We start from the raw sequence: 138,233 nt of genomic DNA, 5'->3' as shown, positions 1-138,233 counted from the left end.
CCCAAACTCTTAAAAACACAGAAAATAAGCTCAAAAAGACAGAACAAAACCTTCAAGAGATGAGTGACTACCTCAAGAGGCCTAACCTAAGAATAATCGGACTCCCTGAGGCAGAAAGAGAAACAGAGACCACATTGGAACAAACTTTCCATGAGATCATTCAAGAAAACTTCCCTTATCTAATCAGTGATGCAAAAATTCAAACACAAGAGATTCAGAGAACCCCTGCAAGACAACAAATGAGAAGACCAACTCCTAGACACATAATAATTTGCCTAAATAAAGTAGGCACAAAAGAAAAAATCCTAAAGGCAGCAAGAGAAAAAGGCCAGATCACCTACCATGGAAGACCAATGAGAATAGCAGCAGATTTATCTGCAGAAACCCTGCATGCTAGGAGAGCTTGGAGCCCTATCTTCAAAGTCCTAAAAGATAAACAATTTCAACCAAGAATAACCTACCCGGCCAAGCTAAGCTTCATCAGTGAGGGAGAATTAAAATCTTTCCCAGATATCCAATCCCTAAGAACTTATGCAGCCACAAAACCATCTCTACATGAAACACTTAAGAAAGTACTAAACACAGAAGAAAAGGAAAAAAGAACAACGTTCTTCACAAGAGTACAGGGAAAAGAATAAAATATACACAAACCCACCCCCAAAACCAAAAGAAAGACAAAAAAGAAAAAGAAAAAACCAAGTGGAAGAACAACAACTCAATAAGAACTCCATGATAGGGATGAACTCTCACATTTCAATAATTAGTCTGAATGTGAATGGACTAAATGCACCACTGAAAAGACATAGAATGACAAAATGGATAAAATATCACCAGGCAACAATATACTGCCTTCAAGAGACCCATCTCACTAGAAAGGACATACACAGACTCAAAGTAAGAGGATGGGAAACAAATTTTCAGGTGATTGGAACACAAAAAAAGGAGGAGTTGTGATCCTAATTTTAGAGAAAATACCATTTAAGCTATCAAAAATTTAAAAAGATACAGAGGGCCACTACATAATGATAAAAGGTTCACTCCATCAACAAGAAATATCTATCCTAAACGTATATGCACCCAACATAGGTGTGCCAACATTCATAAAGCAACTTCTAGGAAAACTAAAGAAAGACATTGACTCTAACACCATAATAACTGGGGACTTTAATACACCACTCACAATCTTAGACAGATCATCAGGACAAAAAATCAGCAAGGAGATCCGGAACCTCAATGAGACTCTGGACCAAATGAACTTAATTGATACCTATAGAACACTCCATCCAAAGACCACAGAATACACAGTCTACTCATCACCACATGGAACATATTCTAAGATCGACCACATAATTGACAGAAATCAAGTATAAGCTAATTTAAAATGAAATTCTACCATGCACCTTCTCGGACCACAGGTGGAATAAAAATAAACATTGACACCAACAAAGTCCCCCCAAAACCCACAAAGACATGGACACTAAACAGCATGATGCTAAATAATTCCTGGGTCAATGATGACATCAAAACAGAGATGAAAAGATACCTGGAAACAAATGAAAATGAAGAAACATCTTACCAAAATCTCTGGGATGCCTTAAAAGCTGTAATAAGAGGGGAATTTATATCCCTACAAACACACATGAAGAAAATGGAAGGAACAGAAATTCACAACCTAACAAGCCACCTGAAGAAGCTGGAAAAGCAAGACCACAAAAACCCTAATTTCAGCAGAAGAATTCATATCACCAAACTAAAAGCCCAAATCCAGGACATAGAAGACAAAAAGATAATACAAAAAATCAATGAAACAAAAAGCTGTTTCTTTGAAAGAATAAACATGATTGATGTCCCCTAGCTAGACTGACCAAGAAAAAACGAGAAAAAACCAAATAAGCACAATCAGAAACACGAAAGATGAAGTCACATCTGACCCTGAAGAAATACAAAAGATCATTAGAGACTACTACGTACACTTGTATGGAAACAAACTTGAAAACCTTAAGGAAATGGAGGACTTTCTGACATCACACAACCTACCTAAGTTGGAACAAGAAGAAATTGAGACCCTAAATAAACCAATAACAATCAAGGAAATCGACTACGTAATAAGAAAACTTCCTACAAATAAAAAGCCCTGGACCAGATGGCTTTCCAGCAGAATTCTACAAGACATTTAAGGAGGAGCTGATACCAATCCTACTGAAGGTATTCCAGGCAATTGAAAAAGATGGAATGCTCCCCAAATCATTTTACGAAGCCAACATTACATTGATACCGAAGCCAGGTAAAGATCCAGCAAAGAAAGAGAACTACAGGCCAATATCTTTGATGAACATAGATGCTAAAATTCTCAACAAGATCCTAGCAAACCGGATTCAGCAATACATCTCAAAAATCATCCATCATGACCAAGTAGGCTTCATTCCTGGGATGCAAGGCTGGTTCAACATTCGTAAAACCATAAATGTTATTAAATACATCAACAGATGTCAAAACAAAAACCACATGATTATATCATTAGATGCAGAAAAAGCTTTTGATAAAATCCAGCACCCCTTCTTGATAAAAACCCTTGAACATCTAGGCATACGGGGAACACACCTCAAAATAGTAAAAGCCACCTACGAGAAACCCACAGTGAGCATACTCCTAAATGGACAAAAATTAGAACCATTTCCCCTGAAAACTGGAACAAGACAAGGATGCCCACTCTCACCCCTCCTGTTCAACATAGTATTGGAAGTCCTGGCTCGAGCAGTCAGAGAAGAGAAAGCAATCAGGGGTATCCAAATAGGAAAAGAGGAAGTCAAGTTATCTCTCTTTGCAGATGACATGATTGTATACCTTGAAAACCCAAGAGAATCTGTCAAAAACCTCCTTACACTGATAAAGACCTTTGGCAAAGTCTCAGGATACAAAATAAATGTACAAAGGCAATCGCATTTCCCTACACCAATAATAAAGAAACAGAAACCCAAATAAAAAACACAATTCCATTCACAATAGCCACAAAAAAATTGAAATACCTTGGCATCTTCCTAACCAGAGACGTGAAAGACCTTTACAAGGAAAACTACAAAACACTGCTCAAAGAACTGAAAGTTGACACAAACAAATGGAAAAATATCCCATGCTCATGGATCGGAAGAATCAACATTGTGAAGATGTCCATCTTACCTAAGGCAATCTACAAATTCAATGCAATACCCATCAAATTACCAGCAACATTCTTCTCAAACCTAGAAAAAACAATCCAGGAATTCATATGGAAACACAAACGTCCAAGAATAGCCAGAACAATCCTCAGCAAAAAAAAAAAACAAAGCAGGTGGTATCACACTACCAGACTTCAAACTTTAAGGCTACAATCATCAAAACAGCTTGGTATTGGTATAGGAACAGGCATATAGATCAATGGAATAGAATTGAGATTCCAGAAGCAAAACCTCAATTTCTCAACCAACTCATCTTTGACAAAGCCTCCACCACCTACCACTGGGGAGAGGAGACCCTATTCAGTAAATGGTGCTGGGAAAACTGGCTGACCACATGCAGAATATTGAAACAGGACCCCTATCTATCCCCAGGCAAAAAGGTTAATTCCAAATAGATCAGAGACCTAAATGTAAAACCGCAAACCATAAGAACCTTAGAAAATGAAGGAAGTACCCTCATGGAAATCGGAACTGGCATCCAATTCCTGAACAAATCCCAAAACCCACAGCTCATAAGAGAGAAAATAGATAAGTGGGACCTTATTAAACTGACAAGCTTCTGCAAAGCCAAAGAAACCATCAAGAGAGCAGAGAGACAGCCTACAGACTGGGAAAAAGTATTTGCCAACTCCAGGTCCGACAAAGGCTTAACATCCTGGATCTACAAGGAACTCAAATGTGCTGAAAAGAAAAAAACAAACAACCCCATTATAAAATGGGCAAAAGATATGAACAGACACTTCACAAAGGAAGACATCCGAGCAGCCAACAAACACATGAAGAAATGTTCAACCTCACTAATCATCAGGGAGATGCAAATCAAAACCACACTGAGATACCACCTAACCCCAATCAGAATGGCAATCATCAACAACTCAAAAAATAACAGCTGCTGGAGAGGGTGTGGTGAAAAGGGAACACTTCTACACTGTTGGTGGGAGTGTAAACTAGTGCAGCCTCTGTGGAAAGCAGTGTGGCGATTCTTAAAAGCTCTAAATACCAACCTCCCATATGACCCTGCAATCCCCCTACTGGGAATATATCCTGAAGAACACAAATCACTCTATAAAAAAGATACCTGCACACGCATGTTTATCGCAGCATTGTTCACAATAGCAAGAACCTGGAAACAGCGATGCTGCCCGTCAAAAGAGGACTGGATTTAAGAAATGTGGTACATATACACGATGGAATACTACGCAGCCATAAAAAAGAACAAAATCATGAATTTCGCAGCAACCTGGATGGAACTAGAGTCTATAATACTGAGTGACCTCTCACAGAAACAAAGATCCGAGTATCACATGTTCTCACTCATATAATGGATTAAATATCCAATGCAATACTATACGAAAATGACTGACCGTACTGGGAAACTATGGTGGGGGGAGGGAGATGGGATTAACAGTAGCAATATCTGTCTGGGAACGGGGAAACACCCCATATCAACAGGGTGCCTGAATGAAACGCAATTGTATACCTAACCCTTAACTGTACCCCACAACTTCACAATTAAAAAAAAAAAAAAAAAAGAAATAGTCCCTGAAAAAAAAATGTAAACATCTCTCTGAGTAGCCTATCAAAATGCCAGGATTTTCACCACTTAGTGGTCATTTCCTAGAGGTTAATTCGATATCATTTTCAAGCTTCTTGGAGACAGAAATTATAAGTCATTTCTCAGCATAACCCAATGCCTTGCATGTGCCCAGAATATAGGAGGTGCTCCATAAATGTTTGTTGGATGGATGAATGAGTGACTGGGTAAATGTATTTTTTCAACCGCCACACATATGCTATATTCTCAAAGTATCTTTTATGACAATTCCTCCAAACATGTAAAACTAGCAGCTGGTGGTCAGTGCAAATTAAGTAAGCTTTTAGAAATGGGAATCCAAAACATTCCAGTGACAAATATAATTATAAGCCCAAATAAAGGGCACAAATTTTATAGCTCATGAGAGGATTTTAATTTTAAAATACAGCGAAGAAACGACAGCATAGTGCAAGATGGATTCTCAGACAATATTAAGACATAAAGGGACTCATTTTGGAAAGGTACAGAGCTATGCCAGTTAGCTCAGGCCCAGTGTGAAATGCAAGAAGGTTAACAGTTCAGTGGTGCGATCATAAGAAAATATAGCTGAATCTATCCCAGCTCAATAACCCTTTACTGGGTTACCAGATGAAAGCCTTTTGGTAGAAATGTTGGCAAGGTGCTGATAGTTTCTTAACCCTGTGGTTTGCACATTCTTAACATTATAGGAGATTCTGCGATTGAGGTAGAACACAAATGCCAGAGTGAAGGATAGAAAAGTGGGGAAGGTGGAGAGTGCCATGCCCATAACCTGGGAGGGATACAGAGGAGATTGGGAGAAATTCTTGCAATTCAAGGAGTAGTTTGAAAACCACAGTCTAAAACCTTCACATATATTTTATTTATTTATTTATTTATTTTTTTTTTTATTTATTTTTTTTGGAGTTGGAGTCTCACTCTGTTGCCCAGACTGGATTGCAGTGGCCGCTCCTGGCCACCACAGCCTCGACCTGCTGGGCTCCGGCGATCCTTCTGCCTCAGTCTTCCAAGTAGCTGGAACTACAGGTGCGTGCTACCACACCTGGCTAGTTTTTTGTTTTTTGGGGTTTTTTTGTAGAGATGAGGTCTCACCAAGTTGCCCAGGCGGGTCTCAAACCCACGGGCTCAGGCAATTCATTCACCTCAGCCTCCCAAGGCGCGGGATTACAGGCTGAGCCACCGAGCCCAGCTATTTTTTTTTTTTAAGAGACAGTGTCTCACTATGTTGCCCTGGTTGGTCTTAAACTCCTGGGCTCAAGCGACTGTCTTGCCTCAGCCTTCTAAGTAGCTGGGATTATAGGCTTGAACCACCTCACCTGCCCTTGAAGCCTCCTAGTATTCTGAGGGGAATTAATCAGATAGCTGAGTATTAAATGAGATAACTCAGGCACTCAGGAAATGGTTAATGTCTTAATTAAAGGCAAGCTCACTTTTAAAGATAAAGGAAATATATTAGTAAAGAAAGAATGGGGTAGCCAGGTGTGGTGGCTCACACCTGTAATCCTGCACCTTAGGATGCCAAGGCAGGAAGATTGCTTGAGCCCAGGAGTTTGAGACCAACCTAGGCAATATAGCGAGACCTCGTCTTTACAAAAAAAATCAAAAAATTAGCCAGACGTGGTGGTGCTAGCCTGTATTCCCAGCTACTCAGGAGGCTGAGGGAGGAGGATCGCCTGAGCCTAGAAAGTCAAGGCTGTGGTGAGCCGTGATCATGCCACACACTCCAGCCTAGGAGACAGAATGAGTCCTCAACTCAAAAGAAAGAAACAAGGGGGAGGGGGAGAATATTAAAACGGAAAAAGCCTTAAAAATTTAGAGTGCATTGAAATACTGTATTATCATAAAAGCACAACTAATTATTCATTAGTTTAAGAATAAATTATCTCAGGTGTGGAATAACCAAGCTATCATTTGTAAGTACTGCCTATTACGAACATTTCCTGCCTCCTATCTGTATCAGCCACAGGTCAACAGTTACTGTGCTCTGTGTGCCTTCATTCAGATTCAGGTTGAAGAATACCGCCCCCAACCCCCATCTGGGACACAATGATCTTGTGGCAGAGGAAGAAGGGCTAAAGAAACCACTTGATGACTCATCAAGCTCTTCTCACATTGCATTGACCAAAGTAAGTCAAATGCCCTGGCATATGTAGACCAGAAAAGTCTAATCCTCACACACACACTGCAAGCCACAGGGCTACTGACAGGTGTGTACAATCCTCTTACCAGGGGAACAGAAAACAAGTGGAAACTATAATACAATCTACGGTTACACTATGTGCCCAATATCTCACACAACATCTTGTACAAAGTAGATGCTCAATAAATGCTTTGAATGAGTATACAAACAACTTAATGTTGACTATGGCCTTACAAATGTAGATTGATTTATCTTTTCTGGTGCAAAGTTTTATTCCTTGGTGTGTTACATAGTACTTCCCCCTTTCTTCCATAAATGTCCTACTAAGAATGAATCTCACGTCCAGGCGTGGGTGGCTCACGCCTGCAATCCCAGCATGTTAGGAGGTGGAGGTGAGAGGATTGCCTGAGCCCAGGGGTTCAAGACTAGCCTGGGCAACTTGATGAGACCTCCTCTCTATAACAAATCAAAAATTTAGACAGGTGTAGTAGCACACACCTGTAGTTCTGGTTACTTGGAAGGCTGAGGCAGAAGAATTGCCTGAATACAGCAAGGTGTGGCTGCGGTACCTATGAGCATGCCACTGCACTCCAGCCTGGGCAGTAGAGTGAGACTCCAACACAAAAAGAAAAAAAAGAAAAGGAAAGAAAAAGAAAAAAAAGAATAAATCTCACAAGCATAATGTTAAGAAAAAGAAACCATATGGCAAATAATACTCATTAACAGCTAAATGGGTAAAGAAATTGTGAACAATGGAATATTAATAAGCAATAAAAAATATTGATACACGAAACAGCATGAGTACATCTCAAAATAATTATAGGGAGTGAAAGACCAAAAAAAGGAGTTCTTCCATACGATTCTACGTACATCAAATTTTAAAAAATGCAAACTAATTTATGGTGACAGAAAGCAGATCAGTGGTGACCCTAGGAGAGGAGAGACGGAGAAGTGAAGAGAGGATAGTTAAGGAAATTTGGGGGGGATGAATTTGTTCATTATCTTGATTTTGGTGATGGTTTCGTGAGTGTATTCGTATATTAGAACTTATTAGATTGTACCCTCTAAATATATGCAATTTATAGTGTCGTCATGCCTGAAAAACTTTAAAAAATAAATGCTTTAAAGGGGTATTTGCCATATGAATATGTTCATATAAAGTTTTAGCAACAGGCAAAACTAATCTATGGTGTTTGAAGTCAAAGCAATGATTACTTTTAGGATCAGTAACTAAAAGGGTTACAGACAGAAACAGGAGAAGGTACTTCTTGATCTGGACTCTGGTTAAACAGGTGTGTTCTATTTGTGGAACTTTCTTGAGCTATGTGTTTACAATTGGCACACTTTTCTGTTTGCAAGTTCTGCAGCATTTATAGTTTTTAAATGTGCTATTTTTCTTAAAAAGATCAACTTCTTGAAAGTATCAAAACGTCCTCAGAAATTATTTATGACAAAAAATAAGTTATGTGGTTGTGTTCATTTATCATCCATTTTTGAAAAACAAGGGCTGTGTGTGGATTTTTTTTTTTTTTCCTGCAAGTGTCCATGACAAAGGAAATACTACAGGGCTTGTCCATCGTCAGCACTGGACATGGCAGCCACAGGGACTGGTGGAGGACTGCATAAATATGCCGACCTCAGTGCCAATGTCCGTCTCCAGGTATGTGCAAATTCTGATACTTCTGTTCACTCTTGTGCCCTCAATCTAAATTACTGTTTCCTGCACTCTTTTTTTGCACAGGGGTGTAAGGGAAGTCATATATATGCACAAATGGCACATGTGCACATAAAACAGCTGGATAAGTTGACAAACTCTGTCAAACTCTCACAGATGAGATTATACTGTTACAGGCAGCTAACTTAAGAAATGAAAATTCCCAGGCACTTTTATGAACCCATCATTTTTACCATTTTATTATATTTAAAGAAGAAAATCTTATCCTTACTGATTGATTACTTTAATGAATAAATGTACATTTTATGATTTGGTGAAATGAATGGATTAAATTTCACTTGCTGGCAAAAATGTTGCTAAAAAAAAAGAAAATGTTCATCTTCTCCAACAACTTCCCCTACCACCCCCCAAAAAATAAAGAATTAGTCTGACTTTCAAATGACTTTGGTCTTTGTGTTTACATTATAAACTATTGCCTGGTCCCCATGAATGCCACTGTGAAGTAAAAACAAATTACAATGTCTCAAAAATTGTGTGCTCAAGAAATTTAAAAGAAAATTTTTCGAAATGTCATTGACCTAATTGTAAAAACTACTATCGTCTTCTGATGCATAAAGTTTTAAGATTCCCCACTGGACTCCACCTAATAAGAAAAAAATGAAAATAACCATAACTACCTACACTCATCATTTAAAATGTGAAAAAAAAAAAAAAGAGAAACAACAGAAAATCCAGTTCCACATCAAATAACCACTACCTACCAGATGCTGTGTTACAACTATGTAAATGAATAACAGTCAGATTTTGGTACCTGGAATGGGCATGCTGGTCTAGTAAATCCTAGAACACATACCAGTGGTTCCAGGATCAAGCAGTTGTTAGAAGTCCCAAGAACCTTGAAGTGACTATTAGCAGAGGCTTGATGCTGCTCCTAGAAAGCTGTTGATGAGGGTTCAAAGGAAAGTGAAGAAAATGTTACCAGAAGCCAGAGGCATGGGGATCCTTGTTATGTAGTAGGGGGAAAAAATTAATAACACTGTTGCCTGTGTGTCTTAGTCTGTTTCCTGCTTCTATAAAGAAATACCTGAGACCAGAAAATTTAAAAAGAAAAGGCTCTATTTGTCTCTTGGTTCTTCAGGCTGTAGAAGTATGGCAGCAGTTTTTGCATCTGGAGAGGGCCTCAGGCTGCTTCCACTCATGTTGGAAGGTGAGGAGGAGCCCGTGTGTAGAGATCACATGACAAGAGAGAAAGCAAGGTGGGAGGGAGATGTCAGCCTCCTTTTAACAACAAGCTCTTGCAGGAGCTGAGACTCACTCACCCCTGAGGCTGGGCATTCATCTATTCATGAGGGACCCACTCCTACAACCAAAACAATCACTAGGCCCCACCTCCGCCATTGGGGCGCAAACTTTGACGTGACATTTGGAGGAGACAAATATCCAAACTATAGCACTGTGAGAAAATGGACATAGAAAACGTCATTCTGTAAGGAATAGCATAGCTAAGGAAATTTCTAAGCAAAGAGTTAAAGATGTTGTCTGCCTTTGCTTACTGCTTATAGTAAAGTGTGAGTAGAGAAAGAAACTAAAGAAAACTGTTAAGATAAAGGAGCTAGGTCTTGTTAGGCTTAAAAATAAAATTTAACTGGGCTCAGTGGCTCACACCTGTAATCCCAGCACTTTGGGAGGCCAAGGCAGCAGGATTGCTTGAGCCTAGGAGTTCAAGACCAGTCTAGGCAACATAGCGAAACCCTGTTTTTATTAAAAAAAAAAAATTTAATTTTAAAAATAAAACATTTTCTAGGCTTTCCAGATAGCAAACAACGTAAAAGTTAAGAAATGTCTTCCAGTCCCTCCCATTCCTCCACAAAAACAAATCCAGGTCACTGTCAGGAAAGCATGATGACTTATAGATGAAGCCAAGGTGTGACTGTAAAACCATGAGTTGAGGTCTCAGAAGGCAGTGCCCCTTTCAAACAGAAAAAAAAAAAAAAAGTCCCTGTAAGGTTAATCTTTATGTCATTGTCCTTCAGCTGCCTTACAGGGAGTCTAAACTGGAAATGGGTTTGTTGGAGAGATTTGGGGTGTGACTTTTTATAATGGCATGGATTACAAATTGAATCACATATGCAATAGAAATATAATACTTTTCAAGGAATTATATTTAGCTTGAAATGAAAGAGATAAATGGTATAAAATGAAATGAAGTCTTTGAGCCCTCAGATTTCTGTGGGTAGGAAACAGGCTGAGAAAAAACTATAATTTGATATGAGCAACTATGAAATTATCACAATCAAGATAATGAACATATCTATCACGTAGTACACTCTTGATAAATCTAATTATAAATATGCCTTTTCCCATGAAAGACATTATTTTTGTGTTCCTTTTTAACCCAAGGAAGTCTCACAACTCTTTCCATAGTGATCCAGGTAATCACCATCTATTGAACTAGATGAAATTTCCTCATCATACCAGCTGCAAAACTCACACCTGCCCACTCTCCTGCCAAAGAAGTGCTTCCAGGAGAATGAGTCTGACACCAAAGTGAAGAGTCAAGATGAGATAAGATAACAGGCTGGGAGCAGTGGCTCACACCTGTAATCAGCATTTTGGGAGGCTGAGGCAGGAGGATCATTTCAGCCTGGGATTTTGAGACCAGCCTGGGGGTCTCTACAAAATATCAAAAAATTAGCTGGGCATGGTGGCGCATACCTGTAGTCCCAGCCACTCAGGAGACTGAGGTGGAAAGATTGCCTGAGCCCAGAAGGTCGAAACCGTGGTGAGCATGTAATCATGCCACTGCACTCCAGCCTGGACAACAAAGTCAGACCCTGACTCAAAAAAAAAAAAAAATGAGGTAATACCTCTCCCTCCCCCAACCTCTGCATCCAGGTGGAAGGTGAGCTTCAGCCAAGGGTTCCAGTATCTGCAAATCAGACAGCTGCTTTCAAAGGAATATGGTTAAGACCTTAGCCCCCTAGTAAGGAAGCTTAAAAGTCATATAAAGACTGAAGTTCATTTTAGTTCTATTCTTCACCTATGCATCACGAGCAACATTTCTATCCCTCAAAGAGTCTAATCCACAAATTATGTGCCTTCTTCTCCCTTGGTTTCCACCCAAGCTGACCCAATCTTTAGTCTTTGGGGAGGTGGGAGGGGAGCAAGGAAAGGAGCTGGGTTTTTGTTCATTTCTGTCGTTCCTCTAGATAGGAGTTTCCTTGACAATAGTGATTTTAGGATTCCAACTGAAGGCTGGGGGAAGAAAGCCATTTAGAAACTTTTCCTGAAGAAAGCAAGACAAAGTAAACATAAAACCTCTAAACTTACATTTTTCTTATAAAGGGGGTTCCTTCTCCCTTTTGAAACAAGAGTATCGATAGTGGCCATCCCATGACTATCCCACCATTGCATGTTGGGAAAGTGGGGCCCAGATTAACATTTCACTCTAGTTGCAAGTCTTCCAAGCAAAGAGTCCTCAAGGAGTTGTAGAAAAGCAACATTTGAAGAGCCTCATCCTTACATGGACCAGATTTAAAAGATGGAAAACCAGACATTGAGTTGGAACCTGAAATCCAAAAGGAATGAGACTTTAAGACAAATGTATTTTGCATATGGGGAAAAAAATGCATTGTTGTGGCCAGAAGATAGACTATAGAAGATTTCATTTTCCACACATGGCTAAAACAATCATTTTAATCTCACATGCCCTTCCAGAACCCTGCCACTATCTCCTCAAGAGGTAGACTCTATTTCACTTCCTCTTGAATCTGGGCAACTTCCATGAATGCATGTGATAGGAATGATACAGTGAGACTTCCAAGTCGGGGTAACTTTAAAAATAAAATTTTCAAAATGTCTTTGGTCTGTATGAAAGCTGCAACTCTCTTCTTATGCATAAAGCTTTAAGATTCCCCCCCAGTAATCCCCCAAGAAGAGAGAAAAAAATATTAAAATCATGCAACCATGATCATCACTTGAAATATGAAAAAGATAAAAACTAAAAATTCAGGCTAGCATTGAATTATTTATCTGGTACTGTGATAAGACTAGATATATATACACAGATAAATAACAAGCAACCTCTATCCTCAGGTAGTTCACTGGCAGACAAAGGAGACATGAGAGAAGTCATTTATACAATAAGTTCTATAAAATATGGCTCCAGACAAGAAATAGGAAAGTAAATAATTATATTGTGGAAAAAATAAGAAAAAATAGTTACAGAAAGGTTATATTTGAGTTCAGTGTTAGAGGATGAGTAAGAATTTTCCAGGTAGGCAAAAGATATTCAAATAAAAGTCCTGAAATAATTAAGACTAGGTTTGGCTACATTTATGACAGAAAGACACACAATCAAATGAACAAAAATAAATGACTTAAAACAAATTTTATTTATTGATCACATAGGCTTATCTGGAGTCGATATGGCAGCTGTATAGTCACCAGTGAGTCAGATTTCTTCTCTCTTGTTTTTCTGCCATGCTCATGTATGGCTTTCTCCTCAAGATCCAAGATAGTTGTTCCAGCTCAAGCCATCACATCTGCATTCCAGTCAGCAGAAGAAAGAAGGTCAGAGAAGGGAGTACTCCTTCACATGATACTTTAATCTACATCCTGGTAACCAGAACTTAGCCACGTGACCTCACCTAGATGCATAGGAGACTGGGAAATGTAGTTTGCATTCTGGACAATCATGAGTCCATGTAAGAATTATGGGTTCTATTACTAAAGAAGAAGCATATAGGGAGGAGGCAGCTGTTCTGGGAACTCCGTCTGATCTGGATCTTCCAGGAGCAGAGGTGATGGAGCGTTTGCATCTGCTTCTGAGCATCACAAGGGCCAAGTGGCAAAGCAGTGATATTGCCAGAGTTAATTCTGTTTTCTACAAATAATCCTAACCAGCACAACACTCTCTTGAAGAAAGGGACAGGCTCAGATGGCAAATGTCTTTTTCTTTTTGTCCTTCTTCCAACCCAGAAGGCAGATGCAGTGGAGATACAGCAGCCATCTTTCAGTCACAAAGCCAAGTGCAACAGGTTTGAACGACAGCAGGAAGACAGAAAGAGCATGGGCTCTGAAGGCACAACCGAACGTCCATGGACTGCCCATCCACAGACTTCTTTTATGTGAGAAACGCCTCTTGTGAAGCCAGAGTAGTCGGGTTTCTGCTGCAATCGGCCAGACACAATTCTAAATGATAGTCCAAGCTGCCATAATCTCACACCTGAAGCACAGGGTTGGCCTGCAAACTTATTTCCCTGCAGTCGTTCACTCTGCCCTACCACCTCTTCTTCACATGGCTGCCAGAGTGATCTTTAAAAATATAAAGCAAATTATATCGGGCCCCTGCTTAAAGCTTCTGACAGTTCCCCAGTGTGTTTGAAATAAAACCTAGAGGCCTGATCATGGCCTCTAATGCCCTGGTCCTTAGACACTATTACTCTGACCTCGTCTCCTATATCCCTCCTCTCTATTCACTAAGTACTCTTCCATCTCTATTCAGTCAAACAGAGGCCTTTCCTAAACCCACTTCCCAAAATCAATCTCTGTTTTATTTTCTTAACAACACTTATCAGCCTGACTGGGTGGCTCAGCCTGGAATCCTGCGCCTTTGGGAGGCTGAGGTGAGTGGATTGCCTGAGCCTGCGGGTTAGAGACCCGTCTGGGCAACTTGGCGAGACCTCATCTCTACAATAAATCAAAAAATTAGGCGGGCGTGGTAGCACATGCCTGTAGTTCCAGCTACTTGGAAGGATCGCTGGAGCCCAGCAGGTAGAGGCTGCAGTGGCCAGGAGCAGCCACTGCACTCCAGTCTGGATGACAGAGTGAGACTCCAACTCAAAAACAAAACAAAACACATCACTATTGAAATCATTTAAATTATTCACTGTTTGCTTGTTTATTGCCTCTATCTAGAAGACAAAGCCATGCTCCACGTAAATGAACTCACCCTTTCAAGAATAAAATTAAATGAAAATATCAGTGTGCTCTATTTCAGAGAGCCCAGAAGCAACCCATTCATGGACAGAGGTGATATAATGGATAGTCAAGGTTTTGAGTTATAAGTTACCGACAAATGAAATCACTCCTTTCCTCCTACTTTCTTCTCCTCAGATTGGGGGGCTGAGAATGTTCCCTTGCTAAGAAACTCATAAAGTCATTTCAAAGCTTGGCACTCATTTAGGGATTTACAGAGGTGGGTCATCAAAAGATGTTTGCTCAGCAATGAGCCTTTTACAAGCATTCCTGCAGAACTGGAGGACACAACTTTGAATACACGGGGAGAGGTATAAAAAGGTGAACCAATAACTCTCTGAATAATAAACAGACAACTACATTTGGGTGTTACCAGGGCAGTCAGGAAAATATTGCTCTTCTCCATGGGTTTAAATCAGAGGTCACAAATTCAAGTGCTACAGGGGCCAGGTAAGAAAGAGAAATAAGCTGGAGCAAGATGAAGAATGGCAGCAAATTCACTGCCTTACTTCTAGTGGATGTTAGGGAGAGAATGAGGTGTAAGTCAAATCAAAGAGAGACTGCCCACTCTTCAAAGGAAGCAGGAGCTACTCAGCTCCAAACTCTTGGTCCTAAGCAATAATGAATACTCAGTGTTGTCAGATTTTCTGATTCCTCAAGGAAAATTAGAAATCTGGATTTGTATGTAGATTCCTTGATTGTAAGGCTTGTCAACTAATTCCAATTTTTAAAAACTGTATAGGACTGCAACATACTGGATAAACAAAATACAGACTAAGTCATACTTACTGACTACAAAGTTTGTGGCTTCAGTTTCAACTCTACAGCTTAAACTAAGAACTGAGGTTTATTCTCAGGAAATAGATAAGTATATTTGCTTTAACAGGAACTCTCCAAACCAAATGGAGAATAAAGGGGGAATAGTGGCTGCACTGATGAGGAATGAACTTGGAACAGTTGTATCTTCCTTGAACTAACCCATGGCATTAGCAACAGAAGACCAAGGTTGACTGTCTTCTTGAAACTCTTCTCCCGGAGTGGTGTTCTCAACTGAGTAACTCAGACATGGGAGGGATCCATCCTAGTGAGTATAGGATAGGGTTTTCTGAATGATCAATAGACAGCCACAGGATGGGAGTTAGCAGAAAGAAGCACCTTTGCAAAACTGTACATCTATAGACAGAAGAAACGAGATTAGACCCCAAGCAACCGTTGTAACTTCTGGATGGAGGCCTCAGGGACAGTCCAATTTGGAACAAAGTTTTAGTTCTCTTCCTTTTGTTGTCCTTCCCCATAGTTGCCTCAGTAAAGTAAAGCCTTCAGTAAAGCCTAATGGTGTGGAATGGCTTTCAAAACAGGAAAGTTGACCCTTATATTACCTATAAAACAGAATTGTGAGGACTTCCAATCTCTCTGTTTCTAACTTCATTGTCAGCAGTAGTACCACTTTCAAACGAAATATTCTAATTGTTGAAATAGGGTGATCAGTGGTAGGGGTTTATTATATTATTTTCTCTCCTTTTGTGTATTGTTTGAAAAGTTTCATAAGTATTTTTAAATAAAGGTTATGTTGAAATTTAATACATAAAACAGATTGAATACATGTAGTTTCAAAACTGCCAAGTATTCTTCCAATATTCTGCATATGTGCTAAGAATTATTTCCAACAAATCTTGGCAGGTGATCTGCAATTGCTTAAATACTTACAATGACAAGAGGCACACTAATTTTGAGGCAGTCATAGTTGGATGGCTCCGCTTGTGAGAAAATCATATTTGTATTGATCCAAAATATAACTTCAAGTAAGAGTCAGACAATTCTCCCACCATTAAAGTTTTTTTTTTTTGTATATTATCCAGTGCCTTTGCAAATAATGCCAAGTAACTGGCAAAGTTTGGTATTCTGAATCACACTAACATATGCTACAAAGTCTGCTAGAGAGATGCTAAGGGCTATGTTTCCATCCTCTGGGTTAAAAAGATGTGAGCAAAATATTTAAGTAAAATTAAGATACCCACAGGCAAAACCTGACAAAGTGTTGTACAGTGTGCTACATAATAGATTGGGATTTTTTAAAAATATCATGGCACTCTCCATTTTCACCTACCTGTCAGCTCCACATCATTTGTTATTAATTTAACACAGAGAGCCTGGAAAAAGCTGCGAGCTAGTGAGTGCACACAAATCAGGCACAGAGATGGCAGATGCTCATTTGAGATTTTTGTTCACAAACTTGAAGGGAATTTGAAAAATACTCCTCAATTTGGAGGATGCTTGGTATAAAATCAAAGGAAGTATAAAAACACAAGTTTCCAATGCATAATTTAAATGCAGGCACTGACCATAAGCTGTGGGTAGCCAGGCCATCTGTAGAATTCCAAAGAGTGCTATGGGACCACACACCTCTCCTCCTGGCTTTCTTTTCTTAACATCTCCCTCCTTAATTACAAGGGATCTACACAACAGCAGCTGATTCTAAGTCACACACATCTGTATGCATCTCAGCAGGATAAATTGGAGGAGAAAATATGTCTAGTTTGCAGACTGATTTTTTTACAGCAGTTCTTTTTCACTAAGAATCACTCTGAGCCCTAGAGTGAATAATTATATAAAGCATGTTTGGGCCATTGCTCTGGTATGGCTGTGTGCTCTTTGAGTTATGGATGCCATCATGTTTTCTAAACTTTGGTCACCTCTCCTACTTTGGAGAGGTGAATCTCCTCTGTCTTCTCTCTATCTCTAATGTACTTTTAAAATAGACTATATTTTCCAATCTAAAATAAATAAATAAATGAAGCATGTTTGTTCCCTTATTAGCCAGAGCCCAGTCTCAGATGTGTAGTCTTCATCCCAATGCATATTCAAATGCCATCCTAATCTCAAAAATATTTTAAAGCAAAAATGTTCAACAATGTGAAAAAGAGCCTCTTCTCTACTAAATTTCCTCATAAAATTTCATCTACTTTAGTCTTTATGTATATTATACACATATACTTATGTATATATAAAACAAATTATATATATGGACATTTATATCTATATCTACGGAAAACCAAGGATAAAATTTAAAGTTGGGACTGACCATAATGTGACAGCAGTTGACTAAATGCTCATCAAAACAATTTTCTCTCCTTCCCTTATCAATCAGAATTCTTGCAGGAAAAAGAATACGACTCTGAAAATTCAAGAGATTTTAATATAAGGACTAGAATAAAGGACACATGCCCCTCCCACAACACCAGCAACGGGATTCCCCCAGCTCACCTGCCAGCCATGGCCAAGAAGGAAGCAGCCTTTGATGATGCAGTGGAAGAATGTGTGATCAACAAGAAGTACAAGATATGGAAAAAGAACACCCCTTTTATTTATGATTTGGTGATGACCCATGCCCTGGAGTGGCCCAACCTAACTGTACAGTGGCTTCCAGATGTAATCAGACAAGAAGAAAAAAATTTCAGCATTCATGGACTTGTCCTAGGAACACAAACATCAAATGAACAAAACCATCTCGTGATAGCCAGTGTGCAGTTCCCTAATGATGATGCTCATGTTTGATGCGTCACATTACGACAGTGAAAAAGAAGAATTTGGAGGTTTTGGTTCGGTTAGTGGAAAAATTAAAATAGAAATCAAGGTCAACATGATGGTGAAGTAAACAGGGCCCATTATATACCCCAGAACTCTTGTATCAACAAAAGACTCCATCCAATGATGTTCTTGTTTTTGATTATACAAAACATCCTTCAAAGCCAGACCCTTCTGGAGAATGCAACCCAGACATACATGTTCGTGGACATCAGAAGGAAGGCTATGGGCTTTCTTGGAACGCAAATTTCAGTGGGCACTTGTTGAGTTCTTCGGATGACCATACCACCTGCCTACGGGACATCAGAGCCATTCCAAAGGAAGGAAAAGTGGTGGATGCGAAGACCATCTTTACAGGGCATACAGCAGTTGTAGAAGATGTTTCCTGGCATCTGCTCCATGAGTCTCTGTTTGGGTCAGTTACTGATGATCAGAAGCTTATAAATTGGGATACTTTCAATCCAAGTCACTCAGTTGATGCTCACACTGCTGAAGTGAACTGCCTCTTCCTTCAATCCTTTTAGTGAGTTCAGTCTTGCCACAGGATCAGCTGACAAGACTATTGCCTTGTGGGATCTGAAAAATCTGAAACTTAAGTTGCATTCCTTTGAATCACAAGGATGAAATATTCCAGGTTCAGGGGCTGCCTCACAATTTTGAGACCATTTTGACTTCCAGTGGTACTGATTGCAGACTGAATGTCTGGGATTTAAGTAAAATTAGAGAAGAACAATCCCCAGAAGATGCAGAAGATGGGCCACCTGAGTTGTTGTTTATTCATGGTGGTCACACTACCAAGATAATATGATTTCTCCTGGAATCCCAACAAACCTTGGGTGATTTGTTCTGTATCAGAAGACAATATCATGCAAGTATGGCAGATGGCAGAGAACATTATAATGATGAAGACCCTGAAGGACGTGTGGATCCAGAAGGACAAGGGTCCTAGATATACCTGTAATTCTTGTGACTTTAGATATCCCCTTTTCCCCCTCTCAACCATGAGATTGGGTTAGCACTGATTTTGAGACACATGGACTTTGTCCAGCTATTCTTCCATATAGGCATCACCAACGATGCTATTAGCCTAAACACTGAGTATTTCCTAAATATTAACTGGAAGACTTGATTCCACAAAGCCACAGACTCACATTTAAACTTTCTTCAGGAATTTTGTAGTAACAAACCCAGTGCTATAGAAAAGGGAATATTATGTGGATTATTTTTCTTCTGCTGCTGTATCTCCATGTTTTTCAGGCTCATTTAAGCAAAGGCTAGTGTGTAAGGAATAGAGCCAAATGAGGTCGGCCTCTGAGCCATGAAGTATAAATAAAAACTGCAAGATGTCTATTTTTATTCAGGAAACAGGGGAGATTCAAGTCATATAGGTTCCTACTCTAAAACCTTCACACCTGACTTTCCAGGGCTCACATTTTTGTATGTAGATCAGTTTCCTGTTGGTTTCTTCAGTTAAGTCAAAACTACACATTCCCCTTTCCCCATATATTTTTGCTCGTTAATGTATTTCTTGAGTTGTTTTCACATTGTTTCTTTCCTTTCTGTGAAATGGTTGTTGTTGCTGTTGTTGTTGTTTTTAACTTGGGACCACCACGCTGTAAAAATGTATGTTTTGGGTTTGTTTTGTTTTGTTTTGAGTTGGAGTCTCACTCTGTCGCCCAGACTGGAGTGCAGCGGCCGCTCCCAGCCACCGCAGCCTCGACCTGCTGGGCTCTGGCGATCCTTCCGCCTCAGCCTTCTAAGTAGCTGGAACTACAGGCGCGCACTACCACGCCCGGCTAATTTTTTTGATTTTTATTGTAGAGATGAGGTCTCGCCAAGTTGCCCAGGCAGGTCTCAAACCCACGGGCTCAGGCAATCCACTCACCTCAGCCTCCCAAAGGCACGGGATTACAGGCTGAGCCACCAAGCCCGGCTAGGATGTATGTTTTTACCTGACAGATAGACCACAGGTAGACTGTCAAGTTGAGAAGAGTGAATCAATAACTTGTATTTGTTTTTAAAATTAAATTATTCCTTGGTAAGAATTGCTTTTTTTAGATTTAGGAGTTAATCTGTGACCACCAGTTTGATGCCATCTCCATTTTGGGTGACCTGTTTCACTAGCAGGCCTGTTACTCTCCATGACTAATTGTTTAAGTGCTTGAAATGGATTACATTGCTTTTCTACATTTAAAAAAAAAAAAGGACAATATACAAAAGTGTGGAAAGGATTAAGAAAATCAATAAAGGAAATTGAGGCTGCTGGGGACTAGCAAGAACAGAAAGCCGTGGTCACCCCTAGGTTACCAACTGCTTTCAGATAAAACTGACTGGTTTGTGATCACTCCACAAGTAGGAGATGAACTTTCTCAATCAATAGATTGAATGTTGAAATTGATGATGCTCCTTCATGCACCAAGAGAGTATGAAAGAAAATCTATTACACAAAAGGAACTTCTAGGGAGAGAAAGACAGATAAAAGCCAGCTTGAAGCCATAGAGCAGGGGTCCTCAAACTATGGCCCGCGGGCCACATGCCGCCACCGAGGACATTTATCCCGCCCACCGGGTGTTTTTGCCGCAGCTGCCTGTCCTGCCTAGCAGCCACTGGTCCGGCCCACAGTGCGCGTGTGTGGAATGTGCGTCGCACTCTCCGACTCCCCTCCTTCTCTCTGTCTCTCGACTCTTCCTCTCAGTCTCAGGCAGGGGTCAGTTTGATGATTTAACTTTACTTGTTCTTCATTTTAAATATTGTATTTGTTCCTGTTTTGTTTTTTCACTTCAAAATAAGATATGTACAGTGTGCGTAGGAATTTGTTCATAGTTTTTTTTTTTTTAAACAATAGTCCGCCCCTCCAACGGTCTGAGGAACAATGAACTGGCCCCCTGTTTTAAAAGTTTGAGGGCCTCCTGCCATACAGGTTCAAATTACCCACTGTATCAAGAATTCAGGAGCTGGAGAGGGATGTTCCTCAAGTGAAGTACCAGATGTGTGCTGGTGGGCGGGCAAGGATGGAAGGAGGCCTAAATGCTGTGAACTTCCAAACATAACAAAGTCAGACTCCACCGCAGAGCCAAATGCAGGAAGGGAGCAAATCATAAATACTTCAGACTCTAGCTCTCCAATCTCCTGCCTGCACCTCTCACATTGAACCCATCTGGAAGCCAGAAGGCAGGAGATTCTGGGTGATGTCGTCCATGAGTTCAGTCTTCTGTGGCACTGACCAGGGCCAAAGCGAACAAAGAATGAAACTGGGGGGGAGGCAGAACGGCAGTTGCAGAATAATCAGCAGACAGATCACATCACTCAACCTCCCTTTAGTAAGATGTGGTTTCTTGACTGAGTTCTAGTCAGTGGAATGCGGACAGAAATGATGTACAGCATATTCAGACCTAGCCCGTAACACTTAGCATAGCCTTCAGTGTCCTCCCTCTTGTCTCATCTATAGTTCAAAGAACAAGGGCCCAAAGGACCACTTTAAGACCTTGGAGGATCATGGAGTCACTAGATTACACAAGCCTGGGTTCCTAAGTGACTGTCAGTCAGATACCAACACCGAATGGCAGCATGAGTGAGAAACAAACTTCTAGGGGCTAAGCTTCCAAGATTGTGGAACTACTTGTTATGGAGAAAACTGTAACTAATACACACATGAATATTATTGAGAAATAAACAGTTTAAAATAAGCTGAAGTTTGTAAAATATTCTATGCATAATTGTTTAAAACCACTCAAGGGCCATTGCCTTGTTAGACCCTGGTGTGGCCATGAGCTCTTTGAGCTATGACTGTCACCATGCTTCTTGGCTTTGGCCCCCTCTCCCACCTTTGAGAGATCAATCTTCTCTCTTCCTTCTCTTTCTCTCTCTAATTTACTCTTAAATAAATTATACATTTTTAATCTAAAAATAAATAAATAATAAGGCCACTTAAATAAATTATTAGCAGAGAAGGGCCATGAAGTAATAGGTTGCTTACTTGGGACCAAAGTTATCAAACCTTTGTTTTACCACATTTGCCCTTGTACTTCCTGGCAATGCTATGAAAGATGTGCTCTAGTGTATGGTATAAAGGAAAAGAAAACGGTTTGGGGTTAGAAAGTCAATAATACCTGCAACATATGAGGACAGATGAGGCCCTTCAACAGCAGCACGTGGATAACTAGTCCTTGTACTTGCGTATAGCTGTGGACTGCTATAAAGCCTATCCTCTTTCAACACTCCCTGTCTCCCTAATATTTCGCCCCTAAGATTACTATTCACTTACCTTCATTCACTTACTCTAGAAACATTATTAGCCGGGCTCGGTGGCTCAGCCTGAAATCCCCTGCCTTGGGAGGCTGAAGTGAGTGGATTGCCTGAGCCCACGGGTTCGAGACCCGCCTGGGCAACTTGGTGAGACCTCATCTCTACAATAAATCAAAAAAATTAGCCGGGTGTGGTAGTGCGCGCCTGTAGCTCCAGCTGTTTGGAAGGCTGAGCGGAAGGATCGCCGGAGCCCACCCAGGCGACAGAGTGAGACTCCAACTCAAAAACAAAAACAAAAAAACAAAAGAAACATTATTGAATGCCTACTCTATCCCAGATGCCTTTCAAGTGACTTAGAATCAACTTGAAAGAGTCCCAAATGTGAATAAGTGCAATGAAGTAAGGCAAGTGCTTTGAAGGAAGCACATTATAAGGTTCAGCAAAACCCAAAAGATGGAGTGACTGGCTATGTCTGGGTTGAGGACAAGGATAGAAATGGATTAGGAACAATCTTCAAAGAGAAAATGACCCTGAACAGAATCCAAAAGGAAGTAGCTCTGTAGATAGTGTCCTTCCAATAGCCTGTACTGCCCTCAAATGAAAAGAATAAGTTTGCCACTAGCGTGCTGGTCGCAGACTAACTCCTCACCTGAAGTGTAGCACCAAGGACATGCTTTGCCCTTGAGTCTTCCCCCAGAAAGTGTAGGAAAGATGCTCTTCTAAAAATCTTGTGACTCTCTGCCATCACCATCCCCGGGCTATGGCTGAAGCTGTGCCAACAGCTCCTCTCTAACATGCCCTCTGCTCAGCAGCTATCTTGGGGCCAGGAGCAGCTGCTGACAGGCGAGCCACCACTGTACAGCAGGGACTCCTGCATGGCCCTCAAGCCAAGCTCTACTCAAGCCCTGATGACCTAGAATCCCCCAAGAAGAGCCTGTAGTTCCCAATTGAGTAGTTGCTGAGTTGGAAAATTAGGAGACTGCGAAGATTATGTCAGGGCAGGCCTCAAAAGCCAGGGGATACTTCATTCTTCTAAGGCACTTTTCTATCTGCAATGCCCTGTAAATTCATTTTCTTACCCTCCTTGGAGCCTCAATCTCCTTCATCTATAAAATGGGGATACTAATAATATTTATTTTAAAGGTTGGTGTAAGGATTCATGACTTACCACAAGAGCTTAGAAGAGTGTGGTGCACTGCAGTGATCAATAAGTGTTTGATGGTTCAATAATAATGATGAGGAGGAGGAGGAGGAAAAGGATGACGATGATGATGGTGATAAGATGATAAGTGGCCACTTCCTGAGCCCAAAGAAGGTGGTTCAGACGATCAATGAATGAATGATTGGGAGACTGGTGAAAGGAGATGATTTTTCTTTCAGCAAATGGGTTGCCAACTCCAGATATGTACTTTTTGTGTCATTTTCACTTTCACTGGTCAACCCATCAGGTAAGGCTTTTTATTTTTGGCTTTTAATGTTTACTTTAAGGCAGGGCTTTACAATGTGCTCACAGTTTGCACGCTGGTTGTTTTAGCCTATTGACTTTGCTTTTAATATCATTCCATATCTTTGAATGATCGTGTATCCATTCAAATGATTGCTTGCAAAAGATTGCTTGAGCCCGGGAGTTTGAGACTGCAGCAAGCTATGATCATGTCACTGTACTCCAGCCTCAGTGACAGAGCAAGACCCTATCTCTAAAAAAATCAAATGAAATTAAAAACAGAATGCAGTCTGCGTCCTCAGTGAGCTTGCTAGTCTGGGCAGAGAGACACAAAGAAGGCAGTTTCAGTACAGTGGGGTACATCTTGTGTGGGGAACATTCCCAAAGCTGCTATGAGAGCTCAGAGACTCAGCCCCAAGATAGAAAGGGGGTATTCCCACTGGAGAGAACCAGAGATGCCAAGCCCCAAAGGCAATAGCACACATGAGCCATCCAGGAGCTATGAGAAGACAGGTAGGGTTGTGGCATAGAATGTCAGACAGGAATTGTCAAGAAGTGTGAGAAAGTCAATGGAGGTCAGGTTATCAAGGACCTTAGTTGCCAGGCTAAGGAGTCTGGACTAAATTCTAAGTGCTATGAGGAACCATGGCATGTTTTTGGCAGGGGAGTGACAAAAGAGATTGGCAGCTAAGAAAGATCTCCAGAGCTGCAGGGTGGGAGGATACAAAATGGACATTGGGGCCCCAGGTAGGAGATCATCGAATTTCAGACGGCTTCTGATGGCATGTGTGCTAAGGTATGAGCAGTGGGAAAGGGCAGCTGTTGAGGGGGCCACATGGCAGTCTGGGCTCAAACACAGATGCAATATAAAGACTAGCAGCCCATCTTCCCATGGAGGGGCAACAGAAGAGGGAAAACTTCTTTGTCATGGGGCTTGAATCCACTCACTATTGCCTGCACGTGGAAGGGGAAAAAGGCAAGGATGTTGCTTAGACTTCTGACATGGGCAACTGATTGAATGTCATTCAGTGTGATGGGGATGGGTGCAGAATGAGCAGAATGGAGAAAGGGAATAAAAGAGAATAAAACAGTTCAGGGCAGATATGAGTTGGAGATGCCTAAGAGACTTTAGAGTAATGCATTAGTCAGGACCCCCCAAAGAAACAGAACCAATCAGAGATATAGATTACCTATCTATCTATCTAACTATCTATCTATCATCTATCTGCCATCTATTATCATCTATCCATTATTTATCTCTATCTAATCTATATCTGATATAGATATAGATGTATATGTACACACACATATATTTATTTAAAATGATATTTTTTAATAAGAAATTGACTCACATGATTATGGAGCCTGCGAAGTCCCATGATTTGTCATCTGCAAGCTGGAGACCCAGGAAAACTGGTGGTGTAGTTCAAAAGTCAGAGAACCAGAGAGCAGATGGTGTAGATTTCAATCTGATTTTGAAGACAAGGAGCAAAAAGGGGAAGAGAAGATTCATTTTCCAGCTCAGCAGTCAGGTAAGAGTTAAGAGTGAATTCAACCTCCCTTCATATTTTGTCTTATTTGGGCCCTCATAGGTTGGCTGATGCCCACCCACACTGGTGAGGGGGCTCTACCTTACTCAGTTCATCAATTCAAATGCTAATCTCTTCTGGAAACACCCTCATGGATACATCAAGAAATGTTTAACCAGATGTCAGGGCATCCTGTGGCCCAGTCAAGTTGACACACACAAGTAAAGATTTTTAAGTGTGGCTTTCAAGGCCTGTTCTGATACAGCATCTGCTTGCCTGCCCACGGTGAACTGTCACTTCCAAGCATCATGGTCTCTTCTACTTTAGAGACTTTGCATATGCAATTCCCAGTGCTCGGAGCTCTCCCCCAACTCTTCATCCAAACTCTCACCTGATCAACCCTTTTCCATCCTCCAGATCTCAACTCGGACAACATGACCTCCTGGGAACCTTCTCTGACCTCTCCAAGTTTCACATTAGGTGCACTCTCTGTGTCCCCTAATTTCCTGATCATAGATTATCGCACAATTCTAATTGTGTTTTCTAGCGTCTTTCCTGAAGATTCTTTAAGCTTGATGGGGAATTGTTCATCAATGTGTTCCCAGTGCTTAGGACAGTTCCTGGTGCCCACTAATAGCTCAGTAAACAAATAGGATAAATGTAAGATGTGCATAGATATGAGAGGTGTCCATGACAGAGAATATGAGCATGCATAGTACCTACATCACCTTAGTGACCACACATTTAACATCATTCACACCTGAGTTTAAAACCCTACCGTACTCTGAAATAGAAAGTTCTCCTGAAAATTTCCTGAAACTCTCCTGAAAATTTCCAGACCATAGCATTGCTAAGAGCAATCTGATATGGTAACGGTTTCTGGCATATGCAGCTCATTTTAACAGATGCCAGCATGACATACAGAAAGCTGTCAGGCGTGCTCCAAAAAGAAAAGCCATTCAGTTCATGTTCCACTTGCCAGATTAATTTCATTTGACATTTAATTTATATCCTAAGGTACTGTGGACTTAAAATTTGAGTATGATAACAGCAGATTAGAGAAGTGTTCCATTTGACAAAATCAATTCGTCAAGTTATTCTTATTATGAGTAAGGCTGTCTTGATACAGATGTCTCCAAATCACATATGTGGATCATCCAAAACATATTTATTGATTCTTTAAATTAATTATAACCTTTCTTCTCTTTCTTATGTCTAATGTTGAGGGAATTAAGGCTTGTATCAACTCTCCATGATAACAGGGAAAGAAGAAAGTAGAAAGTCAGAATTTCCTGGTTTGAGAACCAGGAAGCTGAGTTGAAATTCTAGATGTATCATCTATCATAAAGGGTCTCAGCCCTGGCTACACAATAGAATCAGTTGAGAATTTTTTTAAAAAACTACTAATGCCTGGTCCTATCCCAAATGAATCAAGACCTCTAGTATGGCATGGTATCTGCATTTTTTACTCCCACCTCATCCCACATCAGGCGATTCATGCACAGACCAATTAGCTATGTGAATTTGGCATGTAATTTACTATCCCTAGTATATAAAATAAGTGTAGTAGACATCTGCCACAATCATGACTGACCTTTATAAAAAAAAAAAAATTAAGAGATTGTTGTAAAAAGGCTTGGAAAAAAGATCCATACATTGCAATTGGTTGACATTTCTCTTGTAAGTTTTTCAACTTATAGGTTCCACCTCCCTCTGCCTTTTCTTTTTTCTTTGCAATTTACTTCTTGAAACAACCAGATCATTTGTTCTATAGTTTTTTTGTGGTCTAGAATTTGCTTACTGCATCTCTATGGTGTCATTTAACATGTTCCTCTTTCCAGCCGTTATTTCTTACAAGTTGGTTGTTAGATCAAAAGGTGTGATCAAATTCAGATTCAATTGGCAAGACTACTTCATGGGTAATGATGTGTACCTCTCTGGAAGAATTTTATGTCTGTTTGACTCTGTTTTTAGGATGTGAATAGCTGTTGATAACCATTACCTAGATTCATTATTTCATTGAAAGATGTAAAACGATGATATCCTGTTGCTCTTTATTTATTAGCTGGGAAATTTCTATAAAACAAAATGTTTCTTCATCAGTATTTGGTTTTCCTAAGATACAGTTTGTACAGGATAATCAGGAAAAAATATGTTGCTTTATTTGTTCCATTTATTATTTTTCAAAATAATGTAATGTATCTCTAGTATCCTCCAAAGTTGACCAACGAGGGTTATTTCATTTTGCTCTTTTTTTAGTATCATTATGAATCCATGGATTTAAACATATCTAAAATGTTTTAATTCATTGTAATTATGCTTACAGGCACTCAATTTGCAATTATTATTATTGACCCTCAAATGATCTTATCTCATCTTCAACACCCCTCATTACTCTTAGATAAATTCTTTGCTTTCTGCTATCATAAGTTGGTCCAGGCTCACCTTCTGCCCAGAACATTGCTAATATTTTATTTATAACTTTTACATTTATATTTAAAACTGAGATTGTTCTATAGGTTTCTGTATAGATATATCTTTAACAGGTTTGGAGATCAATGCTTTATTTACTCACTTTGTAAAACCAATTTCCAAAGTTATTTCTTCTTCTATGCTCTGGGATAGTTTTATATGCATTCAGATGATTTAATCTTTAAAGATTTGATAGATTCTCCTGTGACAACATCTGATACTTCTTTCGTGGGGAAGTTCTTTTGCCACTTCCTTTATTTCTTCCATAATTATTAGTCTATTTAGAATTCCTCTCCCACTAGTGTTCATTTTGTTATGTTACATTTTTCTAGAAAATTATTTTGAAAATTTTTTCTAGAAAACTTCATCTGAGTTCACGCACTTCCCTAAATTTGTGCAATGTCAGTCTTTTATAAATTAGCTTATCAGTTTGTTTATGTATTTATGTATGTATATATGTATTTATAGCGATGTGGTCACTCTCGCCCACCCAGGCTGGAGTGCAGCAGTGCAATTAGGACTCACTGCAGCCTTGGACTCCTGCTTCAGACTCCTGAGTATCTGGGATTACAGGCTTAAGTCATCAAACCTGGTTCTTTTATGATTTTTAAAATTTCCTCAGTTATGATGGCATTTTCATAATGTAACTTCTAATTTTATGTATTTATGCTTTCTCCCTTTTTAGCTTTACCACCTTAGCAAGTGGTTAAATTTTGCTGATTTTTCAACTTCTAAACTTTGAATTTATTTATAAATTCTACTCTTATGTTGTTAGTGTTGTTTTCATACACATTTCTTTGATCTTTATTGCTTCTTTCCTTTGCTTTTTGGGGGCATATTTCTAAATCCTTTATCTAGATTTTAATTTTTATTAAAATAAATGCTTTATAGTATAAATTTTCCTGTCATAACTGTATCTCATAGATAAAAATATTCTGCAATTTCATCTAGGACTTCCTCTTTGACCCAAGAGTGCTTTTTCATTTTTAATCTGTGCTATTGCTAATTTTTTTCATTTTTTTTCCCCGAGTTCATTAATAGAATGTTTTTACATTTCCAGATTTTTTTTAAAGATTTTTTAAACCTTTATTATTAGTTTCTGATTTTATTGCATTTTGACCAAATAATCATATTTTTGTTATTTTTATTCTTAAAAATTTTAAATGTATTTATGCCTTCATTTCCAGTGCCTGTGTAACATTGATGCAAATTGACTGTATCTGAGGCTATAATTATACCAGGCCCTAATCTGTACAGCCTGTCCATGTTGCCTTGTAAGCCTGTTTGTGAATGTGATTGAGAATTTGTAGATGGGAAGAGTAGCCTGGATTATCCAGGTGGGCCCTAAATGCAATTACAAGCGTCTGAATAAGAAGAGGCAAGATGAAACCGAAAGGTCTGAAGTTGCTGACCTGAATATTGGAGCGATGCTGCCCTGTCAACATCTCGATTTTAATACACTGAGTCTGATTTTGAACTTCCAGCCTCCAGAAAGTGAGAGAATGAATTTATGCTGTTTTAAGCTACTGAGATTGTGGGGGTTTGTCACCCCAGCCCTAGGGAATTGATATAAAAGGATGTTTTCTCTGTCAGGTTTCAGAGATTTATATATGTGCATATGATTTTACTTACTAATTATTTTGTCTAGAATTGTCTATATTCTTCCTGATTTTTTTGTCCACTTGCTTTGTCTCAGATTGAGAGAGGTGTGTTAAAGACTTTATTGTTACTGTGTTTCTATTTCTCTTAGCATCTCCTGTTGTTTAACCGAAACTTTGTTATTGGGTGCATAATATTAATGACTTTATCTTTATTCTGTATTGCAGCATTTAACATTATTAAGTGCCCTTGATATTGTTTTGGGTTTGGTCCACATACTACTAATTTTGCTTTGTTAGCCAATTCAAAAATCCTTTTCTTTTTACAAATTAGTTAAATCCGTGTATATGTGTGTGTGTGTATAATCTATAATATATTTACTATAATCTATATGCTTGGCCTCAGTTTTGTCATATCGGTTTATGCTGTATAAATTATATACAGAGAGACATACAGTCTTCAACTTACATGCTGCTTTATTTCCTGTGTTTTCTCTTTCTTTTGACATTTAGGAAATTTTCTATTTTTGTTCTAAGGTTACCTTTAGAATAATACCATTATACAATAAGCTTAATCCTCTCTTTTTGAATACTGCCTAATAGTTCCCTATTATGAACAATACTGGAATTAGCTAGTCATCTTTTATTTCTCCTTCTTTCCTGCTCCTTCAGCATCTGATGTCAAATAATAGCTTTTTTCTTCTCATTAACACCAGTAAGGCAATCAGCAAGCTTGTTCAAGTTTCCATATGCTCTTTCTCTTATCTCCCTATTGTTGACAGTCACACAGTTTCTACAATGCAGAGCACCCAACCATTGCATAATGTCCCGCTCTCATATGTCAACCATTTAGTGAGGGTACTGAAGATAAATATATAATCAAGGCCTCACCAGTGTAGATGTCAAAATTCTCAATTTCCCAGCTTACCTTGCAACCAAAACACAGGTAAGTGATTTGTTTTTGCCAATCAGACACCTACCATAAGGGATTTCGATTCAGAAGTGCACAATGGTAGGATGCAGGCTGCGTATGAAGATACCATTTTTCGCAGGAATAGTGGACAGCCAGGGCATCCAGCTTCCAGATGCAGCAGTGGGGGAGGAGCAGTGTCCCAGTGACAGGAAAGTCATACTCCTGATGAAATGGCATTGGTACTTGTAGCAGCAGTAGCTGCAGAAAATTCCAAGAACTGTTGGTGTTGATGCTTTGTAGCAGTGACATTTCCTAATCAGGCCAATCTGCAACTTTGTTTTGGATATTTTTATGGAATTAACCTTGAGACTGATTCTCTAGACTTCCTAATGTTATCATGAACTTCCTAATATTCTTTACTATATCCTTCCTCTGCTTAAATTAATCAGAGTAGATATTGTCATATATCCAAAAGCTCTGATTTGGAGCCATATATTTCCCATTATTGTTGTGAAGACTGAATGACATAACTTATGCATAAGTACCTAAAACATAATAGTGTTCAACGAGTATTAATTTCAGAGTTCCTTGAGGAGGTGGATAATTGGTACGAAGACAGACAAGCAAGAGCATATTGAAGCCTCTGAAATAGATCTGCATTCATTAAGGATATATTCAGTTCCCTTTGTTGGGGCACTGTCAAAGCCTCAAATGCTTCTTGGGATCTTTTTAGTCCATAAAACTCAGCAAAGGTTATAAACTTTACATACTACATATAAACTTTACTGGCCCTATGTAATTTGTGAGACACAGGTCAAAATGAAAATGCAGGATCTTTTTTTTTTTTAACTATTAAGAATTTCAAGATGATGACAACAGAGCCTTAAACCAAGCACAGAGCTCTCGGTGGCTTTGGAGGTTACACCTCCATGAAGCCAGCCCTGTCTACATGAAACACTTCTGATCCTCTCATCTGTTGGAATTAAGTCTAGAGACTTGGGTCCCTCTCTCTGTGGTCACTCCTAAATTCTGTTCAAGGCAAGCAAGCCACTACATTCATACACCGATTGGCCATATCAAAAGCCCTTCTAGCCAATGATACAAAATTGCATTAGCAGTACAAAAATCCCCATTCAAAAGGCAAAAGTATCAAAATATAAAAAGACAGAATGTCCAATTTAACAGAGACCAGAGAGAATGTCTAATCCAAGTCCATTGTGTTATACATGAGAAAACTGAGACCCAAAGGGGTTAACTGTCTGGCTACAGCGATACACTAATCAGGGCTAAATGGAGACTAGAACTGCTGGCTTCTGAAATCTGGTTTAAATTTGCCTCTATTTATGTGGCATCACCTCTCTTCCATTTACTCTCAGAAGCAGTGCAGTGGCCCACCGATTTTCTTCTCCAGGCGTATACATCTACTACAAAAGGGAGAATACCAAGGAAGAAAAGGAAATTCAGGACCTGTAGGACTCAAAGGGAAGAAAGAAGCTAGTAGTTGCATTAAAAACAAACTTTATTTTTTCTTGCAAAATCCATTGGTAACAATTCAAATCAAAATGCACGAATTAGCCAGGCTCAGTAGTTCACTCCTGTAGTCTCAGCACTTTGGAGGCTGAGGTGGAAGGATCTCTAGGGCTCAGGACTTCAAAGGTGTGATGAGTAATGGCTACACCACTGCACTCCAGCCTAGAGCAGAGCAAGACGCTGTAAAAAATTAACAATAAAAATAAAGTGATATTCCACTCCGCTCATTTATCCAGTCTTACTCCCCGAAAGTGATCGCTTTTATTTGGGTAAATGTAGCTTTTGGTATGTAAATAAACATTTGGGTGACTATCTTATCAGATATTTTGTGCTGGAATATAAATCTCAGTTCTATCATTTAGGTCAAGACTGGTTTCAAATATATCACCCACTGGAATTAGATAAATGTGAATTTTTTTAAAAGTGCTTTATTACAAGCAAACACTATACCCCAAAACTGAAAATTTATATGTGAATTCTCTCAGAGGCCTGTTTTGTTTTGTTTTTTTTTCTTTTAGAAGTAGTAAAATAGTCATACAAGTATCTGTATATGGAAAGTAAAACAGTATTAATGCACAGCAATTGACTTACCCTGGAATTTCCTTTGTACTTTATGTTGATTTGTTAAAGTTTTCTTTTCCTTATGGTTACCTCTGCTGCCAGAGTTAACTCATTAAGTGTTCTGGGACAGGGAAGGTGTAACACAGTAGCAACATTCCTCATTAAATTTCTATGTTTCTCAGACTAATACACAGTTTGTTTATTCGTTCTTCAATATGAAAAATATTTTTTGTTTTCAGAAATCTTTGGAAATGCAAAGCCTCAACGTATGCTACCCATTTTTCATTGTGAAGATAAAGAATATGGCAACTTGAGAGGTGGCGGGGAGTTATGTGCATTATTTACATACCAAAAGTTACATAAAATTATATCACTACTGATTGACTTTTTTGGGTTATGATACTTATTTGACCACTATTCAGTGCTCTATGAATAAGTTTAAATAATTGAGCATTGAACTGTAGAATGGCAGTAGAAAAAATTAGTTTTTCCAATAAGTTATTACCATACAATTAAAATCCTCATGTATTATACTCTATGTTAGAAACCTCTAATGAATTGTGAACCCTTTGCGATTCAATTTGTGAATTCTTTGCTATTCAAATTCACAGATTCATGAGCCAAACTAAGATACGTTTCAGTTCCCACAATATATAAAGTGTCCTCACCTGTTGGCACTGTAGCCAGGCCAACAGCTTGCGATTAGGGATCCACCTTAGCGACCAAAGCCCCGCTCTGCCGCTCACTGTCAGAACGCGCTTCCAGAGCTCAAAAGTTAAAATAAAATTTAAATTTAAATTTAAATTTAAATTTAAAAAAAAGCTCAAGAGTAGCCGGGAGGCGGTGACTCACGCCTATCATCTCAGCACTTTGGGAGGCGAAGGAGAGAGGATCGCCTGAGCTCAGGGGTTCGAGACCAGCCTGGGCAACACGACGAAACCTCGTATCTACAAGAAAATCAGCCGGGCGCGGTGGTGTCTGCCTGTGGTTCCAGCTATCTGGAAGGCTAGGGAGGAAGGCTCACCTGAGCCCAGCAGGTCGAGGCTGCGGTGACCGTGAGCGTGCCACTGCACTCTAGCCTGAGCGACAGAGTGAGACACTCCGACTCCAAAAGACTCCACTCAAAAAAAAAAAAAAAGCACTCAAGAGTGCAACTCTGCCATGATCGCTCCACCTGCAGCATGCACCGGCCTCGGTCCCGCCCCTTGATTTAGCCCCGCCTCCTACACCTTAGTGCGCCAATCCCAACGCCCCCCTCCGCCTCCGTTCAGCCAATCGTCGGTGACGTTTCCGGGGGTGGCCCTTCCCGCCAATGCGGGAGGATCTTGCTCTCCCGGCCCCGCCCCTGGCAGGAGCTACGGTCGGAAGATGGCGGCGGCCGCCGAGCTAACGCTGCTGGAGAAGTCTTTGGGGCTGAGTAAAGGGAATAAATACAGTGCCCAGGGCGAGCGGCAGGTGAGAAACGCGAGCCGCACCGAGGAGAAGCGGTGGGCGGGAGCGGGGCCTGCAGAGCCCGGGCGGGGCCCGGCCGGCCGGGGCGGGCGGAGCGAGGATGCGGCTTCCCGGCGCCCCACGTGTCTGCTTCGCGGAGCCAGCTGGCGCCTTTGGGCCTCAGCGCCTGCCGCCCTAGCTCCTGGAGGGCGGGGGGGGAACCTGCTCTGGCCGGGCCCGGCCTGAACTTCGCCTCCCGCGAAGTGCATCACCCATTAGGGGGAAACAAAACCCATTGCTAGAGGACCCTCAGAGAGCTCTTAGACCAACCTGGAAGCCCAGCGTTTGCAGTCAGTGATTGTGTTTGCCGTAATTGCACCTTTCATCGAGTTACCACGCAGCGACTCGGTGACAGCTCTCCGAGTGCCAGCTAGCGCTGTGCTGGGCCCGGGGAATACGGCGGTGACTAAGGCCAACACGCTCCCTCCCCTAAGAAAACTTGTTTTGGCCGAGTGGACCAACGTTGCAGCTATTTAAATTACAGTAGTGAAAAATGCCATGTTGCAGCCTAAATGGCTGAAAGAACATTTGGCCCAACTTAGGAGATTCAAGGAAGGCTTTTCTGAGGCCTCGAGTCAAGTGTGTGATGCGCAGAGAATGAAGGAAATGTGTACCGTATGAGATTGATGTGGTATAAGGACTTAAGATTTTCTAGGGTGTTGAAGAATATTTGTATTTTATAAAGATCGTTGTATGCTGTGGAGCGAATGTATTAGAGGAAGAAAATGGTTGTAGGAAAACTACTTTGGATGTATCTGGTTTTTTGACCCTTTGAGATATTTTTTCAGATTACCTTTGTGTTTTGTCTTTTTTTTTTTTCTGTTCTTCATTTGTTACATGTTCAAATTCTGCCTTGAAAGTGGTGGTATTGTAGTTTTTGTACATAAATTAACCTGAAGCTTAGGAAGGTTAAATGACCTGTCTAAGATCAGGTGGTGGTGGAGTAGACATTGGAGCCAAAGTGGCCTGTTTCTGTTTTTTCTGCTGCCCCCAAGCTAATTACATCCCTTCTGCCGCTACTCCCTAATTTTGTTGATATTTTCCAGGGAATATTGCCACGACATGAATATTATTTAGTATGAGAAACAGTCATCAACAACTAATTTAAAGCTTAGCAGTATGTACTAATGGAGGCAAACGTTGTTGAGTGTGGAAGAGGAAGTTAATTCTGACCTAACATCAATAAGGTTACCCACGCTTTACCTGTATGATGACCACTTATATACCCAACCCTGAATTGTACCCCACATCTTTAAAATAAGAATAGTAATTAGACCAGGGGCTGTGGCTCACACCTATAGTCCCAGCACTTTGGGAGGCCAAGGTGAGAGGATTGCCTGAGCCCATGGGTTTGAGACCAGTCTGGGCAACTTGGCTAGACTTCACCTCTACAATAAATCAAAAAATTAGCCAGGCATGGTGATGCGTGCCTGTAGTTCCAGCAACTTGGAAGACTGAGGTGGAAGGATCACCTGAGCCTACCGGATCAAGTCTGCGGTGGCCGTGAGCATGCCACTGCACTCTGACTCAAAAAAAGAAAGAAAAAAAAATTTGACAAGCTTCAAGGAAAAGCTGGTGTTTAAGGGATTAGATTTTAAAAGATATGAATATGAAACCAGTAAGTTATGAAAGATTGGTGTGTTTGGGGCAATAAGTTGTCAACTAAAGAATGACAAGATTCATAAATTTGTGAGGGAGAGCTTTATTTCTCATAAATGGCTGCAGCCTGCAGCGTGGCCATTCTGACTAACTGGCAAGCATAGTCTCCAGCCGGAAGCTGAAAACCTACTTCTAGGGAGGGAAGAATAAGACAGAAATTTATGCTGAACGATGGTTGAGTATACATACTCAATAAGCTGTAGAAGAGGTTGTAAATATTAATAAAAGAAGAAACTTGTGCATATGCAGTTGAACTTCATGCCTCTTCTTGAGACCTTTGTTAAAAAATGGCCACATTAGCATGATCCCAGAGTGGAGTTTTAAGCCCTCTGACTTCAAAGGGTGAAGCAGAGGACATGAAAAGCATTCTTCAGCATTTTCTGTAGACTGGCCAGAACCTCTGTGGTTGGTGGTCGCTTGCTAGGCAAATAAAGTAGGGGCAGCATCAGGTGGTTGGCTGATATCAGTGATGAAGTGTTTTGTTTTGTTTTTAAATCCAAAATGATTTTTTTTTTAATTATAAAGATGTGGGGTACAATTCAGGGTTAGGTATACAAACGTTGATTATGCAGGTACCATTGTTGATGAGGTATGCCCCTCCCTCCTCTAGCAGTGTTTTGAAAAGTCTAGTTTCTGTTTAGCTCTTTGGAAGAGAGCACAAGGGCAGTTAGCAAGGGAGGGCTTGTAGAGAGGCTTGTCTAGATCCTGTCATAGCTGAGAACTCAGTTTTTTTGTTTGTTTGTTTTGAGTTGGAATCTTACTCCATCGCCCAGGCTGGAGTGCAGGTGCACGCTTATGGCCACCCCAGCGTCCACCTGCTGGGCTCAGGCGATCCTTCCGCCTCAGCCTTCCAAGTAGCCGGAACTACAGGCATATGCTACCATACCCAGCTAATTTTTTGATTTATTGTAGAGATGAGGTCTCACCAAGTTGCCCAGGCTGTCCTCGAACCCATGGGCTCAGGCAATCCTCTCACCTCAGCCTCCCAAAGTGCTGGGATCACAGGCTTGTGCCACCGCCCCCGGTGAGAACTGTTTTCAAGTTTACTCTGTGGTTCCCTTGGCCAAGAGATAGTCCTTTCTGTCAGTTGCTGGGGAGGTGGTAGAATTTTATTTTTCGTCTGCAAAGTAAACGATTATGTGGAGTGATGCAGTGCAAGGTAAACTCAAAATTACAGCTTGAGACCCAACTGTGAGGGCTTTGGCGTTCAACACGTGACTTTTAATTTTATTTTAATTGAAACATTTTAGCAGTGGGCAGCTATTGAAAGTTTCTCGGTATGTGTATAGGGAAAGAGATGGGTATATGTGATAAGATTCAGCCATTTCCTGGGAAGACATCTGACATCAGTTAGCCAACAATAAGTCATGCTCTGCAGCATTACCAATAATGCTTGAAAACTGAAAGCAGTCCAGAGAGCCATCTGTAGGAGAATGTTTCATTAAATTACAGTGCACCAACACATTGAAATACAGTCACATGTCATTTAAAGACAGGGATACCTTCTGGGAAATGGGTCACTGGGAGAGTTCATTGTTGTGTTATATTTTAACAAACCTAGAGAATGTTGATTACTGCACACCTAGGCTATACAGTATGACCTATTGTTACTCAGCTACAAACAAGATTACTGTACTGAATACTGTAGTCAATTGTAGTATGCACTTATGTATCTAAATATAGAAAAAGATTTAAAAATACGATTTTATCATTTTACGGGGCCACCATCAAATGTAGTCCATGGTTGACGATGCATGACTTTAAAGACTGGAACCCTAAGATGAATGTGAAAATAGTGTGTGTCCCATGATTGTAACTGCATAAGATTTGTATACTTTAGGCTATGTAAAGGAATACTTTATTCAAACCCTGTCTCTGCCATTGCCAACCAGATGACCTTGTTTTTTTATCTGTAAAATGAGGATGAAATTACCTACTAGTCTCAGAAGACTATGTAGACTTAGAAGACTTAGTAGACTTAGTTAGATGAGAAGGTAACTTTTTTTTTTTAGTTGGCATGATGGAGTTGTGGATAATTTATTTATTTTTTACAAATAATTCTCTTTAGACTTCATCATCCCCCCAACTCGCTCCCCCCAACACTCAGCAAATGTGTCGTTTTATTTTATTTTTACAAAGTATAGCATACAGTCAAGGAACAGAACATTACCAGCACCACCAATGGGTTTCATGTTGTTTTCTTTCAATAGGTGTTTTAAGTGGAAGTCATTAGCAATCTTAAAGGCTGTGGTTTCATTTGAGTGTGAGAAATTCTGGGAGTTAAGTAGTGAATGGAAAGTGGAAAATACCTTTAGTTTCCTCCTTTACCTCTTAGGAGGTAACCTTTGAATCGGTATCTAAAGATTGTTAATCTTCCTGTATACTTCACCATGTCCTGTTGATACAGATGTGAATATGGAAGTGCCCTGCAAAGTATAAATCATATAGAGTGCAAAATACTATTTTATGACTGTAAAGAGCAGCAATCTTCCCTAGAAAATTCTGTTTTTGTTTGCTTAGGTCGTTTAGATTGTATACTTGTTATTTTTGTTTGGTCAGTCTTCCCATTGAATGATATTTTACATTTTCCTTGAAATTTCTCATAATGCTTTGTGCTTAGTTGTATATTAATAAAATTTAAATTAATTGGCAATTTCTTATATGCAAGTAAATCTGATCCTTTGTATTGCTGTTGTAATAGAGGAAACATAAAAAGTCGGGTTTATTCAAGTATGTTCACTTTGCTATAATAGCGTGTAGATAATCTTGATCGAAATTAATATAGTATTATTAGAATTTTCATTTTCTCATATCGTACATACACAATTATAAATTATTGTAGTAACATTATATTGATTATTGCAGTGTTATTACCAGTTTTACCATCAAACATCTGTTACCAAATGATAAATTACATAACTGCTATTTTCCTGACTTTCGTTTATATGTAATTTAGTATCTTAGAGTAAATCCTAGAGTATTTGAAAAAAGTTGAGAGATTTAATGATTACTTAGAAATTATGGTCATGATGATCTTTGTTTTTAAATTTATCTGAATGACTTTTCTTCCTTTCAAGATTCCAGTTCTTCAAACAAACAATGGTCCAAGTCTAACAGGATTGACTACTATAGCAGCTCATCTAGTCAAACAAGCCAACAAAGAGTATTTACTGGGGAATACTGCAGAAGAAAAAGCAATAGTTCAGCAATGGTTAGAATACAGAGTCACTCAAGTTGATGGACACACCAATAAAGAGGATATCCACATTCTGTTGAAGGTATGGTGACTTCTCTTTATAGGCTGAAATGCATGAACTATTAAGCAGAAACCTCTTTTCCCTGAGATTCAAAAGCTTGGCCTTTACTGTTTTTCTTCTGCCTCAGGATAGTTTGCACCTGTCAATACCTCTGCCTGGAAGCTCTACTATCTCCCACCCCTTCCCATTCAGATCTCTGCTCAGACACCCTGCCTAGGAAACTTCCTTGACTACTCTCTCAGCTAGATGAGGTTCCTTGTTCTGTGTGCCATCAGAGCACCCTGTGCTTTTCTTTCAAAACACTTGTCATAGTCGGTAATTATAATTTTGTATGACTTTTTTTTAAAAATGTGATTTCTCACTTAACAGTCCTGATTCTCTAAAAGATAAAGTATGTTCTCAGAGGCAAGAGGGAATTTGAATCTTTGAGAGTTGGTTGTAGTTTGAAAAATCTATCTGATTAATCTGAGAAAGTCTGCCTTTACCTCCCTTGAGGATCATTGCTTTATGATTTGTATTTTCTTTCTAAGGTATCAAATTTTAACAAAAGAATCTATTAATTATTTATATAATATAAAATAAATATGGCTCTAGAGTCGCCCACCAAGAATGAGAAGCATCCCACATGAAATTAGTTTTGTTAATTTATTTATCTAAAAATAAAGCAGAGTTTTAAACATTGTACAAAAGCTTTACATTTGAATGAAGCTTAAAGATCACCAAGGTAACCACATATCATTGCAGAAATCCCTTATGTTTGTTAATTTACTTCCATTATTATATAATGGCAATGTAAGTTGTATGAGAAAGTTTTTATCTCCTTATGGAAAATAGCATAAACTATATTATTGATAGATGCTATCAATAGGACTGGTAGAAAGTCAGTTTCAGGTCTTGATCCTTTATAGATCAACCATTCATTCTTAATATCTGTCATTAATGCTGATCATTCACAGGGAACCCTCTCCTCTGCCCTTTCCGTTCTCCACAGCATTTCCAGAGGGATGCAGGCCTATCTTTCCGTCTGGTGAATGTGAGATTTCTAGCAAATACAAAGTGAATATGACCATCTTGTATAGTTTTCCAAAGGAAAGAATAGTAACGAAGTACTTGATTCCAAAAGATATGAGCAGGATGTCAATGAAATGGCTTAATAGGTTAAAAAGTTGTGGTAATAGATTTGGTATTAGAAGCATCGAAGTAACTCCCCAAACATTAGCTCTGAGATACAAAAGTATTTAATTGGGAGACCTACTTAAGATGGTCCTGGTTTTGAAATGGAGCTGGGTAATTTGGTTGTCTTCCTTTCTCTGCCTTGCTCTCTTCCACAGCTTGCTCATTTGCACCTGCAGCATAAGCACCTGCAGAGCACCAGGATACAGTTCCAAGGACTGGTGGTGCATTAGACACAGTTTCTGCCCTTACAGAACTCAGATGTCTATAGAATGGATTCTAATGTGATTTTTGACCATATGAGCACAGATGACAAAAGAGTCATTTTCTGTTTTGTTTTGCAATCTTGCAATGCTGCAAGACAGCGTTGGTTTTATTTTAAAGGCAGTAAATACAAAAATTTCAGAAATACAAATAAGCTAATGAAAGACATTTGAAACATCCATAGTCCTACCAACAAAAGAGAATTGTTAATGATGCTTATGTTCAGTCATCCAACAACTCCTTTTGTGCTCTTTCCATGCTTATTTTCTTTTTGTGTATACGTGTGTGTATTTTATTTTAAAAATGAGCACCTACTAGGTATGGTAACCTGTTTTTTTGTTAACTGTTGGGAGCCAGCCACAGAGGCCCACTGAGCGTTAGGGATCAGGAAGGGCCGTTGACCCCGAGACCACTAGGATGCGTTCGGGAGCTATTGACCCCATTTCCTCCCCTTTTCTACTCAGCACTAACCAGATTAAGCTCCTGTGAGCTCAAAACATAAAAACTCTGAGACTGGGACGAACACAAGCTAACTTTAGAAGCTCATTGCTCCCATTCTTCCGCAAACTGCAGTTTTGGCTTTCACACAACTTATAATTCAAACTCGTGTCACATTTAAGAGCCTTAGTATTGGTCACAGGCTTCTGGGTCATGATCTTAGGATTTATTGAAGGTGTAAATTGTAGAATATAGTTTTAGAAGACAGCCATTTTGTTGAAAGAATGCGGCTGGGTTACTTGCAGGTAGCCCACTGTGAACTTTGGACTGGACCACATTCCAAATATTCTGGGATGGGCCACTTTCGTTTGTAAAGTAAATATTTAAGCTTCTATAGAATTGTTTAACTTAGCATAAATCAATCAGCTTGATGAAAAAGGTTTATAGAATATGTCAGTCACAGATTAGGTTATCCTTTGTTATGGGATTTTAAGATTATCATATGAAAAGGGTTTAAGGCAATCATTGATTAAGTTTTCATGGATTAAGGTTTCTGGTGGGTGGGGGACGCCCCTCCCACATCTGACTTTGTGTATAAAAGACCCGTTGTAATTCCCAATAACACACATCGCTTCTGCACTAGACCGGAGTCCAGTCTCTTTCTTTCTCTCTCTCTCTTTCTCTCTTCTTTCCCCCAATCGCCAACGCCGTCTCCACCTTTGGGGTACCCTGAACCCAGCTGGAGCTGGTCCCCAGCAGTTAACTGCTAATGTGTTATGAACATCTTTTTATGTCAATAAATGTTTTCTTTTTTTTTTTTTTGGAGTTGGAGTCTCACTCTGTCACCCAGACTGGAGTGCAGTGGCACGCTCACAGCCACTGAAGCCTCAACCTGCTGGGCTCAGGCAATCCTTCTGCTTCAGCCTTCCAAGTAGCTGGAACTATAGGCGTGTGCCACTATGCCCAGCTAATTTTTTGATTTATTATAGAGACAGGGTCTCACCATGTTGCCTGGACTGGTCTCAAACCCATGGGCTCAGGCAATCCTCTCGCCTCAGCCTCCCAAAATGCTGGGATTACAGGCATGAGCCACCACACCCAGCAATAAACATTTTCTGACACTCTCCTTTTCATTACCTGTTAGTCTTCCACCATATACAGTTGACTCTTGAACAGTACAGTAAGAGCACCAATCCCCTTAGCAGTTGAAAATTTATATTTTTGACTCCCCAAGAACTTACTAATAGCCTACTATTGACTACAAGCCTTACCCATAACATAAACAGTTGATAAACACATATGTTACATGTTATATGTATTATATACTATATTGTAGTAAAGTAAGCTAGAGAAAAGTTAAAATCTTAAGGAAGAGAAAATATGTTTACTCTTCATTAAATGAAAGTGGATTATCATAAAGATCTTTATCCTCATCCTCTTCTCATTGAGTAGCCAGAGGAGGAGGAAGAGGAGGGTTTCGTCTTACTGTTTCGGGGTGGCAGAGGTGGAAGAAAATTCCTGTATAAGTGAATCCACAGAGTTGAAACCTGAGTTGTTCAGGGTCCAACTGTAATTGTACCACAGTTTAAATTGTCTATCCCTGGATAGTTTACTAGATTCTTACTAAATATAAGAACATGTTATTATTTGTTTTCTTAAGCTAAATTCTTACACAGGAAACTGCTAGACTAAAAAGCTATACATTTTTAAGGCTATGTTGCTTATTTGTCCTCTGGAAAAGCAAACTGTTGTAGTAGAGTGAACACTTCCACAAAACTAACATGAGTATTACCCTTTTCTCCTTTACTACTGCAATTTCATTACCAAAACAAACAAACAAACAAAAAATTTCCTTTTTTTTTTTCCATAAAATTGTTAATGGTAGGGCAAGCACAGTGGCTCACGCCTATAATCCCAGCACTTTGGGAGGCCAAGGTGAGAGGATTGCCTGAGCCCACAGGTTCAAGACCAGCCTAAGCAACTTGGTGAGATCTCATCTCTACAATCAATAAATTAGCCAGATGTGGAAGTGCGCATCTGTAGTTCCAGCTACTTGGAAGGCTGAGGCAGAAGGATCACCTGATCCTAGCAGGTCAAGGCTGAGGTGGCCGGGAGTGTGCCACTGCCCTCCAGCCTGTGTGACAGAGTGAGACTCTTATTCAAAACAAAAAAACAAAAAAAACCACATTTTTAAATTGTTAATGGTTTAAATGGTGGCCCCTAATGCACTAACATGTTTGTTCTACCTTCCCCACTCAAATTTTATTTTGATTCTTCCACACCTGTCTCATCATTTGTGTCCACATTTCTTTATGTTCTTATCTGTGCCACCTCTGGGAATCCATATAGACCATTTTGAAAATGACTGTCTTTAAATGAAAACCATAAGGAAAAGAAAATATATTTATTTTCATTAAGAGGAAGTGGATCATCATAAAGATCTTCATAGTTGTCACGCTGAGTGTATATCACATGGAGTGTATGGGCAGACTCAAAGAGATTAAATGCAATTCAGCAAACATTTATTCATTACTGAACCACTGCAGGCCAGACACTTTGGAATGTTGCTATGATCTAGATGTTTATGTGCCCTAAAATTCGTATATTAATAAATCCTAACTCCCAAGGTGATGGTATTAGGAGTTGGGTCTTTAGGAAGTGATTAAATCCCGGAGGCAGAACCTTCATGAATGAAATTAATCCCCTTATAAAAGAGGCCTGAAAGAGACATCACCCCTTCTACCAGTGAAAATGCAACTGCCAGTGAACCAGGAAGTGAGACATTGACATTTGCCAGAGCCTTGATCTTGGACTTCCTGCTTCCAGAACTGTGAGAAATAAATTTCTGTTGTTTATAAGCCACCCAGTTTATGTAGTCTGTTATAGTCACCCAAACAAACAAGACAGTTGTGATTTGAGAATCAGAACAAAATGTTCTGTCTGTAGTTTAAGGAATTTTTCCAGAATAAATGCTGTTGACCACTGGGCAATGTTTTATAACTAGTCTCTAGAGGAATCTCTAATAATCTGATCTAATAATAATTCATATAACGTATTTATAAAACCTTCTAAAGACCTTCAGTGTGAATCTGTTGTCTCATTTAATTTCATATAATTTAATGTAAATTCCTGTTCTGCTAAGTTATGTGTTAACTTTAAGAGAGGCCAAAAGTTTTTCCTATCAGGAAGCTGATATATTCATGCTGGTCTGTGAGATAATACTTCTTAAAAAAGTAAAAATAAGCCGGGCTCGGTGGCTCAGCCTATAATCCCGCGCCTTTGGGAGGCCGAGGTGAGTGGATTGCCTGAGCCCACGGGTTCGAGACCTGCTTGGGCAACTTGGCGAGACCTCATCTCTACAATAAATCAAAAATTAGCCGGGCGTGGTAGCACACGCCTGTATTTCCAGCTACTTGGAAGGCTGAGGTGGAAAGATCACCAGAGCCCAGCAGGTCAAGGCTGTGGTGGCCGGGAGCTGTCATTGCACTCCAGTCTGGACGACAGAGACTCGAACTCAAAAAAAAAGGGTAAAAATAGATACATTGAACATCAAAATTAAAGATTTCTGCGCAAAGGACACAATCAATGGAGTGAAAAGGCATCCTACAAAGTGGAAGAAAATATTTGCAAATCATATATCTGATAAGGGCTTGATATTCAGAATATATAAAGAAACTCCTACAACTCAACAAAAAAACTCAATAATCTGATTTTTTAAATGGGCAAAGGACCTGAGTAGACATTTCTCCAAAGAAGATACCAGTAGCAATAAGCACATAAAAAGGTGCTAGAATCACTAATCATTAGGGAAATGCAAATCAAACTCATAATGAAATATCACCTCATATCCATTAGGATGACTACTACCCCCTCACCTCCCCCCCCAAAAAAACCAAAAACAACAAAGTAACAAGCATTGGTGAGGAGATTGTCACTCTTGTGCATTGTTGGTGGGAATATAGAATGTGTGACCACTGCAAACAGCTGAGTAGCAGTTCCTCAAGAAATTGATAGAAATTATCATTTGATTCAGCAACTTCACTTCCAAGTTTATACCTAAAAGATCCAAAGCATGGTTTTGAAGAGAGATTTGTACAGTCATGTTTATAGCAGCATTCTTCACAATAGCCAAAAGGTGGAAACAACCTGTGTCTGTTGACAAGTGAATGGATAAAATGTAATCTATACATACAGTGGAATATTGTGCAGCCTTAAAAAGGAAGGAAATTTCTGACACATGCTACAACATGGAGGAAGCTTATGTTCAGTGAAACAGACAAGTCACAAAGTTCAAATTTTCTGTGATTCCACTTCCATGCGGTATCTAGAATAGTAGCATTTATAGAAACAGAAAGTAGAATTTCCAGGACTTGGAAGGAAGTAGGTTTCCAGGGCCTAGAAGGAAGGGGAAATTGGGAATTGTTTCATGGGTAGAGTTTCTAAGATCTCTGAACAGATAGACTTTGTTGAGGAGCTTTTTATATTTTAATGGAAAAAATCTAATATGAATATGATTTACAAAATGTTTCCAAAAACAAAAAACTGAACTCTGAAATGATCATTGGTGGCACTTTGAATATCATTTTCTAATTTTTTGTGTTTAAAATAAGATTAATAATGTTTATACCATTTTTAATTAGGCTGATTGGCATATGAATTGTGGTTTTGAATGAATATTGATATTGAAGATTCAACTTACTAAATGTCAGTATTTTGTTTTCTAATAGTCTTCTAAATATTTTAAGTCATATGATATATACTTTAATTACTGTTTTTAAATTAATGTTTTTCACTTGTATGGGAGCAGGGGATAAAAATAAATTAATACATATTTTATTTGTTTTTTTCTAGGATCTTAATTCATATCTTGAAGATAAAGTCTACCTTACAGGGTATAACTTTACTTTAGCAGATATCCTGTTGTACTATGGACTTCATCGCTTTATAGTGAGTATTTGAATAGCTACTGGCTTTTTTTCTGTAGTTTTGAGAATGATGTTTTTATTGTTTTGAATTTAAAACAGATTTGCATTTTCAATTTATCAAATAAAAATGAAAGAAATTATTTTCATAAGGTATTTTTTTACCTATCTGTTTAACCTAGTTGCTTCCTGTTCCTTGATGTGCTTGATTCTCGACCTTTGCTTCTGTTCTTCAACAACTTCTCTAGCTATCCTTTGGACTTTATCATCATCCCCTGGACCCCATATTCATGCCGTTCCGCCTCTAGATCTTAATTCCAGTTCCCCATCTTTTGTGCAGCCTCTTATTTTGACTCTTCTAATCTCTAACCCCTAATCCCTATCTGATGTAATTTGACTCCTGTTTTTCCAAATCTGGATGGTTTCTTCCCACCCAACCTAGACCCACTTTTGTGTAACTTCAGCCATATCCTCTTGTTAGCATCTGTAGTTCCTTTTCTCTGCAGTCACCACCCCTTCCTTGTCCCCAGCTCTTGGCTGCTCCAAGTAAATGTCTTCATTTATCCATTCATGCTGAACTCTGTTGGAGAAATCACAGCCCCACAGCTTGCTGCCACTAAAAATTTTTCCTGTCCAATCACATCTGAGCTCTTGTTCTTATCAGCTCCTTCTTCTCCTCACAGGGAGACTTAGGCTTTTACCACTTTTCTCAAGCTCCATCCTTCTCCCTTTCCTTTTATTTTTAACCATTATTGCAGCCTTCCTCCATCGTTCAGCTATAAAATGGAGGCTGTGCGTTTGCATCCAGTCGTCCTCGGATCTGCCTGCTTGCACATCCTCATTCATCTTGTCTTTTTCTTGTCTCAGACAGGGTTGCATTGCTTTTTTCCGATGGCAATCCACTTATCTGGCCTTTCTTTTTTGAGCCAGGGGGTCTCACTCTGTTGCCCAGGCTGAAATGCTGTGGTGTGATCACGGCTCACTGTAGCCTTGACCTCCTAGGCTCAGGTAATCCTTCACCTTCAGCCTCCCAAGTAGCTGGGACTACAGACTTTTTATTTTTTGTAGAGACGAAGTCTCACTGTGTTGCCTAGGCTGGTCTTGAAATCTAGACTCAAGCAATCGTCCTACCTTGGCCTCCCAGAGTGCTGGGATTACAAGTGTGCGCAACCATGCTTCGTCAGTCTGACCTTTTAACTCAGCTCTCCACTTCCCAACTCCCACCCCTTTCTGGATCTTGTTCCAGATTTTATTTCTTTTCTTGTTCATATCTTCAATTTTGCCCTGTGTCTGGTCTATCTCTTCATCTTAAATTGTATTCCATCTTAAATTTATTTCCATTTATATAGGACTATGTTCTTGGCACTGTTGTTTATGTTGTATAACTCCTTTAATTCTATTAATTAATCCTAATAATAGTGCCCTGTGAGGTAGGCCCCATTGTACAGATGAGCTAGCTGAGGCATAGCGAGGTCAGATGTCGTCTTTGAGATCGTCCAAGTAAGGGGTGGAACCGGGTCCAGAAACCAGGCAATTTGGCTCCAGAGTTTATACTTTCTTACATATATGTTTCCGCTTAGATACTTGGCTCAGCTCCACATCACCTCAACACCTCTCTTCCCCCTGTGGGAAAAAAGAACTCATATATTTTCTGCATTCTGCACCTCAGAGATGCAGCTCCTGGATACCTCCCACGTGTGTCTCTTCTTGTGATCCTGGATGGCATTGCCCTTCTTGCAGAATTCATAATCTTTTGTTTGTCAAAAGAGGATGGACTGTAAGAGATGAGTCTGGTGGCCATTGAAGCAATCTTTTTCAGGACCATGTCCTTGTCTTTCTCCAAATATTTAAGTAGGTCCTCATTCCCTACAAGGTAAAATTTGATAGCATGGGAGTCCCTTCTTTGTTTGATTTCTGCCTCCCTTGCTAGCTTTGTTGCTGTCATTCAGCCATAACATGTACCCCTGGAGCTCGGTTGATGCTAGGTCTTTCTACTCAGCATCTTTGCATTGGTCTTTTTTGTTTCCTGGTCCCTGCCCTTATTTTCCTCCCAAATTCATTTGCATTTCATCAGGTGTCTCTCAGTTTCAACACTAATTCCTCGGTTGAAGCGCTCCCAGGCTCTTAAAGTATATAAATGCGCCTACCTCCTTTCCTTTTTGTACCTCATAGATTACCTTGGATCTGGTTTGTTTCTTTTTGTACTGTACTTCTTTAAAAATCTCTCTCTCTAAATTACAAGTTGATGGGCTAGAGATTGTAGCAGTTCATAATTCCTGGCACATTGTATAGTCAATCCTCTGTAAACTTTGAATACAAATTTTTTAAGCATGTTTCTTATACTTTTCAAGGAGTTTCATATATGTTTATTTTTTCATTATCTGTCAACCACGTAGGTTTTTACAGAGAAGGAAACTAATGCTTAGAAAGTTCGAATGATTTATGCAGAGGGTTAGAGCTCAATTTTTGGAATGGCCAAGACAAACTAAATCATCTGACTAAAGTGTATTAATGTATGGGGAAGCCCTTTGTAAACTGTAAAATACCCTAATAATTGAGGCCAGCGCAGGCCCTATCCTGTCTGTGGTTCAGTGCTGCTATCGGCCTCATAAAGCAAAGGGGAGGGTTTGTTTTCTGGGAAGACAAAGTTGTTTTCTCCTCTGAAAAGCCTCCTGCATATTTGGCTTTGCCATTTCCCAAGAATAGGAGAACAAGGATTGAGGCCTCATGAGTCTAAATTTTCAGATGAGGTTGAGAGAGGAGAAAGGTTGTAACCAGACAATTCAGAGTGATTTGTAGTTCTCTCCAGAGCTCATTGCTGTTAACTCAGCTTGTACTTCATTACAGTCATAGATTATTAAGTTAAAGATAGATAGTACCCCCCAATAATAATGTATGATACAGTGATTCTTAGTCTCCCACTCAAGCTATAATCCTTCAATTTGGATTTACTTGACTCTATTAAGAATTATTCCAGGAAGTGGCTGAAGCCTGTAATCTCAGCACTTTGGGAGGCCGAAGCTAGAGGACTGCCTGAGTCCAGTGGCTCGAGACCAGCCTGGGCAACTTGACAAGACTTCATTTCTACAATTAAAAAAAAAATAGCCCAGTGTGGTAATGAGTGCCTGTAGTCCCAGCTACTTGGAAGGCTGAGGCAGAAGGATCGCCTGAGCCCAGCAGGTCAACACTGGGGTGTCCATGAGTATGCCACTGCACTCCAGCCTGGGTGACAGAGTGAGATTTTGACTCCAAAAAAAAAAAAAGAATTATTATTCCGGGAGTGGGGGTGGGGAGATACACCTCATCAATAAGGCTCAAACCAGGTGAAATGGGGACCAAAGTGAGGCTTAAACTTTACCTACACAATGACCATTCGTATACCTAACCCTGAATTGTACCCCACATCTTTAAAATAAAATTTTAAAAAAGTAAAAAAAAGAATTATTCCTCCAAGATCTCTCAGTGATTCTGCTAAGTTCTATAATGTTATTATTGTATTGACTTAGTATGATCCTTAACTTGGCATAAAATTCTCTATTATCATAAGTTGTAAATTATTTATCGGAAGCCTACTATATACTCACACTATACTATACTTGAGAAGAACACAAAAGAAATATAAAACTGTTTTCAAGGAACTATTAATCTCATTGAAGAAATAAGGACTTTTTCATGAAAGCAATTATTGAATTAGAGAAAATGGAATCCGTTACTAGTTTCTGATCAGAATATTATGTTTTCCATTAGCGAGGCAGATAAGTAGGATGTAGAATTATGAAATTGTCAGAAAATTATCTGGATATTTCAATGGTCTTGGCTATCGAAGGGAATTTTGATTGTTTTAGAAAGCTTATCATAAGTTTGACTATAAATATTGCTTAGAAGTAGGAAGACCACATGACTTTTCATCAAAGACAACACTTTTGACTATGAGAAAAAGTCTATTGATAATTATGCTTGACCAGGCTCTGTGGCCCAGCCTGTAATCCCAGCAGTTTGGGAGACCAAGGCAAGTGGATTGCCTGAACCCGCGGGTTCAAGACCAACCAAGGCAATTTGGCGAGACCTCATCTCTACAATAAATCAAAAATTAGCCGAGCGTTAGTAGCATGTGCCTGTAGTTCCAGCTACTTGGAAGGCTGAGGCGGAAGGATCACCAGAGTCCAGCAGGTCGATGCTGGTGTGTCCGTGAATGTGCCATTGCACTCCAGCCTGGGCGACAGAGTGTGACTCCAACTCAAATTAATTCATTAATTTTTAAAAGATAATTATTCTAGGGCCAGGCATGGTGGCTTATCCCTGTAATCCCAGCACTTTGGGAGGCCAAGGCAAGAGGATCACTTAAGGCCAGGAGACCAATGTGGGCAACATAACAAAATCCTATCTCTACAAATTTTTTGTTTTAATTAGCCAGTCATAGTGGTGTTCACCTGTAGTCCTATAGGTAAAGTGGGAGGATCACCTAAGCCTAGCAGTTCTGGACTGCGGTGAGCTATCATCACACCAATACACTCCAGCCTGGGCAACAAGCAAGACCGTATCTCAAAAAAAGTAAAATAAAATAATTATGCTGGGAAAACAGGGAAGTGGAAGCAATTTTCCTCAAACTTACAAGGAATATGACTCAATTTAAACAAAATTAAGGGGACCGGGGAGGATCATGTCTTATTTCTCTTTGTACCTTTCCAGTTCTTAGCACAGTGCCTTGTGCAGCTAAATACTTATTGAGATTAGCAATCCTTAATGATCTATACCTATTTATAGTTCCGGTTTTAGTTTGTTTATCTTTATAGTGCATGTGTAACCTTTAGTTATATACTTTAATTACGAAGAAAATTTAATTGGAGCTGAAATACTTTGATCACACCAACCTCTTTTTATTCCATTCTAGGTTCAATATGTCTTAGTAGCTTTTTGAATTTAAAATGATGACGTGACCCAATTTACCTTATTTCAAAATGAAAAAAAGCCTCCAAGGTAAAGAGGATTTGCTGTTAAAGTATCTAAGCATCTCTCTCCTGGTGGCAAACCTGTAGTCTTTCAACTTGGGGGAGTCCATACTTGCTTTTAGTGAGACATGGCTGCCTGGTAGAGGGCTATAAGAACAGTTTATGTCTGAAAACCACAATAGCAAACTTACTGGCATTTTTTGAACACATATTTACATGAGATGTTTTGATATTATTTCACGTTTTAAAGCTTTATATTAGGAAAAATGTCATGTTATTCTATGTGTGATAACTGCCAGCAGGCTAGTAAATGTCTATCAGGATCCACAATTTATCTGACTTTCTGTAGCATTGAGCTGTTATTAAAGAGAGCATTTCTCCCATTTAATTTTTTTAAAAAAAGCGATGATAATGAAGTGTAACTCTTAAAACCAAGTGTATAAGTGTATATTGACATTTTCCTTTCTTCTGACTTAGGCAGGTCATGTGGTAGGGAAAGAAAATGCTCTGAAAAGGAGAAATTTGTGTGGAATTTCTTTGCCAACAAAGTAAACAAGGTCATAATTTCATAATGCAAAATATTCATGGCACCAACTACAAAGCATTTTTTTTTTTTTTTTTTTTTTTGAGTTGGAGTTTCACTCTGTCACCCAGGCTGGAGTGCAGTGGCACACTCAACGGCCACCACAGCCTCAACCTGCTGGGCTCAGGGATCCTTCCACTCAGTCTTCCAGGTAACTGGAACTACAGGCACATACCACCATGCCTGGCTAATTTTTGATTTATTGTAGAGATGAGGTCTCACTAATTGCCCGGGCTGGTCTCGAACCTGTGGGCTTAGGCAATGCTCGTACCTCAGCCTCCCAGAGTGCTAGGATTATAGGCGTGAGCCACTGTGCCTGGCTGCAAAGCTATTTAATTGTGAGTCTAGGTATTCTAGAGGGCATCTGGTTTTTCAGTCAGGTTAGAAGTGTTTCATTCAATTTTGCATGTTAAAATTAGGTTTATGTTAGCAGTGTTTAGCAATCTATATCTATTAATATTTTCTATTTTGGAATGTATATCCTTTTATATATAGTTACTAGGATATAATGATTAAAGATATCATCCTTTTCTTTTTTAAAATGATATTGAATGCAATAATATGTCAATCACTCTGTTGCCCATCCCTTTGGGTTCATACCATGAATTAAATATCCCTCCTACCCTAGTCCAAGTATAGGAAAAATAATCAGAGAAATTAACACCACCTCAAGGAGCAGTCCTCACACACTAAATCCTCCACAGGGACAGAATGATACTGTGGTGTTAAATGACATCCCTGTTAAGTTGGGTATAAACATACACTGAGGAGGAAAGAATAATTACTAGGTATTAAGTTCAGGCAGGGTAGACGTGAAGTCCAGATTGGCAGCTTGCTCATATTCGTCAAGTTCTTGTGCTTTATTTGCTTTGGCCGGGTATTTATTTTTTTCCCTCATGTATTCCTTCATCTGTCTGTTCACGTTTTTCAATACTTAACATGTAATCAGCACAGTGTACAAAACATTAGTCAAGGAACCTTGAAGTCATCAGATAATCCCACTGTATTTTGTTTCATTGTGAGCCCAATTTTAGTTGTGGCTGGGCTATTATAAGAAGATGTGGTCTTTCTTAATTGCCTTTGAAGAATATTTTATTGCCTGTCTTTGTTAAACTGCCTTTAATGTAGCTGTCCATTATCACACTAGTGACTCAACGGCTTTTTTTAAAGTGATTTCACTGGCAGTAGTCCCTATGAACAGACTGTTACTCCAGATTATTCCAGTCCTTTGTAATTTTATGTGCTGCTTTACTGTAAGATTGTTATCAACTGAAATACTTTTGTTCTCAAGTTTGGAGCACCAGTGGAGATATGTGGCTCTTTTATAAGAGAAGGAAAAAATGAAAGAAACAGCTGCAAAACAGTCCAACAGTCCAGGAACACTGACCATAAAGAATGCCCCAAAGATAGCATGGTATGGTGCCAGTTGGAAAGGTAGCAAGCCAGTGTTTCACCCTGATCTGGGTCACTTAACGTGTTTCTCATATGACTTCATGGAAAATTAGTGATTCGGAATATTAGCTGTTTAGCTTTAAAGTTCAGAGTAATTATAGAGCAACAATATAAATTAAAAGGAATTAAGTAGAAAGTGCCAGGCACCACTATGGACAGACACACTGACGTGACCAGTATGAAGTGGGAACTAGTAACTAGAACAATTGCATTGTGTTTCCTGTTGTAAGAAAGGAAAAAGAAGTTTAGCTAGAAAGAGATGATGGAAAGCCAGTGTTTAAAGTAAAATAACCCAGTGAATTCCATTTAAAAATGCCCTAAAAACCCATTAAATTTGGTGTGGAAAACAAATCTGTTCTTTTGTTTGTGTGTTCATTTGTTTGCTTATAGTAAGTTTATCTATAGAATGTCTACCTAAGAAGTGGCAGTTAACAAATCAAGGTCAGTCGTAATTATCTCAGACTCAAGGGAACAGATTCCAAGGTTTAAATGGTAAAAAGAGGTTAGAATGGTAACCAGATCTTTTTAGACAAGCTCTGTATTTCTGGCAAACATTTTCTGAGTGAAAAAATGAATAAATTTACACTTTCTAAAATAGATCATCTAAAAATACTGTAAAATGGATCATCTAGTTAAAGATTACTAGAATAAGGAAATGTTAGAAGCTTTAAAAGCTCTTGGAATAGACATTATTTTATACTATTTTATATTTTATTCTGTTAATAATCCTCAGAGTAGAGACTCCAAATATGATATTTTTAAGTTGGAGAATATTTATTTTGCTGTGTGCTTGCTGTATGTTATTATTACTGTTTTAAATAATAGACCTGGTAGCAACATATACTAGTCTTCTGTGCTAGCAAAGTGATGTTTTGAAATATAAATATTCATACACATTGTCCATTTTACCTGATTTAAAATCTGGGTGAACAACTTGAACATAAATCAAACAAACATTAGCACTTTATTGTTTGGAAATGCTTTACAGAATAGCTGAATGTAGACTTAACTTAAAATGAAAGCTCTGAAAGGACTAAGAATTTGACTTAGATTTGAATCATATTTCAGCAGCTGATGTTAAGTCAAGTTGGAATAAAACTTATTGTTACTTCTGTTTTGTCTTTTGTTTTTTACATTTTTATAGAGACGGGGGTCTTGCTGTTTTATTGCCCGGGCTAATATTGAACTCCTGGGCTCAAGTGATCCTCCTGCCTCAGCCTTCCAAAGTGCTGAGATTCAGATGTATGCCCCACACCCAGCCTCTGTTTGTTTTAACTATCAGCAAAGAAGTTTGCTGAAGTTGATTTTGAATTTTATTCATTCATTTTTGGTTTAAAAAAAAAAAACAACCTCCCACTTCCTGTTAGATTTGCAGCTGTGTTTACTACTGGTTGAACTTTTCTAAAAATCTTACATTTTTATTTGAAGTCATTGGTGAAGTTTACAGATGGTTAAGATTTAGAAAAAGAACAAAAAGCTCTTTTACAAAATATTTTGCAGAATATTTTGAACTATAGACTGATGCTCATTTTATTCCATAGATGATGGTTTTCACAGTGCCCCCTATGAAAACATCCCAGTCAGGTGGTCCTTTCAATTTGAACCTAACAGGCTAATGTAATTCTTTACATATAAAACTATAAATTCTCTTCCAATAAAAATTAACTCTTACATTACAAAACATTCTTAACCAGTTTTCTTGACTTTGTGTTATATTATGCCATGGACTGACTGTTGTAGATGAATAGTTATAGTAGTGTCTTTCTGATAAGTAGGCATAACCTCATACATCCTTAAACAAGATGAATATATAATTTGCTGTAGTAGCTTGAAAGACTTCAGTGTCTAAAACCTGAAACAATTTTTTATGAAACAGAAGCAATGAGACTGTCACTGCTAACAATTTAGGTAAACTGAGCCAACAAATGAGTCCAAATTTATTGACTGTCTTTCTTTACATTTTATTTTTAATATCCTTTTGCATTCTGTAGCAATTATTGCATACTAGAGTGATTAGTCCTTCACTTTTGCTGATCCCTTAGTGTAATATTTACCTGTAGGACAAGTACATGCTACATTTTAAAAAGCATTAGGACAGCCATCTCATAAAAAGTGCGCTCTAACGTATAGACCACTGATGGGTTGAACCACTTGTAGGGTGACTGAGTTTTCTTCTTTGTGTAAACATTCCTGTCATTGTTACAGAAACTTGCACTATCTGTTAAATAAGTGTGACTTAACAGGAGAAAGAACTAACTACCCATACATGGTCAAGTTACTACCCTGCTGGCTTACTCTTTACCTGATAACACTTACTAATTCCAAAATTTATCTTAGAGAAAAGTCTGTGGGTCTCCTGCTTTGGAATTGAAGCCCAGTGAAAAGATAAGTACCTGCAGATTTTATTGCATCTCTTTCTAGCCAAGTCTCTGGGCCTTCTTCCTAGTAAATGTGAACCACTAAATGCACCAAAGGACTGAGTTCAGCTTTAATGCAAACAGTATTTAGAAGGTGTGTTCTTGTGCATTTACTCTGCCTCCTTCATCTGAGTCATGTGCCACTAGGAATAGCCCCTCCATATATTAAGCAGTAGTCATTTAAAATGGATCTTAGTCTTTCTTGAGTAAGATTTTTCCTCAGAGTTGAGTGGAAGGCAGCAGTTGTCTACTATCTTCCTTTCCAATAAAGTAAAAAGACATACTCTTTGGGCCTCCAAATCCTCAGTTAATTTAAATTTTGCATTTGTTGAAAACTTATTTCCCTAGAAACACATCTGGTTTTGAACTGAACATAGAAGCAGTAAACAAATGGATAGCTTTTCTAAGTGGCTGAAACTTTTACTCCTACCTAAGTATATTGGCTTCTGAGAACTCTTGGGGAGGGGTTTTAATTTCTATCTCCTACCTAAGTAATATTAATTAGCTGTGCTTATGTAATGTCTGTGTTGTGTGTGTATGTTTTTAATCTCTACTTAGGTTGACCTGACAGTTCAAGAAAAGGAGAAATACCTTAATGTGTCTCGCTGGTTTTGTCACATTCAACATTACCCAGGCATCAGGCAACATCTGTCTAGTGTTGTCTTCATCAAGAACAGACTGTATACTAATTCCCACTAGAAGCTATCCATGCCTACAGAAGAACAATTAAAAATGTTTTAAATGGAAAATGTACTCTGGACAACAGGACTAATGTAAATTGATATGCAGTCATTTTTTTATTTGTTGAAGATGATAGAACTTTTAAAGTATAAATTTGTGTCCTAATGTTTTATTTGTTCTTTAGTTGAAGTTTTAAAATTTTTTTATGTAAAAATTCAACTGCTATCCAAACCCAGTTTAAATCAAGTTATAAATTAACCTTGTTTTTATAGATTACATTTATTTTAATAAAAATTGTAAATCTGTGGCTTAATCTTAAAAAAAAGATAGTCCTTTCAGTGGTTGACATATTTGGCTATTTATTAACCTCTCTTTCATTTTATATTTTAAAAATTATTTTCCCCTTATGGATATTTGTGGTAGTGTGTTAAGAACTATGACAAATTGTGCCAAGGAAACAAAGGGAAGACAGATGGATTTGTTTTCAGATATTTATGTGAGCTAGTAAATGTTATTGAAAAAATCTTTTTTGTTTCTTTCTTTCCTGTAGTCAGTATTCATTGGGGTGAAACTAACTACTGAACTGCCCTACAGGGAACTGGAATAAGATACATTCCTCTCAAGTTAATGATTCTTTTTTGTTGTTATTGGAATATGCAGAGGCCAAAAAGAGATGGTAAATTCCCTATGTCCCACTAATTTAGAATTTTTAATTACCAAATTTTTCTAAACTGAAAGCCAGTTATAATAGACTGCTATTAAAGTACTGTGTGAAGAATGGAGACACTTTATTAACAGATCTATATATTTTACAGCTCTAACTGACTGAATAAATTAGTAATCAGTTATTAAGAGCTCTTGAAGACCTTATCTGTACCAATAGTAAGAAAAATAGAGTCTCGGGGGGGCTTTGCTGTTGATGTTTTGGTACTGGTGCTGATGGATAATGATGCTAACCAGTATACAATTCAAAGTTCCAGTGGGAAGAGCAGGTACTTGAAAATATCCAGCACTTGGAGTGAGCCCTGTTTTTATCACTTCCTGTCTGTATGATCTTAAGCAAAGAGGTTAGTCACAAAAATAAAGATAACTCTAAATTAGGAAGATTAAAGGAGACAACATCTGATATATATTGCCCATCAGTAAGGTTTCCTTTTTCTTCTCTAGGCAAATCACAATTTTATGTTTGTTTGTTTATAAGTAAATGAGGATTGTAAGAGCCCCTCATTTTTGCCCTTCATGTTCCTGAATCGGGAGAGTTGCCAGGCCAAGTGCATGAGTACAGGCATACCTGGTTTGCTTTATTGTGCTTCACAGATAATCGCATCTTTTACAAATTGAAGATTTTTGACAACCCTGCTGGCAAATCTGTTAGTGCCATCTTTCCATCAGCATGTGCTCACTTCGTGTCTCTGTGTCACATTTTGATAAGTCTCACAATATTTCAAGCTCTTATTATTGTATCTGTTATGCATGATCTGTGATGAATGACCTTATATGTTGTCATTGTTATTGTATTTGGGGCACCACAAACCACACCTATACAAGACTACAAACTTACCCAATAAATGTGTGTGTTCTGACTGCTCCACCGACCAGCTGTTCCCCACCTATTTCCCTCTCCTCCGGCCTCCTCATTCCTGAGGCACAGCAGTAATTAGAGGGCCAATTAACCCTCTAAGTGTTCAAGCGAAAGGAAGAATCACACATCTCTCATTTTAAGTCAAAACCTGGAAATGATTAAACTTAGTGAGAAAGGCATATTGAAAGCCGAGTAGGTCTGAAGCTAGGCCTTTTGCACCAAACAGCTACCCAAGCTGAAAATGCAAAAAAAAGTTGTTGGAGGAAATTAAAAGTGCTACTCCAGTGAACACATAAATGATAAGAAAGCAAACCAGCCTTATTGCTGATGTGAAGAAAGTGAGGGGTCTGGATAGAAGATCAACCAGCCACAATATTCCCTTAAGCCAAAGCCTAATTCAGAGCAAGGCCCTAACTTTTTCCAACTCTGAAGGCTGAGATAAGTGAGGAAGCTGCAGAAGAAAAGCTGAAGCTAGCAGAGGCTGGTTCACGAGGTTTAAGGAAAGAAGCATCTCCATAACATTAACGCGCAAGGTGAAGCAGCAAGTGCTGATGTCGGGAAGTTTAGCCAGAAGATCTAGCTAAGATCATCAATGAATGTGGCTACACTAAACAACAGATTTTCATTGTAGATCAAACAGACTTCTGTTGAAAGAGAATGCCATCTAGGACTTTCACAGCTAGAGATAAGTTAGTGACTGGTTTCAAAGCTTCAAAGGACAGACTGACTCTTGTTAGGGACTAATGCAGTTGGTAATGTAAAGTTGAAGCCAATGCTCATCTAGCATTCCAGAAGTCCTAGGGTCCTTAAGAATTAAGTCAGATCTACTCATTCCTCTGTAAATGCCTGGATAACAGCACATCTGTTTACAGCATGGTTTACTGCAGCCTAGTGTCAAGACCTACTGCTCATAAAAAAAAAAAATTCAAGATATTACTGCTCATTGATAATGCACCTCATTATCAAGAGCTCTGATGGAGATGTTCAAGGAGATTAATGTTGTTTTCACGCCTGCTAACGCAACATACGTTCTGCAGCTCATGGATCAAAGAATAATTTCAACTTTCAAGTCTTATTTAATAAATGCATTTCATAATTCTATAGCTGTCATAGATAGTGATTGCTCTGATAGATCTGAGCAAAGTAAGTTGAAAACCCGGAAAGGATTCACCATTCTAGATGCAATTAAGAACATCTGGGGTTCATGGGGTAGGTCCGCATATCAACTTTAACAGGAGTTTGGAAGAGATGGGCTTCACGCTTCCTGAGTGACTTTGAGAAGTTGAAGACTTCAGTGGAGGAAGCTGCTGCAAATGGGGTGGAAATAGCCAGAGAACTAGAATTAGAAGTGGAGCCCAGCAACTTGGTGAGACCCCCATCTCTACAATAAATGGAAAAATCAGCCGGGCGTGGTAGCACGTACCCGTAGTTCTGGCTACTTGGAAGACAGGCAGAAGGATCGCCTGAGCCCAGCAGGTCGATGCTAGGGTGGCCGTGAGTGTGCCTCTGCACTCTAGCGTGGGCAACAGAGTGAGACTCCAACTCGAAAAAGAAGTGGGGCCTGAAGATGTGACTGAATTGCTGCAATCTCCTGATGAAACTTTAACAGATGAGGAGTTGCTTCGTAGGGATGAGCCAGGCAGCAGCAGGGTGTGAGAGGACTGGCTCCCACTTTGAAAGACATTCTACTGTGGGCAAAATAACATCCAACAGAATCGCATGCTATATAGAAGTCTTTCATGAAAGAAGAGTCACTTGGTTTGGCAAACTTCATTGTTCTTTTATTTTAAGAAATTGTCACAGCCACTACCCTGATCAGTTAGTAGCCATCCACATGGAGATAGGACCCTCTGCCAGCAAGAGGATTGACTTCCTAAAGGTCCAGGTGATCGATCATTTGCAGTTTTTAGCCATACATTATTTTTAATTAAGGTGTGTACATTTTTTAGACAGTGCTGCTCTTGCACTCTTGATAGACTACAGTATAGTGTAAATATAACTTTTCTATGTATTGGGAAACCAAAAGATGTGTGTGACTTGCCTGAATATGATATTTGCTTAATTGCAGTGATCTGGGGCTAAACCTGCAATATCTTTAAGGTGTGCCTATATAGATCAAGACAGTTTTTACAGAATTGGATTTTGCAATTTTCATTGTCCTCAGGAGCATTTTTAATTTTACAAAATGGCCTTCAAATTAAAAACTGTAAATATGAATTTGCAAGTTCAGAGACTAGAGGGTTCGAAGTAATGTGGGGCATTATTATGTGTCCCATAAGGGCAGGCACCTTTTATGCTAACCACTGGCTCTGCTGGGTCTGCTTAAACGCACCATGATAAGCTCACTGCTGCAAATTACCCCTCCTAGTGCCTCTCTTTTCTCCTGGACAGCAGAATTGAAGCAGGACAGATAGGGTCAACAGGAAACAGGCTACCCAGACTTCCCATCCCAACTATTTCACTCTTTTCCTTCATTTTAGGTCAGCTATGAGGAAAGGGCAAGAGGACAGAGAAGGAGACCACCTCTTTGCCAAGTGTTTCTTTTTCCCACTTCTACTTTGTCTCTCTCTCTTTTTTTTTTATTGAGTCTGGGTCTCACCCTGTTACCCAGGCTGGAGTACAGTGGTATGATCATGGCTCATCACAGCCATGACCTCCTGGGTTCAGGCTATCCACCTCAGCCTCCAGAGTAGCAAGGACTACAGGTGCATGCCACCATGCCTGGCTAATTTTTTTATTTTGTAGAGACAAAAGCAGCCCAGGAGACAAAAGGAGCTCAAGAGATCCTCCCACCTTGGCCTCCCAAAGTGCTGGGATTACAAATGTGAGCCACCACACCCAGCCTCTTTGTGAGTCTTCAATTCTCTGAATCCTTACATCTGCTAGGCAGTTCTTTATTGTGTACAACACTGATTCAGAAGATATTACCTGGTACTGCTGTGTACCAGAGCTTCCACCATTAACTTAGATCTTAATCAATGAGGGGATGGCAGAAAGATAAAGACCTGGCTCCTGTAGCCAAAGGCTAAATGATATTCTCAGTATCCAGATTGAAATAATCCATTTTCTCATAGGATTGCTCCTGTGGTTCTTGGGTCATTTCTGTCGGATACTTACCTGAAATGCCCTTTCCTTCTCACTTGGTAACCTCTTCAGTATTCCATTTTGTCCTATCTTCCGGGAAGTCAAGAATATCCTGACCAACAAATCTCCCCTGGCCCCAGGTTCCGGCACTAACATCACATTACTGATTTTGATTATGTCCCTTCCACCAGACTGAGAGCAGAAACTATCTTTTCTTGAGTCCATTTTGAGCTGGCCAAGGAAAGTATAAGTGTAAACACAGTCAGGTACAGCTGCCTATAGTAGAAAGACCAAATAACACCAAGGTGGGTTGTTTTTCTCATGTTAAAGTTGGGAGATAGAAGTTCCTGTCTCTGTATCTCCACACTGAGCGAGTGGTTTCCATTCTTAAGTTGAACTTAATGGTCCAATATTGATGTCAGAGCATCAATAATGTCAGACATCAAGTCTGATCAAGACCCAAAAGAAGAGGAGTCAACAAAAGGTTACTCCCATAACTGAATCTGTTCTCTTGAAGGGCCTTTTCTGGAAGCCCTAGTCATCTGTATCTGTTTACATCTCTTTAGCAACCCCGGCCAGGAGGAGGCCAGAAATGTCCTTCAGCGAGCACATTGCCACCCAGAATAAAGCTGTGCTCTGTCAATGAGGAGGAGGGAAAAGGGATACTAGGTAGGAACTAGCTGTCTCTGTTACAGTGAGTAATGCTTAAATGGGAAAGTACCTTCTGAATGCCAAATGGTCAATTGTAAAAGAATTTTTGTTAGTAAATTGCTGATATTCCATGAATCATCAATTGCAAAGATTTAGAAATAAAATAACTTTTCACTGACCACTTAACATTTCACTGACAATTGTCATGATTCAGAAGCTAATTTTAGGACACTGTAATATGCTAAGTTATGAGGGTCTGTTAATGCACTTTTAATAAAAACTAACATTTATTTATTTTAGTATGTATCAGGCCTCATTCTAAGTGCTTTACATGAATTCACTCATGTTATTCTCTTTTGCAGATAAAGAGACACAGGTTAGGGAACTAACCCAAGGTCACAACCAATAATCAAGGGGCTGGGATTCAAACACGAGTGTCTGGCTCAAACTTAATCTGTAAATCATTCAACCGGTGTGCCAGTAAAATTCTGCTTAATCAGCTTATGAAATCAGGTTTTACCAACCTTAGGAAAAAAATTGCCTTAGGCAATTTAGATGAAATGAATGCACCCAATTTATAAAAATAAAAAAAGATGATTGAACAACTCTGAACATACTAAAAACCTCTAACATGTATACTTTCAATGGTGAATGTTGTGAAAAGTCTCTGATCTCACATCTTTCAAGCTGTTGGGAAAAAGGACTATGCTACTTAATTTTTTCTAGAAGATCCATGAGACTTGTCTAAAAGAGTGTAGCCATCTTTGTATATGTTCTACCTTCTGAAAAGTGCCCCTTTCCAGTCATTTTCTTTCTGCAATGCCTAGAAGCCTAGGGCATTGACTATTCAATGATTTCCCCAGATGTTATTTAGTACCTACAGTGTAGCAGACACTGCTAGGCCATACAGATAATGCAGGTACATCCCTGCCCTAATAGGGTTCAATCCAATGATCTGGGATCAAAAACCTGAAATGGTACATAGAGCACTTTTTGGTAGGATATTGGCCACTCGCCATTCTTTGAAAGTAACAAAAATAATTGGATATCATTTGCTGAGTGTCTACCATGTTCTGCGCTCTGTACTAGGCACGTTACAACATTAACATTATCTTGTGTTAATTTAGGAGCTAGGGAGGAGGCAGAGACTAACCCTCATACTAACACCTCAATTAGACTTTGACTGCAATGAATGGGAATTGTATCATTTCAGGTTTGGAAGATGATATCACCATGTTGTTCACTGGATTTGATTAAGTGCTCTGGTTTAGATACATGTTCCTATTACACATGCAGCATTCAGGAACAGATCCAAAATTCCAAGCAGAGAAAGACCATTCTTAAGTCAAAGAGTCGTGAACTTTTTCATTAATTAGAATAAATCCCAGTGCTAAAACAAGTAGAAATTATAGAACTGGGAATAATGTCAAAAGGACATTTGTCTGTAGGCACAGTTAATACCCAAGCATCCAAGATATTAGGAAGTATTTTTATGGAATTCTGTGGTTGTAAATCTCTTTCCAAGTGGCTCCTGTCACAATATGGTAGAAAAGGTGGCATAACTTCAAGAATGACATCATTCATTTATGACCTGACTTGCCCATTAAATAACCCACCCCCATCCAGTTTAGCAACAAGAGTATTCCTTAAGATTTTTTAGCAGGTATATGGGAATTCTCATGTTTACTCCCTGCTGATCCTTGGTCTTCCATTGATTCCTCTCGATTATTCCTGAGGCCATGGTTAACCATAGTCAGTAATAAGCATATTACGTTTCCCACAAGGATGAAGGCAGGAAGGTAGGAGTAGAATGAATGGGATGATCACCCCTGCCAATGCATCATATTCTTAGTGCCCCTTTAAAAGCATATATAATTCATGAGAGCCCAGTTGAAAGTTTGTCCAGAATAGCAAGATATGCTGATAAAAATTCAAGGAGATACATTGTTAGGAAAGACTAGAACTCTATTATAATAAAGCAGGTACATCACACCAAAAGATAAAATATACAACTTTTTGACATGTTGTCAAATTAGAATTACTGTGAACTAGAGCTTTTTCATTTTTTTCCCTAACATTGACTTCATTCATTCAAAAAAAAAAAAAAGATGTTCCATGAACTTTAATATTAATCTATCTTTGGCAGAGATGTGGTAGTTTAATGGATTAGAGCATTTAGCTTTTTACCTCAGAGAGCAATATTTCTTCTTTCTCCCCATAATTAGATAATCTGCTGCTGCCTATTACCAGGGCACTAAATTTCAAATTCTCCATACACCTGAGCAGGCTGCTACATATCTGGCCATTTTAATTTTAGTCTTGATTTATTGAAGTTGAATTACATTCCTAACTCTTCCTGGAGCACTGGGTGAATTTTATTGCAAAAACGATGGGGAGAAAGTTAGCGTCATATATCTCTCTTGCTGGGCAGTGCTTTTAGATACTCAAGGGGCTCCATATCCCACTGCTCCATGTCTTGTATGCTGGATTTATAACACTGTGAAGCCCAGCTCTAGGGTTACATATAGGCTATCAGAGATGAGATAGGGAATTTGATTTTGCAATAATGATTACTTGTTGCTGGCGCCCACATTCCTGCAGGCTCTGCCTTTATTCCCAATACTACTGGCGAATAAAACTAATTCCAACTGCTACCTAATTTAGCAAAACTCATCTTTCACTTAAGGGAGAGAGGCCAAAAGAAGGGAGACAGGGATTCAGGAGAATTGAAAAGGTTGGCCATTTTTGCTATTATGTCTCAAGGATTTCTGCTTTCATTATCATGATTCCTTTGGGAATATTTTAATCTTTTAAACTTTTGTTTCTTTGTGGGGGGAATGAAAGCATTGCATCTTTTCCAGCCCAATGAGTTAATTTGATGGCTCATTCGTGCTGTCTCTTCCACTTCAAAGAGGACAGGTCCCTAGGGCTAGCCAATTGTATTATAGATCCTGCAGATTTGGCTTGCCACTCCTGCTGAGTGTCATCTGTCCTCGCAGTCTTGCAGTGGATAATTTTTATTCTCCCTAACATCTTCTGCTTGAGAAATTTGTGCCTGGCAGGCCTGTCTGTCCAAGTTAAGCTTGAAATACAGTAGCCATACAACTAATTTGACAAGGCATAGCTCTAAACAATAAGACCGCAGGCTTGCTTTGACCAAGATGAGAAACTTCCAACCACCTGATTACAAATTTCAAAGCTTCTTTGATGCAGTCCATGTACTAGTCTGTTCATGTGTTGTAAGTTATCCTTCCTCCATTGCCCTATTTTTCCTGACCTGCAATACACACATACCTCATCTTAAAGGCCCTTAGAGAGGTTTCACTCAGACTGGCCTCACGAGATTTCCAGTTTCTGACTGTTTTCACCACTTGACTTGAGCCCTGTCACTTGGATAAAAGAACTCCATAGTCGGCTCTTGTTACTGGATGCTGGGGAAATGGGTAATAGACACTGTGCTAAAGTGATGGTTCTCAGACTTCAGCATACATAGGAGTCACCTGGGCTTCTTAAAACAGATTTCTGGGCTCCAATTTAAGTTTCTGACTAAGAAGTTCTGGGGTGAGACCTGAGAATTCTAACACCTCCCCAAGTAATTGTAATGCTGTTGGTGAGGTGACCACACTATGAGAATCAGTGTACTCCATCTGTCCAAAGCTTAGTTGACAGTCAGACATAGAGCTACCTGCATGCATACAAGATCTCATGCTTTCATCTTTTTTTGCTCAGGTGAGTCCAATTTTCTCAGCATGTAACCATGTGATAATAGAGGTATCTGCATTCCAATGCATTCGCTCTGTCACAGGAGTACTTTCTCCTGCAGTAGCTCTCACAGTAAAGCTCTCTGTGTTCTCCACATGATGTAGTTACACCAGAAGCATCTCTAGGGGATGCTAGGAAGATTCAGTACAGGAAGATTCAGGATCAGACTATATCGTTGCTGCCAGCTAGAAGATCGATGATGCTAATCCACAGCATGCTAATTCACACCAAACTGACTTCCATGCCCAGTCTGCTGTAAGCCAAAAGCCAAAACCTTATGAGATTAATGTGTAGTAATTAGTATCTTACCCCAAAAGACTGCGAAATATTTTTTCCTCCCTTACTTTCACCAGTTTTTGCATTTTTAGTTTTTTTTAACCCTCTCAAAAACAGGTTAGACAAAAGGAGATAAGAAGTAATGCCAATAGAAATGTTCCTGAGGAAATCTCATGGTGTGGATTTGATAGAAAACAAAATAAATTTAGGGTGTCTGTGTGCCAAAACTGCTTATCCTTGATAGGCTTCTACTAAGGAATGAATTTTGATTTGATTCTCGATATACATGTAATTAAGTACTCATTTTTATGTTCTAGTTTTCACAAGATTTAATACTGCAAATAATTTTCCTCAAAGTCAGAACTTCTACCAAATTGACAATATCTCCATGATTTGGGTGTCTTGACTCTCACAAAGCACAATAATTGGAAAACTCCCTTAAAGATTCTGTGGTTATATTTGTGTCTGATATTGATTCTCCAAAAAATGATCTCATATAGAGATCATTTCTTAGAAGCATAAAAGTACTTGTGTATGGGGGGAGGGGGCAAAAAAAACCCCCACAGAATTCTTTTTTGGAGGGCCGGCCTCTAATACAGGATTCCTCTGCTAGGTAGCTGTTTTAGGAGCCCATCAGCGTCAGTGCATCTGTTAGCGTTGTGAGAGGCTGCGTTCTACTTCAGTGAATTTTTTTTGGAGATTCTTTCGAGGCGTTTGCCCATTTTATGATGGGTGATTTAGAAGTGCACCTGCCTGCACTGTCCTGAGTGTTCAGCAGTTTTTGACCAAAAACCACATGACCCTCACTAGCTGATTGGCTTTGCTATATAGTAGTTTGCCCTTATCTGAGGTTTCACTGTCTAGAGTTTCAGTTATTGGAAGTATAGAAGGATATTTTGAGAGACTGACCACATTCATATAACATATTACAGTAAATTGTTAAAATTGTTCTATTTTATTATTATTAAGCTCTTACTGCACCTACTGTGTAAATTAAACTTTATCATAGCATTTATGTATGTATTGGAAGAAATATAGTATATATAGGGTTTGATACTGTCTGAGGTTTCAGGCATCCACCAGGGTCTTGGACTACATCCCTCACAGTTAAGTGGGGTCTACCATATTGGAATGCACCAGCATTGAGTCAAATAACCAGGGCTCTGACCATGGCTCTTCTGTTCACCAATTATGAGTCCATCTTGTTGAAGCATATGGATCATTGTAAACCATCTAATATCCTTTCTCTGAGTGATGGGCATAATTTAAACACACACACACACAAACACAGTGCGTTAAAACAGCAAAGGCTTTTATTATTTTTCATATTACTGTGGGTTGATTTGGCAGTTTCTGGCTCCATGTGGCAGCACTGGCTCCACATGTCGTTCATGTGACGGAGTTCAACTGGCCAATGACTGGGCTGAAAGATCCAGGAGGGTTTCCCTCATATGTGCGGAGCCTAGGTGCTGACTGCTAGCGCGCCTCAGTTCTCGCATATTCAGCCTTTCTGTGCATGTGTTGTCTCATCTTCTAGTGCTTCTCCATATAATGGCCTTTCTCCAGCAGAATAGTCAGAACTTCCTGGCAATAGAGCAAAAGCAGTTGTCAGGTTTTTTAAGGCCCAAAAGTAGAATAGTAGCCATGCTCCATTGGTCAAAGCAAGGCACTAAGCCAGCCAAAATCAAGGGAAGGGAAAACATACTTCATCTCTCAATTTTCATTGTACAGGAATGGGAGGAATCATTGCAACCGTATTTGCAGATTCTACCACATTCTCTGACTCTCAGTTTCATCATCTGAAAATGATAGAGAGGTTGAAGAGATATATACTATGTGGTTTGCAATAGCATTTATTTGTTTGGTTTTTGAGTCAGAGTCTCACTGTCGCCTAGGCTGAGTGCAGTAGCAAGCTCATGACCATCACAACCTTGACCTGTTGGACTCAGGTGATCCTTCCACCTCAAGCTTCCAAGTAGCTGGAACTATAGGCACACGCCACCATGCCTGGCTAATTTTTTAATTTATTGTGGAGATGAGGTCTTGCCAAGTTGCCTAGGCTGGTCTTGAACCCGTGGGCTCAGGCAATCCTCTCACCTTCCAGCCTCCCAAAGTGCTGGGATTATAGGTGTGAATCACCATGTCTAGTCATCTTGTATTCTCAACAAGTCTTCTTGCTTTTCAAAAAATGATGTGCAACTCCGCAGTGGCTCCTGCATCTATCTTCATCCAGTCATTCTAAGGATCATAACTACTCTCTCCCTTTTTCCCTCCTGTCTTCCTTAACAGTCCTTATTCTCAAGGATTGCACAGGCTAGTGCTGAAGAAGGAATATGAACTAACATTTACTATAAAGGACCTGTAAATGATAGGATGGAGGGAGGTGGAACACACATGTGGGACACCTAGGGGTGAGAGGGTCAGAAAAGGCTTCCCCGGAGGAGGGAAATGTTTGTCCTCAGACCTCGTCTCTACAATTTAAAAAAAAAAAAGGAAAAAAAGATTAGCCGGGCATGGTGGCGCGTGCCTGTAGTTCCAGCTACTTGGAAGGCTGAGGCGAAAGGATCGTCTGAACCCAGCAGGTCGAGGCTGCGGTGGCTCCAGCCTGGGAGACAGAGTGAAACTCCGACTCAGAAAAAAATAAAGTATGCTTTTTTAAAAAAGAGCACAAGATGAACGTTATGAAATTTATCACACGGCAGCATTTAGCTACATGGCCAACCCTGTCTCTTCATGACTTCTCCAAACAAACCGGTCCCTTCCATAATTACATATATTTTATCCTAGCCCACATAGCAAATGGTTGACATTTTGTAAATACAAACGTCAGAACAGATGTTTTTTGTCTTTCGGAGGGCACGAGTCAGTCTGATAAGTAATTTTGGCAATTTATTTAACCCTGTTGTTTCAATTCTTAGAAAGAAATAAAACTAACCAGAGTTGCTATAATGACCAATTGGGGCAATGCACGTCAAAATGCTTTATAAAACATCGGTGGCAGCTAATAATATAATATATTTATACTACTACTGTTAGTAATATTCCATGACTGCACACTACCCCCTCCCCCAGCCACAGTGAGTTCTAGCAGGTTTAGAAGGAATAACAATTTTGGTTTTTCAGTCGTCTTTCAATTCCGACAGCATCTGCCCTAATCCAACATGGCGGCACTGGCTTCTGCTGATTCACACCCCTTGTTACGCTACAGGCGCCTTTCGGGAACCACCCTCAGGGTAGAGTCAACTTCTCCGACGCCTTGTGATGACGCAAAAACTCGGGGCGGGGTGCCTTGAAAGAGGGCGACCCAGATTTGCGCAGGCGCAACGGGGCCTCAGGTGGGCGGAACTGGTCGGGATGAGTGGCGGCGCGACAGAGACCCCTGCGGGTTGTGAGGCCGCCCTGAGCGGCGGCAACAAGAAGAGGGACTCGCTGGGGACCGCGTGCTCTGCGCACCTCATTATCAAGGGTACGGAGTGGCAGGGCTAGCATCCCCGGTGGATCGCACCGCAGCCCCACCTTCCCGGCGGCACTCTCTGACCCGGGCCGCGCCCCGGGCCGACTCTCCGCTCCCGGCCTGCGCGCGCGCCTTTGTGCGGGGTGGGGGAGTCGTGGTCGGTCCCCGCCTACTTCCCCGCGCCACATGTTTCCCAGTAGCAAGCAGCCGACCCAGCTCCTCTCGTTTCCGTGCTTTTGTCTTCCGCAGCCGGAGCCGTCAGGCCCGCCTCCTGATCCTCCCAAGCCTAGGACACCTGGGCAGAGCTTCTTTGGACAGTCTCGCGACCGACCTGTCATGCAAAGGGCTTAGCAATCGGGAGGCAGTCGCTTGAGAGTCGTGTGACAGGTTCCTTCATTTTACCAGCTCTTCCAGCCCCTTCTGCTTTTAGGTAGTGCGAGGAGTCAATGAGACACTTTATGAAAGCGCCTTAAAACTCAGGAAAGCGCCATGCACGTGTAGACGTGTTCATTGGTCCTGTGTGCTTTGAGCTGGGAGCAGGTTGCAACCTAGATTATTACAACCTCATTAGGTTTGATTCCCAAATCTCACAACAACCCTGTTTCCTCTGGGGTCTTTGCCAGTTAGATACTGCACTTTCTCATCGCCATATTCTTTTAACTTTGGTCTTAACTTTGGTCTTAACCACCCTCAGTGTGAAACCTTTATACGATACCAGAATCTCAGCACAACCAAGACGTTATCCTTTGGTTGCTGTATATTTCATTTTTACCTAATCATAGTTGACTGTGGCTGTTTTTAGACTTCATATTTCAGGTTGTCTGTAATTTAATTGTTAATTGTAAAATCAACATAAAATTTGTCATCTTAACTTTTAAGCTGTACAGTTCTGTGGCTTTACATAAGAACTCTTTTCCTCTTACAAAACTGAAATTCTGTATCCATTAAATATTAACTCCCATTTCCTCCTCCCCCAGGCAACCACCATCCCACTTCTGTCTCTGAATTTGACTACTCTAGGTACTTTATATAAATGGAGTCACACATTATTTATTCTTTTGTGAACGACTTTTTTCACTTACCATAATATTCTGTGTGCACCTGTGTTGTAGCATGTGTCAGAATTTTTGTGGGTATTCTTTCTCATTTATTTCAATAGCTTTAGGGGTTACAAATAGTTTTTGGTTACATGGATGCATTATATAGTGGCAAAAAGATCTGAACTTTGAGTGTACCCACCTCCCCACTTGTGCACATTGTGATTTTTTTATCCCTCCACCCCTTCCCACTTTCCACTTTGGGAGTTTCCTATATCCATTATACCATTCTCTGTGTCTTTGCAGATCCTTAGCTTAGCTTTCACTTAGAAGTGAGACCATGCGGTGTCTAGTTTCCTGGCTGCATTAGTTTGCTTAGGAGGATGTTCTCCAATTCCATCCAATTTGCTGCAGAAGACATTGCATTTTTTATGGCATAATTGTTCTTTTTAAAACTGAATAATCCATTATATGGATATACCACATTTTGTTTATTCATCTTTTGATGGGCACTTGGATTGCTTTCATGTTTTAGCCTTTGTTAATAATGCTGCTATGAACTTGGGTGTACAAATATATTTTCAAGTCCCTGCTTTCAGTTCTTTTGGGGTATATACCCAGAAGTGGGATTGCTGGATCGTATGGTAATTCTATTTTTAATTTTTTGAGAAACTACCATACCGTTTTTTGTATCAACTACATCATTTTATTTTCCCACATTAAAAGTGCAATAAGGTTCCATTTCTCTACATCTGCACCAACACTTGTTATTTTCTTTCTTTGGTAATAGTCATCCTGATTTGCATGAGATTGTGTCTTTGATTTTAATTTGCATGATTTTAATTTGCATGAGATTGTGTCTTTGATTTTGATTTGCATTTCCCTAATGTTTAGTGATATTAAGCATCTTTCCATATGCTTATTGGTCATTTGTATATCTTCTTTAGAGTAATGTCTATTCAAGTCCTTTGCGCTTTTTTTTCCCCCCAGAGACTGAGTTTCACTCTGTTGCCCAGCTGGAGTGCAGTGTCACCATCATAGCTCACTGTAACCTCAAACTCCTGGAGTCAGGCAATCCTCTTGTCTCAGCCTCCTGAGTAGCTGGGACTACAGGCATCTGCAATCCTGCCACGCTACTTTTTTTTTTTTTTTTTTTGAGTTGGCTTCTCACTCTGTCACCCAGGCTGGAGTGCAGTGGCAGGCTCACAGCCACCCCTTCGTCAACCTGCTGGGCTCCGGAGATCCTTCCGCCTCTGTCTTCCAAGTAGCCGGAACTACAGGCACACACTACCATGCCCAGCTAATTTTTTTTATTTATTGTAGAGATGAGGTCGCACCATGTTGTCCTGTCTGATCTTGAACACGCGGGCTCAGGCAGTCCTCTCGTCTTGACCTCCCAAAGTGCTGGGATTACAGGCTTGAGCCACTGCTCTTGGCCCATACTACTTTCAAAACATTTTTTTGTGGAGACGGAAGTCTTACTATATTGCTCAGGCTGGTCTTGAAATCCTAGCCTCACAGGATCCTCCTGCCCAGACCTCCCAAAGCGGTGGGATTACAGGCTTGAGTCGGCATACTTGGCCCCTTTGCTCATTTTTTACTCAAGTTTTTTTTGTTGTTGAGTTTTAGGAGTGCTTTATATATACTGGATGTATAAAGCAATTATATATAGTGCTTTTATTTATTTATTTTTTACTTACCATACTTTGCAAGATGTGTCTTGATAATATTCACTAGAATAGAGAGTTGAAATTTGTCCCATTGCATGTCTGCAAAAATAAAAAATTAGGGAACAGATTATCAATGAATAAAGATGAATAATACATATTCTTACTTGGAGATTTAATTTCTTCAGGAATTTTGAGATTTCCATTTTAAACAGCATATTTGTTACTAAGAAGAATTAATAGACTGACTCACCAAAGCAGTTAAAATTCAGAACTTTTTAAAAAGTTATAACTTTTCCAGCCTTATGAAGAAATAGAGACTTGAATGAACACTCACCACCCCAATGGTATAAATCATTAAAACCCCAATGGTGTGCCTTGCTCTAATTGCATTCGTTGCCCTCACTCCTCTCTGAAGGTAACCCCATCTTAGTGTTTGGTGTTTATCATTCTATTGCATTTCTTTATACTTTTATTGCTTCTGTGTGTGTCACAAAAAGAATTATCATTTTGCATAGTTTTAAAGTTTATGTAAATGGATTTAATCCTCCTAAAACTTCCTTTTTGTTTAACATTATATTTGTGGGATTTATCCATGTTGATAAATGTATCTCATTTATCATTTTTACTTGCTGACTTTTAGTATTTCACTGTATAAGTTATGTTTAAAGTGTTTCCTTTTTTCTTTTGATATTACACCTATGTTTTAGTAAGCATTTGTAATTTAATACCTTATTTATTTGTGCAGGTTTTTCTAGGTTTCATACCTAGGCATGAAATTGAATAGGTATACATGACTTCAGTTTTATTAGATATTGCCAAATTGTTCTCAGAAATCGTTGTATTACCTGAGTGCAGTAGCTCATGCCTGTAATACTGGCACTTCAGGAGGCTGAGGCAGGAAGATATCTTGAGCCCAAGGTCTGGAGACTGACAACCTGTGGGGAGAGGGGGAAGTAGTTGTACCCATTTATACACCCACTGGTTGTGGATCAGATTTCCTCTTAATCCATAATCTAAACTGGATTTTAACCTTCATCTATTGGTGGGGAGGGGAAGAGTAAAACAAGCTAGAGATTATGCCATTTAGCATGGATTAACCTGGAATTTCATTTTATCTTTATAGATCTTGGAGAAATTCACTCAAGGCTTTTGGATCACAGACCAGTTATTCAAGGTGAAACTCGTTACTTTGTAAAAGAATTTGAAGTGAGTATTTAAAATTTATTTTATAAAAATGCTTCCCTAATTATTATTGTGTTAATATACAAAAGGAAAATTTCTTAGTTTTAAAACCTGGTTTCAGTTCACGTGTTCATAAAATATACAAAGTAAAGATTATGAAGTGGTAAAAATGCTTGCTTTTTTTTTTTCTTTTTGATAGGCAAGGTCTTGCTATGTTTCCCATGCTGGTCTTGAACGCCTAGGCTCAAGCAGTCCTCCAGAGTAGCTAGGATTACAGATGTATGCCACTGTGCTCAGCTTAAAAATACTTGTTTTTAATGGGATATGTGTAAGAATAAACAGGAGATTTGGGTTTATGTTCTGGTGTCTACTCTAGAGTATTCAATGCCTGACAATCTTAGTTTTGTAGTCTATAAAATGAAATATAGTGAAAAAAAGAGATTTACATCTTGATAGGTCTGAGTTTTCCAGGCTCATTTTCTGTATATTTTTTTCTCAGTTGAGGCAGCAGTACCCACTCAAGAAAACTTGAGAATTATCCTTGGCTATTCCCTCACCAATTCACATTCAGGGCCCACATTCAGTGACCAAATCTTCTAGATTTTTACACTGGGTATGATAGGTGCAAGCTTCTTTTACAAAGTCAAACAAAATGTGTTGAGCACTTTGTGTGAGGCATAATGTCAGGAACTAATGATATACTGGTGAATAAGACGGACACCAGCCCACCCCTCATGAAGCCAGACAGTCTCACATTGCCTTGAAGACTGGTCTTTGTCATTGAAGAATGGTCTCTGAAGGGCTCAAGCATATTTTGTCAGTTAAGCTTGATTGTTTTTCTTGGAAAGTACTTGATCCGGTTTTTTCACACAATGGTCCTTCTAGTTGGTCTTCCCAGGCGTTTTGTGTAGCCCAGAGACCCCTATACGTCGGGCTCAGCTGTACATCGGGCTTGAACATTTCCCTTCAAGTTAGAAGGAAAAAGATGAAGGCATTTGAGAGACTTTAACTGTGAATGTATATCTGCATTGTTTACAATTCTTTTCCATATTTAATAAAAGTTGTCTTTGCCAGCGTGGCACAGCTGGACAGTGATAAGCGAGGAAGCAGCGCTGTCAGCCCCTCCTGGAAGTTTCACTTTTTCTGTACCATTTAGAAGTAGTTCACTTTAAGAAAAACTGACTGGTATTTAAAACCAAAGTTGTTGATATATTTAAAAGATTTAATATCTGGCAACAGTGACCTTTTTCTTTAGACACTTTTATTTGTAAAAGAAGGGAATAAGTGCCACATGGTGGCAGCATTGCGTAAATTATTGAAGTACATTTAGGCTATTTGAAGCTTTTTTTTTTTCTCGTTAGTATTTAAGGACAGTTGACTGTCTTTCTCCCTACTTTATATAAACTTTCCCCCCAAGTCCAATGAACATTAAGAACAGGCATTCAAAAGGGCCTCCCATTTCAGGCGGAATACTTCCCGTGAGTATTAAAGTAGTTGCATCACTAGGTAAACGCGTTGTCCTCTGTGCCACTATCTTTCTAGCTATAGAGGAGATGTCATGGCCTTTCTCATGTGGAGCAGAGCCAAGACTCATGTTAGTCAACAAATATTTATGAAGTGCTTATAGAGTATATAGTCCTGTATAAGTTTATTTATTTATTTTTTAGCAAACTTCATTCAGTGCTTTATTGACTAGTTATTGGGATAGGTAGGTATATCAGTAAACAATGTATTTAGTTACTAGTGTCTACAAAATAGTGGCTATAATGAATACTTATTTTTTTATCACAATACCTGGAGTTCAGATTTAAATAGCCTAAGTTTAGTATGGTGGCTCTACTGTCAACTTTTTCTTCCAACTTTGCCTTCTGTCTCCCTGTGATGCTGCCCTTATCTTTATGCCTATAAGGTTGCTTTGGGAGCTCCAGCCTCCGCATCTGTGATTCACATAGCAAAAAGAAAGGCAGGTGGGAAAGAGGTAGCAGTCACTATTACAGGCCCATTATCTCTCCAAATAAAATGTGGGTGTGGATAGCAAGAAAAAAGAGAATGGAGGCAGAAGTAATGTCACACCAGATATGTAAAAATAAGTAAGAAGCAATCTCTAACTCTAGGAAGTTTACAATCTAGGGAGAACAAAGTCATATTAACAGAGTCATGAAGATGTAATTATATGCTGAAATAAGCAGAGAGTACTTGAAAGTTCAGAGGAGGAGGCAACTCCAGAAACAACTCCTAACAGAGCTCTGAGGAAAATTTTCATAGAAGGAGTGATGTTTGGACTGAGAAAGAAAAATAGATGTTAGAGAAAATGGAAGAAATGTTGGTTAAAATTAAAGACCAAAAAAGGTGTTCAATAAGTGCAGTAATTACAGGACTTGTGAGGGATTATGTTAATGATTCCAATTCCAATGCTTCAGCTGATCAAGAGAAAATTCCTTAAATGGTAGCACAAACTAGATTTTTGCTTGACATCCTGATCTCTCCTTTTCAGTTAGATTATTAGAGAAACTGTCTGATTATTAAATATCAGGATAAAACATTATTACAATATCTGTCTAATATAGTATGGGATAAATGTATGTATACACAGTATGATTTTAAATCTTGTTGGACTGGCCAGTTTTGTGATTGAAAGAAAAATTTAAATTATTATATCAGTCTCTCATTTCCTCTGTAATACTTTCAAAGTACATCTTTAGTATAAATATTTATAGTAAGTATAGTCAACAGTATTTTTTATAATGGTTAATATTATTATATTAACATATAATTATAATATTATTTGCTAATACTTTAAGTACTTAGTGCCAGTCACTGTTTTTTTTTCAGTCACTGTTTTAAGCACATGACATGAGTACTTGTTAACAAATGCAAATCAAGAGAAATTAACCAGATATATAATTTTATTTAGTGTTATACATCAGAAACCAGACTTTATTGGTGCTGAACTTTGTTAGGAGAATTTTCACCCCAGAAACAATATACATCTATAAATAAAAGTTAGACTGTGTTCTTTCTTTGGTAATAGGTGTCAATAGTACTTCCCAGTTAAAAATGTCAGCATAAAAACAAGTGTATACAAGATGGTAAGTTTGAGGAAAAAGACGGTTTCTAACAGCCTATCTTGTGTAACATGGTCACAGGGTCTGTTTGTTGTTTAAATTAATTGTTGGGCTATTAGAGAGGTATAATGACTAATTTGCCTGCTACAAAAATAACCCTTTAAATAAGTGGTTCTTCACTCTTTTGATATTTTTCCCCCCAGAAAAATGAATGGAAGACATATGTATTCAATTTGACTACAATTTCAAGGGGAACCTGGCACCCCAAAGCCTATCTATAGGCCCCAGAATAAGAATCTACCCTCTGAACAGAGCTGCAGAGCTCCCCTCTCTTTTCCTAGTTGTCTTCGTCTGTGAATTGAGAGACCTTTTTTTGCATGTTAATAAATTAGTCTACCAGAGGAATTAAATATTTTACCCTGCTCTTGATTCTTCTAAATTATAATGCCATATGAAGAAGGTGGTTGCTTCCATGGCATAGCTTTATGTTTTGTTTTTCTCTTCTTGTATCTGTCTAAAAAAACAGAGCAACTAGGATAGTAAAGCCAAGCAACATCTATAGTAAAACCAACTGATACGGTATCCCCCAAAATACCAAATGACCAATGACAAAAGGCTCCTGTGGTATCAGAGCTTCCAGAGGATGAGGAGAGACTGCAGAGGGACTTGTGAAAGCCTTGAGTGCTAGAAAACTTCAAAATTCCCATCAAGCACATTTGGGACGCCTGATGGGTGTCTCAGTCTGGTTTGTGATGCTATAATAGAACTTCTGAAACTAGTTTATAATGAACAGAAATTTATTTGGCTTATAGTTCTGGAAGCTGGGAAGTCTAAGATCAAGGGCTGCCTCTGGCAAGGGCCTGTTTACTGTGTTACCCATGATGGAAGGCCGAAAGCAAGAGAAGAGGAGCGTGGAGTGCAAAAGGGGCTGAGCTAATGTTTGTAAGGAGCCCACTCTCACAGTAGTGGCATTTGATCCATCCTTGAGGGCAGGGCCCTCGTGGCCTAATCACCTGTCAGGCCCCACCTCCTGGCACTGTTGCCTTGGGGATTATGTTTCCAACACGAGTTTGGGGGATGCATTCAAACTATAGCAATGGACCATTTGGAGAACATCAGCAGAAACTGAGAGGGGACTTCTTAGGCTCCATCTTAACAAGTGAATGCTTGGGGGCTTTTGGAAAGTGCTGAAGTCTGGGGGCTTGATACTCACAAACCGAAACACCTTTCCAGGCTAATACTGTGCACTGTAGAGAAACCTTGAGAAACTACTTCATGAAACAGCAAAAAAGAGAGTTTAAAATTTTGAAATTAGAAAGACTGTTCTGATGCCCCCTCCCTTTTAAAAGTATTAGAAAACTAATTTCACTTAAAATTGTACAAGAGTCAGGCAACCCCCTTGGGTCCCCTCCCACTGTGGGAGCTTTTCTGTCTTCTCAATAAATCCTACTTTTTTAAAAAAAAAATTGAACAGCAGTCAAATCCCATACAAATTTATTAGAGGATAAAGAACAGAATAATGCCTCAAGGATATAAAGTAAGAAAGATATGACCACAAAAAAGTAAAAACTATACCATAATATTTTGCAATGAGCTTAGGTAGCATAAGAAAATTATAGAAGCAAAAATAGAACAATGTAAGTCAGAATTAGAAAAATTCAGAAATGATTGGATAAAATAAAAACAAAAACTAAAAGGTACAGTGAAAGAATTCAGGAAAAGGGAATTTCAATATTATTTTGGAAGTGAAAGCTAAACCAGAAGGAACATGAGTAAATGAACAAATGGATAATCCTTAAGTGAAATTGAAGTGAAAACTGAAATATGTGTGATAATAAATCCCTAGAGAAGAAAACCAGAACAATGTAATAGAACAAATGTAAAATATAAGTGTAAAAACTACAATTCAAGAAAATTTTCCTGAAATGAAGGTACTACTGAAATTATATTGAAGGGCACACTGCATTCAGGGAAAATTAACCCTGAACAGACAACACTGAGACAGTTTTCAGTGTTAGACTTCATAGAAAAAAAAAAATCCTCGTGGCATTCAGACAAAATGACTGAGTCTATAAGGGGAAGAAAGTATGGTTGATAAAGGTTTATCACTCTTGTGTCACAAGAGGGTAGAATAACAGCCAGGGATTTTATGCCTATCCAAACTGACCCCCAGGTATAGGAACCACAGACATGCTATTAGGGTCATGCAAGGACTCTGGGTGTATTGTTCAAGTGAGCCTTTCTTGAGGAATATATTATACAACAGAATGGATTTCAGCCAACCAGAATGATTGGAGAGATTTCTACCTAACAATAGTTGGAAAGCATTAAATACATTTATTTTCTTACAGAACTGAGACTAAAACATGGCTGTAAGGTAGACAGCATAACCTGGAGTGGCTCTGTGTTCTGACAGTGAAGATATGGTATAACTATCAGAATACAGAAGGAGATGGGGAGGATGTATGAAAAACAGGCTATCCTCACGGGTTGCCTTATAAATATTAACTGGAAGTAAAAGGATACTATTTCACATTAGATCATGAGAAAGAGGGGAAAACTAGGGAAAGAAAGGATTATCACCTAGTATTAATGTTGCTTATAGTTCAGAGCCAATAGACAATAGCAAAAAAGTAGAAGTGTAATACAGGAGTATTATGTAAAATACAGACTGAGCATCCATAACCTGAAAATCTGAATCTGAAATGTTCCAATGAGCTTTTCCTTTGTGTGTCATGTTGGCACTCAAGAAGTTTCAGATTTTGGATTTGTGGATTAGGGATACCCAGCCTGATTTAGTATAAACACAACCTTGAGAACAAAAGACCAACTTCTCTAAATACTGTACAATATACCTAAAAGAGAACAAAGACCGTATAGAGAAAGGTTATATATATTATGTGTGTTTTTATGAATTTGATTGATGAAGTGAAATAAGAGAAGTTTGATACCATGTTTCTTTTTAAGAAAGAAGTGTAAAACGTATATACAATATACAGGTATACTTTGGAGATATTGTGGGTTCAGTTCCAGACTACTGCAATAAAACAAATTATATAAATTTTTTGGTTTCACAGTATATGTAAAAGTTGTATTTATACTATACTGTAGTAGTCGATGTGTACAGTAATATTATGTTTAAAATATGTACATACCTTAATTTAAAGATACTTTATACCTAAAAGCTACTAATGATTATTTGTGCTTTCAGTGACTTATAATCTTTCGATGGTGGAAGGTCTTGCCTCAATGTTGATGTTTGCTGACTGGCCAGAGTGGTGTTTGCTGAGGATTGGGATGGCTGTGACGATATCTTAAAATAAGACAGCAATAGCCGGGCTCGGTGGCTCAGCCTGTAATCCCGCGCTTTGGGAGGCTGAGGTGAGTGGATTGCCTGAGTCCGCGGGTTCGAGACCCGCCTGGGCAACTTGGCGAGACCTCACCTCTACAATAAAAATCAAAAAAATTAGCTGGGCGTGGTAGCGCGCGCCTGTAGTTCCAGCTACTTGGAAGGCTGAGGTGGAAGAATTGCCGGAGCCCAGCGGGTCGAGGCTGCGGTGGCCAGGAGCGGCCACTGCACTCCAGTCTAGGCGACGGAGTGAGACTCCAACTCAAAAAAAAATAAGACAGCAGTGAAGTATGCCACATCAATTGACTCTTCTTTTCACAAAAGTTTACTCTGTAGCATGCGATGCTGTTTGATAGCACGATAGGACTTTTTCCAAATTAGACTGAATCCTCTCAAACTCTGCCACTGCTTTATCAATAAGTTTATGTAATATTCTAAATGTTTTGTTGCCATTTCAGCAATGTTCACTGCATCTTCCCCAGAAATCAGTTCCATCTCAAGAAACTACATTCTTTGCTCATTTATTAAAAAGCAACTCCTCATTCATTCCAGTTTTATCATAAGGTTATAGTAATTCAGTCACATCTTTAGACTCCACTTCTAATTCTAATTCTCTTGCTATTTTCACATCATATCGGCTGTGGCTTCCTCCACTAAAATACTGAAGCCCTCAAAGTCATCCATGAGGTTTGGAATTCATTTGTTTCAAACTCCTATTAATCTTGATATTTTGACTTTCTCCCATGAATCACAAAGATTCTTAATGGCATCTAGAATGGTGTATCCTTTCAATTTACTTTGCCCAGATCCATCAGAGGAATCCCTATCTATGGCAGTTAGAGTCTAACAAAATGTATTTCTTAAATAATAAGACTTGAAAATCAGAATTACTCCTTGTGATTTTACAAAGGTTAACAAGCATGAAAACAACATTAATCTCTTAAGCATCTCCATCAGAGCTCTTGTTTACCAGGTGCATTGTCATTGAGCAATAATATTTTGAAAAGAATATTTTTTTTCTGAGCAGGTCTTAACACTGGACTTAAAGTATTCAGCAAACCATGCTGTTAACAGATGTGCTGTCATCTAGGCTTTGTTGTTCCATTTATAGAGCACAGGCAAAGTAGATTTAGCATATTCTTAAGGGCTTTAGGATTTTCAGAATAGTAAATAAGTATTGGCTTCAGCTTAAAGTCACCAGCTGCATTAGCTTCTGACAAAAGAATCAGGCTGTCCTTTGAAGCTAGGCATTGACTTTTCCTTTCCATGAAAGTCCTAGATGGCATCTTCTTCCAATGGAAGTCTGTTTCATCTACACTGAAAATCTGTTGTATAGCCACCTTCATCAGGGATCTCAGCTAGATCTGGATAACTTGCTGCAGCTTCTCCGTCAGCACTTGCTGCTTCACTTTGTACTTTTATGTTATGGAGATGGCTTCTTTCCTTAAACTTCATGAACCGTCCTCTGCTAGCTTCCAACTTTTCTTCTTCAGCTTCCTCACCTCTTTTAGCCTTTATAGAATTAGCCTCTGGATCAAGCTTTGGCTTACAGGAATATTTTGGTGGGTTTGGTCTTCTATCCAGACCCCTCAAACTTTCTCCATATCAGCAATAAGTCTCAGCAATAAGGCTGTTTTGCTTTCTTATCATTCATGTGTTCACTGGAGCAGCTCTTTTAATTTCCTTCAGGAACTTTTCTTTTGCATTTCCAACTTGGCTAACTGGTACAAGAGGCCTAGCTTTTGTTCTGTTTTGGCTTTGACATGGCTTCTTCGTGAAGCTTATTCATTTCTAGCTTTTAATTTAAAGTAAGAGATAAGAGATAAGAGATTCTTCCTTTCACTTGAATACTTATAGGCCATTGTAGTGTTATTAACTGGCCTAATTTCAATATTGCTGTGTCTCAGGGAATAGAGAGGACAAAGGAAAGAAATATGAGAATCGCCAGTCTGTGGAGCAGTCAGAACACACAGCATTATAGATTAAGTTCACCATGCTATGTGAGTGTGGTTTGTGGTGCCCCAAAATAATTACAGTAGTAACCTCAAAGGTTACAGATCATAATGGAAAGCTTGAAATACTGAGTTACAAAATGTCACAGAGACACAAAGCAAGCATATACGGTTGGAAAAGTGGCACTGATAGACTTACTTGACACGGGGCTACCACAAACCTTCACTTTGTTAAAAAATAAAATAAAATAAAAGACCCTGTCTTGGGAGTCCTCCAAGAGTAGCCTAGATAATGAACTCCTCTTCGAAACACAAGGTACATTTGATGGACAGCCTCACTCTGTTATATGCAGACTGTGGCCCTGTAACCTTTCCGAGGTCCATGGAACCAGAATTCCGTCTATAATCATCTCTATGTTCCTGGGACAGGTGTGAGACCCTTTGATACACTCCTCAACACTAGAAATCAGTTCATAAGATCAAGCCTAGATTTCAGAAATGGGAATCTGTGTTTCATATTCATTGACATTCAGTGAGTATCCTGGCTTTCTGGTGCCACAGTCACCATTGCCTACCACATTTGACTGAAGACTTGTATTCCCCGGTGTCTTATCATACAGCACAGTTACAATACTGTTATGACTTTGGAGAAAGAAAGTAAACCAAGGAGACTCAAACTGATTGTGAGCCGACTGATGAATACATGAGTAAAATTCAAGACATTTCCACAGAGGCCAGCAACCATGACATAGGTGGTATGACCAGTATCCCTAACTGCTGCTCTTGACATAGAAGCTGACAAGATCCCTGACAAAATAGTTGGAGCTTTATCCTATGTTGTTCGAGAGAGAGCCCTGCATATTAAAAAAAAAAAAAAAATCCCTTCTAATAACACTGCCTATGGAAACTCACCTCTCAGACTTTGTTTCTTTGAGAAAGAGAAAGCAAGAATAGAAAGGTACAGTGGATTCCCTGCAGTACAATTCTGGAAGACTTTTAAGGAAATCTTCCATTTGTGTGACTGGCCTGTGGTAATGGCCTGCTGGAGAACGTGGCACAGTACAATCTGATTTCATAGAGCTCCTGTGAAAGCAGGGGTGTGCTCTGTAACCCTCCTGAGTGTGAAGATGGCATTACAAATAGATATGTAATAGAAAACGTTTCCCACTTCCCTTCATTAGGGATGTCTTAGCCCATCTTTTCTTGCTATAAGGCCGGGCTTGGTGGCTCAGCCTGTAATCCCAGCACTTTGGGAGGCCCAGACAAGTGGATTGCCTGAGCCTGTGGGTGGGTTCAAGACCGGTGCAGGCAACTTGGCCAGACCTTGTCTCTGCTAAAATAAAAAATTAGCCACGCACGGTAGCACACACCTGTAGTTCCAACTACTTGAAAGGCTGAGGCGGAAGGATCACTGGTGCCCAGCAGGTTGATGCTGGGGTAGCCATGAGCATGTCACTGCACTCCAGCCTGGGCAACAGAGTGAGACTCCAACTCAAGAAAAAGAAAAATGGGTCATTTTAAAAAAGAAGTTTAACTGGGTGTGGTGTCACATGCCCCTAGCACAGCACTTGGGAAGTTGAGGCAAGAGGATTGCTTGAGTCCAGGAGTTCGAGACCAGGTTGGGTAACCCCCATGTCTAAGAAATAAAAAATAGTACAATAGCTTTTTTAAAAAGCTTTAATTTATAAATAACAATATCTGCAAAGCACAGTCAAGCAAGATATGCTTGTATAACACTTGTATATATATATTTGTATACACACATACACATGTATATGCTTATATATGCGTGTGTATGTATATCCTTGTACTTGAAACACTGGTCAGATGAATTGTTAAAATAATTACCTGAAGAGAAAGCAGTGGAAAAAATAGCAATAAAAGCTAGATTTCTTTGAATATATTTTGTTTTACAGATGTAGTTTTGTAAATATTTTACATAATTTAAATGAAAATTTAAATTGCAATTTAAAGTGCAATTCCTAAAATTCAAATAAAATTTAAAGAAGAAAACCTGTGTTTCTGGATGGTGACATTGCTACTCAGAGGAAAATTGTTCCAAGTAACTGTAAAACACAGTGATTTGACTGTACATTTCTGGTGAAATATACCTTCAAAACAAAAAGTTTAAAAAAATCTTAAATTATTTTCAGTAATCATTGATATTTTTGTTGACACCAGTATTGATATTCCTATTTGATTGAATCAATGATAAAACAGATGAGTAAGCTGGTGTTTAGAACTGAAAAGAAATAGATCAGACAAAGGGAGACTCATTAAAAATCTGTAGTCTTGGATATGAGTTTGATTATTGGGAGAAATAATAAAGTGTTTTATTTTGCCTTTTTGTATGTGAATATTCCTCAGAGTAACCAAGTGGTTGATGAGAGGTGGTTTCTCTTCATAGAGTATCCCTGCTAATCAGTGAAGACAAAATGCTATCAAGATCCTGATGAGAGTACACAATGCACCTCTGAAAAATTCTGGCAAACAAAAAACAAAACCCCTGAATTTGATCAAGCCTTTAGTTTTAATGACTAATTCATAGGAAAAAGAAGAGACAAAGAAGTATGTTAAATTACACCATGGGGATTCATTCAGCAGAAAACAGACTGTGGGAAACTGTGCAGAACAAATGACTCATTTTTTTTTCCAACAAATTGTAAGGGAAAAAAAAGTGATCGGCCAGAAATCTGTTGATTAAAAAGATCTTAAGAAACATATTAACCAATTGCAATGTATAAACCTTATTTAGATTTTGGTTCAAACAAACTAGGGTACAAAAAAGAACATTTATAGGGCTTATGAGAGAATGTGAATACCTTGATATTTAATGATATTAAGAATGATTATTGGCTTTGTGTGAGTGTGTGAGAGAGACAGGTGGTTTTTTTTTTAAGAGGAGTCTTAAGTTTCTTTAAAACATATGTGTTGAAATATTTACAGTTGAAATGATATACTATCTAGTGCTTGCTTCAAAAATCTGGGGGGGATGTATGGAGCATTATAGAGGGAACAAAATTGGTCATGAGTTGAGAATTGTTGAAGATTGGTGATGACTGCGTGAGGGTTCAATATATTATTCTCTCAACATTTGTGTGTTTTTATTTTTTTATTGTGGAAAAATTATAAAAACTAAGAAACTGGTCACATAAAAATGGCTCAAAACAAAACAAAAATCCCAATAACATAACTAACTTATTTTCTTATAATCAAGTTTACCACTTTTTTTTGGTAAACTTCTTGTTTTGTAGTAATTTTAAGTTTGTAGAAAAATTGCAGATATTACAGTTTCCATATACCCCTCACCTGATTTCTTCTTCTTTTTTGTTTCTTTTTTTGAGTTGGAGTCTCACTTTACCTCCCAGGCTGGAGTGCAGTGGCACGCTCACGACCACTTCAGCCTCAACCTGCTGGGCTCAAGCAATCCTTCCACCTCAGCCTTCCAAATAGTTGTATCTACAGACACACGCCACCACACCCGGCTAGTTTTTGTGATTTAGTGTAGAGACGAGGCCTTACCATATTGCCCAGGCTGGTCTTGAACCCTCGGGCTCAGACAGTCCTCTCACCTCAGCCTCCCAAAGTGCTGGGATTATAGGCTGAGTCACTGTGCCAATTTCTTCCATTATTAGTGTCTTATATTGCCATGCCACATTTGTAAACACTTAGAAACTGACATTGGCATATTACTGGTAATGAAAATCAGACTTAATTTGGATTTCACTAGTTTTTCCATTATAGTCCTCTTTCTACTGCAGGATCTAATCCAGGGTACTGCATTTATCTTGTTTCCCTAGTCTTCTTTGGTCTGTGACAGTTTCTCAGTCTTCCTTGTTTTTCATGACCTTTACAATCTTGAGTACTAGCTTGGTAGCTTGTAGAGTGTCCCTCAATCTAAGTTTATCTGTTGTTTTTCTCATGACTAGACTGAGAATATGGGTATCAGGGATGAATTCTACAGAGGTGAAGTACCCTTCTCGTCACATTACATCAGTGGTGTACATGTCAACACGACACCACTGATGATTTGAACTTGAGGTAGCATTTGCTAGGTTTCTCCACTGTAATGTTGATATTTCCCCCTTTCCCTATTCTTTATTTGTAAGCAAGCCACTAAGTCTAGCTCACCCTCAAGTTGGGCTGAGAGGTTAGTTAAACTCTACTTTCTGGAGGGGAGCCATGTTGGGGTTTCCTAAGATCATCCCTAGTTTCAGTGATTCACTAGAAGAACTCAGCAAACGGTTGCACTTGTAGCTAAACATTATTATGGCAAAAGAATATGGAGCAAAATCAGCAAAGGAAAAAACTGGCCATATAAGAATGGCACAAAACATTACTATTGATGAAACACCATTCTGGAGAGAAGTCTGAAGGAAACCTGGTAGAAGCTTCCAAAAGTCCTCTCCCAGTGATGTTACTCAGGATTCATTTAATTCCCCCAGCAGCAAGCAGTGACAACAAATGTAAGGTGTCATCTTTCAGGGAAACTTATCTGAACCTGAGAGTCCAGGGTTTTTATTGGGGGCTGGGGGCTGGTCAAATAGACATTCTCTGCCTAGCATATATCTATCTTCCAGGCTTTCAGAAGGAAAGATGTGTTCAGCATTAATCACACTCTTCGTACAAGTCATTTAGGCACAGTGAACCACTTTTATACTTTACAGAAAGTGTTATACCAGTGTAAGGAACTATTTACTAGTTAAGATTCCAGTCCCCAGCCTGGTGCATCCTTGCAAGCAGAACTTTCTAAGGATGGCAGTCTCAGGCCTTCAGTGTTAATTCTTTTCTGCATGTAGGAAGGTATCTGCATATCATTACTTTCACTGCCCATTCTTATTTTGAGAAAACAAGAAAGAAATCAGGTGGAAAATATATGATAATAGAAGCTATATGAAATAAGGATGACAAAATTAAATTTAAAAGCAGATCAAGCGTATTTAATCTCTTTCTAATGAAATATTTGCCAATCTGGGACATTTTTCTTGTTCTTTTAGTATTTCTCTTGACTACTTTTAAACATTGCTATAAAAATATTACTCATATTGCAACTTTTGGGGCATTTCATAATTCTAAAAATGCCTCTAGGTCGTGAGGCATTTATTGCCATGTAATTAGAAGAAGGCTGTACAAATTTTCAATAATAAGTAATAACAACCAAAACCTGGGTGGAAATCTTAGAAAGTAAATTACTAAGATTTAAGACACACTATGTATTAGCCATTTACTTTCTTTTAATAGGAAAAACGTGGTCTTCGAGAAATGAGAGTTCTTGAAAATTTGAAGAATGTGATCCATGAAACAAATGAACATACTCTTCCCAAATGCAGAGAAACAATGCAGGACAACTTAAGCCAAGTTCTCCAGAGATGTAAGCCGTATATTTTTTTAAATAGTGTTTTTCATTTCAAATGAATGTTTAGCATTATGGTGGGAGGTGAAGAGGGAGAATTATTATCCTGGACATATGAGAGGAAAGCCTAGTCACAGAGAAGGTGGTTGTCTAATGGTTAATGTGTGTTGCCACTGATGTTGGGTATTAGGGTGTACACGGTGGCTCACATCTATCATCCCACACTTTCGCAGTGGCAGGAGAATTGTTTGAGCCCAGGAGTTTGAGATCAGCCTGGGTAACATAGTAAGACCTCATCTCTACAAAAAAAATCAGAAAAAAAAATAATTAGGTGTGGTGGTGCATGCCTGTAGTCCCTGCTACTCAGGAGGCTGACGTGGAAGGATTGCCTGAGCCCAGAAGGTTGAGGCTGCGGTGAGCTATGATTGTACCACTGCACTTCAGCCTGGGTGACAGAGCGAGACTGACTCAAAAAAAAAAAGAATATTAATCTCCAAAGTGAGATGATTTGTGGTACACAAGATAATCTTTTTAGTATATGAGAAAGTCTAAACATTTTTTACTTTAAAAAAATGTTTTTTAATCTATAAGAAAGATTAATGATGCGCAGGAATTAGGAAGGTATGAAATAAATCTTCTTTTTCAAATAGGATACTAGAGTTTTTAGCTTTTTGGGGGGGAGAATAATCCTCTCATAAATGTTTGCATTTTAAAACATTTTTTTTGTTAAGCAAAATATTTTAATGTGGAGAGATAGCTGGTCAAAAGGAATATATATTAATATTCTTTAATACCAAGCCATAACATAAAAATTTTATTAGTAACTGATTTTAAAGTTAAAAGTATGTAAGAAAATCAAGGCTTCTTCTCAAATCTGTATTGACAATATTCGACTTGTCCAATATTGGTGAATAATGATGAATTACTGGAGCTCAAAATAAGAACATATATTTCTGGGGGGAAAAAAACCAAAACTGATCTGTAATAGAACGGTCAGTGAAGAAAAGCAGCAGAGTGACCTCCATTAATAATTGAATTAAATAAGTCTTTGTGTTCAAGTCCAAGTGTATAGTCTTGTGTACTCTAATGTTAAAAGGAGATTGGAAAGGGTAGGTTCCCAAGGATCACATTTGATTTCTTTGAGTGGAACAGCAGAAAGTCTAATTTACTTTAGGCTTTTGCATTTTACTGCAAATATGCCCTTATTTGTTCAAAGTGTCACATTCTTAACCTGGTCAAAAGTTCTGGATATTATTCTAAAAGGAAAACTCCAATTATTTTCAATGAGAATGCTTATGTATACATTTGATACATGCTTATAACTTTCCTTTTATACACTATGATTATATAAAAGTAAATTGTGTAGAACTTGGTGAAAAGCTATGAATAGTCATTTAGACTTTTTATATTCTTGGGCTAAAGTTATTTCTGATGTGAGGACTAGCTTCTTAAACATAGTCTTCCCAGTAAAATAGGAAAATATTACTGGTAATTGGGAATCCAGACTATAAATATATTTTCTTGAAAGGCAGAATTAAAGCACACAAAATGTGAAGTTAGTAATAAGGTTCTAACTTCTGTGGAATACTTTAGGTCTTATTATCAACTTTAGAAACTAGACAATGACTTTTGGAGCAGTTTTCCTGCTAGATACAAGAAAAGCTTCTCTAGTAAGCTCCCACACAAGTATTTTTGGTACCTATTATGCTGAGTGTCACAGGTATAATGGAGATAATTATCTGCCTTTAAAACTGACATAGTTTTGAAAATTAGCTTGGGCCCAGATGTCTTTCCTGACAAATTTCATGTTTAAAAACTTGACATTTTAAATCATGTGTTGACTTGTTTATTTTCACTACTAATTGATCAGGGAATTGTATAAAGTCATGCAAGCAAGTTTATATGTAGAATATATTCTGGTCTAAGTAGTGCATTACGAGAATAGTAATGGCTGGGTTTTGTCGTGTGCCTGTTAGTAGAACCACCACAATTGTCTTTTCATATACATGTTTGAGACTGCACTGGAAGTCACTCAGCTGTGCCTCTCAGAACTCTACAGTTGTGGGCCTTACACATTGATCTTACATGTGCACAAAACTAACAGACTGTAGGGCAGGAAGTTGGGGACACCTGGAAATGTCTGAGTGGAGACCGAGTATAGAATCTCCAGCTTGGAACTGTTTCTGCTTTTGACTGCACATCCACCCATACCGGAAAGTGTCCTGAAATTCGTTGAGCAAGACTTTAGAACCAAAACTCCCCTGATCTTAAAAACCACAAATAGTATGACAAGGAGAACTCTATGAGGGTATGTAAAAACATAACAACCCATAAAGTAACTTGTCATCAAGATACAGCCATTATATTTTTCTCATCCTAAGACACCAGTGGTGTTCTACTTCATAATTCCATTTAATAATTGTTTTATAGACTTGTAAATTTCACTGAGTTTGAGGTCAGGAGATCTTGCCTTAGTATCAAGGACCCAGTCCTTGATTTTAGAGAGTAAGGACAGATAGCCTCTAGGTTCTTCCTTATTCAAATAAACCAGCATAGCCATAGCAGAATATTCTCCCCCTCCTTGTCTCTTTATCTCTTTTTAAGAGCAATGATTTTGCTTTCATATTATTTTAAAATAAGAGGATATATATTTTATTAAGTCATAAGAAAAAAAGAAAAAAGAAAATAAACTCTTAAAAGAAAATGAAGCTCAAAAATCACACTAAATAACTACCTAAAGGACACAGTGGCCCATGCCTGTAATCCCAGCACTTTGGGAGGTGGATCACTTGAAGCCAGGAGTTTGAGACCAGCCTGGGCAATGTAGCGAGATCCTCATCACTACAAAAAGTTTTTTAAAGTTTTTTTTTTTTAACTTAGCAAGGCAGGCCGGGCTTGGTGGCTCAGTCTGTAATCCTAGCACTTTGAGAAGCCAAGGCGAGTGGATTGCCTGAGCCCACGGGTTTGAGACCCACCCGGGCAACTTGGCAAGACCTCATCTCTACAATAAATCAAAAAAATTAGCTGGGTGTGGTAGCACACGCCTGTTGTTCCAGGTACTTAGAAAGTGGAGGAGGAAGGATCGCCGGAGCCCAGCAGGTTGAGGCTGCAGGGGCTGAGAGCGTGCCACTGCACTCCAGTCTAGGTGACAGAGTGAGACTCCAACTCAAAAAAAAAAAAAAGGGCAAACAAATAACTTAGCAAGGCCTGGTGGTACACACCTGTTGTCCTAGCTACTCAGGAGGCTGAGGCAGGAAGATGGCGTGAGCCCAGGAACTCAAGGCTGCAGTGAGCTACGATCACACCACTGCACTCCAGCCTGGGTGACAGAGTAAGACCTGTCTCTAAAAAAAAATAGAATAAGAACCTAAGAGTAACTATTACTTTTTAACTTTAGTGAACATTATTCCAGATATTTTTGTGTATATCCCAATAGAAGGGTGGGTGATGATAGCTGGATGAATAGGTGGAGGACAGGAGAAGTTCAGGACAAGGTATGACAGGAAGAGAGAACATTCAATAAGAAAGTATTAATTTCCATTTTATTTGAATTAGACAGAACAAAAATGTAAGTAAAATGGAAGATAAAACCTTGAAATAAGTTTTTTTTACTCTAAGATTTAGTAATTACTAAAAGGTCATTCTAAGAAAAATATTTATAAAAGCAATTAAAAGTTACAATCACGTTGTTATTGTTTCTGCTGCTTTGTCTTATGTTTGAATTGTCAGCGTTAACTAATGCCTTGCTTTTAGAGATGGAGAAGTTACTTTATCCCTCCCCTCTTTCCTTTCTTCCTCCTCTCTCTCACCTTTGAATTTAACTTTGCCAGGGTTTATATTATTTGCTTTCTCTGTTCTGCAGTTATAATTATTTAATTATATTGCAGTTGTCTTGGACTATTCAGTTCCTTTCTGTTTCTGATTTTATTACTCCTATAAAGGTGTTATAGTTCTCCCTTAGCTTCTCAGTCCCATTTTTCATTTTATCATGTATTTTATCATCACGTTTGATCACTTTTGTTAAATTCATATTGCTATTTTGTATTTCAAAGGACCTATGGAAAATTTTATTAAGTTTAGGGATTTTTTTCGGGTTGAATACTTTGTTTCTCATGTATAATGTTCCCTTTTTTCCTTCCCCTGCCTCATCTGTTTTTCTACAAATTAAAACATAGAGGTGTAAGAATTTGAGGGTAGGGTTAGGAATATCAGTTCTTTACTAGAATCTATGTTTCTATTCTTGGCGACCATTTTTCAAGGTTCATAGTATACAATTATTATTCTGTACTGTTTAGTAAATGATAAATTTTTTTTCCCTTTTAAAAACTTTTTATTTATTTAAAAAATCTTTTTATTTATTTTGGGACCTATTTGGAGGACTAAGTTTGGCTGATTTTGCTTCACTCTGCCATCTTTACCTAGAAATCATTAAGAACTCATTATAATTTAAGACTCATTTTTATAGCACTTTACTAGTTAGAATTTTCACCTGTATTTGTTTCATTTGATTATCATAAGCCAGTAAAATATTTATCATTCTCCCTACTTTATAGTTGAGGAAACTGAAATGTATAGTGATTTAACACTCCTGGTTCTCCAGTAATAACTGATGGAACGATCATGCACAACTATTTCTTCTGACTCTAAAGCTTAAGTTCAACTTCAGGATATTACTTCTGTACATCTTTGAAAAGGTAATATGAAAAGTCTACCTTTTCTCCTGAGTTATCACTTTCTCTCGAATTTCCTCTTACAGCACACAGGCTCCTCTTTCTCTTTCTCAGTCTACTCTGTTAGTTCCCACTTAAACCTTCTTGATTTTATTTATTTGTTTGTTTGTTTTGAGGCAGGGTCTTGCTGTCACCCTGACTAGAGTGTAGTGGTACAATCATGGTTCACTGTAACCTCAAACTCCTGGGTTCAGGTCATCCTTCTGCCTCGGCCTCCCAAAGCACCAACCACCATACCCAGTCCTCTTCCCTGACTTTTAACATTGGGGTGTTCCCAGACTTGGTTCTGGAGCTGCTTTTTGTCTATACACAATTGTTTGATTGTCTCATATAGGATCACAACTTTAAATATCAACTGTATACCAATTATTAATTCCACATTTGTGTTTTTAGCCTGGGTCACTCCCCAGAATTCCATATTTCTATATCCACTGCCTAGTCCTCTTAGATGTCTAGTAAGCATCTCAGTATAATCTGTCCAGAACCAATCTTCAGTTCTTTCCTCAATTCTGCTTCCATCTCATTCTGTCCCATTTTAGTGATGGTATCACCATTCACCTAGCTGCTTGGGCCAAAAAACCTGGACTCTTGTTTCTCTCTCTCCCCACCCCTTCCCCACCCCACCCCCCATCTTCTCACCTCCTTCCTTTCCTCCTCTATTTTTCTCTCTTCTCTCTTTCTCCCTACCATCCCCTTCCTCTGTTTTTCCTCCCCTTCTCCTCCTCCTGTCTCTCCTGCTTCTGTCTCTCACCCTCTCTCCATCCCCTAACATGTATTTTGTTAGCAAATCTTTTGGGTTCAACTTTGATAATATAACCAGGATCTGACCATCCTCATCACTTCACCAACTGCTGCCTTCCTAGTTTAAGCCTCTGTCGTCTCACCTGGATTGCTCTAGTAGCCCCATAACTCATCTCTCTGCTTCTCTCCTTTCTTCCCTATAGTCTGTTCTCCAAACAGGAGCTCTTGCCATTACTATACTCAGAATCTCTTCATCTTGCTTAGTTTAAAACCCAAAATCCTCAAAATGACCTAAAAGTTTCTACAGAGTGGCCCCTACTCTGACTTTCATTTCCTACCGTTTTCTTTTTTCCTCACTTCATGCTAGCTATACTGGTCTCTTCACTCTTTCTCTAACGTGCCAAACGCACTCCCACCTCTGCCATTGCACCTCCTGCTCACTTGGAGCACTTTTCTCTCAGATGTCTGTACTCTCTCATTTCCTGTAGGTGTCTGCTCAGTTGCCAACCTTGAACCCTTCCTTGGCTCCTCTCCAGTGCTCATCCCCCTTCTCTCTGGCACTCCCGGCCTTTCAGCCTTGCTCTGTTTTTTTTCCACAGCATCAGCTACCACCACCCAACACACTAAATGCTTATCTATATATTGTCTGTCTTCCCAACTGAAGTATAAATTCCATGAGCTCAGGGACTCTGTTTTGTTCACCACAGTATCCCAGGCAGCTTAAACAATGCCTGGTACTTTGTAGCCATTTAAGTTATTTGTTCATCAAAGTGAATGGGCATTCAGCTGACATCTGTTTCTAGTATCAAACTGAAATTATTTTCCTTTTTTAAAAAAAACTGTTACTACATCTATTTAACGTTTTGTTTTGTTTTGTTTGTTTGTTTGTTTGTTTGTTTTGAGCTGGAGTCTCACTCTGTCACCCATACTGGAGTGCAGTGGCCGCTCTCGCTCTCGGCCACTGCAGCCTCAACCTGCTGGGCTCTGGCGATCCTTCCGCCTCAGCCTTCCAAGTAGCTGGAACTACAGGAGTGCGCTACCACGCCCAGCTAATTTTTGATTTATTGTAGAGATAAGGTCTCACCAAGTTGCCCAGGCAGGTCTCGAACCCGCGAACTCAGGCAGTCAACTCACCTCAGCCTTCCAAAGCGCGGGATTACAGGCTGAGCCACCAAGCCCAGCTTATGTAACTTTTAAAACATCATTTTGTGGGGGGTTTTGTTGGTGAATAATAGATGTACATATTTTCAGGATATATGTGATAACTTAATACATTCACATAATTTGTAAAGATCAAATCAGTGTAACTGAGATATCTAATATATTTGTCTTTTCTTTGTGTTAGAAACATTCAAATTATTCTCTTATAGCTATTTAAAAATATATAATAGATTATTGTAAGCTGTAGTCACCCTGCTGATCTATCAAACACTAGGTCTGTTTGTACCCATTAATCAGCTTCTCTTCATGCTCCCCTCCCCACTATCCTTCCTGGCCTCTGGTTACCAGCAATCTACTCTCTATCTTCATAAGATCAATCTTTTTAGTTCCCATATATAAGCGAGAACGTGCAACATTTGTCTTTCTGAGCTTGACGTATTTCACTTAACATAATAACCCCTAGTTCCATCTATATTGCTGTAAATGACAGTATTTCATTCTTTTTTATGGCTGAATAATGTTACATCATGTATACATACCACATTTTCTTTATCTGTTCATGCATTGATGGTCACTCAAGTTGACTCCATATTTTGGCTAGTGCTGCAGTAAAAATGGGAGTGCAGATATCTTCGATATATTGAGTGCCTTTCTTTTGGGCATATACCCAGTAGTGTGAAATTGCTGGGTCATACGGTAGCTCTGTTTTTAGTTTTTTGAGGAACCTCCATAGAATTTCCATAGTGGCTGTACTAATTTACATTCTCACTAACAGTTTGAAGTTTCCTCTTTCTTCACAATTTCACCAGCATACATTATTCCCTGTCATTTTTATAAAAACCACTTTAGCCAGAGTGAGATGATAGCTCATTGTGATTTTGATTTTCGTGTCTCTGATAATTAGTGATGTTGAGCATCACTAATACCTGTTGGCTATTTCAGAAATATCTGTTTACTTTTGCCTGTTTTAAAATTTAATTATTTGCTCTTTTGCTGTTGAGTTGTTTGAGCTTCTTATATATTCTGGTTATTAATCCTTTGTCAGATAAATAATTAGCAAACATCTTCTCCCATTCTGTGAGTTGTCTCTTCACTTTGTTGATTGTTTCCTTTGCTGTGTGGAAGATTTTTTTAGCTTGATATAATCTCATTTGTCAGTTCTTACTTTGATGGTCTGTGCTTTTGAATGAGGTCTTACAAAAAGAATCTCTGCCTAGACCTGGAGTGTTTTCTTCTAGTAATTTCATAGTTTCGGGGATTAGATTTAAGGGATTTTTGTTTGCTTTCTTTTGAGTTGGGGTCTTACTCTGTTGCCTAAGCTGGAGTGCAGTGACATGATCATGGCTCACCGTAGTTGGGACTATAGGTCTGCACCACCACACCTGGCTAATAGATTTAAGTGTTTTTTTTTTTTCCAATTTAATTTTTGTATATGGTGAGGCCTAGTTTGTATAGGGGCATAGTTTCATTCCTCTGCATATGACTATCCAGTTTTTCCAGCACCATTTATTGAAGAGATTGTCCTTTCCTCATTGTATGTTCTTGGTGCCTTTGTCAAAAATGAATTGACTATAAATATATGGATTTGTTTATTTAGTTAATTTATTTTTTGAGTTGGAGTCTCACTCTGTCGCCCAGACTGGAGGGCAGTGGCTGCTGCCGGCCACTGCAGCCTCGACCTGCTGGCCTCCAGTGATCCTTCCGCCTCAGCTTTCCAAGTAGCTGGAACTACAGGCATGCGCTACCATGCCCGGCTGATTTTTTGATTTATTGTAGAGATGAGGTCTCGCCAAGTTGCCCAGGTGGGTCTTGAACCCGCGGGCTCAGGCAATCTACTCACCTCCCAAAGCGCGGGATTACAGGCTAAGCCATGGAGCCCGGTGACAAATATGTGGATTTATATCTGAGTTTTTATTCTGTCTGTTGGTCTGTGTGTCTGTACCATACTGATTTAATTACTATAGTTTTGTAGTATATTTTGAATTCAAGTAGTGTGATGCCTTCAGTTTTGCTCTTTTTGCTCAGGATTGCTTGGTCTATGTAGGATCTTTTGTGGTTCCATGTGAGTTGTAGGGTTTTTTGTTTTTGTTTTTTGTCTGTTTCTATAAAGAATGTCATTGGTATTTTGATAGGGATTGCATTGAATCTGTACATTGCTTTGGATAGTATTGTCATTTTCACAATATGAATTCTTCTAATTCGTTATGGAGTAGCTTTCCTTTTTTGTGTATGTTCTCTTCAATTTCTTTCATTTATGTTTTATACTTTTTGTAGATCTTTCACTTCTTTGGTTGAATTGATCTAGGTGTCGTATATTCCTTGTAGCTGTTGTGAGATTGCTTTTTTTTTTCTTTTTTTTTTTGAGTTGGAGTCTCACACCATCACCCAGCTGGAGTGCCATGGCACACTCACGGCCACCCCAGCATTGACCTGCTGGGCTCCAGTGATCCTTCTACCTCAACTTTCCAAGTAACTGGAACTATAGGCATGTGCTACCATGCCTGGCTAATTTTTTATTTAGTAGAGACAGGGTCTCGCCAAGTTGCCCAGGCTGATCTCAAACCCGCGGGCCCAAGCAGCCCACTTGCCTCAGCCTCCCAAAGTGCTGGGATTACAGACGAGATTGCTTTCTTAATTCCTTTCTCAGATTGTTCACTGTTGCATATATAAATGCCACCGATTTTATATGTTGATTGTATTCTGCAACTTTACTGAATTCATTGATCAGTTCTAACAGTATTTTGGTGGCGTCTTTAGATTTTTCTAAATAGAAGATCACGTGGTCTGCAAACTAGGTTAATTTGACTTCTTTTCCAGTTTGGATACCCTTTATTTCTTTTTCTTGCCTAATTGCTCTGACCAGGCTTTCTAGTATTCTTTTGACTGAATGTGATAAAAGTAGGCATCCTTATCTTGTTCCAGATCATAAAAGAAAAGCTTTCAATTTTTCCTCATTTCGTATGATGTTAGCTGTGGTTTTACCATATATGCCCTTTATTATTTTGAGGTTTATTCCTTCTATACCCAGTGTGTTGAAGGTTTTTATCATAAAAGTATGTTAGATTTTATTGAATGCTTTTTCAGCATCTATTGAAATAATCATATGGATTTTTTTCTTGATTCTGTTAATGTGATATATCACATTTATTGATTTGCATATATTGAATCATTCTGACATTTCTAGGATGAACCCACTTGATCATAGTAAATGTTCTTTTTAATGTGTTGAATTTAGTTTCCTACTATTTTGCTGAGGATTTTTGCATCTGTGTTCATCCATGATATTGGCCTGTAACTTTCTTTATTTGCTGTTGTGTCTCCATCTGGTTTTAATATCAGGGTAATGCTGGCCTTGAAGAAGGAGTTGGAAAATATTCTCTCCTCTTCAACTTTTTGGAAAAACTAGAGTAGAATTGGTATTGATTCTTCTTTCAATGTTTAGTAGAATTCAGCAGTGAAGCCATCAAGTCTTGGGCTCTTCTTTGATGGGTGACTTTTTATTATAGCTTCTATCTCATTACTTGTTACTGCTATTTGAGATTTTCTATTTCTTCATAGTTCACTCTTGGTAGGTTGTATGTGTCTAGGAATTTGTTATCCATTTCTTGTAGATTTTCTAACTTGTTAATGCATAATTGTTAATCAGGTCTTTAATGATTCTTTGTATTTCTGTGGTCATTATTTCTTTTTTGAGTCAGAGTCTCTCTCTGTCTCCCAGGCTGGATTACAGTGGCACACTCACGGCCACCACAGCCTTGACCTGCTGGGCTCAGGCCATCCACCATTGCTCAGGCGATCCACTGTGCGCCACCATGCCCAGCTAATTTTTTTGATTTATTATAGAGATGAGGTCTCACCAAGTTGCCCAGGCTGGTCTCGAACTTCTGAGCTCAGGCAGTTCTCTCACCTCGGCCTCCCAAAGTGCTGGGATAACAGGCTTGAGCCTCCACGCCCGGCTATTATTTCTTAGTCTAGCTAAAGGTTTATTAATTTTGTTTATCTTTTCAAAAAACCAACTTTACATTTCATTGGTCCTCTTTTTGTTTTTTTGGAATTTTTTGTCTTCGTTTTCTAAGACCCCACTCTGGTCTTTATTATTTCTTTTTTTCTAGTAATTTGGGGTTTGGTTTCCTCTTTCCTTTCTAATTCTTTGAGGAGGATTGTTAGGTTGCTTATTTGAAGTCTTCCTACTTTTTTGATATAGGCATTTATTTCTATAAATTTCTCTCTTAGTGCTATATTGCATAGATTTTTGGTATATCGTATTTTCATTTTCATTTATTTCAAGACATCTTCTTAAAATTGTTTATTTCTTTCCTGACCTGTTGGTCATTCATGAGCATGTTATTTAATTTCCATATGTTTGTGTATTTTCCAAGGTTCCCCTTGTTATTGATTTCTGGTTTTATTCCATTGTGTTCAGAAAAGATACTTGATAAGATTTCTACTTTTTTAAACTTGTTGAGACTTGTTTCATGGCCTAAGATATGATCTATTCTGGAGAATGTTGTATGCCTTGATGAAAACAATTGTGTATTCTGCAGCAGTTGGGTGAAATGTCCTGTAAATGAGAGTTAGCTCTGTTAGTTTAACTCCAGCGTGTCTGTTTGTTATCTGTCCGAGTGATCTGTTCATTACAGAGGGTGGGGTGTTGGAAGTCTCCCACTATTATCATATAGCAATCTGTCTCTCCCTGTAGATCTATTAATGTTTGCTTTATATGCTTGGGGCTCCAGTGTTGGATGCATATATATTTATAATTATTCTATCCTCTTGCTGAATTTAACCCTTTGTCATTATATGGTGACCTTCTTTATCTCTTTTTAGTCTTTGATTTGTAGTCTATCTGGTATAAGTTTAGCTACTTCTGCTGTCTTTTGGTTTCCAGTTACATGGAAATGTCAAGCCTAACTGACACTTACAGAGCATTTCACCCAATGACTGCAGAATACAGTCTTTTTTTCTCTTTTCCTTTCTCTTCCCCTTCCCCTTCTCCTTCCTCTGTGACACAGAGCATTTCACCCAATGGCTGCAGAATACAGTCTTTTTTTCTCTTGTCCTTTCCCCTTCCCTCCCTCTCCCTCTCCTACTCCCCTCCCCTCCCCTCCCCTCCCCTTCCTTTCCTTGAGACAGGGTCTTACTATGTTGCCCAGACCAGTTGCTAACTCTTGGCCTCAAGGAATCCTCCCACCTTGGCCTCCCAAAGTGTTGGGATTATAGGTGTAAGCCACCAAACCCAGTCCGCGTTCTTATCATCAGAATATAGAACATGTGTATCTTGGTGAGTTGGGGTTCTTGCAGGCAGCATATTGTTGGATCTCATTTCTTTATCCATTCTGTGCCTTTTATTTGGAGAATTAAGCCATTTACATTCATTGTTATTATTGATAAGGACTTTATAATACCATATTGTTGCTTGTTTTCTATTTTTGCAATCATCTCTTTATTTTGCCCTTTCTTACTGTCTTCTTTTATAATTAAGTAATTTTTCTCATAGTATGTTTTGAATTGTTGCTTTTTTTTTTTTTTTAGTAAATCTCTTATAGGTTTTGCGTTTTGGATAGCATGAGGCTTACAAAAATCATTTTAGAGATATAAAAAGTTATTTTAAAGGGGTAACAACTTATCTTAGATCACAAAGAATAGAAACAAACAAAAAATGAAAAAGAAAGCTCTATTCTTTACATCCCCCCACATTTTGACTTTATATTGTCTCAATTTACATATTTTTATATTACCTATTTTTCAACAGGTTGCTGTAGCTATAACTTTTTGATAGTTTTTTGGGGGGCTTCACAGTAGAGTTAGGAATGGATTGCTTACTACAGTTATAATGTTAGACTATTCTAGATTCTCCCATGTACTTAATTTTGCCTGTGGGTTTTATACCTTCAAATCTTTTTTAACATTAGTGTTTTGTTCTTTCAGATTGAAGGACTGCCTTTAGCATTTTTTTGTCACACAGGCCTGGTGGTGGTGAATTCTCTCAGTTTTTGTCTCAAAAGATTTTGTTTCCATATTTGAAGTGTAGTCTTCCTGAATACAGTATTCTTGGATGACAGATTTATTTGTTTGTTCTTCCAGCACTTTGAAAATGTTATCACAATTCCTTCAGCCTGTATGGTTTCTGTTGAATGTATTGCCAAGCAAATTGGAGCGCCATTATACATTTTTGCTTCTTTTCTCTTGCTGCTTTTAGGATCTTCTATTTGTCCTTGATCTTTGAGAGTTTGACCACTATATGACTTCAGTTAGTCCTTTTTAAAAAAAAAAAAAAAAAATTAAGACTAATCAAGTGAAGCAGTGGGAATAGAGAAGAAACGAAGAAATCTGTAGCCTTGGGTTAGTCTTTTCGAGGTTGAATCTGTTTGATATTTTCTGATCTTTCTGTACCTGGATATTTATATCTTTCTCAAATTTTGGAAAGTTTTCTGTTATTATTTCTTTGAATAAGTTTTCTCTGACTTGCTCTTGCTCGGCTACCTCTTGCATACCAGTGATTCTTAGATTTTTATTTTGAGATAATTTTCTGTATCTTGTAGGTGATCTTCATTCCTTTTCATTTTTCTCCTCTGACTGTGTATTTTCAAATAGCATGTTTACTGATTCTTTCCTCTGTTTGATTCATTCTGCTTTGAGAGTCTCTAAGAAATTTTTAAGTTCAGCAAGTACATTTCTCAGTTTTTAAAATTATTTCAATCTCTGTTAACAAATTTCAAAATTGCTTTTCTGTGTTATCCTGGAGATCACTGAATTTCCTTAAAACTACTGTTTTGAATTCCTGGTCAGAGTTCACATATTGATCTTATTAAGGTCAGTCACTGGTTCCTTCCTTTGCTCATTTGGGGAGATCATGGTTCCCTGTTTGCTTTTGTTTCTTGTGGATGTATGACTGTGTTTTTGTTCTGAAGGATTAGTTATTTATTCTTGTCTTCACTGTCTGGCTTGTTTCAGCTTTTATTGGATATGTTTTTTGAGAGTTTTTTTGTAATTTACCTGTTGATTTTCTTTTTTCTACTAGATCACTGCCTCCTTTTTCCCCTATATAATACTTTAAGCCCAGTTCTACCTTAGTTCTAGTAAACAATACAGAATGCCACATCTTGAATGGGTGAAGTTCCAAAGGGGATGTCATGGTAGGGGACCTATGCATTGAAGCTCCAATTTTGCATCCTTTGACCAAGTTACGGAGCTGGGATTGTAGTCCCACCTCTCTCCTTTGTTTCTGGCTGTACTTAGGAATATTTCTCCCTTCTGACACTCAGTGCTTCCCATGGGTTAAGACAAGGACACATTTACTGCCAGGGAACTCAGAATGATGGGGAAGCTGATTGTCCACCTCGACCCCTGTTTTTCTAGTGTAGAAACTGTGAGTTGGGAATATGTTCTGTGCACTCAGTACTGAACAGGTTATAGGGAGGGGCGTCCCAGATTTGGAAGTTCACTTTTCTTGCTGTCTGCTTAGCACTTTCCCACTTCTCTTGGCCCTGGGAACTTGTAGGAGTGGAGCTAGCTTGCATCTGCACCCCCATTTTGGAATCAGAAATCCTGAAATTATTTTTGTATGTATGTATTTAAGGTTTACATATAGACACCATGATAGAATGAATTTGTTTGTCTTTTATGTGAGGGAAATCAGTACAGTGTTAACTGTCCATGAGGCACAATAACTTTATATGTGGTGCTAATCTACTTCTATAGTCTTTTGGTTAAGAGAAAAAAAGCATTTGATAAATTCTTGACTTTTTTTTAAGTGAGTATAGTCTGCTAAAACACTGAGACAACAAGGGAAATTGCTTCATGAATTAGGTATAACCAATAAGTGAGTGACATGGATGTGATAGGAAGGTTAGAAGAAATAGGATTTTTTCCTCTTGATCTTTCTAATTGTTTAGAAAGGGAATATTTGGTATAGTGTAGTGATTTTCTTAGACTTCAGAAGGCAAATTCCCTAAATTCAAAAAGTAAGCCTTTTCTATTGTGTGGCTAAAGAGTGAAAAACTGAATTACTTTAAAAGGACTGGAATTTCTAAAAATGGATATTTTGTCCAACATAAAAACAGTCCTGGCTGAGCGTGGTAGCTCATGCCTGTAATTTCAGCACTTTAGGAGGCGGAGGTGAGAGGATTTCCTGGGCCCAGAGGTTCAAGACCAGCCTGGGCAAGTTGGTGAGACTTCGCCTTTACAATAAATCAAGAAAAATTAGCCGGGCCTAGTGGTGCATGCCTGTAGTTACAGCTACATGGAAGGCTGAGACAGAAGGATCGCCTGAGCCCAGCAGGATAAGGCTGCATGCCACTGCACTCCAACCTGGGCAGCAGAGTGAGACTCCAACTCAAAACAAAAACTAAAACAAAAACCAGTCCTGATGAAAAATAGTGTGCCTTTGTCAGATGTGTTCTAATTAAATTTTTAAAAGGCATGACAAATGACAAAAAAGTGGCATAGTCCTGTAACTCTTCTTTTAGATTAAGCTCAGAATGATCTGAAAATGATAAAGCTCCTAAAGACTACCAAATGGAGTTTTAAGTTATGTTCACAGGACCAGGGGGGATAAAAACAACCCAGGAAATGAAGGAATCACTGCTTGAGAAAGGTAATGTAATATTAATATACCACAGAAAGGAGGCAAATCTAATCAAGATCACCTATTTTGCCTTGTTTTAATCTTTTCTCTTAGGAGAAAACAATTATTGGGAACATAATTTTTAATACTTAATATTTAAGTATTTACCCTTGATAAAACTGAAATGAATGGTTACTGATTAAAAACACTACTGTTAGAAAACAAAATCCTCTTCTGCCATATTCCCATAGGGAGAGGCCTAATATTTTTCTGAAAGAGAAATCAGAGTCCCTGCCCTGTTTTGGAACTTGTGACCTAGTTGGGGCCGGATTGGGGTGGGGTAGGAAGACATAATTGTAAAACAATTAGACAAACCTCCAGTTTAAGCAAATTCAAGATAAAGTGGTAGGATACACACATACCTGATGATGGAATTTCTAATAAGGGAAAATCCTCATAGGGAAAAGGCTAATATGGGAGGGACTTATGAAGGCAATAAACCTTGAACTGGGCTTTTGAAACAAAACCTTTTAAATAGAGGAAAGGAATAAGGAAAGCACTTTCAGTAGGGAAAGCACAGGAAATAGAATAATAGTAACGATGACATTTCTTGACTCCTTACTATGTGTGCAGAGCTTAAGTTTAAATTATTTATTTTAAACCTAACATCCACTGTGTTATCTCATTTAATTTTTATGTCAATTCTGAAGTCCTGTTATTAGTTGTGTACTCATTTTACAAATGAGGAACTAAGGTGCTGAGAGATTCAGAGCAGCAGCAAGAACAGTGCCTGGTACATAGCAAATGCCGAATAAATATTTGATGAATGAATGAATGAGCAGCAAACGTGCCCACATCAGTTAACTGAGTGCTCAAGCCTGGATTGGATTCACTAGGACTCACAGCCTGCACACTAAACGTCTTTTTTGGATAAAGTAAATGGGAACATTTAGAAGAGAAATAAAATGCAGATGAAAAGGTTTGTAATAGCTGAAGAATTAGAACTGGTTATACCAATGAAATAATAAAAGGGGCAGGAGCATGATGAAGGTAAAAGCAGTCTAGAGTCAAAAAAGTTTGACTTTGAAATCTTATTTCCTGTACTTATTAGTTGTGTGACCTCCTGCAGTAACAATCTCACCTCCCTGTGCCTCAGTTTTGTCATCTGTAAGATGTAATACTGATCATTTCCTATTAGGAAAGCAGAATTAAGAGGGATAATACATGTAAAGTTCTTAATACAGGTCTTGGCACATAGTAAATCCTCAGTAAATAACCACAATGACTATTACTAGCAGTTTTTTTTTTCTTAAGAAAGAAAAATTACTTAATCGAGGTGGTCCCGAGAAGTTGCATCTTGCAGTGGCAGCCAGGATAAATTAGAAAACAAGAGAGCAGAGGCAAAAAGTTGTTGAAGCAATCCAGATCTATCAAGTACTGCCTGCAAGAAAGTAGTGGTATGAATATAAAGGCATAATCAATCAGAATAGAATGATAAATTTATCAGGTATTGTATCTCCTTTTAGAAAATCCTGAGGTGGTTGTTGACAGCTTGTCGTTGGAGTTAGTATTTAAATGCTCTTTTTTAAATCTTAAAGATGAGGGGTGCATTTCAGGGTTAGGTACACGAAAAAATCCTCAGCCTCCTCAAAGAAATGCAAATTTAAATGCTCTTTTGACTTGCAACTCAAAGGTAAGGAATTATGGTTGTTCTAATTATGACATCCTGAATATATTGGCAAAGTATTTTTTTTTTCTGATCACTCTACCACCATCACCAAAATAATGTCAATTTTTGCATAGTTTTTTGAGATTTCAAATAATCCAAGTATTCCCTCCCCTATTACCCTGAAGTCTTCTTGAACAAGGACTGCTGATTGAAAACCCATTGTCTGTTTTATTTCAGTGCAAGCAGCTAATGACTCAGTCTGTAGACTCCAACAGAAGGAACAGGAATGCAAAAAGGTAAAAGTAATAGATAATGGGACACATAACTCCTGGGTGATTATTATCATCATATTAACAATTGCTTTTGATCAGAAAGTCATTTGAATTTATTTTCATTTATGCAATTATTTTTAAGGACTTAAAAATGATTAGTTTATTAAAGATGTATTGAGATGTGATCATATGGTCACACCAACAATATTTTTATAATTCAAATTGCAGAACTCTCTTTTTTTCCTTTTCAGCATTTCCATCTTTTCCCTGAAAGTGGTATTTGTCTAATAGAGAAGAGAGAAAATAGGACTTCTATATGTAACAACAAATACCCACCAGATTGGAGAGATAAATCTTTCTTTTGAGCCTGAAGTATCAAATATATTATGTATATTTCTTCTAGAAAAGGAAGCATTCATGCCTGTAGATGGGTTATTTAATGAATGGTCACAGGAGTATGTGAATCACCTGCCAGGCAGTGCTTTGCTTATTTGAATTATATCTTAACTAAATTCAGATGTGGAAAAACAGCACAAGAATTTAAGTTCCTGTGATAATTTGGTGTTTTCACTTGCAATTTTTATAAAGTATTTTTGTAACTTACTCATTGCTCTAAGTTAACAAAGATACATCTCACACTTACTAAGAAATGTTGAAAATGCTAAGTCACTCTGAAAATAATGCCTTTTTGCACGTGTGAGTATTAACAAATGGTACTGTCTCCATTTCTCTGGAATGTGTTGTGGTTAATCCACAGTCATAGTTCAGATCTGTCACTGTATAAAAATATAATGGAATGAGCCTTCCCAGAGTTTCAGTTTCCACATCCTCTGTTCAACTTTAGATGTTAATATATTAAGTTTAAAAATTCAATAATTTGATGAGTGAAGCTTTACTGAGGGGACTTGACATTTAGAACAGGTGGGAAGACTGCCCAAGGGCAGAAGGATCCAGCCGGCCAGGTCAGGAAGTAGGGCCATTGTTGAGCACATGGATGGAATGGCAAGGCAGAGCCATGGCCCGAGAAGTTGGTGTCGGAATGCAGTGCCTGCACAGTATGCAGAGTGCTGTAAAGGCAGGCAGGTATGGGGCATAAGTGAGCCATGCCAAGCTGGACAGCAGCTATTTTTTAACTCCTCTACTTTGCTCAGTACACTGGGTTAATAGATTTTAATTTGTTAAATTTAAGGCAATTCCTACACACAAGAAGCTAAAAGTCTAGAGCCCCAAATCACTAACACTAATGTAGTGTAGGATAAAGTCAGAGCTGTGACCAAGTTACAAAGAACTTTGTGGTATCTTGGCAGAGGAATAATTTATTAGGAAGATAGTAGCATTCAAACCTGCCCTTACCTTGACTGGTAAGTAAGAATTTAATTGCTAGAGGACGAGAAGAGAGAGATTGTAGGATAAGGAATATACTGTAAGGCAAAGACAATATGAGAGTCAGTAGTCTCACAGAACTGGTATGTAGACTATCTAAATGGATATTTCTGGAGATGATTGTGGAGGATCTTGACTGCTATATTAAACAACTTATTGTTTGGGGCTCCAGGAACATTCACTTGTTAAGAAGTCAAATAACAGTCCACTGGCTGTACTTTAACACCTGCAATTCTTTTGGTTTTCAAAACAAAAACTAAGTATTCTGTGCTATGTTTGCCTCTCTGATACATTGTTGAGTGACTTCAGCAGATTTAGGTGCATATACATGCACACATTAATTGGTCTGTCTTTCTGAGACATTGTCAAAGCAGTTATAATTCTGATAAATGGCAATTCTTATCATTCTTGAACAGAATAAACCTAAATTTAAATTATAATTGGAATAGCTTCTCTTGTCACTTTGAACTGTTTTCATATGTGGTGTATTAGCCATTTGTATAGTAGGAAAATGACCAGAGTTTTGGAGGATGGCGACCCAGTCTGCAGATGCTGCCTCTGGAGCAAGAGCTGCCATTTCTTCTCTTCTTCTGCTTGCTGTTGCAATCAATAAAGACTGTTCCTACTGGTGGTTGGTTCCCTTTATTAACTGTATGCTCTTGGACAAAATTCCCTGATCTTCAGGTTCCTCATCTGAAAAATACTTATTCTTCTTACCTGATAAATTTATGGGATAAATTGCATTTTGTAAATCTATGTGCAATGGCTTTGCTAATTGTACGAGAGGACCCCCAAAAAACCCAGAATTATCTTTTGGTGGGCAGGCCCCTTGTAGTACAAGCTTTCCCTGCTAGGTAATTGTTCTAGGAACCCATTGGCATCAGTGTACCAACTAGCATTATTGTGAGAGGCTATGTTTTTTTTTTTTTGGCAATTCAGCATGTTTGGCCATTTCATATGGGTGATTTACATGCACACTTGCCCTTAGTGTGCTGAGTGTTCAGCAGTTTTTGACCAAAAATATCATGACCCCCATACTCCCACCCTCCCTATTCACCCAATCTTACCCTGAGTGACTTTTTTTGTTGCTTCTCCGAATGAAAAAAGTCCTCAAAGGAAAACGTTTTGCTGATGTGGAAGAGATGAAACCAAAAATAGCAGAACCACTAAAAGGCATCAACATTGATGAGTTCAAAAACTCTTTTGAGCAGTGGAAAAAGCATGTTGATAGGTGTATTGCATCGAACAGAGTACTTTGAAGGTGACTGAAGTTTAAACATGTAAGAATTAATACACGATTTTTAATAAATACATTCTGGGTTTTTGCTGTCCAAATGTAAGGCAGCATATTTTTCCCTGCCAGCACACTGTTTATTTAAGATTTAGGCAACCACTGTGTGGTTAAGAACCTTGCATCTGAGTCAGTGAAGCACTTGAGAAATCTTCCCATTCATGATTTTTCAAAAAAGGTACTGTCCCATAGTGAGAAGGAAAAAAATGGCCTCAAGGAATAAGAATATTTTAGTCTGAAGCACATCCCTCATAGATATTTTGTCTGAGAATATTATTTAAACTTATCTGTATGGACTACTTATTAAAAATTAGTAATTGAGAATATACTAAAATGTTGTGTTTCACTAAGAATTGGTGGGGAGTCTATGAGACTTACACGTGTAAGCAGCCACCGTGTTTTTTTCCTCAAGATAATTTGGTAAAATTAGCCAGCTTAATGTCATAAAGAGATGTGTTTCTCTGCTCAGAGAAAAGTAAAAATTTTTTTATACTCTTACTAGAACAATAAACTTTTAGTCTTAAATCTTCGTCTCTTTTTTTTTTACTGCTTATCTCATTAGCAGAATATTTGATGTATAGATCTTTAAAGATTTTTTTTTTACTGCTATATCTAGCTTTCTCTAAAACTTTGACATGGCAGAGGTTGCAGACTATATATATATAGAAAGGTAAAGTTTAATTTCTCATCTAGTAAATATATACAAAGCAAAGACCTGACCTCTAGCTATATTTTACAAGCTAATTGCCTTTGGGTGTACTGTTGGCTACATTTTGTAAATTTGAATGGTTTTCAGAACAAAGAAAGATGGGAGTAGTAATGGAATAAAATAGACTGTTGCCATTAATCATTAGTTCTTTTATGTTAAGACAATTTGTGGAATTCTTTGGGAAGTAAATTGATAAACGTCATTCATCCAAATCACATTTCCCACAATTGATGCCTAAAAGTACATTCAGAAGAACAATAAATGCGCATTCCCCAGTTATTTGACATGTCTTGAAAACTACCACTAATACAAAGTCGCGTTTTGGGCGCTAGCAATAAAAGTAGTGAAATGAAAATACAATTGGCTTATAAAATGTACTGGCTTCTAAAAATATGCCATCAAGGGAGATGAGGTGGTTAATAATATCTGTCAGTAATTTAAATTTAGGCTCATGTACAGGCATCAACTTTTGAAGCCTTATTCAACCAGATGAGGTAATAATGAAGTGAATTTGTCCATAAATATTTATTATATTTAGTTATCCTCCTTTATGATTTTTTTAATGAGAGCAACAAGAGCATGTGGCTTAAATATTGTTCTTGATAGAATTTGAAAATGCAAAGTAACATAGCAGTACATATTATTCTATTTTAAACCATGTTTGACAGTTGTTATACTGACACTGCTTAGTAAAGGAAATTGTTTTTCCTATGTCTGCAGAAGGCTTATGTAAAATTAATGGCACATGCTTTACTGACAGATGTTTCAAGACTTTTTAGACCTTAGTTGGATTATTCAGAATTTTCCCTTAGACAGGGTTTCTCAACCTCAGCACTGTTGTCATTTTTGACCTGATAATTCCTTATTGTAAGGGGACCGCCCTGTGCATTGTAGGATGTTCAGCAACTTCCTTGACCTCTACCCACTGGTTACCTATAGCACCTCCCCCACAACCTGTATATCAACAATCTCCTAGGGGAGAAGGGTGTTAAAATTGCTCCCCTGCACTCATTGGCAATCACTGACTAAGACTAATGCATGCATATGCATATTCATATATGCCAGGGTGTTACCAATTATTTCTCTTTTGTAACTTAATTTATACATTTTACTAAGTAGAAAGAAACAACACCATTAATTAATTTTGGTGTACAGTTATAGTTCCTTAATAAACTTTCACTTTCTTTTACAGCTGGCATTTTTAAGTTTATCTTGAAAACAAATGTATCTATTTAAGAATGCAACTTATTTCATTTAGGAAGAACCCCCTGAAACTTGAATTTTTTTTTAATTTTATTGTGGTAAAATACATATAAAATTTACTTAACCGTTTTAAAATGGGTGTTTCAGTGGCATTAAGTACATTCACAAAGTTGTACAACCATCGCCACCATCCATCCACAGAACTGTTTCAACTTGCAGAACTGAAACTCTGTACCCATTCAACAGTAACTCCCCAGTTTCCTCTCTTTCTACTCCTGCAACCACCATTCTACTTTCTGTCTCTATGAATTTGACTAGGTACATCATATAAGTAGAATCATACAGTATTTGTCTTTTTTGTATCTAAGCTTATTTCTTTAGTATATAATGTCCTCAGGGTGTATCTATATTGTAGTGTGTGTCAGAATTTTCTTCCTTTTTAAAAGGCACATATTTAATATTCCACTGTATGTATATACTCCATTTTATTTACCTCTTCATTCATTGATGAACAGTGAGCTATCTCCAGCTTTTGACTATTTTGAATAACACTACTCTGAACATGAGTGTACCAGTATCTGTTCAAATACATGCTTTTAATTATTGTGGGTATATGTCCAGTAGTGGGATTGCTGGATTATATGGTAATTCTATGTAAAAGTCAAGGTTTTTATCTTCTTTAAGGCACTGTGCTTTTTATAATTCTAACTACTTTGTTTTATTTTTTATTTAATTAATTTTTGGCAGTTTCCAAGTCATCTTATTCAGAATTTTATGTTTGTTTCTTGAATCAATAAACACTATATGAAACTGTGTAAAAATGACTACCATTTTCTTTCCCCTGTGCAGTTTCAGAGTCTTAGGGGTTCTCCCTCCAGATTTGGTCCAGCAAATGGGGTTGAATAACAAAGTCCCTTGAATTATTTTTAAAGGAACTCAGCGGGGGTGAGAAGAGCCTGTGGGATCTGGATGTGACTAGATAAAGGAAAATGGATTTGTGTCTTTCTGGGAGAAGAGACTATGCCTGGGGCAAGAGCCTGCTCCCAAAGAAAAGGTAGCCTACAATGTTCATGGTTACTTTTTTTGCCTCAAAACGTGACACTTATTCAAAGCACATTCTTAAAATAAAAATATGACAAGATGTCCATCCCTTGGCTCCCTTCCCTCACTGCTCCTGCTGCTCCTTATCCCTATAAAATTGAACCCTGTCTGGGCCTAGTTAGCAGGATAGCCCTCTTAGATGAGGTCAGCAACATCTGCCATCTCCTCAGTAGAGGTGTTATAGAAAGTCTCAGTGTCTCAAAGAGTTCTCTTCTTCTGTCATGAACTTTAACTACTTTGGATAGAGTTTGGTAAAAATACATCCCGTATTTTTATGTTTTAAAAAATATATATTAGATGTTACAGGTTAATTTTATGTAAGAATTAGACATTATTGAGAATACCAAATTTTATATTATCGTTAAGTCCTCAGAATGAGATTGTGTTGTGTTTCTGTACCAACTGCCTTCAGATACTATGTGTTTTAAGTTTTTGTATCTGTCTCCTCTTTTGCTGTAAGACTGATGCCTACTATTTCTTCTTCTCTTGCTTAACAGCCTTTTTATTTTCTAATTTGTGATTTTTATATGATGTCTTAGAAATGAGTTACTTAAGAGTACAGTATTGTCAGTACATGAGTGTATATGCACCCCCACCCTTTTTCTTTACTCATTGTTGTGAAGAGTGTAAGAATGCTCAGCATTATTATTATTAAAGTGGAAGACTAAGAAAAGATAAAATGGAATTACTTTCATAACTTGTTGATAAGAATGCAAGACTAGATGTTCAATTAGATTGGGGAGTTGTCAGCTTTCAACTTATTTTCACCCAGATACTGATGTCAGTAAGTGATATGCCCAACATGAAGAAGCTACTTGGATGTATATATCTCTAATCACAATATTCTGAAGCTACATAATAGAAACACTAATCTTTGGCAATATCTTAGTATAAAATCTTTTCTTATAGCCAAATGATTAATAGTGGTTACCTCGAGGAGGATTGACTTGAATATAGGAATAGGAGGGAAAGACTATTACTTTTATTTGCATTGTCTGTATTGTTTGAAGCACTACAAAATCTGTTGATAAAATTAAACAAAAACTTAAATATCAGAGATGAAAGATGGAGTGGGTCTGCCTGCTAGATGCTTTGCTGGCAATTTACTTAAGCTCCCAAGGCACTGAGCTAGAAATTTGACATGTATTACCTCTAGTCTTCATCATTATTATTTCTGAATGTGAAGTATTTATTTCCTCATTGTAAAGAAACTTTAACTTGCTTGGTATCATGTAACTGGTGGCAGGTGAGCCAGGATTTGAAACGAGGTTCATATGCGTCCCAGAGCTTCATTTTTCTCTACTGACCTGCACTGAATAAAGCGCATTATGGTTTGGAAGGGGAACCTGGGCTGCTGCTTTGTGTTCCAAATGGCTTTCCATTTAAAAAGAAATGAATAATTTAAGTAGCATCTTAGCATACATGTTTAGTAGTCTCTATATTTATTAAAAATAAAGCTAAAGTAATCATTTTGATGAAGTTTATTTTCATGTTTTCTATTTTTAGTCTGACTGTGACTTATCTCTTAGATTGTAACAGTTTTTACAAAAGTTCCATCAAAAGACTTTTAAAAAACTCTTTATGTGTCTTTTGAAGAGTTACAGTCTATAAGGTTGAAAAGTTGAAAAACAATATGTTGGGTTTTGTTTAATCCTTTCCCAAATTTATTAGATGTGCAAACCCCTTCCTCACCCTCTCTGCTCACCTCTGAATACCTGTGCAGATTCCAAGAGTCTTGTAGGACATATTTTAGAGGAAGGTGTGACTATAACTCAAACTTCAGACTCACTTCAACTTATTTTCTATTGAAAAGTTTTGGTGCTAAGGAGTTGCAGATCAGCTTGGCAGAAGAGTTCTTGCAAGAGCTTGTTTTTGTCTTGTGAAAGAAACTTTTAGCTGTCTTTGTAAAACTTCATCTGGAAAGATCTGATTTGCATTCTGTGATTTGTACTCTGTGAGAGGTTTGGGTGTCAGAAAGGCCTGAGTTTGAATCTACAACCCAGCTGTTAAATGAGTGACCGTGGAAGATAAAGAAGTATCCTTGAACCTTAATTTATTTGACTGTAAAATGAAAATAAAATAATCTTATAAGAAGGGTTTCTAGAAGTAGAAAAACTATGCAAACCAACTAGCAGAAATTGGAGTTTTATAGGTGCTTAGAGCACATTGGCTAATGTAGCCTTTCATTCTGCTTGTCATCATGATTAAGATAAGAGAAAAAAGCTGAACAGCAAGAACATTGTAGATGGCCTAGAAACACGGTTTCTATCCTTTTCCTAGTAGCCGTTTTTTTCTGGCAGCTAGTATCTGAATTGCCAGTATCTGAGAACACCAAGTATCCCTTTTTCATTAGAGTTCTGGAATTAATATGCTGAAATTAGTAAGGACTTCAGGTGCTTTGTAAATTTTTATGGTTTGCATCTGTCACAGGTTTTCGTTTGTTCATTAGGATTTAGTCTGTATTAAAACATAATTGCTAAAGACATGCATGTGGAGTAGTTGGAGTAGAACTATAAAATTATTTTTTCATATTCTTTTTCTATTTTTCCCTTTGTTGTACATGTTCAAAGTTAATAATTAGAGGGAGAAAACTAAATGTATGCTGTTTTATTTATACAGTGTTTTATCTGTGTTGTTTTGGTACTGAAAAGAAAAATCTTTTCATCCTTATATACAAATATTGAGGAACATCTCAAGTAAAACTTAGATATTTGATGCAGATGTTTCAGGTGTTGATTTACTTTAAGGACTGAAACTGAACTAGAGAGTTCTTGAGTTCTCTTCCAGTGATGAGTAATCTATGGTTCATTTTAATGCATCTAAAAAATGTTTTATGTAAGGCAGGCATTTTAATTTCTTATAATAATGATTCTTTTAACATATATTCTTTAAAATTGATTTTTAAAATCAGTAGTTAAATGAAATTTGAGGAGAAATAGAGGTATTATATGAACAGTTACTTGGATTGTGTTTTTGTCATTTAAAGACACTAAACACTTGCAATTTCAAAAATGTGAGTATCCATGTTCAGTTATAGTTAAAAAAAAAAAAAGCCTCCAATGTTTCTAATAGGTCATATTCTTCCTTATTGGACATTAGAGCCATAATGGAGTTTTATCATTGTGACTTACCAAGGATTGTTATAGTAACCAAATAACAAGAGATAAAGCTATGAAATAATTTTCTGGGAAATGTCATATGACTTTCAAATTTTATTTTCTCAGATTCATAATGACCATTTAATAGCTAATGAGAAACAGCATAAGCTCCAGTGGGAAGATTTCATGAAGGAACAACCCAACAAAAGGGCTGAAGTGGATGAAGAGCACAGAAAAGCCATGGAGAGACTTAAAGAACAATATGCTGAGATGGAGAAGGACCTAGTAAAGTTTTCAACCTTCTAAGAACTTGAACCACAACAATGTCAAACTAATGAGAAAATATTCACCTCTCCAACACATATCCCACCAAACCATATAGCCTCTGCTTCAAGCTTAGCAATATAGTCAGTGGCACTCTTAAATCAGAAGAAAGAAACTTCGCCTAGAGTTTTGATGAAATGTTAATAGAAGAAGAGTGCTCCATCTTTCCAGTTTTAAGTGCCTACATACGATTATTTGAATGGGTAGGAGTAAGAAGAAAAAATAGGGTAAATATACTCTTTGTTAATCAGAGTTGATCTTCTTTTCCATTGATTAGCTCAGAGAACTATAAGTATAGACTTCTTAGAAAGATAATTCATTTTTTATGCAGGGTTAATATTAGTTTATTATTGTGGCTTAAAGGGCAGGTATAGAAGCTACCTGTCATAGCCCCCCTGGCTATTGGAAGAATGTGTAAAGTGTTATTGCATGAGTAATGAATACAAAAAGACCAGCTGTCCTTGGAACAGAGATCACATTTCATGAGAGGTGAAAATGAAAACATTGTCTCTACTATGACAAAAGTGGCCACCTTGGTCTTTGAACTGCCTCTTGGGAAAGGTTGGTCATTTTGCAGTGCGGAATAATGCTGTGTGCTTCAGTGGATGGCAGTACATACATGTTAAGTTTTGTGGCCTTCCAGCACTCAATATTTTTAGCTTTTAAAACATGCTTAGAAGGAAAAGCTTACCAAAAATATATTTTATACTTTTAGTTTTTCTAAGAGCTGTGATCTTGCCCATAGTATTTACCTCATTTTTGTTTCTATTTTGCTGTGGGTAAGCTTTATAAGATAAATAATGTCTATACATGTTTTGACTGTTTAATGAATAGTCAACAAAACCTACTAAGGCTTTTCTGTGGAATAATATAAGGATTCTGGCTCTGAATGAACCAGAAATGTTTGCCCACATGGCAAATAGTCCATGTTAAATGTAAATTCTTTTTAGTGTTAATGTCTGTTCCCATAAACAGGTATATTATGATGAAACATGTATACCAATTCTGTCATCACTGTGATCTTTAAAAATCTGCACATAACTATCGAAGAACTACATTGATTTTCTTACTTGTCATAAACCAAGCAAAAGTAAATGCAGTAATCTCTTTCAAGAGATTTATGGTAAATGAATTTGAGGTATGGATAAATCTTTCAAATTTTTTTATTGCTCTTTAGTAAAGAAAGGCACAAGGAAAAAAAATCCAACTCCCTTGTGTTATCTCAGTATTGCAACTGCAGAAAATTGACAATGCTTGCCTGTGTAAATGTATGGCTTACTGTCAAAGCTTCATTCTTGGCTGCATGTTGAAAATGTGATTAAAGTTAATAGAGGAGATGAAATAAGTATTTGAGATTTCTTTCAATAACACTGAACTTCTGCCAACTTTCTCTGTCCGCTACTGTAGGCTTGACAGGCTCATCAATCATCCCTTGGTACCTGGACTAAAAAGAGCACTTGCTGACACCAAGGCATGTTGGAATTTTCTTAATTCTCTTTCAGTGGATGGAAAAAAAAATACTTCCAAAAATATCCCACACATGAAAAGGGAGGGGAGCCTTAAATGAAAATTCCCTTTGTACCGTAAGACACTTTCTGGAATGCAATTAATTGCCAAAACACCATTGAACAGATGCTGTAACCAAGAAATCAGGATTGTGTCTGCGAGTGGGAATATGCTCTTAACTGTGGCTACCTAACTTGTACAGGAAAGATTTCTAATCATTTTTGTTCATCTCATATGAATAATAAATGCTTGCCCTTACAAGTTTGTATATATTACATAAGTATCTAAGGAAATTCCTAAATCGAAATGAGTTGATGGGCTTTTTGAGCTTTAAACATTAAGATACTCAATTCTTTCTTTGTAAGTTTTTGAGTTACTCAATATAACCTCTAAAGACTTGGTTTATTTACCTTTCTTTTGATATTTTTAGTAGTAAGCACTTTTGCTTCTATTTCCCAGTTTTCTAAATCACTTTTGATATGTATTTTATTTATATATAAAATTAAGTTTAATATTTATATAATTTGCAACATTTCTGCTATGTTTATGCTGTTGAGCAGAGATACTTTGCATTCTATGTAGCTCATAGGTTTACTGAAATGATCAAATAAAATAATGTTTTGTAATTTTAAAGCACTGTAGGAATATTTGTTTTTAAGTTCTGAGTATTTTTTTATTTTTTATAATGATTTCTTTTTGGGGTTATATATAGTGAGATGGGATTTTTTCCATTTCCTGACGTGGAGATTTTTTAATCATATATTTATTGATTTCTGCTTTGCTTGAATTGTGATCAGAGAATAGGTACATATGAGACTTGTCTGTTGAAATTTGTTGAGACTTGCTTTATGCCCTAGAATATGGTCAGTTTTTGTAAATGTTTCATGAGTGCTTGAAAAGTCTGCATACTTTTTACTTGTTTGGATAACCATCAAGGTTGTTAATTGTGTTATTCAAATACTTTCTGTTTTACTGTTGTTATTTTTTTCTACTTGATGTCTCAGATTCTGAGATGTGTTGAAATTTTCTGTTCTAGTGGATTTGCTAATTTCTTTGTATAAATCTGTTCATTTTTGTTTTATATATTTTGAAGTTATGTTATTAGATACATACAAGTTTAGAATTATCTTCCATGTTTAGAATTGAATCTTATATTCATGATCATAATTCTCTATTTCTAGTAATGTTTTTATTTTGTTTTCTGTTGCTTTAAAATCTATAGGTTTTTATATATTTATATCAGCCACACCAGCTAGTTATATTTGTATGGTGTATATTTTTTGTCCTTCTGTTGGGCCTTTCTGTTATGTTTTAGATATGCCTCTTTAAAGCTGTAACTAGATTTTTTTTTTCTATCTGGTTATTTTTTAACTAGGGAATTTGATCCATTTATAGGTGTCAAAGTTACTATTAGGATTTGTTTGTACCATCTTACTTTGTGCTTTAGTCCTACCTTTTCTGTTTTGTTTTGGGTTTTTTTGCCCTTGTTTTCTTGCATTCTTTAAAATTGAATTTTGTTTTTCTATCTAGTTTAGAAGTTAAACACTCAATTTTTATATTTTAGTGCTTACCAGGAAATTTAATTTACAAAGGTAACAAAATCTGAAGTTAATAATCTTTACTCTCTTTCTAAACATTAGACTTTTGAAAAGTCTGATTTCTTCTCTTCAACTTTAAATTATTGTGTAGACTATTATATTTTGGTATAACTCCAAAAGTAGTTATTTTGTATAGTCAATATTTATTTAGATTTACCCAGAAGTTTACCATTTTATTATCCTTTGAAGTTAGCTGGGTATACAATTCTAAGTTGACAGTTATTGTCTCTCAGTGTTTATTTTTTTGTTTTTTTTTTGGGGTGTTTTTTTTTGAGTCAGAGTCTCACTCTGTCACCCAGGCTAGATTGCAGTGGCATATTCACAGCCACTGCAGCCTCAACCTGCTGGTCTCAGAAGATCTTTCTTCCTCAGCTTTCCAAGTAGCTGGAACCACAGGTGCACACCACCATGTCTGGCTAATTTTTTATTTATTATAGAAATGAGGTCTCACCAAGCTGCCCAGGCTGGTCTCAACCCTTAGGCTTAGGCAAATCTCTTCCCTCCACCTCCCAAAGAGCTGGGATTAGAAGTGTGAGTGACCACACCTAGTATTTAATATTATTCCACTGTCTTCTTGCTTCCATTGTTGCTTCTGAAATGACAGTTGTCAGTCAGATCAGTTCCCCTTTGTAGCTAATCTGTCTTTTCTCCCAAGTCATGTTTAAGATTTTTATCTTTGATGTTTCACAATCAAATGTTGCTGTACTACAGTATGTTTAGCTGTGCTTTTTTTTTTTTTTTTTCATTATCCTGTTGCGATTTATTTAGCTTCCTGAATCTGAGAATTCATATCTTTCATGAATTGTGGGAAATTCTCAGCTATTATCTCTTTGAATATTGTATCACTCTCATTCTTTCTATTCTGTACTTCAGGAAATCATATTAGACTTATGTTTTACCAATCTAACTCTCTTCTCCGTATCTCTTAATTTCTATTTCATATTTTCTATCTCTTTGTCCTTATGTGTTGAATTAAATTTCTTTAAATCCAATTCATCATCTGTTTCATTAATTCTACCTCCTTCCTACCTCTAACCTAGTTAACCCATCCTTTGAGTTATTCATTAAAGTTTTTTTGCTTTTTTTTTTCATTTCCAGAAGTTTTGTTTGGTTCTTGCTCAGGTTTTTCTGGTCATTTCCTTCTTTTTCTTTTCTTTAACTCTATTAAATGTACTTGTATTACACTCCATATATGGTAATAGTTTTAGTGTTTTTCTTTTGGGGGGTATCTGATTCTACAGTTTGTTTTTTTTTGTGGAAACAAGTTTATGGTGACTTGGTTTTTTCTTTTTCTTTTCTTTGTTTTTTGAGTTGGAGTCTCACTCTGTCACCTAGGCTGGAGTGCAGTGGCACACTCATGGCCACCACAGTGTCAACCTGCTGGGCTCAGGTGATCCTTCCACTTCAGCCTTCCAAGTGGCCGGAACTACAGGCATACACTACCACACCCGGCTAATTTTTTGATTTATTGCAGAGGTGAGCTTTCGTCAAGTTGCCCAGACTGTTCTCAAACCTATGGGCTCGGGTAATCCCCTTACCTTGGCCTCCCAAGGTGCTGGGATTATAGTCTGGAGCCACCGCACTCGGCCAGACTTGTTTTCTAATATGGTCAGTGATTTTTGTGAGTTCATACGCCTCTGAACTTTGTTTTTGAGAATTTTTTTATTACAGTATATTCCTACTGAGAAATTTTTCTTCCCTGTACCACCAATGTGTTTCTTGTGACACTGCAAACCCTGGACCATTTTAAAATCAGTTTTTACCATGGGTTCCCTGCCTCTCCTCTCCTACTTCCTAGTGTGTGTGTATGTGTGCAACCCCAAATACATGTGGACTGTTGGGCTTTGATGAGGCATTTCTTTTTTTATTATTATAAATATGTGGGGTAGAATTCAGGGTTAGGTATACAAACATTGATTATATAGGTACCCTTGTTAATGAGGTATGCCCCCTCCCTCCCCTAGCAGTTTCCCTCAGCTGCCAATACCACCTCCCCTTCCCTGACAGTTTCCTATTACTGCCAAATGCTTTCTTACAGTATTTTAATTGTTCAAGGTCTGCTTATGAGTGAGAACATAGGGTACTCTGTTCTTTGTTTCTGTGATAGATCACTGAGTATGATCGACCCCAAATCCATCCAAGTTGCTGCGAAGTTCATATGTTTGTCCTTCTTTATGACTGCATAATATTCCATTGTGTATATGTACCACATTTTCTTTATCCAGTCCAGCTTTGATGGGCAACATGGTTGGGCCCATGTTTTTACTACTGTGAATAGAACTGCAACAAACATACGTGTTTTTTTTGTAGAATGATTTGAGTTCTTCCGGGCATATTCCCAATAGGGGAATTGCTGGGTCATACGGAAGGACAATTTCTAGTTCTTTCAGAAATCATGATAAGGCATTTCTATGATAGATTTTTTTTTCCTTTATGGCTCTACTTGGAATAAAGAAGGGTAAATCTTGGAGTTTTTCTCGTTCACCTACTTTAGGCTGTGCCCTTTGAGGGTTTACCAATCCTACTGATCATCTAGCTCAGTCCCTTTTATAGACTGAATTGTGTTCCCCCAAAATTCTTAGCTGAAGCCCTAACCCCAGCATAACTGTATTAGGAGATAGGGCCTATGAGGGGGTAACTAAGATTAAATAAGGTCATACAGTGGGACCCTAATTTGGTGGGACTGGTGTCCTTATAGGAATTAAGAATTAGAGAAAGAAACACCAGTGGGTGCTCACGCAGGTGTTTTTCTCTCTGTCTCTCTCTCTCTCTCTTTCATTCACTCCTGTCCTTCATGTAGTCATGGCTCCTTAGAATTTCACTGTCACCTCATCTGCCTTCAGTTGCTTTCATTAATTTACCATGAATTCAGCCATGAATAACAAATAAGTTTAAATATTTTTTCTAGCATTTTTGGTGTTTCAGTAGCTAGAGAAATTTATCTGTACAGAAATGGCATGTTAAACAAGTATATGGTAGTTTTATTATATTAAAATTTCTCCGCAAAAGAATATATTCATATTCTAATATAAACAACGATAACCTCTTTCAATTATTGTACCACATACTTTCTATTGGATTGTTTCTTATTATTTCATGAACTAATATGATTGGTTCTACTACTTCTGTTAGACTGCTTTTTACTATTCATGAGCTAATAAAGACAAAAGTTCAGTATTCATGTTCTGAACTTGCATAACTCTTATCTGAATATTTAATTTTGGATGCTTTTAGGACATTATTGTGGTTTGTGAAAATGTCTCAGGCTAGTGTAATAGACATGTAGATATAGGGGCTAGATCTGTGGTATTAAAGCCAAAGTGTCTCGGAAATCTGGAGGTGTCACATATGCCTCCAAGACACATAGTGAATTCTCTGCTTTGTTCCTGTAATACATAGACTTTCTATCTGAACATTTGCATTTACTGTGTAACCAGTTTTTTAAGTACATGTGTTTAGATTGTTGAGTTCTGGTTACCACTGCAAATTAAAAGGCAGAAGGGTTTTATTGCTTTGGAATTTAGCATAATGACTGCCATTTCTGAAATTATGCCCTGGGGGCTTCTTTTGGCCATTTGGGACTGCAGAAGAAATTTTAAAACGTTAATTCAGTTAAAATATTCGAAGCTTTCATTATATCAATAGAATATATATTTTCTAGTAGTTTGTTCTTCATCTTCCAGAAAGGTTTAATAAGTATTTTATTAATTTTCAACTCCAATAAAATGTGAACATTAATGTCTTATTGATATGGTACAACTCAAGGTCACACAATGAGTGGAGAATGGAAATCAGTCATATCACTTCCTCATCTTCCTCATTCTGCTCATTTTTGAATTTTAGTTGCTAAGAAGCAGTGCTTTCTTGATACTGGTCTGGCAACAATAGCAAAGCAGTATTTCCTCTGATGTATTTGTATTTACCTTCCATAAGCAAGAGAAAACAAACTTAGATTTCAGATGTGATACACTTCAAAGAGCAGTAACTTAATGAGTACACTAACATTTGATCTTCACAAAAGCTCAAGGTTCAAATTATCTCTGAAGAAATAGTCGGACAACCCTCTTTCAGGTCCCCTCCCACTTGGGAGCTTTTTTGTATTCTTAATAAACTCCTGTTTTCTCACCCCTGGGGAAAAAAAAAGAAACAGTCAAAATTGATTTAAGATAGATAAACATAATGCTCACATTTGTATAACATGTCTTACAGTATACTTTTAAGTACTCTATATGTAATTTAATCTTATTTCATCCTAATAACCAAGAATCACCCATTTTGTTCTTTTGAAGAAAGAGCAAATGGGAGGAAATACAGGGAATAAAGTATTTTTCCACCTAATGTTGAGCTAGCAGCAACACATCAGATAGGAAAATAATACTTTTATTTTTTTTAATTCCGTAAGTGATACCATGAGAGTTTATATGTATAAATGGGTCCACAACTTTTCTTTATAGTACATAGCTTTCTAAGAAGAAAGCCACATGTGCTACAAACATTATTAAGTCAATATGTGAAATTCTCTTCTCAAATATTCTGAATTATTAGAGATATTTACTGTTGCTTTATCATTCACTGGGTAGTCAGGCTTTGCCACAGAAAAGAATATAAGGTGATATGTTAATCTGCATGATTTGATCATTCCACCTTATATACATGTATCAAAACATCATATTATGCCCCATAAATATAGTTACTATTTGTCAATTTTTAAAAAAGAGAATATAACATGAGTGCAGCCAAGGTTAAAGGCAGATAAGTTCCACCCTGGGAAGAGACCAGTGTATGAGTCCAGGTAGCTCAGAGCAGACAACACCAGGCTCAAGAGGGGCAGCACTTACTGCCAGTAAGAGGAGAGCAAGTGTGCACAGGATCCAACCTTTGGCAATGAGCCATTCCCCATGACCAGCGGATCCACTCTGCAGCTGACACAGGTAGTACTATATATTCTTTTAATTGAAATGAATGAGAATGTGTGCATTCTATCATTCTACTCATTCCTTGGAGTAATTGTTTTTCTCTCTTAACTTTAAAAGAGAAAAGTTTGATTGAGACCCGGCAGGCATGAAATGTTAACCTTCTGGACAGATATCACCATTTTATGAGTATGAATGAAGTCAATGTATAAGGTTAGCTATATTAAGAGGATTAGAAATTTCTCTATTTAGATCTGATTCTTCACTTTTATGTAATTGCACATATTGCTAACTTTACAATTATTCAGAGGAAATAATCTGTAAATGTTAAGATTTAATATACTTTCCCTTAAAATAGAATTTGTAGAGAATGAGAGCCAAAAGTTAGTTCACCTTTCAAAAACTTCATGTCATCCGAAATGCTTAAGCTGCTCTTTTGGAAATGTGTCTTTTTTAAAAGAAATAATTCATAAAATTACAGTAAGATCATCGCAAAATAAAAATATTTTTATGTGGCTCATTTTTTATTATATAGATTTGTTTTAAACATTTACCTATATACCAAATAAATTAAATGGAAAACATTAATATTTAATTTTATTAAAAAATTTAACACTCGATTCTTTTAGAATCTAAATGTATAGCTAAACACCAGCAGGTGTCACTGTAATAACAGATTTCCCCCTTCCCCAAAGCATTTTTATGTAGAAGGGTGCATACCATTTATAGACAAAGATGCTTAAGAGATAATACATTTTAGATTACATAGCTAAATAAAAATGCCGAAACGTAGGAAAGCATTTATAGTATCTCTCCAATGGTTAGGAGTACTTTTGAGAATTGTGTTTTTTCCTAATTTTCTTTATCTCAAACATATAGATTCTTATTATTATGTAATTGATATGGGGTCTTATTAGCAATAAAAATATGGTAAAACACATTCCCTGTATATCTAGACTTTAGATTGAAGTATAGAATGGCACACAAACCATAAAGTTATAGCTTATATAACCAAAACCAAGAAGAACATTCCCAATAATGTTTTTATATGAATTTTGAAAGATCTTTGGTCATTTCTTCCAAGTTAAGCTAGAGTTACAATTTCTGAATTAATGTTTTCAGACATAGAAATATAGTGATTTGGAAAATAATAATAGAAATTAAAGAGCTAGTTGTCAGAGTACTTTTTTCTCACCTAGCATAGAAGACCAAAAAGAATTTAATAAGCATTTATTAGAGATTTGTGCTATGTCAGAATTATATTTCAAAAGAAATATAGTCAATAGCACTCTCAAAGGAATTTGTAATCAAGTTGTGCACATATTACTATAAAATAGATAAAGTATACTAAACAGGCAGCATATGGTTAAAATAAGAGAATCTCAAGGAGGAACTGTCTGTGTGAGTTACAATCAGGGGCTTATCCATAATAAAGATAAAACTTGAATTCAATAGGGTTTAGATCATGAAAAGGGTGACAAAGTATTTCCAGCTCAGTTTAGTTCAATAAGCATTTACGGAGCACCTGTGTCCCAGGCACTTTGTACTCCTAGAGAGACACTAGGGCTTAAAAAGGTGGCTAAAGCTTGGTTTCTACCCTTGACTATCAAAAAAAAAAAAACCAGATGGAAATACTTCTGACAGATTCAAATGATAATTCATAGACTTCTTTGATGTGGAAACGGTGTCTGAAACGAAATTGGAAAGCTCGCTGTGTTGGGAGTCAGAGGACCTGTGTTTTTGTCATGTTTCTATCACTAAACTGTACAGGGACTTTAAACACATCACTTAAATGGTTTTCACATCATTTCAAATTTTAATAATTTATACTTACCCTGTAGGTAATGGGACTATTAGGGTAGATGGCTTGATAAAAGTATCACAGAAAGGTTACTCTGTGGACTCAGATGTGTGACTGATAGATTGAGGAAATAACTAGCCTGCACATGGGTTTTTTTCAGAATGTAGCTGAAAATAGCAATGCCTTGTCTAGACAGGGTAGGGATAGAGATGAAGATCTTGGTTTGGAATTTTAAGATTATAGGAATTTTTAACATCCATATATAGATATGTCTCTAGACTGTTTATATTACTTATGACAATTGCTGGCATGGCTTCAGATTTAGATAACCTGCTCTGTTTCCCTTCTATGTGTAATCATAATTGTTAGCCCAAGTGACTGCATTTTTGCTTATGAGAATATTATCACCGTAAGCTAGGAAAAGTCAAGAACGTTAAAGAGTTTTTTCTGTGTCTTTTAGATAATATTTTGCTTTTGTATAATTAGTGAGAAAATACCATAGAGTTTTATTAAGCAGCTACCTCTGTTTAAGAATTTCTCACGTTCTTTCCCACAAAACAAAATTGTTCATGAACAAAGACTGTTTTATGCTCTTTCATAACATATTTTTAGGTCATGTGCTGAGCATGTATTTAAAAAGGCAGATCCCTCCATATTCTAAGGCTGACCAGGAGGCTGGTTAAGGAAGATTTGAGTTATCCTTGCTGTTTACATTATGTTTATATTATAATAATTGAATGTGATGAAATACATAAAGACTAGATGAATGTGTTTCATTATTTTTTATCTACACCATCAAGTTTCTAATCTGTCATTATCTAGTTACAATATTTGCTGTTTCTCTCGGGAAAGCCTTTAAGCTTTTAAGGTAAACTATATACTGCAAAAGTAGAAACTTACAATCTTACCTTGTTGGAAGAAAACAGAGTTACCCCCAAGTAACAATTACCCCCCCCCCCAAACTTCACTTAGGTCATCTGGACTCGGAATTAATCTTCCAATAGAAACAATGATGTGCATGGTAATTAGGCTTTTAGTGAGCCCACACAAACTATATGTCTCAAAATATTATAGTACCAGTAGTAGCATGTAATGCTGTAAGCTAATCAGCCACTATATTTGATGATTTTTTAAAAATGCATCCGTAGTTTTAATTTGTGGGACCTGGGATTGTCCCCCTTTGGCCGCAGCTCTGAAAGTAATATTGCCAGGTAGGAACGGGGAAGCAGAATCTGTTAGTTCCCAATCCCTGAGGGAGGCTTCTGTTTAGGACCCAATCCTTCTGTGCCCAGTCCAAGCCTCCCACCAGTCTCCTTCCCTTTCTGTTTTACTTACTGCCTCAAAACAGTTTGTTATTTGTCTCACTTTCCAAAAAAGTCTCACGGTTTCCTTCTTAACTGTTACCGAAGGGATTTTGTGGTTTTTACTGATTTTTTACAATAAGAAGCACTCCTCCCTACTATCACCACACGCACACACACACACATATACACACAGAGATTTTTAAGTGTGCTTAGGTGACACTGATGGTTCTTTTAACCCATCACTGTACAGAGGCATCTCTGTTGGCAGGCTCACCATGCTTCCATGACAGTCTGTCCTTACTTTTTGTAGTGTGAGGTGTTCTGTGAGGTCCTTAAGTTGACCATGAGCTTACTGCCTACAGGCTTACACTGGGGCTGGATAAATGACAAATGAGGTTGGAGAGCAGCCCCCAAATATTTCTTTTTCATGTCTTCCCTTCTTTATTTGCCCCCAAAAGTCCTGCTATCACAGACCTGGATTTCCGTGAAGTGAGTTGGGGTCCCACTTGGAGATCCCAGGTCCCAGTGGTATCTATAATCATGAGAGTACAACAAAACACCCTCTCTTCTGTATCTGATGTATGTATATGTATGTCTTTTGAATCAATGTTGGGTTTATTGTCTTAAAATTTCATGTGAGTATCTAATTAAGACCATACTTGAGTCCTGAAATAAGTAAATATTACTCATGTTAATTATCTGAGAAAGTGGGGAGTTCTTAGGACCAGGTGGGTGTGAGAACTTAACTATCTCTCTCACCCTCTCTCTCTATCCCCCACCTTTCCTTTCTTTTTCTCCCTCTCCCTCCACAGGGGGCAGGGGTTACAATTATCTCTGCTACAAAGAGGTAGACTATAAGTCAGGGAGTCATCTTTGTAGGAGTGCCTGAACCAAAGATGAGTGAGTTATGCTTTGTAAACTAAACTCTCTAGTTTTATTTTATAGCTATTTACATTTTATCACACCCCCGCCCCCAATCCTCAGTGAACTATGTTTAAATGTTCCAACATGATCTCAGCTGTGTAGAAGGAATTGGGAAAGGAACCCTCCCCTGGCTTCATGCATGTTGGGTGGTGATGGCAGGGAGTGATCTCGAAGGAGAAGTTCGATGCCATATCTGTAAGGCCTAGTTTATGCTCTCTATACGGAAATTTCATCTCCATTGCCCACCTAGGAGCATCTAGATTGGATTATTTTTAACGTTTAAAATTTTCACTTTTAGAGGGAGGGTCTCTCTACGTTGCCCAAGCTGGACTCAAACTCCTGGGTTCAAGTGATCCTTTCACCTCAGCTTCCCAAGTTGCTGGGACTACAGATGTGCACCACCATGGCCGGCTTTAGATTGAATTTTAATCAAGAAAAGGACAAGTTCCTTTTTTAAGTGTTAGAGAAAGCAAAATTTCAGGCTATTGCAACAGAAAAGTAGGAGGCAGCACTCAGAGTTGCTGTAGCCAACCAACTGGGAGAGCCAAAGGTAGTCAACCATTTGTATACTAGCTCGCATCTTAGAAAACAAACCAAAGCAGCACCAATTAAATGTGTATGGAAGAAAAATGCATGTTTTAAACATTAGTAATCATCAATTAAACTTTTTATTTTTACTTTTTTTGAAAGATAGATCAGCATCTGGAGATGATACACAGTTTTCATCTGACATATTACCCATGTGTTATAAATGCCTCACAAGCCCAACAAGCCCACCCTAGGCTTCACATTCACCCCTTAGCCGCTGCTCCATTTAGCTGCTCAGGTTTATAGCAAAATGCCAGGAAACAGCTGCCGATGTTTGTTGCTGCTGTCTCCACTCACCTCACTCTATACTCTCCTTGAACCCTGCCCAGCCCAGCTGTCAATATCACTCCTTCTCTGAAACCACTCTTGTCAAGGGTACCAGCAACCTCCATGAAGGCTAAATTTCAGTGCCTGGTGCTGAGTTTTCATATGCTTCTACCTCAGCAGTTGACACAATGGATGACTCCCTCCTTCTAGAAAAGTTTCTTCCCTTGACTTTCCTACTGCCAGCTAGCCATGGTTTTGTCTTCTACCTCTCTGGGGGTTTCTGTCCTTTCCAACTTCTAACTATTGATATGCTTCAAGGTCAGAGCTCCTCCAACTATTCTCTTCCCTACGGCCAGTCCTGGGATTTAAACTATCAACTCCCCAATTTATATCTCCAGCCCTGACTTTTTCCCTCACAGACTTGACTACCTGATTAACATCTCCACTTAGGCTGGGCTCAGTGGCTCAGCCTGTAATCCCAGCACTTTGGGAGACTGAGGCGAGTGGATTGCCTGAGGCTGCGGGTTCAAGGCCCACCCAGGCAACTTGGCGAGACCTCATCTCTACAATAAATCAAAAAAAAAAAAAAACTAACTGGGCATGGTAGTGCGCGCCTGTGGTTCCTGCCACTTGGAAGGCAGAGGCGGAAGGATCGCCGGAGCCCAGCAGGTTGAGACTGTGGTGGCCGGGAGCGTGCCTCTGCACTCCAGTCTGGGCCACAGAGTGAGACTCCAGCTCAAAAGAAAAAAAAAATCTCCACTTAGATGTCTAATAGGCATCTCAATCTTCAATATCTAAACAGAACTCTGGATGCTCCTCCCTCCCAAGCCTGCCCCTCCCCCAGCCTTCCATCTTAGTATATAGCCCCTCTGTTTACTGTGACTTGGATTCATATCTTGGCATCACGCGTGAGTCTCCTCACCTGCCTCCTGCATCTAATCCACCAGTTAGCCAAGTTGACCTTGCCTTCACAATAGATCCCAAATCTAACCACCAATTCCTACTAACTCCACTACAACGCTTCTAGCCTAAGCCACTGTCATCTCTTCCTAGACCCTACCTCTTAAGCAGGCTCCTTGCTTTCACTCTTGCTCCCCTACCCTGCCATCCCTTTTCCACGCGGCAGCCATGTCTCTATTAGAGAATAAAGCGTCATGTCATTCACCTGCTTAAAACCCTCTGCTGACTTCCTCTCCCATGGCTCTTTGCCATGGCCTCTGAGATGCTATCTCATCTCCCATCTCCACCTCTGTGGGTGCTTAGTTTCCCCTAGCCATGCTGCCTGTCTTTCTGATCTTCAGACATGCCCAAGCTCATTTCTGTCTGGGAGCCTCTGCTTGACAAGCTCTTCCCTAGATCCTGTCAGTACTCCCTCCCTTACTTCCTTTAGCTCTCTTTCAAATGTCACCTCCTTTGAGAGGTCTTCACTGATCACTCCGTCTGAAATAGTGCCCTCCCGTTTTTATTTAGTGTTTCCCATTCTAGAACGTAAGCTCTGTGAGGGCAGGTACATTGTCCATTCTGTATTCTCAGTGCCTGGCATATGGAACTTCTTGATTGTTTATACATGGATAGATGTGTCTAGTACTCTTTACCTGGATTTCCTCATGCCTTGTTTTTAAAAAGTGTTGTATGAAAGAACTGAAGCATTTCTCAATGCCTAATTCTACACTTGGTGATATTTTTTTTTTTGGAGTTGGAGTCTCACTCTGTCACCCAGACTGGAGTGCAGTGGCCGCTCCCAGCCACCGCAGCCTCGACCTGCTGGGCTCCGGTGATCCTTCCGCCTCAGCCTTCCAAGTAGCCGGAACTACAGGAGCGTACTACCACGCCCAGCTGATTTTTTGATTTATTGTAGAGATGAGGTCTCGCTGCCCAGGCGGGTCTCGAACCCGCGGGCTCAGGAAATCCACTCACCCCAGCCTCCCAAAGGCGCGGGATTACAGGCTGAGCCACCGAGCCCAGCTATACAGTGTTAATTTAAAAAAAAAAAAAACTTTCTGATGAATCTTGGTAGGGTATGACTTCCCAGGCTCCTTAGTTAGGAATTTGGCAAATGAGAGAAAAAAAAAAGGTCAGAATGTAGTCTTTAGCCCACTTGTGTTGCCATAAAGTGATACTTGAGGCCAGGCAATTTATAAAGAAAAGAGGTTTATTTGGTTCTGCAGACTGTAAACAAAGCATCGCACCAGCGTCTGTTGAAGGCCTGCGGAAGATTCCATTCATAATGGAAGGCAAGGGAAGCTGGTGGAGAGATGATGTGGTGAGAAGTCAGAGAGAAGGCAGGAAGTGCCAGACTCTTTTTAACAACCAGATCTTTTGGGGACTAATAGAATGAGAACTCACCCATTACCATGAGGATCACACCAGGCCATTCATGAGGGATCAGTCCTCATGACCCAAACACCTTCCACCAGGTCCCACCTGCAACAATGGGGATCAGATTTCAACATGAGATTTGGAGGATCAAATGTCCAAAATCTATCATTCTGCCCCGCCCCTCCAAATCTCATGTCCTTTTCACATTGCAAAATACACTCATCCCTTCCAGTATTCCCCAAAAGTCTTTTTTTTTTTTCCCTTTGGAGTTCCCAAAGGTCTTAATTTGTTCCAGTATCAGTTCAAAAGTCCAAAGTCTAAAATCTCATATGATATTCAAGGCAAGTTCCTTACAGCTGTGAGCCTGTAAAATCCAACATGAGATATTTACTTTCAAGATAAAATGGAGGCATGGGCACTGGGTAAACATTCCCATTCCAAAAGGAAGAAATCTATCAAAAGAAAGGGATAATAGGTCCTACAAAGGTCTGAAACTCAGTAGGGCAGACATTCCCCACATCCTAGGCACACTGGTGCTTACGGTGGACTCTCAAAGACAGTCCTGCCCCTGCTCCTGTGGTTTTGTGGGGAACAACCCAGCTAGATGCTCTCATGGGTTGGAGTCCATTGCCTGCAACTTTTTCAGGCTAAGGGTGCATGCTGCCCGTGGTTCTACCATTCTGGGGTCTGGAGGGTGGCAGCTCTGTCTCTGTAGGTCTGTTCCTATAGGGATTCTGTACAGTTTGCGTTCTGGTGGAGACTACTAACTGCCTTGCTACTAACTGCCAGAAAACAGTCCAGATTGGGGCAGCGGTACCGTGGTCCTTCCCAGAAACGATTCTGTCCTACTATACCTCTGGGCCTGTTATGGGAGTACCTAGAAGATTTCTGAAATGACTTTCAGGATTTTTCTGTTTTGTTGTTTTTGTTTTTGTTTTTGAGTCAGAGTCTCACTCTGTTACCCAAGAAGTAGTGCAGTGGCTACCGCAGCCTTGACTTGCTAGGCTCAGGCGATCCTTCTGCCTCAGCCTACCAAGTAGCTGGAACCACAGGCACGCACCACCACACCTGACTAGTTTTTTCATTTATTATAGAGACGGGATCTTGCCAAGTTGCCCAGGCTACTCTCCCTGACAAATGGTTGCTGTACCCTTGCACTTTCTCCTGAAAATGCTCTTTTCTTCTCTACCACGTGGCCAGGCTTCACATTTTCAAAATTTTTACACTCTGCTTCACCTTTAATGATAAGCTCCAGCTTTACGTCATTCTTTTGCTCCTTTATCTGATCATAGAAATGTTAGAAGCACCACCCCACTTCTTGAATGTTTTGCTGCTGAGAAATTTCTTTTGCCAGATACCCTAGGTCATCACTCTTAAGTTCAGTCTTCTTCCACAAATCCCTACAGCATACATGCAATGCAGACAAGTTCTTTGCTAAGGTGCAAAAAGGGTGACTTTTGCCCTAGTTCCTAACAAGTTCCTCATTTCCATCTGAGAGCTCATCAGCCTGGGCATCGCTGTCCATATTCTTTATCAGTACTTTGGCCACAATCACTTAACCAATCTCTAAGAAGTTTCAAATTTTCCTCATCTTCCTTCCTTCTTTGAAGACCTTCAAATTCTTCCAACCTCTGCTCCTCACTCAGCTCCACAATGTGAAATGTGATTCCACATTTTCAGATACTTTTACAGCAACCCACTCCTCAGTATCAATTTTCAGTCCTAGTTGGTTTTGTGTGTGTTATGAAGGAACACCTAGGGCTGGGTAATTTATAAAGAAAAGAGGTTTATTGGACGCACATTTCTGCAGACTGTACACAAAGCATGGCACCAGCATCTGCTTCTGGTGAAGACTTCCAGAAGATTCTACTCATGGCAGAAGGCAAAGGGGATCTAGTGCACAGAGATTACATGGTGAGAAGTGAGACAAAAGAAGGGAAACGCCAAACTCTTTTTAACAACTGGATCTTGTGGGGACTAATAGAGTGAGAACTCGCCCATAACTATGAGGACTGAACCAGGATGCCATTCATGAGGGATTGGTCCCCATGACCTAAACATCTTCACTAGGCTTCACTTATGACACTGGAAATAAAATTTCAACATGAGATTTGGAGGGGACAACTATATAAACTATATCAAGGTTTAATAGTTCATTCCCTTCTAGCCATAACAAATATGTTTCCAAAACCTTATGTGGGCAATTAGAATAAGTGGAACAGCAATAATCAGTAAGAGCTCAGAATATTGAAAGCATGATGAAATAATTTAACCAAATAAACACATAAAGAACACTGTACTCATGAACTTCAGAATGTAAATTTTTTATAAGCACATGAAACATTTACAAAAAACTAATTGCATAGGCCATACAACAATTTTAAAGCATTAAAATTATACATATCTCTTTTGTGATGAGAGTAAAATGAAGGTATAAATTAAAACAAAAGATAAACTTAAAAGTCACCATACACTGAATATTAAGAAGTATAATTCTAAGTAATCTATGGGCCAAAGACGAATCACAATAAAATATGAAAAAAGTAGTTCCAGCTACTTGGAAGGCTAAGGCAGAAGGATTGCCGGAGCCCAGCAGGTTGAGGCTGCGGTGGCTGGAAGTATGCCACTGCACGCCAGTCTGGGCAACAGAGTGAGACTCCAATTCAAAAAAAAAGAAAAAGAAAAAAGTAAATAACAAAACTGAAAGAGTCTTGTTAAAACAGTATCTACAGAAAAATGTACAGCTTTAAATGTTAATATTTAAAAAGAAGAAAGACTGAAAATTAATTAAGATTAACATTTATATTCAGAAATGAGGAAAAAAGAAAAGATGTAATCCAAGGAAGGCATAAAGAAAGAAACAATGAAGTTAAAGCAAAAATTAGTAAAACAGAAAATTAAACTTAGAATAGAGAAGATCAACAAAGGTAGAAGTTGAATTTTTGAACAAACTAATAAAATTGATATAGGAAAAAGAGAGAAAGTGCACATTATCAAAAATTAAAAGAAAAAGCATAAAACACTATGAATAACTTTATGGAAAAAATTTTTGAAAATTTGCATCAAATAGACAAATTAAGACAATTTATCAAATGGATAATTTACCTCAACAGACTTAAGAACAAAAACCCAACCCAAACTAAAACACACAAAACAAAGACTCTGTACCCAGGGGTTTTACCAGTGAGTTCTTCTAATTATTCACAGAACAAAAAAGATCAGATTTTTACTAACTTCTACAGAAAAAAAAAGAGAGGAAACATTCCAAAAAGCTCAGATAATGATACTACCAAAGTCTGTCAGTGATTGTATAAGAAAGGAAATTATAGGTCAAACTCAATCAGATGCACATGTGTAAAATTCTAAACTAGAGATTAGCAAGCATATTTCAGCAATGTAGTAAAAGAATAATATATCACAACCAAGTGGGTTTATCCAAAGAATGAAAGACTGGTTAATATTAGAAAATTGGTCAATGTGCTTTGCAATATTAATAAATAAAATGAGATTAGATAATAAGTTTATCTCAATGGACATGGGGCAATATTTGACAAAATATGACAGGTATTCCTGATAAAAAAAATTCTTAGACAGTTAGAAATGAAAGGGAGGATCTTATACTGATAAATGAGACTTACCCAAAGCTCCAATAAACATCACATTTGATGATGGGATGGCAAATTCTTTTCCCTTGAGATTGGGGGTAATACAGGAATCACCACTCTTATTCAACCTTGTATTGGAGGCTCTAACCAACATAGAAGGTGACTAAATAAGCAAATAAGTAAATAAGGAGAAAGTGGAAGGATTTAAAAAGAAGACAACACATTTTCATCGAGAGATGCTATCATTGTGTATGGAGGATTCAACAGGTTAATTATTAGAATTCATAAAAGAAGTCAATGAGTTTTCTGAATTTAAAACTTGCAAAAGATGGATAAAAGATCTATTTCATTTCTATACATCAATAACAAACATTTAGAAAATAAAAAAATATATAATTTACTGTGATGTGAAGTTCCTTGAAATAAATTTAACAAAAGATGTACAATACTTTTGTAAACTTATAAAAATTAAAAAAAAAATTAAAGGACACCTAACTACATGGACAAATGACTTCAACTAGTGCTTCATAAAAGGGGAAGTCAGCATACTACATCTCTGAAAAGATGCTCAATCTCATTTGTCACCTGGCAAATGCAAATTAAATCTATAAGCTATAATTACATGCTTGCCAGTTTGGGGATTCTAAAAAGATGATGCATACAAGGTATTGACCAGGGTTTTGAGCAATGGAAGTGGTTATTGCTGTTGAGAGTGCAAATTTGTACAACTCCTTTGGATAACAAGTTGGCAACAAGTAGCAAATTTGAGCATGCTTATTCTCTACCATACAGAAGACTGCAATAAGCTCCCTAGCCATGTAGGCAAGGTCAAGAATGTTTGCTGCTGAAGCGTTCATAATAGTTAAGAACTGGAATAAAGCCAACTTCTACTAATAGTAGAAGACTAAATAAACATTTTGATCTGTTCATTAAATGGGGTACTATATAGCAGTGAAAATGATCAAACCACAGCTACAGGCAAAATTAGAGATTTGTGAAAAAACATATTAAAGGAAAGCAAAAGAAAGTGATTGCAAGAAAATTCAGAGCTGATCTTTAGCGGGTAGGAGAGGGCGTGAGTTAAGAGAAGCTCTCAGGTGACTTCTGAGATCTTGTCAATGTCTAGTTCTTAAGTTGAGTGGGGGTTAAACAAACAAACCAACTCACAAATTATGGTAGAAGGATTTGTAGCTGAGGAACTTGACACTTCATGAAAAAATAGGATGAAAGGAAAAATGAAGGTATATTATTTTCATTAAATGAGGCAAAAATGATGGCATATATAGTGCTGTCATTGTAAGCTCTTGCATCTTTTTTTTTTCTTTTTTTGAGTTGGAGTCTCATTCTGTCACCCAAGCTGGAGTGCAGTGGCACGCATGCTCACGGCCACCCCAGCGTCGACCTGCTGGGCTCCAGTGATTCTTCCACCTCAGCCTTCCAAGTAGCCAGAACTACAGGCGCACACTACCACACCCAGGTAATTTTTGATTTATTGTAGAGATGAAGTCTCACCAAGTTGCCCAGGCTGGTCTTGAACCCATGGGCTCAGGCAATCCACTCACCTCAGTCTCCCAAAGTGGTGAGATTACTGGCTGAGCCACTGAACCCGGCCAGCTCTTGCATCTTAAACTGGTTAACTAGTTATGTCTTGTACAATTAATTTCTATTTACCATAATTTTCTTGCTAGAAACTTTTAAGGCACTATCTACAATTTCAATTAGATTATATATAATTTAATTTTATGTGGAGGTAACTCATTTTCATCCTCAGTTATATTATTTCTCTTTTTCTCTCTGCCTCTTTCTCTCCCTCACTTCCTTCCTTCTTATTTCCATTTCTAGTTCTCAGATCAAAACTCAATAGATCTGACTTGCCATTTTTGACCTTGGCAGTCAAGGATCCCAGAGACACAAGGTGAAGCACATGACATTAGCATCCCATCACACAGCTCTAACAAACACTCCTAAAGTCTGGGTTTATTTTTCTTCAGCTTCTTTTTCCTTCTGAAATATCACTGAGGGGAAAAAAAAAGACATAAAGCATCTGATCTTGTTCTTCACTTCCTTTTCTATTTCCAGCCACCTGTTCTCTTTTTCTAATTAACCCCAACACAGAAAAAAGAGCCAAGATTCTCATGGTTCTATAAAAAAAAAGGTATGAGAAAAGAGAAACCACATATACTAGGATTTTGCCCAAGGAAAACTCATGGCTGGGGCAAGGTTTTTGTATTTCTTTGACAATTTGTAGGTGAAACAATGGTGACTTGTCTTCTCATTCCCCTGCCTCAAAAATTAACCAAAAGTTTGCACCCGCATTATGTGATTTACATATGAGAAAGCCAAGTTCACGTGAACTCAGAAAGGCCCAGAAATGGGGTCCAAACTCAGTGGCTCCAAGACAAGGGCTTTGTCAGCACAGGCTGATGGCTTTGGAGCCTCAGAGAGTTGGCAGGACCTGATTCATTATACACTGGCAAGTGCAGGGTTCAGGGAACTTAAACACCTGTGGAGAGAGTTTTCATGGAAAATAGTGGGCCAAGAGGAGCAAAATCATCTGGAAACGTCCCTGGATCCAACTGAAGAGAGTCATAGCTTTCATACTGCTGCCTTGTTTTTTGCAGTTTTTGAAAATGCATAAAGGAAGCTCAGAAACTGACTCTTAGAGGGGCTTACAGGGATGCCAGGGGAGGAGGAGAATGGAGAAGACAAGAATACAGGAGATGAAAGAGATGAACTGTGTGTAAAATTTCAAAACTGATGACTGGCCTAGCAATACATCACCTGGAAATTGGAGCAGCCTTTCTAAGGCCAGAGCTGGCGCCCCAAGAGTGTCTCCTCAGCTGTCTCCTCCTGTGTCTTAACTCTCACTGCAGCAAATAAGTAAAACAGAGCAATGATGGCCAAGAGCAGGAAATGGTTGAAAGTAGAGAAAGGAAGGGAGGAGAAAAAAAGATGGAACAGGCTGGAAATCAGAGAGCTACTGCAATAGTCACTCACTGAGGCATACTCACTGAGTGTTTACTGAGAGAACCAGGTGCTAGGGACAGTGGTGAGACCCAAAAATGGGATTCAAACTCAGTGGCTCCAAGATAAGGCCTTTGTCAGCACAGGCAGATGGCTTTGGAGCCTCAGAGAGCTGGCAGAACCTGATTCATAATACACTGGCAAGTGCAGTGTTCAGGGAACTTATATACTTGTGGAAATCGATGGGGGTCGTCCCCTTGAGAGTAGATGCCCCGGTGGAGACACAGGCTACAAGAGACTTGTGAGGACATGTCATTCTTGCAACCATTTTACACAGGAGGAAGCTGGTTTGTTCAAGATCCCACAGTAAGTGATAACAGGTTGAGCCATACATTCAAAACTCAATCTTATCTGTGATGAATTAAGGAAAGCCCACCTCCTCTGAGTGACAGGAGGACGAGGCTGGACAGGAGACAGGGGCTAGTCCCGGAGGGCCCTGAAGCCCATGGCAAGAGGCTGAGCTTTCATTCCAAGTGCAATGGGAGGTCAAGGAAGAATCCTGAGCAGGTGAGCGACAGATTGGATTAACACTGAAAAATATTCCGGCTGCTACTTGAGATGAGGGAGCCAGTGGAAGATAAAGGATGTAATAATAAGGCCATGATTTGATATGGAAAACAATTAGGAAGTGAGTGAGGAGATATGCTGATGTGTTTTCCATTTTGTGCAGAGGAGGAGGCAGCTTCTGTGTTCTATGACTGGCTGCCAGCTGCTTGCCCTTTTTGTTCTGAAGATGAAGCGGTAGCAGTAAGGCATCATGGGAAGGACTACAGCCAAGAGTGCAGAGAGAGCATGAAGTTCTAATCCCATGAGCGACCTTAAACAATGTTCTCAACTTCCATGTTTCCAGAGAATCGATTCTTCATCTAAATTAATCACTTTAATCTGAAAATATTCCATGATACTTAGAAACTGTGGGAACTCTTAGCCATCACGTTGTTTCTAAAGGTGAAAACTCAGCTTGCCTTATGCAAACCTGGCAGAGTTGGACATTCATAAGTGTTTCGTGAGTGACTATTTAGGAGAGGCTAGAAATTGGGAATAGCTGGTGGAAGGCGTCTAGCTCCATACCATGCTCTGTCCCCTACCTCCATTATGGCTTTGAAAATTTGTCATTAGGAATTAGTTTACAGCATGTTGCTTCTGAAGCCTCCAGCCTGGTGTGAGAGCCAGAAAGACCCTGAGGGCCACGGAGCTGTTGGAAGTCACAGGGATGCTGTATTTATCCCACAAAGTTGCTGTAGTTGGACTACATGGTCTCACAGAACTCCTGTAATTGCTCAAATGTATTGTATATGGAGGCTGTTATGATCCATACTATTCAAATTCATCTAAAGCATTACTGAATTCATAGTCTCTTCCTGTCATTGTGTCAGGATGGGCTATGTGAAATATTTTGACATTACAAAGGTATCATCTTCAAAGCGTTGGGAGCTACTTCTTCAAGGAGAGTAGAAAAGATTTTGCCTTGTGGCAGAGGATAATCTTCCCCTGAGATTCTCACTATGTATTCACTTCCTCCAGGGACTAAGAATTACTGTTGAGAGATTATTTAGTTAAAGTCTAGATTTGTGCTTTCTGATGAATTGCCACATCTGGGAATTTGATTACTTCTTTACCAGTAAAATGGTGATGGTGAAGACTGTGCTGTTTATTTTAGGGAGGATAGAATCATCGGGTTTTTTTGTTTGGTTGTTTTAGGGTTCATTGAAAAATCACTCATAGTGCTAATATTGGTTCCCTCCTTCCTTGCTTCTCATGGTGTAAGGAAAGAAGAGCATGTGGCCAGTTTTGCTTGGGAACTCAGACTCTTTTGCTAAATATTTCAGAGATCTGGTAAATGTGGTCAAGTAATTTTTAACTGAATGAGGGCAGGAAATCTCTGGACTACATTTCCAACTGATTCAGGACTCTTGGGAGGATGAATCTATAATTGGCCTAGTAAGAAATTTTTGTGGTCAGAAAGTACCATTGATGTGCTAGTTATGCTAAGTGTGTCTGATAAAATAAAACCATGCCCTTGTCTCATGAGTCAAGGATCTCCCTCATTCTCTTACATGCTTCTTTCTTCTGGCTGTGTCCCTTGCTGTCTCTAACTCTCTCTGTCTGTGTCTCTCCATCTCTGTCTTTCTTTGTCTCTGACACACACACACACGCACAGCACACACGCGTACACACACACACACACACACACACACACGCTTGTCTAGGATCAGGGCAGGCATCTCAGCCAGAGGCCTCCGACTGCGACAACCCCTGGAGGCGCCACTGGGGGGCAGCAGAGGCCGAGGAAGCGCCGGCTGCCACGGGGAGGAGGGCGCTGCTGGCCGGGGGACCAAGACCCGGGCCCTGCAGGAGGGAAGAAAGCACGTACGCGATTCCCTGGGGCCTCCGAGATTCGCCCTGCTTTCCCTTGGGGCCTCGGCGCTGTCGCTTCCTTTAATCCACGGAGCCACACGGTGCCGACCTGGGCTACAGACCTGACTCCAGGTCTGGGAGTTTGGGCCGGCCGGGTGGGTCTGGCGACGCGGGGAGGGGAGGGCGAGCGCTTACCAGGCCACTCGGGAAAGTGACTTAGAGAAGGTGGACGGCCTGGCCGTCTCCCCAGTCCGCCCGGGGCTCTTCGATGATGGGAAACGGACGTCTTATCAGGTCAGGGTAAAGTGCCCTACATGCCCTACGGGGTATGGTCTTTTTTTTTTTTTTTTTCTCCTGAGTTGGAGTCTCACGCCTTGGCCCAGGCCGGAGTGCAGTGGCATGCACGCTCACGGCCACCCCAGCGTCGACCTCCTGGGCTCCAGCGACCCTTCCGCCCCAGCCTTCCAAGTCGCCGGAACTACAGATGTGCGCTACCACGCCCGACTATTTTTTATTTTATTGTAGAGACGAGGTCTCGCCAAGTTGGCCAGGCGGGTCTCGAACCCTCGGGCTCAGGCAATCCACTCGCCTCGGCCTCCCAAAGCGCGGGATTACAGGCTGAGCCACCGAGCCCGGCCAGGGTGATAAAGTCTTGGTTTCCCCCTTACTCTGGGCTGCCATTGCTAAACTCTTCTTCTTTCATAAGAATTCTGGGGTTGCTACAAACTACAAAAAGGAGGAACTCAGAGGAGTTTGATTTCCTGAGTCTCTTGGGGGTGGAAGGGGGGAAACCCGACTCTCTGCTAAATTTTGCAGAAATAAATGTGGCAGTTAGAACAGCCTTTTGGGTCCCTCTGAACAGTCCTGGTTATTTGTTATCCAAGTGCTCAGAAAAATGAAATGCTTTAAAGCATTGCCAAGCTGCTGTTTTACAAGCGTTTTCTCCACCTCCACTTCCTCAAGAGAAAAAGCCTTTTTCCACGTGGGTGTTTCTCTGGCCAAAATCGCTTGCTTTTAATATAGTCTAATTTATCATTCTTTTTTTTTTTTCCCTTTATGATTGTTGCTTTCTGTGTCCTGTGTAAGAAATCGTTGCTTACTCCCAGGTCACAAAGATATCCTTTTATATTTTCTTCTAAAAGCTTGTTTTATGTTTTGGCCAGGTGTGGTGGCTCACGCTTATAATTCCAGCACTTTGGGAGGCCGAGGTGAGAGGATTGCCTGGGCCCACGGGCTCGAGACTAGCCTGGGCAACTTGGGGTAGAACTCATCTCCACAATAAATTAAAAAAAATAAAAAGAAATTAGCCAGGCATGGTGGCATGTGCCTGTAGTTCCAGCTACTTGGAAGGCTGAGGCGAAAGGATCACCTGAGCCTAGCAGGTCTAGGTTGAGGTGGCCATGAGCGTTGTCACTGCACGGCCAGCCTGGGCGACAGAGCGAGGCTCCAACTCAAAAAAAAAGAATAAATAAATAAATAAATAAAAGCTTGTTTGACTTTTTCAAACAGACTTTATTATTTTGGGGGGCAGTTTTAGGTTCACAGCAAACTTGAACATAAGGTACAGAGATTTTCCACACCTGTCCTCCTCCCTGCCCCCACACAGACAAAGCTTC

At 38.6% G+C, this 138,233-nt stretch overlaps 2 protein-coding genes and 1 pseudogene across 3 annotated transcripts; all 3 read left to right on the top strand.

Moving 5' to 3' along the window:
- The first annotated feature begins 17,855 nt into the window (after positions 1 to 17,855).
- On the top strand, positions 17,856 to 19,116 carry LOC103261084 (annotated as a pseudogene).
- Positions 19,117 to 33,768: 14,652 nt separating this feature from the next.
- Positions 33,769 to 56,268, top strand: EEF1E1 (eukaryotic translation elongation factor 1 epsilon 1). The gene is made up of 4 exons (XM_008058700.1): positions 33,769 to 33,914; positions 38,687 to 38,887; positions 45,593 to 45,688; positions 55,623 to 56,268. Exons 1-4 carry the CDS (start codon positions 33,828 to 33,830, stop codon positions 55,761 to 55,763), a joined length of 525 nt encoding a protein of 174 aa, XP_008056891.1. The 5' UTR covers positions 33,769 to 33,827; the 3' UTR covers positions 55,764 to 56,268.
- A 12,154-nt stretch (positions 56,269 to 68,422) lies between these two features.
- Positions 68,423 to 114,171, top strand: BLOC1S5 (biogenesis of lysosomal organelles complex 1 subunit 5). 2 transcript variants are annotated; one of them, XM_008058699.1, is made up of 5 exons: positions 68,423 to 68,566; positions 72,385 to 72,467; positions 86,051 to 86,180; positions 103,267 to 103,325; positions 112,213 to 114,171. In XM_008058699.1, exons 1-5 carry the CDS (start codon positions 68,455 to 68,457, stop codon positions 112,390 to 112,392), a joined length of 564 nt encoding a protein of 187 aa, XP_008056890.1. In that variant the 5' UTR covers positions 68,423 to 68,454; the 3' UTR covers positions 112,393 to 114,171. The 2 variants fall into 2 exon arrangements, with proteins under 2 accessions (XP_008056890.1, XP_021568352.1); XM_021712677.1 differs by lacking the exon at positions 86,051 to 86,180 and having other exon boundaries at positions 68,452 to 68,566.
- Positions 114,172 to 138,233: the final 24,062 nt, after the last annotated feature.

Source organism: Carlito syrichta, unplaced genomic scaffold, assembly GCF_000164805.1.
Source record: "Carlito syrichta isolate Samal-C Ts95f unplaced genomic scaffold, Tarsius_syrichta-2.0.1 Scaffold303602, whole genome shotgun sequence".
Classification (NCBI taxonomy): Eukaryota; Metazoa; Chordata; class Mammalia; order Primates; family Tarsiidae; genus Carlito; species Carlito syrichta.
The sequence above is the reverse complement of the archived record's forward strand: the minus strand, read 5'-3'. Positions and strand labels throughout refer to the sequence as shown.

Coding starts and splice junctions, on each gene's coding strand:
- BLOC1S5 (XM_008058699.1), top strand. CDS start 68,455: ATGAGTGGCGGCGCGACAGAGACCCCTGCGGGTTGTGAGGCCGCCCTG. Junction 72,468..86,050: donor ACTTTGTAAAAGAATTTGAA/GTGAGTATTTAA, acceptor TTCTTTTAATAG/GAAAAACGTGGTCTTCGAGA. Junction 86,181..103,266: donor AAGCCAAGTTCTCCAGAGAT/GTAAGCCGTATA, acceptor GTTTTATTTCAG/TGCAAGCAGCTAATGACTCA.
- EEF1E1 (XM_008058700.1), top strand. CDS start 33,828: ATGGCGGCGGCCGCCGAGCTAACGCTGCTGGAGAAGTCTTTGGGGCTG. Junction 38,888..45,592: donor ATATCCACATTCTGTTGAAG/GTATGGTGACTT, acceptor GTTTTTTTCTAG/GATCTTAATTCATATCTTGA. Junction 45,689..55,622: donor ATGGACTTCATCGCTTTATA/GTGAGTATTTGA, acceptor ATCTCTACTTAG/GTTGACCTGACAGTTCAAGA.